The sequence below is a fragment of the Dipodomys spectabilis genome, unplaced genomic scaffold, assembly GCF_019054845.1.
Source record: "Dipodomys spectabilis isolate Male_0828 unplaced genomic scaffold, ASM1905484v1 ptg000069l, whole genome shotgun sequence".
NCBI classification, from domain to species: Eukaryota; Metazoa; Chordata; class Mammalia; order Rodentia; family Heteromyidae; genus Dipodomys; species Dipodomys spectabilis.
In genome coordinates, this window is record NW_024870746.1 from 4,722,810 (window position 1) to 4,860,286 (window position 137,477).

The window sequence follows — 137,477 nt, forward strand, 5'->3', positions numbered from 1 at the left end:
CTGAGTAACTAGGGCTACGTGAGCCCCTATTGGCTGGCAGAGCCTCTTAGCATCAGTCTGGTCCACTCTGCCCCAAAGAAACTAGAATGGCCTTTCTGAAAAGCTGCCTGATCACTTAGGCCCTCCACATTTTGGTGAAGGAGGATGCTACCTCCACTACAGAACTATTCACATTTTTCCAAACTCACCAAATGGCTTCAAGCCTCCTGGGCTTGCACCCATCAATCTCTCTGCTTCTTGCCACTTCTTGAAGGCTCATCCTCCTGCTGCCCTACAACCTTTTCATCATCCTTTCAGACATGTTTGCCTTTCTCCTCTGGAAGAACTTCCCCCACCTGACCTGATCTGCTTACAGACACCTGTTTTGCTGCTTGCTGATCACCTGAGGCACCCCTTTTTCCCATCTCCTTCCAGCTCCCCATTTCCCTAGCATGAGTTTGTTAGGGCAGAACTGGGACTTACTCAACTGTTTTCAAAGCACACATAGACAAGAACTTAGGAAATAGTCATTGAATGAATTCTCATTCAACCCTTTCTCAAGGGTTTTATGCTCCCTCTTATGCTTATGCTTTCTCTTCTCTCTTGAGATGGCAGATGGGTCTAAGAGAGTAGGAGTGTGACCTAGGACTGTTCTTCTCTCTGCAGAATCCAGGTGGCCCACAGCTGCATTCTGAGAACTCTGTTTCTGGACAAAGCCCTCTCTTGCCCCAGCAGCCCCCTCTCCCATATAGGCACACCCTTCCCCACAGTCTTTCTAGACAGATGCTGCAGGACAGAGGACAGATGTGACTCTCCCTTGGACCTCCTTCTTCAGTAAGTGGAAAGTCTGAGCTTGAAACATCAGGTCCACAGACCTAGGTGCCCTTCTCAGGAACTGTGGATGAAACAAGCACAGGTGATCAGAGCTGGGAAGGACCTCAGCCCTCATCAATTGCAAGAATGGCAAAGAGATGTCATCTTGCATGCCAACTCTAATCCATTGGTTGTGGCTGCCTAGAGGGTTGCATTGGAAAGGATGTTAAGGTCACATCTGAACTCAGCAGAAAAGAGCATCATGATTGATTAGTGATGTCTGCTGTGGATGTAGAAGGGAGAAGGAGCAGTATTTCATTTGCTCTTGCTGATCAAGGTCAATTCCCTCTCTGTGCAGATAAGGAAATAAAACCAGAGAGGGATAGTGACTTAGCCAAGGTCAAAGACTTACTGCATATGCTCTAACTCTTCTCCACAGGATGTGACAGAGATTTCCTCAGATAGAAAGCCTGGCTGCTTTCCACATGGGGCCTGGGTGCTAGCTCCTCTCCTTTGGATACTAGTGTAGCCCTGAATATTGAAAGGTCTGGCTTCCACCAAGAAGCCTGAAAGCTGGAAAAACAAACATGCAGTCTGCCTCATCTTAATAACACATGCTCCCTCCTGAGAATGCCCAGGAATCAAAGGGTTAGGTACTTGCTGATCCTCTGAGATGGTAAGAATTATGCTAGAGGGCCCTGCTGGCTCTCACCGCCCTGGTTTCTCCTTCTGGAGTCTAATTTCCTTGGCCTTCTGATTCTGAGTCTGGGCCCTGGTCCAATGCTGCTGTTGTCTGAGGAATGGTTTGGTGAGAACAGATGTTAGAACTTGTTTTGTTGATTGTCTGGCTAATAAATCATCACCAACAACCTCCCCTCCACAGGGATCCAGGTCATCGAGGCTCCTTTTGTCTGACTGTTTCTCTCTGACTTCCTCTGACACTGTGGTTCAGAGGTTCAGAGGGGTGAGAACAGAGGTTCAAAGGGGTAAGAACAGGGGATTCTGGGGGCTGGAAGACACCTCATCGAGGGTTATGCATGTGTTAGCCTAGGGCTGAGAGATAGCAAGACAATAATACCAAGAGATACCAAGGGCCTCTGTTTGAAAGCATTCCGTTTCTAACTGGGGTGGACTGAGTGGACAGTCAAGGCAGAGAAGTGGCTGCATCACTTGGATGTCCCTGAAAAGAGACACAAGGGGCAAATGGTTCAGGGGCAGCCTGAACCTCCTCTCCTTCACCTCCTCTCCACCCTCTCTGTCCAGCACAAGACTGAGGAGGAAGAAAGTGCCTTATTAGCCTATGTGTGAACCCCTTTGGGCATGGGACCTCATCTTCCTACCCTCTTGGACTTTTAGGTCCTTTGCTCACTTAGGACCCCATTCTGTCCCCTGCTCCTCTTGTTCTGTTTCTTCTCTACCCAGACCCATTCAGGACCAGTGTCCTGCCCGACTTGGGTTTCAACCACTCGAGGAATCTGCCCAGAGTCTTGCCTCAGACTGGAGTCTTTGGAGGTCTGGTCTTCCAGGCTCAGAGCAGAGCTGGCAGGGAAAGGCTTGGGCAAAGTCATTCATGCAACAGTTTAGTTAAGGCAATCCATGCCTGTCTGTCTGCTTCCACAACATGCTCTCCGCCTGAAGCACAGGGTCCGTCTGGCAGATTCTTGCCTCCAACTGCCTTCTGGAGGCCTGGGCATTGCCATTATCACACCACCTCCAGCCCTGTGGCTGTGCCAGCTCCAATGACTAGCCATTTTCCTCCTTTCCACTCCAATGCTGACCAGCTTAAGGAGAAATACGATGCTGAATCAACAGACATGGGGTTATACTTCCCTTGTCTATAGGTCTAAACCCCTCCTGAGCAAGAGGAGAGGATGGCAGCAAGGAGCAGATGGCTCTGCTGAGTCAGGGAAGCTAAAAGCACAATGAAGTCTCAAGTGAGACTCTGGAGTTTTTTCAAGGTGGACTCCTTGTGGTGGTGGAAGGATACACTGTGGTTTGTTGTATAGCAAGGGATGGGATCAGGTGAGAAACCAAAGGACTCCTCCAGACTTCCAGATATAACAGAATGGCCAGGTGTGGAGAGGGGCAGAGATATTTTCCTTTTTTTCTTTTAGTTGTGGGGCGCTGGGCGCTGTCCCTGAGATCTTCAGCTCAAGGCTAACACTCTACCACTTGAGCCACCGTACCACTTCTGGTTTTCTGGTGGTTAATTGGAGATAAGAGTCTCACGGACTTTCCTGCCTGGGCTGGCTTTGAACTATGATCCTCAGATCTCAGCCTCCTGAGTAGCTAAGATTATAGGTGTGAGCCACCAGTGCCTGGCTTGAGATGTTTTTACTACAGGGCAGGGTGGAGTCTAGGACTCTATACCATCCTTTTTTTCTGCGGGGTGACAGGATTCAGGGAACGTGATCACGGGACCTGGATTACCATGTTGGCAGTGTGCTAGCTAGCTGTGCAGCCTTTAGCAGCCCTTTTCTGTGCTCGGGTCCCCACATTCTTTATAAATCAGAGCTCATATTTTATTTGCATACTAGTTTCCTTAACAGACTATCCCAACTACAGGCCTGCTGGGGCCAAAAGGAACTTCGGATACCCATCACAACCAGTTTTTTTTCCAGGAAGTGGGGGGGGGGGTCATGGGGTTTGAACTCAGGGCTGTGTCCCTGTAATTTTGCTCAAGGCTAACACTCTACCACTTGGTGCCACAGCTCTCCTTTCAGCTTGGGAGTGGTTAATTGGAGATCAGAGTGTCACAGACTTTCCTGCCTGGGCTGGCTTCTAACTGCAATTCTCAGATCTCAGCTTCCTGAGTAACTCAGATTACAGGCATGAGCCACCAGTGCCCAGCTTCATAACTAATTTTTTGTTTAACTAAAGAGGAAACTGAGATCTAGGGAGGATAGCTGGAAGCAGTCAGGGCCAGGGCCCAGGTGCTGTGATCCCAATCCAGTGTTTTGATAGCAAGAGATTCCTGGTAGACCAAAGTATAAGGTCCCAGGCCTGCCTGAAGTCTAAGGCAGTAAGTTATGGTATAGTTCAGTGGTAGTGTTGGCCTACGATGAATAGGACCAAGGTTCTATCTCTAGCACTGAAAGGGGGAGGGAGGGAAAAAATCAAGGTGGCAAACAACAACTAGAAGGAATCCACCCAACCCTGACTTCACTACCAAGCTGAGGCCTGGGGCTGCAGTAAAACTTTAGGATGGAGTGCTTGAGTAACTTGAGCAGAATGGGGCTGGGCAATTATATTAAGACTTTCCCTCCTCTGAAGACAGATTCCTCATGCCTGGAGAAAGTATTCTCAGCTGACTCAGTCTTCCCATGGTCAACCTCCCTCATCCTTCCTCCCTCCTCAAGCAGTGCCTCTCTGGCTCAGTCTAGTCTGCAGGATGGTCTCTCACCCCAGACTACATCCCCTCAGAATGGAAGGCTTTGCCATGAGCTGCAAGCATTGCTCCTACCACTCTCAGTCTAGTTCTTCCCCCAGGCTTGGCTCCTTGGGCACTATGGCTCTCCACATCTTTTTCCTACTCCTGCCCTTTTCATGCCATTGGCTTCTCCAGCTAATAGGAGACAGTCCCAAGGCCACCTGCGGACTGCACATGATGGCCCACACCTGTAAAGCTAGCTACTCAAAAGAGACAAGGAGGGGCTGGGAAGGTGGCTCAGTGGTAGAGTGCTTGCCTTGCATGCTTGAGTCGCTGCGTTCCATTCCTCAGCACCACATAAACAGAAAAAGCTGCAAGTGGTGCTGTGGCTCAAGTGGTAGAGCACTAATCTTGAGCTGAAGAGCTGAGGGACAGCACCCAGGCCCAGAGTTCAGGCCCCATGACTGATAAAAAGAGAGAGAGACAGACAGAGACAGAGATAGAGATAGAATCAGAGACAGAGACAGAAACAGAGAGAGGAGGACTTCAGAGTACCTACCTAGCAAGTGTAAGGACCTAAGTTCAGACCCTAGTACCCTAAAAGTCACCTGAGATTAGTGTCTGGGGGTGGGGGAGGAGCGGGGAGTGGAAAGCTGTAACTCCCAAACCTCATCTGTCCTTATTCTGCCAGTTGTCAACCTTAGACTACCCCTGAAAACAAGCTGACCATGGGCGGATAGAAAGGAAAGATAAACGGCAAACAACTAGAGCATTCCAGCATCCTCGCCACTGTTCCCCAGCCAGAGCCTAGGCTTGCCCCTCAATAAATTGTGTGTGCACGCACGTGCTGATACTGGAATTGAATAGAGTCTGGGCGCTCTCCCTTACCTCTTTCTACTCAAGGCTGGCACTTGAGCCACACCAACACCTCCAGTTCCAGCAGAGTATTATGGATATGTCTGCCTGGGCTGGCTTCAAGCCGTGATCTTCAGACTAACTACAATTACAGGTGTTCTGTCACCAACACCCAGCAGACTGAGGCTTCTTGGGCAGCAAGTCCAGCACCTCAGTTGGGTGACAAGATGGCTGAACCTTCCCCAGGGGCCGTGCCATTGGGAAGACATGAAACTCTCTCATTATGACACTTTCCCACTTGGTTTGGTTTATAATGATGACTGCTACCATGCCAGTTTTAGACAAGTATTTTTTTTTAGGGGGGAGGGCGGTTATGGGTCTTGAACTCTGGGCCTGGGCACTGTGCCTGAGATTCTTTTGCTCAAGGCTAGTGCTCTACCACTTGAGACACAGCACCACTTCTGGCCTTTTCTGTGTTGGTGGTAATGAGAAATCAAACCTAGGGCTTCATACATGCTAGGCAAGCACTCTACCACTAAGTCACCTTCCCAGTCCCAAAATGTTGTCTCTGATAAGACTAAAAGGTGATTCCTTATAAAAGCGAGGCCTAATGGGCTGGGAAGGTGGCTCAGTGGTAGATCACTTGCCTTGCATGCCTGAGGCCCTGGATTCAATTCCTCAGCACCACATAAGCAAAAAGAAAAAAGCCTGAAATGGCCCTGTGGCTCAAGTGGTAGAGCCTTGAGCTGAAGAGCTGAGGGACAGCGCCCAGGCCCAGAGTTCAGGCCCCACAACCGGACTCAAAAATAAATAAATAAATAGAATAAAATAAAAATGTGGCCTAAGACTACTTGAGAACTGAAGGTGGTATGCAAGAGGATTCAGAGATATTTATTCCCATTCTATCCATCTTACCCTTCCTGATCACAGTACTCCTAAAAAGAAAACTTCTTAATGAGAACTACAGGGAGGGAGGGAGCTCACATGGGAAGGGCCGCACCTACCTCACACCGGACCTAAGGAAGCAAGCACTTGGCTCATGGGGATCATGAGTCTTCTGGGTCCTGCTGAACCATCCTGCCATCTAAGACACCCTGTAGGGACAGACCTCAGCTTTCAGCCCTGGCCTGGGGGGACAGTGGGAATATGGCCAGAGCTGATGCCCCTTACTAAAGGCTGGCTGGATACTCAGATTTGGACATCCACAGCCTAGCCTGAGTGTCCCCAAGGGATGCAGGAGCCCTGTCTGGCTCCAACACAAAGTAGGTCAGATTTCAGATAAGTGGGTGGTTTTCCTGTAAGTGATGAAACCCTCCAATGTACTTAATGAGAAACAGACTCCATAACTTACCCAGCACACAACCTGAAGCAGCATGGTGGGATGCTTCACTCTGCCTCATCCTTCTTATTCACAAGTTCTCCCCATACATCTTCAAACTGCCTGTGGCCTTGGCCTCACCTGTTACCAGGATTGCTTGACATTAATTCTCTTCTGTTCCCTGCAGCAGTGGACACACTCATCTGGCACCACCTGCATCCCAGGGCTCTTAGGCAAAAGTTCCTTCAACCCTTTTTCCTACAGGTAACAATGGTGGCTAAGCCCTCCTACATGTTTACATACCTAGTGACCAACCTTACTCAAACAATGCCCTCAGTGAGGAATCATGCCTTCTGCCCCGTCCCTCTAAGCATCCTATTATTCTTCCAATTAATTGGAATCTGCAGACACCAACACCTCCCCTTCCCAACAAAATCTAGGAGTCTAGGAAAATCTGTTTAGCTCCCAAGTTCTATGCTGAGCTTCAAACCAGCCAAGGCCAATGACCTCAATATAAACTAGGTTCACCTTCTGACAGATATTTGGGGCACAGGTATTTGTGCTGTTCTACTTCCCACTGGATGTTATTTTATGTTTAATAAGGCTTTTATGCCATAGAAGCAAACTCCTAACATCCCTCACCCCCATATTTGTGATCACAGGCCCCTCTGAAAATTATCTTGCTAAATGAAACCCCTTTGTACAACAGGAGGGGAGCAGAAGGGAGAGGAAGGGAGGGGAGAGAAAAGGGGAGGAAGGGGGAAAGAGAGAGGGGGGGAGAAGGAAGAGAGGGGAAGGGAGAAGAGGACAGGAGAGGAGAGGGGGCAGAGAAGAGAGTCAGGTGTTCTAGGTTGTGGGGCTTGAACTCTGCCTGGGCACTGTCCCTGAGCTTTTCTGCTCAAGGCTAGGACTCTACTATTTTGAGTCACAGCTCCACTTCCAGTTTTCTGGTGGTTAATTGGAGTTAGAGGTCACAAACTTTCCTGTCCAGGATGGCTTTGAACCTCGATCCTCAGATCACAGCCTCCTAAGTACTAGCTAGGATGTGAGTCATCAGTGCCCGGCTGACACTATTTCCAATTAACCACAAAAAGCTGGAAGCAGAGCTGTGGATTAAATGGTAGAGTGCTAGCCTTAAGTGAAAAAGCTTAGAGACAGTGCCCAGACCCTGAGTTCAGCCCTAGTTCAGCCCTAGGACTGGCATATAAGGAAGGGAAAGGAAAAGGTAAGGAAAGGAATCATACTGCCCTAGACAAAACCATGCATACAACTGGGATCTTCAATGGCCATAGGTCCAGTTGAAATAGTGGACAGAGAAGAAAAAGCCAAACAGTCAAGTGAAGGGAACTTCACACATACTAAACACTGAGATCTAGCACAGGGCAGGCAGCATCTGTCAGACAATGTTTTATTTCAACAAACATCCCTGGTTAAAAAAAAAAAAAAAGTTGGGGAGAGTTCAACATTTTATCATACCCGCCAGAGAGCAAAACTCCCATCCAAGAACTCAAGAGCCCTTCAGAGGCATCACTCAAGTCTTTGCAAGCTCCGACACAGAAAGGAGCTGAATTTCTAACTGGTTAAGAAAAATCTATCAAATATGTTCCTTCTTGCAGAGGCAAGGGCTGGGTCCACAGGGAAAGAGGTCCTGGGCTTAGAGCAGCTGGGGTCCCAGAGGTGAAGCTGGAGGCCGGGCCAACTGTGCTGGCAGAAGATCTTGGGAGATCAGTTCCAGAGCCCTAAAATCCATATTTGGCTTGGGTCTGACGGCGGCTGAGCTTGTTCTCTGACCAGGTGTTCTTCAGTTCCAGCTCCCTCTCCTTAGCCTGTGGAGGGGGAGGGGAGGGGATGGGGAAATCACATAGGGTTGGTTTATATTGGGATGGAACCCAGGATCTTATTCATGTTAAGCACCCAGTCTACAATTGAGCTACAGCCCCAATCCTTAACTAGAATTTTGAAAGACTTTTTTTTTTTTTTTGCCAGTCTGGAGTTTGAACTTAGGTCTAGGCACTGTCCCTAAGCTTCTTTTGCTCAAGGCTAGCACTCTATTACTTGAGCCACACACAGTGCCACTTCCATCCTTTCTGTTTATATGGTACTGAGGAATCAAACCTAGAGCTTCATGCATGCTAGGCAAGTACTCTAGCATTAAGCCATATTTTCTTTTTTTCTTTTCTTTTTTTTTTTTGGCGGTTGTGGGGCTTGAACTCTGGGCCTGGGCGCTGTCCCTCAGCTCTTCAGCCCAAGGTGATCGTTCTACCACTTGAGCTACAGCGCCACTTCCGGTTTTCTGGTGGTTTATTGGAGATAGGAGTCTCACGGTCTCTCCTGCCCAGGCTGGCTTTGAACCGTGATCCTCAGATCTCAGCCTCCTGAGTAGCTAGGATTACAGGCGTGAGCCACTGGCGCCCGGCTAAGCCATATTTTCTTCTAACATTTTCTTTTTTTTTTTTTTTGGTCAGTTGTGGGGCTTGAACTCTAGGCCTGGGCACTGTCCCTGAGATCTTCAGCTCAAGGCTAGCGCTCTACCACTTGAGCCACAGCACCACTTCTGTTTTTCTAGTGGTTTATTGGAGATAAGAGTCTCACGGACTTTCCTGCCTGAGCTGGCTTTGAACTGTGATTCCTCAGATCTCAGCCTTCTGAGTACGTAGGATTACAAGGCGTGAGCCACTGGCGCCCAGAGACATTTTCTTCTTGACTTGTCACTTTCCAATTTAAAAATCATTTTCCCGGCTGGATGCCGGTGGCTCATACCTGTGAATCCTAGCTACTCAGGAAGCTGAGATCTGAGGATCACTATTCAAAGCCAGCCCAGGCAGGAAAGTCTGCGAGACTCCTATCTCCAGTTAATTATCAGAAAACCAGAAGTGCTGTGGCTCAAGTGGTAAAGCCCTCGCCTTGAGCTGAAGAGCTCAGTGGGACAGTGCCCAGGCCCACAGTTCAAGCCCCACACAGACAAAAATAATAATAATTCTTCCATCGTTATAATTATAGGGAAACAGTAAATCCTTTTAGCCAGGTGCCAATAGCTCATGCTTATAATACTCAATACTTAGGAGGCTGAGATCTGAGGATCATAGTTTGAAGCCAGCCTGTGTAAGGAAGGCCACAAGACTCTTATCTCCAATTAACCACCAGAAAACCAGAAGTGGAGCTGTGGCTCAAATGAAGAGTGCTAGCCTTAAGTGAAAAAGCTCAGGGATAATACCTAGGCCCTGAGTTCAAGCCCCAGGACCAACCAAATAATTTTTTTTTCAGTACTGAGACTTGAACTCAGGACTCTATACATTTTTTTTGTCGGTCATGGGGCTTGAACTATAGGCTTGGGTGATATCCCTGCGCGCTTCAGCTCAAGGTGAGTGCACTATCGCTTGAGCCACTGCGCCACTTCCATTTTTCTAGTGGTTTATTGGAGATAAGAACCTCATGGAGGGGCTGGGATGGTGGCTCAGTGGTAGAGCACTTGCCTTGCATGCCTGAGGCTCTGGGTTCGATTCCTCAGCATCACATAAGAAAAAAGAAAAAAGCCGGAAGTGGCGCTTTGGCTCAAGTGGTGGAGTGCTAGCCTTGAGCTGAAGAACTGAGGGATAGCGCCCAGGCCCAGAGTTCAGGCCCCACGACCGGACCCAAAAAAAAAAGGAACCTCATGGACTTTCCTGCCTAGGCTGGCTTTGAACCTCGATCATCATATCTCACCCTCCTGAGTAGCTAGGATTACAGGCGTGAGCCACCAGTGCCTGCTACGACTCTATGCTTTTAAGGCAGCATTGACTGTACTGCTTTAACCACACCGCCAGACCTTAATTTTATTTTACTGAAATAGAAGACCACATGAAAAAGGAAAATCATGTCTGGGATGACTTAATCAGAACAAAACTCAAGAATCCTTATGCTTATCTGACAGAATTAAAACCAAGTCACTCAAGTGGGAAGTATACAAGCAGACTAGAAGGGGCTTCTGAAAAGACGAATCAGTTACCTCTGACACCTGACCAGCAGAATGAGAGAGGCTTTGGAGGGCAAACCAGTCCACCAATAAACTATCACTTAGTCTAGAGATGCAGTTTTGCTGTTGCACTGGGTAGAATATTCAGCAACCTAGAAATTCACACCATTTTAATACAACCACTGAAATGCTGTATAAAAAACCTGAGATGGGGGCTGGGAAGGTGGCTCAGTGGTATAGCACTTGCCTTGCATGCATGAGGACCTGGGTTTGATTCCTTAGCACCACATAAGCAGAAAAAAAAAAAAGCTGGAAGTGGCACTGTGGCTCAAGTGGTAGAGTGCTAGCCTTGAGCTGAAGAGCTGAGGGACAGTGACCAGACCCAGAGTTCAGGCCCACGACTGGACCCCCGCACCCCCAAAAAAAACAAAACCTGAGAGGTACAATAATGATTTCTCTCTTACTTCAACCCCTTCTGGCCTGGCCTGCATTCTGGGAATGTGCAAGCACCACCTCTGGAAAGGAGGTTCACAATGCACCCAAAGTTAGTTGATGCCTACTCATTTGGAATAGGAGGGAGTAAAGACTCTGCCTTCAAACCACAAAATGGAGAAAATGCAGAGGAATTCTTGACAAGGGAAGTAAAAAGATGACAAGGACAATGTAAGCAAGATTTGCCATGGAAATTACCAGCTGAAATGCATACTCCTTAGGATGAGGGCCATAAGCAAGTCTCATTCATGCCTGTATCTTCAAAAGCATTAACTACAGTGGGGCTCAAGAGGATGTCTAATGATTTAATGATGATGTGAGTTACCTAGTTAAACTGAGTAATTATCAAGACATATGCTAATTCTCAAAGACCTTTTTGGGTTATCTGTAATTCTGAATAATGTATTAGAGAATATAGCACCATTAGGTGGATGTTGGAGAGTCAGTCTTTCCTTTAGGGGTGTGTGTGTGTGTGTGTGTGTGTGTGTGTGTGTGTGTGTGTGTGTGTGTGTGTGTGTGTGTGTGTGTGTGTGTGTGTGTGTGTGTGTGTGTGTGTGTGTGTGTGTGTGTGTGTGTGTGTGTGTGTGTGTGTGTGTGTGTGTGTGTGTGTGTGTGTGTGTGTGTGTGTGTTGGAAAGTCAATCTTTCCTTTAGGGGTATTTGTGTGTGTGTTGGAAAGTCAATCTTTCCTTTAGGGGTGTGGGTGTGGGTGGGTGTGTGTGTGTGTGTATGTTGGAGAGTCAATCTTTCCTTTAGGGGTGTGTGTGTGTGTGTCCCTAAGCTTTTTCATTCCAGGCTGGTGCATATGTTGGAGAGTCAATCTTTCCTTTAGGGGGTGTGTGTGTGTGTGTGAGAGAGAGAGAGAGAGAGAGAGAGAGAGAGAGAGAGAGAGAGTGTGTGTGTGTGTGTGTGTGTGTGTTGCGTATGTTAGAGAGTCAATCTTTCCTTTAGGGGTGTGTGTGTGTGTGTGTCCCTAAGCTTTTTCTTTTCTTTTTTTTGGGTCCGGTCGTGGGGCCTGAACTCTGGGCCTGGGTGCTGTCCCTCAGCTCTTCAGCTCAAGGCTAGCGCTCTACCACTTGAGCCACAGGGCCACTTCTGGCTTTTTTTTTTTTCTTATGTGGTGCTGAGGAATCGAACCCAGGGCCTCAGGCATGCACGGCAAGCACTCTACCACTGAGCCACCTTCCCAGCCCCTAAGCTTTTTCATTCCAGGCTGGTGCTCTACCACCTGAGCCACAGCTTCACTTCTAGCTTTTTGATGGTTAGTTGGAAATAAGAATCTCACAGACTTTTCTGCCCAGGCTGGCTTTGAACCTCAGTCCTCAGATCTCAACCTCCTGAGAAGCTAAGATTACAGGCATGAACTACCAGTACCCGATTAAGTTTTTTAATTACTATATGAACTTGTAACTTATAATCCATTTTATTCTCTTAAACTGTTTTGTATATCCAAACTTTCACTTAATAGAGTGTATTCTAAGCATCTGTACTTTGCTGGTCCGGGGGCTTGAACTCTGTCCCTGGGCTCCTTTTGCTCTACCACTTGAGACACAGCACTATTTCAGGCTTTTTTCTGTGATTAATTGGAGATAAGAGGACTTTCCTGCCCTGGATGGCTTCAAACCCTGATTCTCAGATCTCAGCCTTCTGAATAACTAGTATTAAGGCATAAGCCACTGATGCCCAGCTTGAACATATATCTTATGGACAGAGAGCAGAGGCAGAACAGGATGATGCATAAGAACACATCCCCACCTAGTGGTCACACAGGTAACAGGGAAGGTGTCCGCTGAAAGCTGATCCTGCACTTGGGCTCCTTAGGCCAGAGCTCAGGCCTCAAATTCCCAGATTTATAGGGATCCTGGCTGGGCCTTGGCCCTCATTCTCCTCACCTGATGAATCAGATATGTGATCTGGTGTTTCCGCCGCTGCTGACCTGTGGGCTGCTCACCTTTCTTCTGCAAGGGAAAAAACAGTCCTTAACTCACATGAAGAAAATTACAAGTTTCTCCTTGTAGACACTGCAATATTAAGGAAAGAAAAACCACTTACATAGCCCAAATCCTAGGGAAAAAGTCAGTTTGGGGCTGACTTTATGTCTATATACTTACAAAAGTTATTTTTGTTACAGCCATTATGCAAAAAAGGAAATAAAAACCCAAGCTCAAAATACTTGCTTGAAATAGCCTACTAATATCCCCCATTAGACTGGAAATATTTTGAGGTCAAGACTGTCTTGTTTCTTTAGTAACGCCACACATCAGCACTAAGCTCTGGACATTTGAGTCCAGCACCAGCAAATGGTAGACATTTGAGACCACTTTTATTGCCTGCAATTAGTCTAAGGCAGTGTAAGTGCCAGAGTATACAGGTGATCTTCTGCCTTCCCTCCAAGTCCCCTCAAAACCCTTGTGTCCATCTCCCCCTTAAACCTACATCTCTGTCCCCTTCTCCCCAATCAGACCAGATGTCTAACCTGACTCCTACATACAGCTCCTCATCAATCACCTTTGGCTGAAACCCTACCACCTCCATTCTAGAAAGTGCCAACAGCTCCCTGGAATTATAAATTTCACAATCACTCCACCTTTCGCCAGTCTTCTAGAGTCCCTAACCAAATTTGATGCAAATGATTTACTGTCAAAGTCTATATTGGTCTGGGCTTTCATTCTGTGGTTTTTCTATCCTCTGCCAGTTGTCTCAAGCTAGAAGCTTCCTAGTCAGCCCCACCCAACTCTCAAAACTCCTCTCCAGAGTCTCCTCAGCACTTATGTAATCAATTTGCACTGTAATCATTTGCACTCAAGTGTCCTTAAATCTCTTCCCAACTATGCTGTCAAATCCTCAAGAACAGGGACCATATTTTTTCCCCCTTATTTTCTTAAAAAAATAAAAATACAGTAAGATGGTAGAAGAAAACCTGGAGCTGGAAGAATAGCAAATTCTAATTCCTTGATGTTATTGTATGTCATTTTAAATGACAGATAAAGATGATATATATAAAACATTCAGTGATATTCCAGGACCATTGTGAACACTTACAACAGCAGCTATTACTATGTGATGATGCTTCTCGACCTGCAGTTAGTCGAGCACACTTTCCTAAATGGTTTTTCCAGTAAACAGTGATGGATCTGTGATGATCTAACCACAATCCTTTGCTCTGTCCTGTATGACCGCCAGCATTCAGTTAAAACAAACGGCTGGGGCTTGGATAGCCATCTGTGGCCACAGAACAAAGCAAAGCAAATGGGGGGAGGTGGAGGGAATAAAATCCTCAACCTTGGCCTTGCTTGTGCTGGGCTCAAATCCAGGGCTTCCCCACATTCTCTCCCCTCCCTCCCCCCCACCACGTGCAGGCTCATAAATGTCCACATTTGCTATACTCAGCTACTAAATGAGATGTTCATCACACCAAAGAAAACTAGCACAGAAAAAGCAGGAGGGTAGTGGGAAAAGTGGGAGAAAAAGGTATTTGGAAGATCACGGATGGTTACATAAATAATGGAGAAAAAAGAAAGGAGAGAAGAATTACATGCTTGGACCCTAGGACCCAAAGTCTTTTTTATGGCTCTACAGTGTCCACACCTCAAAGATGTGCTGAGCAGCCCTAGAGTAACAGGGTGGAGAAAGGAACCGGGAAAGGGCACAGCAGCTACTGGTCTACCCAATGGAAAGGTACCACAACATATCAGAAGTCTTCACAGATCAGGCCAGGGACTGCTCTAATCGCCTAATAACCAGTCTCTACCACCAGCTAGACAATGATTATAGTGCCGCCAAAATCTAGAAGGCCAGAACCGTACCTGTGAGACTCCATGCATACTCCACTATCATGGGCAGTAAGTGTTTGCTAAAGGTGTTGCCAACAGTAACAATGAGTGTGCAATCAAGACAAGATTTTGCTCTGTGGCCTTCTAAGCTGGCTACCCAACAGACCTTTCCCACGTACTTTGCTGAATGACTTCATGGTTTTCTCTTCTGTCAATGACTTGGTCATCCATTGCTGGGCCCCACTGAGCTGGTCATCACCTTTGATCTCCACAAAGTTGATTTCCTCCCTCCCTCGGTTCCTCTTGCCCTGTAGCCGCTTAAACTGGAAAGAAACAAAGGAAAAAAATACAGGAACAGCTGGGTACCAGTGGCTCATGCCTGTAATCTAGCTACTCAGGAAGCTGAGATCTAAGGATGACAGTTCAAAGCTAGCCTGGGCAGAAAAGTCTGAGAGCCTCTTATCTCTAATTCAACAGCAAAATACCAGCAAAAAGTCAGAAGTGGAACTGTGGCTCAAGTGGTAACGCATTAGCCTTGAGCAAACTGAATGAGAGTTCAAGGCCCTGAGTTCCGGAAGGAGAGGGAAGGGAGGAAGGAGGGAAAGAGGGAAGGTGGGAGGGAGGGAGGAAAGAATGGAGGGAGGGAAATAGAAGGCTTTAGGCATGAGAATCCCTAGTTCAAGACCATCTTGGGCTGCAAAATAAGACTCTTGTCTCAAAAAAGAAAAGAAAGATCATTTATGCTTTATCAACTCACTGCTTCATCATCAATGAAGGAGGCATCTGGGGCAATTTCCTGGGGGGGAACCAGAGCCGGGTCCTGTGCAGGATAGTAGCCACCACTGTAATAATCCTATAGACAAAGAGAAAATTAAAACAAAAACAAATAAACAAAAAAACCCTGAAGGGGGCTGGTAAGGTGTCTCAGTGGTAGAGTGCCAGCCTCGAGCAAAAGAAGCTCAGGGACAGTGCCCAGGCCCTGAGTTCAAGCCCCAGGACTGGCAAGAAAGAAAAAAAACCCTGAGGACCCAGGGGTGAGAGGTCAAGGTCTGCCCAGAAACAGGACAAACCTCATCAAGGAGGCTTAGAAGAGATTCCCAAACTCCATCACCTCAGTTAAAGGTAGAGATCAAGGACCTGCCCTCTAGTTCACCAGTTCTTGCAATTCTGTGATCTGCATTGCCTAAGCATATGGTTACTCTTTAGGGAAGGGTGACAAAGCATAAAGGCATTCTTTCCTGCTCAAGCTACACCCTACTCTTTTAGTTGCTTTCCAAAAGCAACTCCTAGCCTCACCTCTATTGTGCCCTCAGCCCAACTCTCCTACTCAGAAGACCCCTACAGACTCAGATAGGAGCAGGGAAGAGAGGGCATGAGGCATGTTACCCCTGTTCTCATTCTATTTAGGCCCTCCACACAGAGACTGTCTTTTAAATAGGAAAGGAGGCTGTAGATCTCTGATATAAACTACTATTTAAGTATTATAGAGTATATAAAGCTGCTAACTACCTATGTTTGTGTTGCCAGATTTTTCCAGTAGAATCTGTTGCTTCCTCTCTGAGGGGAGCTGCTGGGATGTTGTTGCACAGAAGAGGAAGAAAGGCAGAGGACAGGCCAAAGCCCCTGTGCCCAGCAACTGTTTCTTCCCAAAACGCCAAGAAATGTCCCTCTAAGAACATCCATCTTTTAGTGTGTTAAATGTAAACAGGGCCAGGACTAATGGCTTATGCATGTAATCCTAGCTACTTAGGAGGCTGAGATCTGAGGATCATGGTTCGAAGCCAGCCCAGGCAGGGAAGTCCAGTTAACCATCAAAAAACTGGGAACAGAGCTATGGCTCAAGTGGTAGTGTGTTAGCCTTGAGCACAAAGAGGCTCAGGGACAGCACCCAGGTTCTGAGTTCAAGCCTCTGGACCAATACCGAAAAAAGAAAAAGGAATTACCATATTCCTTGGTTATTTTGGCCTTTTTTTTGTTTTTGTTTTAGTGCTAAAGACCAAACTCAGGGCCTCATGCATGCTAGGCAAGTACTCTATCACTGAGCCACACCTTCAGCCCTTTTTATGCTAGTTAAATTTTGAGATGGAGTCTCATTTCTTGTCCAAAAAAAAAAGTAAAGCCGGCACCAGTGGCTCACACCTGTAATCCTAGCTACTCAGGAGGCTGAGCTCTGAGGATCATGGTTCAAAGCCAGCCCAGCAGGAAAGTCTGTGAGACTCTTATCACCAATTAACCACCAGAAAACCAAAGTGGTATTATGGCTCCAGTGGTAGAATGCTTGCCTTGAGCTGAAGAGCTGAGGGACAGTGCCCAGGCCCACAGTTCAAGCCCCACGACCAAAAAATTAAAAAAAGAAAGAAAAGAAAACAGGCTTAATATTCACTACATATAAATAATATACAAAAATCTGGGAAGGTGGTAGAGTGGTAGAGTGGCTCAGTGGTAGAGTGCTTGCCTTGCATGCATGAGAACCTGGATTCGATTCCTTAGCACCACCGCTGTGGCTCAAGTGGTAGAGTTCTAGCCTTGAGCTGAACTGCTGAGGGACAGCGCCCAGGCCCAGAGTTCAGGCCCCATGACCAAAAACAAAATCTACTCTAAGCCAGCCATCATCATGCATTCCTATAACTACAGCTGCTCAGGAGGTAGAGCTAACAGGCCGCCAAAGGTATGAGACCTTAACCGAAAAATAAACTAAAAAGACTGGGGCCTGGCTCAATTGGTAAAGCACCTAGTCTCTAATTCAATCCCCAATACCATCAAAAAGTAAAACAAAAAAATCAAAAATCCAGGGGCTGGGAAGATGGCTCAGTGGTAGAGCGCTTGCCTTGCATGCATGAGGCCCTGGGTTCGATTCCCCAGCACCACATAAGAAAAAAAAGCCAGAAGTGGCGCTATAGAGTGGTAGAGCGCTAGCCTTGAGCTGAAGAGCTGAGGGACAGCGCCCAGGCCCAGACTTCAGGCCCCACGACTGGACCCCCCACACACATACACAAAAAAAAATCCAGGACAATTAGAGTGTTTTCTACAGTAGTATTCGTAAGATACACTTTTACATTTTAACATTTTAGATCCACTGGTATATTTATATTTTAATGCTTTATATTTTAATACTGCCTCAATGGTATCTAAAACTACATAGAGACTCTCAATTTGTTATTTATTTGCTGGATGTAAATACAGTGGTTTTTTTGGTTGTTGTTGTTTTTTTTGGTCGGTGGTGAGTCTTGAATTCTGAGCCTGGGCATTTGTCCCTGAGCTCTTCAGCTCAAGGTGAGCATTGTACCACTTGAGCCACAGCGCCACTTCCTATTTTCTGGTGGTTAATTGGAGAGAACAGTCTCAAGGACTTTCCTGCTTTGAACCTTGATCCTCAGACCTCAGGCTCCTGATTGGCGAGATTACAAGCATGAGCCACAGGCACTCAGCTACATTGGTTTTTTTAGATGAGCTTTTTTTTTTTGGTCCGTCGCGCTTGAACTCTGGCCCTGGGCACTGTCCTTCAGCTCTTCAGCTCAAGGCAAGTGTTCTACCACTTGAGCCACAGTGCCACTTCCAGTTTTCTGGTAGTTTATTTGAGGTAAGAGTCTCAGGGGCTTTCCTGCCTGGGCTGGCTTTGAACCATGATCCTCAGATCTCAGCCTCCTGAGTAACTAGGATTACAGGTGTGAGCCACCAGCGCCCGGCTTTTTTTTTCTTTTTGACAGTACTGGGATTTGAACTCAGTCTTCACACCTGTTAGGCAGCACCCTTGCTTTTTTTTTTTGGTCAGTCCTGGATTTGAACTCTGGGCCTGGGTGCTGTCCCTGAGCTCTTCAGCTCAAGGCAAGTACTCTACCACTTGAGCCACAGTGCCTTTCTGGTTTTCTGGTGGTTAACTGGAGATAAGAGTCTCATGGACTTTCCTGCCCAGCTGGCTTTGAACCATGATCCTTGGATCTCAGCCTCCTGAGTAGCTAGCATTATAGATGTGAGCCATCAGTGCCTGACCACCCTTTTTTTTTTTTTTTTTTTTTTGGGTCCGGTTGTGGGCCTGAACTCTGGGCCTGGGTGCTGTCCCTCAGCTCTTCAGCTCAAGGCTAGCGCTCTTCCACTTGAGCCACAATGCCACTTCCGGCTTTTTTTTTCTGCTTATGTGGTGCTGAGGAATCAAACCCAGGGCCTCATGGATGCAAGGCAAGCGTTCTACCACTGATCTATCTTCCCAGCCCCCCATCCTTGCTTTTTGATGAATATTTTGGAAATGGGAGGTTAGTTCTGCCCAGCCGGCTTCAACCTCCTCAGGAGCAGGTATGAACCCCCCCCCCCCCCAGTGCCTGTTATCTTCATTGTTCTAACAACCACCCAGAAGGAAGATAAATTATCACTGATCAACAGTAAAGACTTAAAATTACTTTCAAAATCTTTGGTCTACCTTCCTGTTATGTTTTGCTATGTAATAACCCCCAAAGTGCTTATATGCATAGGGGGGTGGTCCCCAGGTCCCAGAGACTCCTGTAACTTTCTTACCACTTCCCCATTGCCTCTTTGCAATCAACTTTGTTGATTCCTTCCTCCTCAGTCCTATCCCTCCCACTCTGTTTTCTCAAGACCTTCTACCTCCAGAAACTCTTCCTGGATTAACTGCTATCTAGAAGTCTAACAAGTCCAGAGTGTGTATCCTCTGCACTTGAAAAGGCATTTTGTGTATCTAAGATCAGAGATGACTGGCTCCTCTCCCATCTTCTCCCTGAAACTCTCACTAGCTCCCTTGGAAAGCATCTTGTTTCAAAATGTTATTGTTTGGGTAAATGTCCCCTACAAGATCCATGTAGGCTGTCACTAGCTTGTGATAGTATTGGGAGGTAGTAGAAGGGGCAGGGGGTTACTGGAAGTTAGGTCACTGGACACTGGGACATCATCCTCTTCCTTTTTTCTGTTTCCTGGTCACCATGAAGTGACAACTTCTATCACATCTTCTCCCAAAAGCAATGTCCAGACCCAATAGAGCTTTGCAATCATAAACAAAACAAATTCATACCTCTAAAACCTGTGAATCAAATCAAATAACTTTCCTCTTTTTTGGGGGGGGGGGGGGGGGTGGGGGTCCGGTCGTGGGGCCTGAACTCTGGGCCTGGGCGCTGTCCCTCAGCTCTTCAGCTCAAGGCTAGCGCTCTACCACTTGAGCCACAGCATCACTTCTGGCTTTTTTCTTTTTGCTTATGTGGGGCTGAGGAATCGAACCCAGGGCCTTAGGCATGCAAGGCAAGTGCTCTACCACTGAGCCACCTTCCCAGCCCCAACTTTCCTCTTTTTGTTGATTTTTTTTACCTTATGAACTAAAGGCTGACTAATATAGGGAATAAAGGTGTCAACTATGTGATCCAGCCTGTCAGCCTTCAAGACTTGGGAAAATCAGATCCAGAACAAGGTAGTGTATTTTGAGGTCTGAGAGGTATAAGAAAATCAAAACAAATGACACCAGAATCTGTATTACTGGCTCAATCTCTCCCTGAATGCCACACCTAATATTCCCCGGCCTACCCTCCATGTCCCCTACCCACCTGATAATAAGCACCAGCAGCATTGGCATCGCCATATGCAGAAAACTGATTATAGCTGTAGTCATCCCCAGGCTTAGGCATCCAAGGGGCCCCACTTGAGCCAGCTGCTATCTTGAACTCAAGGGGGGCATTAGCTGCATCATCCTGGAAAGCCGGCTCTGGTTCTGTGCCTGGAGGCAGCTCTTCAGGGACAGTGGGGACAGGATAAGGGTATGGCTCAACTCCAAGTGGCTCAGCCTTGTCAGGGAGGGAGAAAAAGTTCTCAGGAGCTACTTCTTCATCACTGTCGTCCTCCTCCTGTGTGATCTGCTTCGTCACCTGCAGGGCAGCACTCTTGGCAGCAGCCTTGATGGCAGAGGGCGATGGAGTGGTGGTTGTGGTGCCCACAACAGGAGCGAGAGAGGAGGGCTTGGTCTTAGCAGCCAATCTGGAGGGCTTAGTATCAGAGGAGCCATCCAAGGGTTTCCGGGAGAAGGCATGGGGCAAGAGCAACCTATTAGTCTCTTTCACAGTCAGGTTTTTAGGTTGGGGAAGCAAGGCAGACAAACCAGTTCCCTCGCTGGATCCCTGGTGAGCCCAAGTATGGGAATAGGACAGAAGAAAGTGAGACTGTTACACACAGGCAACACTGAAAAACAAGAATTAACAGTTCTGCATTCTAGCCTAAACTCTCACCAACCATTGTGCCTTCTTACCTCTAGCTACTCAAGTCATCTAATCTAGGTTTGATTCTTCCTGCCTCAGGCCCTCTTCTCTTCCAACCCCGCCCACTTCCATTGACCTCCATCAGGAAGCCTTCCCCAACTCTGTCTTCAGCAAATAAAATGTTCTTCCTCTCTCAACATCCCAAGCTTAAGTCTCCCTCCAACTAATCATTCAATCTCTCTCTGTATCCTGAAGAGATGCTCTCCTTCCTTTGGATTGCTATCCAGAGACGAGAATAAGGCTCTGTCCAAGAGACAGAGCCAAAAGTCCTCTCTGCCCTCAAAAAAATGAAAGACCCACACATGGAAAATGAGCTTGTTAATGTCCCAGTAAAGCATTGAACTTATTAATCTGTCAGTTAGTCCAGACAAAATTTCATCAGAACCTCCCCAATTTTGCATTCTATGTGCTTAAGGATCAGCCTGGCCTAACTTAGGGAGTGCTGATTGAAAAACTGAAGTGTGGAATAAGGTCACTGCACTACCCAGGATCATGACTTGGAGGCCTGCATGCACAGTCTCCTTTCACACCTCAGAGTTCCTCTATGTACTCATCTCTTTCATCTGGAAAACTGCTCTTTTCTTTTTGTGCTGGTCCTGAGGCATAAGCTCAGGGTCTAGGCACTGTCCCTGAGCTTCTTTTTGCTCAAGGCTAGCCCTCTACCACTTGAGCCACCGCTCCACTTCTGACTTTTAGTGGTTAATTGAAGGTAAAAGTATCATGGGATTGACCTGCCCAAGATGGCTTCAAACTATGATTCTCAGATCTCAGCCTCCTGAGTAACTCTGGATTGCAGTCCCAGTGCTGATTTTTGTTTTTTATTTTTTTTTTTGTTGGTTCTGGGGCCTGAACTCTGGGCCTGGGCTCTGTCCTCAAGCTCTTTTACTCAAGGCTAGTGGTCTACCACTTTGAGTCCCAGCTCCACTTCTGGTCTTGTGTTAATTGGAGATAAGAGCCTCACAGACTTTCTTACCTGGGCTGAGTTTGGATTTGAACTGCAATCCTCAGATCTCAGCCTCCTGGGTAGCTAGGATTATAGGCATGAGTCACCAGTTCCCAGCTGATTTTTACTTTTTTTTTGGGGGGGGGGGGTGTCAGTCATGGGGCTTAAATTCTGGGCCTGGGCACTGTCCCTCAGTCTTCAATTCAAAGCTAGTGCTCTACCACTTGAGCCACAGTACCACTTCCAGTTTTCTGGTGCTTTATTGGAGATAAGAGTCTCACGGTCTTTCCTGCCTGGGATGGCTTTGAACCACAATCCTTAGATCTCAGTCTCCTCAGTAGCTAGGATTATAGGCGTGAGCCACCAATGACTGCCTTTTTTTTTTTTAATTTTTATTGTCAGGTGATATACAGAGGTGTTAGTTACATACATAACATAGTGAGTACATTTCTTGGTGAACTTGTTACCCCTTCCCTCATTTTTCTCCCACTTGCCCTCCCCCTAACCCTCTTGCTCTTTACTTTTGAGATACCTTCTGAACAAGTCTACTTCCTCTAAGAAGCCAACCTAATATCAGAAAAAATACTGGTCTAACTCAGCCTTGGTATGGCAGCTTCTTCTACACCATACCAGTTGCCTTTCTAAATTCCATATGACCCTGTCCTTCTAAGATCTCCCTGAACAGAATCAGGGGAACGGACAGCTTCAGGATCATACATTTGAATCTCAAAACCATTAACTTACAAAGACAGGGTTTAGACTGTCACTGCTAATGGCTCAGATGTATAATCCAGTTACATAGGAAGCTGTAGATCAAAGTTTGAAGCCAACCCAAGCAGGTAAATCCAAGAGACTCTTATCTTCAATTAGCTGATTTCCAATAACCAGCAAAAAACTGGAACTGAAGGCATGACTCAGTGGCAGAGTAAAAAACTGAGAGCTTGGGGCCGGGAAGATGGCTCAGCGGTAGCGTGCTTGCCTTGCATGCATGAGAACCTGGGTTCGATTCCTCAGCACCACATAAGCAGAAAAAGCTGGAAGTGGCACTGTGGCTCAAGTGGTAGAGCACTAGCCTTAGCTGAGGGACAGCGCCCAGGTCCAGAGTTCAAGCCCCATGACCAATTTAAAAAAAAAAAAAAAAAAGTAAGAGCTTAAGGCTGGGAGTTTAAGCCCTAGTACTGAAACAATACATTGCATGATTACCAGAACAAACAAAAAAATAAATAAATCATGGAGCATAGAGAGTACAGGAATAAACTTCAGGGAGCCAGAATAGAGGTATTGAGACCAGGTGACATGGACAAGCCACAGGAAGATCACATTATTAATGTGATCTACCCTTGATGACAGAGAAGCACCAAAAGCAACTACTCCTTGGAGTCTACAGTCTTAGACTGGGACTCTGAAGATTGCCTGACATAGCTTTTTTTTTTTTTTTTGTCAGTTGTGGGGCTTGAACTCTGGGCCTGGGCACTGTCCCTCAGCTCTTCAGGTCAAAAAGAGTGCTCTACCACTTGAGCCACAGTGCCACTTTCGGTTTTCTGGTGGTTAATTGGAGATAAGAGTCTCATGGACTTTCATGGACTTTCCTACTTAGGCTGCTTTGAACCGTGATCCTCAGATCTCAGCCTACTGAGTAGCTAGGATTACAGGTGTGAGCCACTGGCGCCAAGCCCCGAAGTGTTTTATTTACTAGCACCCAAATGATTCAGTTCTCAAGAACAGCACCTCAGTCAGAGGTTAGTATTACCCCAGTTTTATCTGTGAGTAAACGAAAAAGCTTGCCAGACAATCAGAGTGGGGAGAGCTGGAATAAAAACTATGTCAGAGCCGGGCGCTGGTGGCTCACGCCTGTAATCCTAGCTACTCAGGAGGCTGAGATCTGAGGATCTCGGTTCAAAGCCAGCCCAGGCAGGAGAGACCGTGAGACTCCTATCTCCAATAAACCACCAGAAAACCGGAAGTGGCACTGTAGCTCAAGTGGTAGAGCGCTCGCCTTGAGCTGAAGAGCTGAGGGACAGCGCCCAGGCCTAGAGTTCAAGCCCCACGACCGACCAAAAAAAAACAAAAAACTATGTCAGAGCTGCCGGTGGCTCATGCCTGTAATCCTAGCTACGCAAGAGGCTGAGATCTGAGGATCATGGTCCAAAGCCAGCCCGGGCAGGAAAGGCTGTGAGACTCTTATCTCCAATAAACCACTCAGAAAAATGGAAGTGGAGTTGTGGCTCAAGTGGTAGAGTGCTTACCTTGAGCTGAAGAGCTGAGGGACAGTGCCCAGAGCCCAGAGTTCAACCCCCACAACCAAAAACAAACAAATAAACAAACAAAAACACTTATAACAGTGCCTGGTTCAAAGTAACTGTTATTTAAGTGTTTATTTCCAGGTTAAAAATAAGACAGGGGAAAAGATGGACAATTTTAAAATAAAGATGCTTCCTAACATCATTTTGACCAATCTATTTACTCCAACCTCTCTAAATAATCCTTTTACCTGAAATGTAATGAACTGAATTGAATTATGATCTGTCCCTACCCCATCTGTCCTCCAAGACAGGTTTTAACTCCATCATTCTTAGTTCATGAAGAAAACAAGGAATATGCTAAGCCTTATTAAAAGGAAACCGAAGCCAGATCTTAACAGTCCTCAAATACATAGATCTTACAAACCTAACTTGAGGAAACAATGTGGTCAGAGAAGAAATAGCTTACCAAATTATCAAGCTTACCTGGAGGACAATTTTCTTCTTTGCAGGTTCATCTTCCTCAGAATCTGACTAAGAGAAAAAGAAATGGAATAAGGCCTCATTGTTTAGGACAGTAGAAAAAAATATTCACAGTAAATGAATAGGTTGTATAGGTTGGACAACTATGACCCTCTAGTCTGTGCCCCACCTCTGTACAGAGATGAAGCTACCAGAGACCCAGGCAAACAACACAGCTTCAAACAATGGGGGTACCCAGTCATTCACACCTGAGACCCCATTCACCTCATCCCAGATTTATTCCTCAGCCTTCTTGGCATCTACTTCTATTCTGTTAAATTGAGATTATTTCCTCCCATTTGATCCTTGGTGGAAAGAAAAAGCTATACCATTCTCCTATAAACCTGTCCACTAAAAGATGAATGGGATTTGGCCCACTATCTCACCCAAGCTCAGCTTCACTTCTAAAACCACTTCCATAGACTGACTACATAACCACATGGCTGGGGAACTCCAGTGGGATTAAGTGGTATGTTAACTACTCTTCTATGAGGCATTAAAGGTCAAAGCCATTGGAGAAATCCATTCCCTCTACAAGTATGATCTATAGTCTGCAAGACAGAATTGTTCATGTCCAGAAGACAGGCAAATAATGGCTAAGGATTTGGGATAAGACAGAAGGTGAGTGGTGTTATACCTCTGACTCAACAGGACTATTTCTTTCTAAGAAAAGCTGTCACAATGAAAAATATCTAAACTTTTATCAGTTCCTTGGTGACTTCAAGTGGAGGAAAGATGCAAGGTATATGAATAGCAAGCTTTAACATTTTGGTTTTTAAATAACTCCCTATATAGATTCTCCTACGTTACAAGTTCCTATTTTTGTTTTTTTTGGGTTTGTTGTTATTGGCCATGGGGCTTGAAATCAGGGCCTGGGCACTGTCCCTGAGCTCTTTTGCTCAAAGCTGGCGCTCTATCACTTTAAGCCACAGCACCACTTGCAGTTTTCTGGCAGTTAATTGGGAGTCTCATGCACTTTCCTGCCCAGGCTAGCTTCTAACAGTGATCCTCAGATCTCAGCCTCCTGAGTAGCTAGGATTACAGGCATGAGCCATGGGTACCCAGCTACAAGTTCCTTTTTTAATTTGTATGCTACAAGGATCTTTCCATCATAATTACTGAGAATTTACCATATTCAAGATACTAAAATAGTGCAAATAGTTTCTACCAGGTGTCCCAGGTAGGGATTGGGCAATTAAAAGTCAGAGGCATAACCTGGACTATTTGTATGCCTCAAGATTTTCTACACAAAAAGAGCTTAGAGGGCTGTGAAGGTGGCTCAGTGGTAGAATGCTTGCCTTGCATGCATGAGGCCCTGGGTTCGATTTCTCAGCATCACATAAGCAAAAAAGGCCGGAAGTGGTGCTGTGGCTCAAGTGGTAGAGCACTAACCTTCAGCACTAGCTGAAGAGCTGAGGGACAGCGCCCAGGTCGAGTTCAGGCCCCACAACCAATAAAAAAAAAAAAATAAAAAATAAAGAGCTTAGAATCCAGTAACAAGCACTCAACAAAATGCAGTAAAGGGCAGTAAAAGATAAAACCATCAAATGTGGTTTAAACATCCCTCAATTAGTACTGCCATTATGAAAAGTATATAAAGGCTTCTTTAAAAACTGAAAATAGCCAGCAACTGGTGGCTGATGTCTATAATCCTAGCTACTCAGGAAGCTGAGATATGAGGATATTGTGCAAAGCCAGCCTGGGCAAACAAGTCCTCAAGACTCCAATTAATCATCAAAAAGCTGGAAAGTGGAGCTGTGGCTCAAATGATAGAGTGCTAACCTTCAGCAAAAAAGCTCAGAGACAGCACTCAATCCCCAAGTTCCCCGTACATACATGTGCATATGCACATACTCAAAAACCCCCAACAACTTAAACTAAAAATAGGGCTGAGCACCAGTGGCTCATACTCATAATCCTAGCTACTCAGGAAGCCAGTCTGGGCATAAACATGAGGCTTTCATCACCTCAATCAAAAAACAGACATGGTGGTGCACACCTGTCATCCTACCTACATGGAAAACCTAAATAGGTAGAGATCTTGGCACAGCCAACCAGAGTATAATACATGTGAGACATTATTGGAAAAATAATGAAGGAAAAAGCCTGGCACAAGAGACTAAGCAGCTACTAGCAAGCACAAGGTCCTGAGTTCAACTCCTAGTACCACCAAAAAATAAAGAACCTAAAAATAGAGGCTGAAAGTACAGGATAGAGCTTGGTGGAAGAGCACATACTCAGCATATTCAAGGCCCTGCAGCATTTTTAAAAATAATTTTTTATTGAGATTAAGTGATTACATAATTTTCACAAATTTCACAGTATTGTGAGATAGTGATACTTAAAGTCACAAACACATTTTAACCTTCACAAGGCAAATTGTCATTATCATGCAGCTTTTTGAAAAATAAGTACATAAACATCTAAAAAGAGAATTACCAAACATGTGATCTAGCCATTCTCTGACTGGGTGTTTATCCAAAAGATTTGAAATCATTGTGTTGAAGAGATGTCTGCATCCCACGTCCACTACAGTACTACTAATGACAGCCAAGTTATAGAATGAACCTAAGTGCCCATTGACAAATGAACGAATAAAGAAACCTATAATGGGGTACTATTCAGCCAAGATGTCAAATCCAACCGAGAAAAAGTGGTAAGCACACATCACCTGAGCATGTTCTATATTTTCTGTTCAAACTCCCATTGTCCTTCTCTCTCCTCCTCTTTCTTCTTCCTTCTTCCCTCTTTCCCTCCCTTCTTTTAATGATTTCTTTTTCTTTTACTGATACTGAGGTCAAAATTTAGTCTCACACATGTTAGGTAAGCACTGTACTACTGAGCTATACACATTGGCATACATAACAGGGGTCTTTAGACCTGAAGACCTATCTCATCTCCTCTCTGGCAGAGCACAGAACACATCTTGCCATAGAGTACACAAGGTTTTCATAGAGTCCCAAGACACCTTTATGCTTTAACACCTTATGCAAGAGATGCACTATTCTGAAAATAAATACATTTAATCCTAATTTAAGATATGCATAGCAAGGCACCATTAATCCTAGCTACTCCTGAGGCTGAGATCTGAGGATTGTGGTTTGAAGCCAGCCCTAGCAGGGAAGTCCTTGAGACTCTTATCTCCAATTAACCACCAGGAAACCAGAATTTGTACTGTGGCTCCAAGTGGTAGAGCACTAGCCTTGAGCAAAAAAGCTCAAGGACAGCACCCAGGCCTTGTGTGTTCAAAAAAAAAAAAGATACATAGCATTTCTTTATTTTCACATCCTGTAACAAAAATTGTCTCTAAGGTGACAGCAGAGGTAGACTATACTATAGCTGATGGAAGAGAAGGCCAGATCAACTATAGGAGGAAAATTCAATTTCTCCTCAAATGTCACATGTTATTTTCATTACACTGACAACTTGAGTTTAAAGTCTGAACACACGCATGCGTGCCCACACACGCGCGCCCATAGACACGCGCACACACCCCTTCCTCTCTGGTCATCTTCTACTGAACCCCTGTATAAGTCATGCACACACACATCACAATGACAGACTCTCTGAAACCCTAAACCATTGCTAGATTATGGCCTCTCACCGCTGAGAGAGGGACAGAAATAACTGTTTACCTGTAACAGTTGACAAACAGAGCTTAGAGACACTCAGTTCCCACTGAACTATCAAAGAGGAAGCCCAGGAGACTGGGAGTTGGGGAAAGGCAATGAAGACTGTCTCTGAGCCTTGCACTGATCCCAGCAACCTCGTCTCAGAAGAACATGGGAACATAGGACTGGTTCACTTTGATGATACTCAAAGCACTTTGTGACATGCAGCGGCCTGACTGGAAACTAACAAGACACAGAAGTACAGCAAGGAATTAACTAACGTTTCAGCAAAGAAAATAAATCTTGGTGCCCAGAACCAGAAAGCAGAGATGAGTAATCCAAATGCTGAAAGATGTGTGGTATATCCTCCAATCATCCTAGGGGAAATATAGCTGTCTCGAAGCATTTGAAAGGAAATCAATTCAGCTCCTATCAAAACTGGGCTAGAGGCAACAGGCTTAGACTAAGCACACAGGATTCAATTTAGATGCTGAGGTGACATCCTTGAGAAGTCCAGAGCATTTAAAAACCTTTTTATCATAGTAGAAAACACAGCATAGCCAGGAGCCAGTGGCTCAGGCCTGTAATCCTAACTACTAAGGAGGCTGAGATCTGAGGATCATGGTTCAAAGCCAGCCCAGGCAGGAAAGTCTGTGAGACTCTTATCTCCAATAAATCACCAGAAAACTGGAACTGGCGCTGTGGCTCAAGTAGTAGAGCGCTAGCCCTGAGCTGAAGAGCTGAGGGACAGCGCCCAGACCCAGAGTTCAAGCCCCACGACTGACCAAAAAAAAAAAAAAAAGCATAAATTTTATTTTTTCTTTCATCAGTTGTGGGGCTTGAACTCAGGGCCTCTGTCCATGAGCTCTTTTGCTCAAGGATAGCACTTTACCACTTTGAGCCCCAGCACCACTAAAATTTACCTTTTTTGGTTTTTTGGTTGGTTGGTCATGAGGCTTGAACTCTGGACCTGGGAGCTGTCCCTGACCTCTTCAGCTCAAGGAGAGCTCTCTATCACTTGAGCCACAGTGCCACTTCCAGTTTTCTGGTGATTAACTGGAGATAACTTTCCTGCATGGGCTGCCTTTGAACTACAATCCAAAGATCTCAGCCTCCTGAGTAGCTAGGATTACAGGTGTGAGCCACCAGCGCCCAGCAAGTTTACCATTTTTAATGTGAACAATTGAGCAGCATTAAGCACATTCACCATGTTATATGACCATCACCACTATCTATTTCCAAAACTTTTTCATCATCTCAGACACGGTATCATTACACACTAACTCCCTGTTCTCTCTCTCTCAGCCCTGGCTCCCCCATGCTTCTTTCTTTCTCATGAATTGGCCTCATCTGGGTCCCTCTACAAGTGGAGTAAGACAATAGTTGTCCTTTGTGACTGTTTTACTCAGTATAATATCTTTACTGTCCATCCATGCTGTGCCTATATCAGAATTTCATTCCTTCCCAGGGCAGAATAATATCCCAGGGTATGCAGACACCACATTTTGGCTATTATCTGAATGGACATTGGAGTTGCTGTCACCTGTGGTTTCTGGGGGTAACGCTGCTTGAATACTGGCATACTGGTACATCTGTTTCAGTTGCTACTTTAGATTCTTCACACCTCTAAGTGAAACTGGCAGATTATAGAGTAATTCTGTTTGTTTAATGCAGTAAGGAAACTGTTATCCTCTAGAATAAATTACATAAAGATGTGGCATCATCTCCTAGACTCTAGGACCTAGAGAGTACTGAAGAAAAAACAGTGGTGGGCTGGGTGCTGGTGGTTCACACTTGTAATCCTAGCTATTCAGGAGGCTGAGACCTGAGGATCATGGTTCAAAGCCAGCCCAGGCAGGAAAGTCTGTGATACTCTTATCCTCAGTTAACCACCCGAAAACTGGAAGTAGAGCTGTGGCTCAAAGTGGTAGAGCACTAACCTTGAGCATAAAAGTTCAGGGGCAGCACCTAGACCCTGAGTTCAAGCCCCATGACTGACCAGAAAAAAAGAAAAGACAGCAGTGAGCTGGGCAGCCTGCATATCAGATATAGACAGGCAATGCTAGAAACACAGGAGGCCCAGGTGGGAAGTGGGCTTTGCAAGTATGAACCAGCTGTGACTCTTAAGAAAATATTGCTGGGCACTGGTGGCTCACGCCTGTAATCCTAGCTACTCAGGATACTGAGATCTGAGCCCCAGACAGGGGGGCTGGGAAGGTGGCTCAGTGGTAGAGCGCTTGCCTTGCATGCATGAGGCCCTGGGTTTGATTCCTCAGCACCACATAAGCAAAAAGAAAAAAGCTGGAAGTGGCGCTGTGACTCAAGTGGTAGAGCGCTAGCCTTGAGCTGAAGAGCTGAGGGACAGTGCCCAGGCCCAGAGTTCAGACCCCACGACCGGACACCCCCCCCCAAAAAAAAAAAAGACAGCCAGGGCAGGCAAGTCAGTGAGATTCTTATCTCCAATAAACCACCAGAAAACCAGATGTGGCAGTGTGGCTCAAATGGCAGAGTGCTAGCCTTGAGCTGAATAGCTCAGAGACAGGGCCCAGGCCCAGAGTTCAAGGCCCACAACGAACAAAAAAAAAAGGAAGAGAGAGAGAGAGAAAAAAAAAACATTGCAATTTTTCTTGGCCTCACAAGAATCTGAGCCTCAATGGCACTACTGTCCTCTCTGTTCTAGCTGCCAAGAATGACAAGACACATACACCCAAGACTGCTGAGCAAGAACGGAAACAGACATTTTCCATTAAGCAGAGTCCGGTGGGATCTGCTAATATATCAGAGCCTCATTCCCCATGGCAGCCTTCCTCTTATCTTCCTAGGCTCTGGTTCAGAGACTCCCTCTCCAAAAAGCAATCACTAGCTGCCAGGGCCAGGAGCCAAAGAGGAAATAAAGGTCCAAGAACAGACCTCACCTCTATGGCTCCAAACTCTAATCACTATGACTATTATCCTGATTAGTTAGATTCATCAACTTTGGTACCCAGTTCATATCTACCCTTTGGTTTGAATTGCATTTTTTTCCCATTTCTGCACTCTTCATGTGTATTATTTTCTGATTTTTGGCTCTTCTGCTTAGTAGCCAGAAGACACCAAGCACAAAACACATTTAGGCTCAAATACCTCTATCACTCCCAAATTACGTGATTTTTTTTAAATCATTTGTTTCCTCCTTAGTAAACTAGGAGCAAAAGCTCAGATCTAGAATGGAGGGAAGAAGGGTGAGCAAACATAGTCATTATACTCAAAGTACACTATGTAAAAAATGAATTATGTGGGGCTGGGAAGGTGGCTCAGTGGTAGAGCGCTTGCCTTGCATGCATGAGGCCCTGGGTTTGATTCCTCAGCACCACATAAGCAAAAAGAAAAAAAGCCAGAAGTGGCACTGTGGCTCAAGTGGTAGAGCGCTAGCCTTGAGCTGAAGAGCTGAGGGACAGCGCCCAGACCCAGAGTTCAGGCCCCACGACTGGACCCCCCCCCCAAAAATAATGAACTATGTAACCTGAAGATAGGGACAGGAGGAGGAAAATATGGGACGAAAAAGGAAAGGATGACATTGACCAAGAAGCATTATATACTCATAATCTGACTTATGGAATTAAAACCCCTTTGTACAAGTACTTAATCATAAAGAAAAATATAGATGGGTGTGGCAGCACATACTTGTGAGGCAGAGACTGAAGAATCCAGAGTTTGTGAACAACCCATGCAAAACTAAACTGTGAGACTCTATCCCAAAAAAGCAAAATACTGCCGGGTGCCAGTGGCTCACACCTATAATCCTAGCTACTCAGGAAGCTGAGATCTGAGAATCACGGTTCAAAGCCAGACCAGGCAGGAAAGTCCGTGACACTCTTATCTCCAATAAACCACCAGAAAACCAGAAGTGGTGCTGTGGATCAAGTGGTAGAGCGCTTGCCTTGAGCTGAAGAGCTCAGGCACAGTGCCCAGGCCCAGAGTTCAAACCCCATCACTGACAAAAAAAAAAAAAAGAGCTCTGGGACAGCACAAAGGCCCTAAGTTCAAACCCCTCGACCAACAACAACAACAAAAAAAAAGCCATGGTGCCAGCACCCATGCAAAAATAGCTGGGTGATCTGAGGACTGCAGTTTGAAGCCTGAAAAAAAAGAAAAGAAAGAAAAAACAATAGTGGGGCTGGGAAGGTGGCTCAGTGGTAGAGCACTTGCCTTGCATGCATGAAGCCCTGGGTTCGATTCCTCAGCACCACATAAGCAAAAAGAAAAAAGCCGGAAGTGGCGCTATGGCTCAGGTGGTAGAGCGCTAGCCTTGAGCTGAAGAGCTGAGGGACAGCGCCCAGGGCCCAGGCCCCACAACTGGAAGCCCCCCCCGCAAAAAAAATATATATATGCACTCATTATCTTGCCCATTGTAATTGTAACCCCTCTGTATGGCATTTTCACAATAAAAATTAATAAATAAATAATAAAAAAGGCCAAAGAGTGGAAGTGGAGCTGTGACTCAAGTGATAGTGAAACTCTTATCTCCAGTAAACCACCAGAAAATGGGAAGTGGCGCTGTAGCTCAAGCTGTAGAACGCTAGCCTTGAGCTGAAGAGCTGAGGGACATCGCTCAAGCCTAGAGTTCAAGCCCCACGACCAACCAAAAAAAAAAAGAAAGAAAGAAAGAAAGCTTAGGGACAGCACCCAGGCCCTGAAGTCAAGCCCCAGGACCAACACATACATACAAACATACATACACACATACAAACATACACACACAGAATACAGCTAAGTGTCAGTGAATGACATTCCTTTCCCTTTCCCATATGATAGAAGCTAGTGAAATCTGTCTCAGAGATTAGAACTTTCCACTATTTGGGTAAAAAATTGAAAGTTGTGATAAAGTTAATCCAGGCAACTCTAAATTTATTTTCTTTCTTTTCCTTTTCCTGTCCCAGGGATGGAATCCAGGGCCTTGTGCATACTAGACAAACAATCTACTACTGAGCCATACTCCAAGTGTCCAATCCTAAAACTTCTGTTTGCATAAGCATACAAGAAACCTTTTTTGGGGGTAGGAGGGTAATATGAGACTTAAACATAAGGTCACATGTTTGCTGGGCAGGAACTCTACAGTAAAGCAATGCCTCCAGTCCAAGAGAAAACTCTCCTAACAGACTTACTGTCCTAAGTACATTTTTTTTTCCAGTCTAGGGGCTTGAACTCAGGGCTTGGGCGCTGTCCTTAAGCTTTGTTGTTGTTTTTTGTTTTGTTTTGTTTTCTCAAGGCTAGCACTCTACCACTTGAGCCACAGAGCTTCTTCTGGTCTTTTCTGTTTATGTGGTACTGAGGAATTGAACCCTGGGCTTCATGCATGCTAAGCAAGCACTCTATCACTAAGCCACATTCACAACCCCCTAAGTACAATTTTTTACATACTGACTTCAAGAGTCTGCAGCCCATGAACCTATTAAATCAACCACTGTAGCTTGAGTTAGAGCAAGAAGGGTAAAACGATGAGCATCTCTAATTCCCCACTTAAATCAAAAGCTTGACTAAAGCTGGGGATGGTGGTGCATGCCTTTAAGCCCAGCACTCAGAAGGCTGAGGCAGCAGGGCCATGAACCCAAGGCCAGTCTGAGCACATATTGAGACCCTTGTCTCATACAATAAAGCAAAAGCAGGATACACCTGGGGCACAATTTGGAACCATGTTGATTGCAGGTGATTGGATGATGATCCAAATCAATCAAATTCTCTTCTGGAAAACTAGAACTGAGACTAGATCACAGCTCAATCTGGGCTGATCTCTAAAAGGAAGGAAATAAAAACAAAGGAGGTAGCTATCTTCTGTCACTAAGAAAGGCTAAGAAAGACCTTGTGATGCCTATAATCCCAGTTCTCAGGCAGTTGAAACAGGAGGATTCTACATTCAAAGCCAGCCTAAACTCAGGCTGGGAAGGTGGCTCAGTGGTAGAGTGCTTGCCTCACATGCATGAGGCCCTGGGTTCAATTCCTCAGCACCACATAAGCAGAAAAAGCCAGAAGTGGCACTGTAGCTAAAAGGTAGAGTGCTATAGCCTTGAGCTGAAAAGCTGAGGAACAGAGCCCAGGCCCAGAGTTCAGGCCCCACGACGGACAAAAAAAAAGTATTCTTTATCTGACTTATGTAACTGTAACCCCTTTGTACTTCACCTTTATAATAAAACTAAAAGAAATTTTGTACTGGGTGCTTGTGGCTCACACCTGTAATCCTAGCTATTCAGGATAGTAAGATCTCAGGATCACAGTTCAAAGCCAGCCCAGGCAGGAAAAGTCCATGAGACTCATCTCTTACCCCCAGACAAACCAAAACAAAAAGTTTAAACCAAACAAAAAACAAGATGCATTAAGAAGAAAGTGGCAGGCTGGGAAGGTGGCTCAGTGGTAGAGCGCTTGCCTTGTATGCATGAAGTCCTGGATTCGATTCCTCAGCACCACATAAGCAAAAAGAAAAAAGGCCAGAAGTGGTGCTGTGGCTCAAGTGGTAGAGTGCTAGCCTTGAGCTGAAGAGCTGAGGGACAGCGCCCAGGCCCAGAGTTCAGGCCCCACGAACGGACCCCCCCCCCCAAAAAAAAAGAAGAAAGTGGCCTGCAGAAAAAGAATGAATCGAATGTGTGGAGTTCTAAGCAGATCCTGTTCCAGATGCCAGGCCCTTCCTTCCTTCCTTCCTTCCTTCCTTCCTTCCTTCCTTCCTTCCTTCCTTCCTTCCTTCCTTCCTTCCTTCCTTCCTCCTACCCCTCCTTCACTCCCTCCCTCCTTTCCCTCCCTCCCTCACTCCTTCCTTCCTTTCTTTCTTTTCTTTCCCTGGGGCTTGAACTCAGGGCTTGGGCATTGTCTCTAAGTTTCTTTTGCTCAACGCTAGCACTCTACCACTTGAGCCGCAGTGCCACTTCTGGCTTTTTCTGTTTATGTGCCACTGAGGAATCGAACCCAGGGCTTCATTCTTTTTTTTTTTGTCGGTCATGGGGCCTGATCTCTGGGCCTGGGCACTGTCCCTGAGCTCTTCAGCTCAAGGCAAGTGCCCTACCACTTGAGCCACAGCGCCACTTCTGTTTTTTTCTGCTTATGTGATGTTGAGGAATCAAACCTAGGGCCTCATGCATGCAAGGCAAGCACTCTACCACTGAGCCACCTTCCCAGCCCCCAGGACTTCATTCTTGTGAGGCAAGCACTCTACCACTAGGCCACATTCCCAGCCCCATGCCAGGCCCTTTCTAAGAGACCACAGTATGTTCATGATCACTTAACCCCATTTGCTCTACTTCAGAATTGCCTGGGACAAAGGCAGAGAGGCAATCTTGAATCTTCTCCTTCGTTCCTCTAGACCTATTACATCTATCTCCTAAATATGCTTCAATACCCCCAGCTCTATCCCTCCTCCAGCCACCAGCACCTCACAGTGAAGCTCATGGCTCTGTGATGAAAGAATTCTGGCTCAGCCTGTACAGACTCTAGCCCATAACAAAGCAGGAAAACTTCAGCACAGCATCCAAGGCCCACTGTCATCTGCTTCTCCAGTCCCATCTCCTACCACCTGCTCCCCATGTACTCCAGAACAGAGCCTATCTTGAGGTTCCCCAAGCATTTCAGAATCTTTCTCACCTCTAGGCCTTGTACACTTGTTTTCTTCCTCTCCACTCTAACCCCGCATTCTGCATGCATCCCACTCATCCATCTTAGCTCTGTTGAGGCATCTTCACCTGCGAGAAGCCTATCTCCCCACACTGGACTAGAGTCTGCTAGATGGATACAGGCTGCTCATGAAACCAGCTCCATCATGACTCTTCTCTGTCTAACCTAAAGTCTATTTCTCCACATAAACTGTAGAGTAGTTTGGGTAGAGCCTATCATGTTCACCACGGTACTCTTAGCTCCAGGTACAAGGAAGCAAGGATTTTAAGGAAAGATAGTTAAGTTTTCTGACACTTCAGACAACCTAAATGGAAGACTGCAGCTTCCACCAGCATCATTTTCTAATGATGATCTAGTTCTGCCTTCCAGAACTAGATATGAACCTCTCCACCATCTCTGGGGAAAGAGGAAGGCTGGCTCAAAGTGTCACCTTCCCTACTCATCTTCCACATTTCACAATTAGGGAAAGGGAGATAAAGTCTAGGGGGGAAAGAAAGGAGAGAAAACAGAGAACAAAAACAAACAAACAAACAAAAAAAAAGAGGTTTGTTTTTTTGTTTTTTTTTTTCTCAATCCAAAGCCTTTCTTTATCCCAAGGCCTTTCTTTATCCCAGGTTAAATCATGGCAAGCTAAGTTTCAGAGCTGCTTTTCTTGGGTCCTAAAATAAAAACAACAGCCTCAAGTAAAAAGGAGGGAAAAGATTCCAAGGAAAGTTTGAAAGAAAGTCAGACATAATGACACACACTTATAAGTCCAGCTACTCAAGAGGTACAGGTAGGAGGATCGTGGCCCCAGTAACAGTGCCAAACCCTATCTTGGTCGGGGAGGGAGCAGGAATAAAGCCAAGTACCAGCTAAGTATACCTGTAATCCAGTTACTCAGAAGGCTAAGATCTAGAAGACTGAGTTTGAAGGCCAGTTAAGAGCAGAAAAGTCTGTAGGACTCAGTCTCCAAAGTAACTAGCAAAAAGCAGAGCTAGAAGCATGGCTCAAATGGCAGAGCAAGTCAGAGGAGCAAGCAAACCAAGTAAATTTAAGGCCTTGAGTTCAAACCCCAGTACTACAAAAAAGGAAAAGAGGGGATGGAGGGTAGGTTGAGAGTGTGGCTCGAGTGTTAGAAGGCTCAGACAGACAAATCCACAAGACTCTTATTTTCAAATGACTAGCAAAAAAAAAAAAAAGAAGAAGAAGTGGAGGTATGGCTCAAGTGGTACCCGGCTCTTATCTCCAATTAACCAGTGAAAATGCTGAGCAAAAGCAAAAGCAAGAGCAAGGGAAAGAAAGAGTCATGGAAAAGAAAGAAAAGGGAAGGAAAAAAAATACACAGGCAGGTGCTGGTGGCTCATGCCTATAATCTTAGCTACTCAGAAGACTAAGATCTAAGAATCACAATTCAAAGACAGCCCAGGCAGGAAGGTCCATAAGAAACTCAACTCCAACTAACCACCAAAAAGCCAGAAGTGGAACTGTGGCTTAAGTAGTAGTGCACTAGTCCTTGAGCAAAAAGGTTCAGGGACAGAGCCTAGGCCCTGAGTTCAAGCCCCAGGACTGGTACCCCTTTCCCTCAAAAAAAGTTAAGTTTGGAGAAATATAAAAGAGAAACACTGAGCTGGGTGCCAGTGGCTCATGCCTGTAATCCTGGCTACTCAGGAGGCTGAGATCTGAGGATCACAGTTCAAAGCCAGCCCAGGCAGGAAAGCCCATGAGACTCTTATCCCCAATAAACCACTAGAAAACCAGAAATGGCGCTGTGGCTCAAACGGTAGAGCACTTGCCTTGAGTTGAAGAGCGCAGGGATAGCTCCCAGGCCCAGAGTTCAAGCCCCATGACCAACCAAAAAAAACAAAAAAGGTGAGAGAGAGAAAGAAAGAGAGAGAGAGAGAGAGAAACTGCAACACTGCAACCTGAAAGATTCAATATTCAACTTGGATGCTGGTGGTTCTAGCTCATAATGCTAGCTACTCAAGAGGCTCAGGTCTGGGGATTGTTTACAAAGCCAGCCCTGGCAGAAAAGACAATGAGACTTTTTTTTTTTTTGGTAATGAGTCTTGAACTCTAGGCCTGGGTGCTGTCTCTCAACTCTTAAGCTTGAGGCTAATGCTCTACCACTTGTGCCACAGCACCACTTCTGGTTTTCTGATGGTTATCAAAGAGTCTCTCCGACTTTCCTGCCAGAGCTGGCTTTGAATCGTGATCCTCAGATCTCAGCCTCCTGAGTAGCTAGGATTACAGGTGTGAGCCACTGGCATCCGAATGACAGTGAGACTCTTATCTCCAGGGCTTTTGTCGTTGTTGGTCATGGGGCTTGAACTCTGGGCCTGTGTCCCTGAGCTCTTCAGCTCAAGACAAGCACTCCACCACTTGAGCCACAGTACCACTTCTGGTTTTCTGGTAGTTAACTGGAGATAAGAGTCTCACAGGGGGCTGGGAAGGTGGCTCAGTGGTAGAGCGCTTGCCTTGCATGCTCAAGGCCCTGGGTTCGATTCCTCAGCACCACATAAGCAAAAAAAAAAAAAAAGCCGGAAGTGGCGCTGTGGCTCAAGTGGTAGAGCGCTAGCCTTGAGCTGAAGAGCTGAGGGACAGTGCCCAGGCCCAGAGTTCAGGCCCCACGACTGGACCCAAAAAAAAAAAAAAAAAAAGAGTCTCACAGGCTTTCTGGCCCAGGCTGGATTTGAACCGTGATCCTCAGATCTCAGCCTTCTGGCTGGGAAGGTGGCTCAGTGGTAGAGTTGCTTGCCTTTCATGCATGAGGCCCTGGGTTCGATTCCTCAGCACCACATAAGCAGAAAAAACCAGAAGTGGCATTGTGACTCAAGTGGTAGAACGCTTGAGTTGAAGAGCTGAGGGACAGTGCCCAGGCCCAGAGTTCAGACCCCACCACCGACAAAATATAAAAATCTCAGCCTCCCGAGTAGCTAGGATTATAGGCGTGAGCCACCAGCACAGCTCTTATCGCCATTTAACCAGCAAAAAAGCACCAGCCTTCGCCAGGTGCGGTGTCTCACACCTGTAATCCTAGCTACTCAGGAGGCTGAGATCTGAGGATTGCAGTTTGAGGCCAGCCTGGCAGGAAAGTCTGTGAGCCTATTATCTACAATAACCTACTCAGAAAGGGCAGAAGTGATGCTGTTGCTCAAGTTTTAGAGCACTAGCCTCGAGCAAAAGAAGCTGAGGGACAGCACCCCAGCCCAGACTTCACGCCCCAGGACTGGCAAAAAAAAAAAAAAAGAGAGAGAGAGAGAGAGAAAGAGAGACAATAAAGAAGGAGGTGAGGAGTAACAAGTGATAGGAAGATGCAATTTTCAGCCAAGCCATGAATGAAAAAGGGAGAGAACCTCAGGGTAGCTGGTGGGAAGAGAGTGAAGAAACAGCCAAGGGGAGAAATCGAAATAACAAGACTCCAGACACTCTGGAAACTTAAGAGAAAAGTAAGAAGGCTATCCAAGGTGGGCCAGGGTTTGACCAGTCAAACTTCTCTGAAGAGAAAGGAAAAGAACTTTCCACCCATTCAGTCTAAAACACTCCTTCAATCCCAAAGCCCTGACCCCAGAAGAGGCCTGGTAGTATTTTTCTGCTTCAACATCTAGAAATAACACAGCTCAGCTGCCTCTTCTAGAGCTACAACACAAGCATCCTAACTCATCCAGGCTTGACAATAGATAAGTGGTAAAACTCTTCTCTGACTTTACCAGGCCAAATCTTTCAAGCTAGCCTCCTATTTTTTCCTCTGTAAAAATAGATGTACCATGGGGCTGGGTAGGTGGCTCAGTGGCAGAGTGCTTGCCTTGCATGCATGAGCACCACATAAGCAGAAAAAAAAAAAAAAAAAAAAAGCCAAAATATATGTACCAGAGTTCTGTAATGAGAAAAGAGGGCCAATGTCTGGCAAATGAACAGCCATCTACGATTCCATTTCTTCCTCAACTTCCCTCAAAAATAAAGCAAGGGTATCCTATCCTCTCCTTCCACAGCCTGAGGCTTTTAAGTTAAGAGGCAAAGGACAAGGCTGGTCCAAGATGTTCAGCAGGGGCCTGGTCCCCTGTCATTTCCTCAAATGCCAAGTTTCATCTTGCTCTCAAAATGGCAAGCGGAGGGGAAAGCCAGCCTGCGCAGGAGATGCCAAAGGGGAAACAAGTGTCCGTGTCTCTTAGGCACGGCCTGTCAGTCCTTCTGCATGCAGATCCAGCTTCTAGAATCCCGTATGACCAAACACCCTGACTCCATAGCCAACAAACTTCAGCTCAATTACTCTCACACGAAGAGGATTCCAGGTGCCTTGGGTCAACCAAAGTGTTTATAAGAAGCACAGTAATCGCCCCACTTCATCTAGCTGTGCTCAAACCCGAAGTATATTTGAGGTGCCCTTCCCGGATACTCACATCCCCCTTATGTAGCTCAGGCGCTGCGATCTTCACCGGCTCTGTCCTCTTCTTTGGCTTAGGAAGCCCCAGGGGGGGTCCGGCACCGCCGATAGGAGGGGGCAGACTGAGGCCAGGGCCTCGGGGCGACGGCAGTCCCAGTCCCAGCCCCTCCCCAACTCCCGCCGCTTCAGCCGGGCTCACACCTGGAGGTGGAGGGAAGCCTCCCAGGCCGAAGGGCAAAGGCGGAGGAGGCTGGAGTCTGGGGTCTCCGGTAGGTGGGGGCAGCAACAGCGGTGGGGGAAAGGCTGGAGCCAGCATCTGGGGGGGCGGGGGCAGCAAGGCCGGACCCTTGGGTGCAGGGAGAGATGCAAACAAGCCACCTAAAGTGGGCCCAGACGTAGGCGCCACCGCCTCCTCTTCCTCCAGCTCCGGCTCGGCCTCATCCGGCTCACTCTCATCGCTGCTGGCGTAAGCAACTAGCGACATGGCGCCTCCCGCCTTTGGGGCGCCCTTGCCGGCAGCTGAGGCCTACTAGAGACCGGGGATACCCAGAGGCCTAGTAGGCCCCGCCTCTGGGCGGGGCGGGGAACCAGACGCTCGCTTGCTCTGTACTCTAAGACTATCCGCGGAAGGAGCCCATGGCCATGGGTAGATTTCTACCAAATAACGCTTCCCTCTCTCCTCACTTAAGCTCCCAGTCCCAGACAACTACACACAGCTAATGGCCGCCGAGTCACTCCGCCTCCTCCGTGCCTCACCAACATAGGAACTACAACTCCCAGGAAACACTTTGAACATAACCCTATTCTCTGCCGCAAGGGCCTCCTCGCAAGGCACGGCGGGAGTTGGAGTCCTAAAGAAAATTAAGGCCTGCGCGAAAAGACAGGAGGGAAGCCCGCCTCTGACGCAAAGACTCCTGGGACGAGTAGTTTTTATGGTCGCCGGACAATTCCTAGGTAACTACAAGTCCCACCCGTCAACGTGGTAGTAACGGAGGTAGATAGGAAAGCATTTCGGTACTTGAAGTTTTCAAGGGCTGTTTCGTAAGCGCTAAGATTTATGGGAGATGTGGCACGCTTAGAAACTGCAAGTGTTGTCGGGCAAAAGAGGGAGTCTGGGAAGGTGGCGGAGTAGGGAACCATAGCTTAAAGGGACAGTGATCTGTAAATGAACGGATGAAGTTCTCAAGGGGGCTGCGCCCCTCCATGACCTGGGTGGGCGTCCCGCTCACCGCGCCCCACAGCCTGGGCTCATCTTACAGAGGCCAGTGAGACAGAAAGATGGGCAAACCTTGGAAGCCAGGGCCCCTGGAACTCAGGTTAATCCCTCCTCTCCAGTAAAGAGGCAGGCTGTGCCTCAGGCTCCTCCACTGTTCTCAGGAAGCACCTGAGTCCATTTAGCGCCTGTGACCCTCACCTAGCCCTCTGGAGTCATCCTTTGCATCCTTTTCCGTGGTTCTTGCTGTGTGTTCCAAGTTTGTGTGTGATCTTCTTAAATATGTCTTCCTGGGTGCCCTTTATATGCACCCATGTTTGCCAGTGTTCTTTTCTCATTCATGTCTGCCTTTCATTTAGTGTTTGTTCTGCAGCTGCCTTTCTCGGTCCACTTGTAATTTTCTCTTCTTTTCTTGTTTATCTCTCCTATACCTTCCTTTCTTCCTGTGACTGAATGCATTCTTCTTTTCAGCCATGTCTGTGCATGTCCTTTACATGTTAATCCCCCTCTCTCTCTGTTCCACCTGCTCTCAGAGAGCAGAAAATTCTATTGACCAGCCCATAACAAAGCTGTTGAGGTTTGGAGAGGAAGCTAAAGGGGAAGATGGAAACGGTGCTGACAGGTAATGATGATCATCATCATGGTTCATGAAGAGGGTTAGTGTGAGGCCTAAGCTTAAATCCTCCATCAGGCAAATTTGATAGGGCTTCCATCCTCCCCACCCATGTGTCTAAATCCATTTGGTTTCACAGACAAACTTGTCACCTTTTCTGTGAAGCCTGTGTTTAAATCTACTTGCCCAGAGCATCTTTTCTGTGTACCTATCCCCACGTTTTACTGTGGCACTAGGGGTGTACTTGTTAACATCCACAGTACTCTGAATCTGACTCTCCAGCTCCCCAAGCCAACAAAACAAAACAATGTGCATAAGAAAAAAGCTTCTGAAAAGTACAGATGCCTGATTCTGGCCTAAGAGTTTCCTAATCAGCAGCTGTGGGGCGGGGGCCAAGAAGTCATAATCTTTAAGAAATTCCTCAGTAGGTAGCAAAGCAGACCTCTTGAGGACTATATGGAAAAACTAGACCATCAAGTCCTACCTCTCAGGTAATGCATCTTGCACAACACTGACTTCTAAAACCTGCTTTGCAATCTCTGTCCCTCATCCTACTCTGCTGATTTTGGGCAGTTGCATCTCTTCACTAAATCTCATTTTCCTCTTTTGGAAAAATGACTACAGTACTGATACTTCTGCAGGAAGAAACTGGAGAGCTTTTCTCATAGAGGGAGTAAAACAAAGGAAGGGTTTGTGCTGTGGAGAAGAGGCATGATCAGGGCAGAGCCACTGTTCAGAAATCAGAAGAATTAAAATAATATGCAGCTGGATGCTGGTGGCTCACACCTGTAATCCTAACTATTCTAGTGCTGTGATCTAAGGATTTCAGTTCAAACCCAGCCCCGCAGGAAAGTTCCTTAGACTCTTATTTACAATTAGCCACCAAACAAGCTAGAGGTGGAGTTTCTGTGGCTCAAGTGGTAGAGTGCAAGCCTTGAGGAAAGATCAGGGGCAGAGCCCAGGCCTTGAGTTCAAGCCCCAACACACATCACATACACAAATGCACTCTGGATAGAGCAATATGTAGTGCTCGGTGGGTAAGACCCTGGAGTTTCCATCAGCAGTACCTTACAAACAAAACAAAATGAACCAAAAGCAGAATGCAACTGCCTATGGTACTACTATGACTCCTATAAATGTTAGCATCCTAGAAGCTGAGTCAGATGGAGTTCAAGGCCAGTCTGAGCTTTTTTTTTTTCCTTTCTTTTAATCTTATCTTTAAATAAACAAAAAAGCAATATGTAATATGTACCCGGCTCCCTAGGGACTCTTTATCTCCAATTATCAAAAAAACTCTGAAGCCAAGGACCAGTGGCTCACACCTGTAATCCTAGCTACTCAGGAGGCTGAGATCTGAGGATTGTGGTTCAAAGCCAGCCCTGGCAGGAAAGTCTGTGAGACTTTTATCTCCAATAAACCACCAGAAAACCAGAAGTGGCACTGTGGCTCAAGTGGTAGAGCACTCACTTTGAGCTGAAGAGCTCAGGGACAGTGCCCAAGCCAGGTGTTCAAGCCCTACAACCCCCCCCACCCCATCCCCCACCCCCCCCCCACACACATCTGCAAGTGGAGCTGTGGGTCAAGCGGTAAAGTGCCAGCCTTGTGCACAAAAGCTCAGGGACAGCTCCCAGGACCAGCAGGCGCGCGCGCGCGCGCGCACACACACACACACACACACACACACACACAGTCACCATAATATTTGGTTGTTTCGGAGCTTGTTTTAGTTTTAGTGCTGCAGACCAAACTCAGAGCCTCATGCATACTAGGTAAGCACTCTACCACTGAGCTACACTTTCAGCCCTTTGTGTGCTAGATCATTTTGAGATAAAGTCTGACTTCCTGGCCAGGCACACTTGAATCATGATCTGTATAATTTATGCTTCCTATCCTAGGTGGAATGACAGCCATTTGCTATCATGCCAACTTCTGTTTTGATGGAATCTCATGGACTTCCAGATCACCTGAACCACAAGCATCCTGTCTCAGTCTACCACATAAGTAGGAAGACAGGTGCACATAACCACACTCAGTTATGGGTTGAGAAGAGAGTCTGGAAAACTTTTCTACCAAGGTTGGTCTCCAACTATGATCCTCCTGATCTCAGCCTCCCAAGTAGTTAAGATTATGGTTATGAGCCACCAATGCCTAGGTACTTTCCTTGTTTTTTGTTTTATTTTGTGTATTTTTGTTTTGTTATGTTTCATTTTTGCTGCTCCTGGGGCTGGAACTCTGGGCTTGAGCTTTTGTGCTCAAGGCTAGAGATCTACCACATGAGCCACAGCTCTACTACCTGGCTAGTATTGTCATATTTATTTATACCTTTTTGTCGCATCTATAGCTATGCCATATGTGTATTTTTCATGGTAGCCTTTGTGTGTGTGTGTGTGTATGCAAGTCCTGGGGCTTGAACTCAGGGCCTGGGCACTGTCTCTGAGCTTCTTTCACTCAAGGCTAGCACTCTACCACTGGAGCCTAAGCACCACTTCCAGCCTTTTCTGTTTATGTGGTAGTATGGAATCAAACCCAGGGCTTCATGCATGCTAGGCAAGCACTCTACCACTAAGCCACATTCCCAGCCCCTGTTAGCCTTTTTTTTTTTTTTTTACTGAAACCATTAAGTATGACTTGCTTTTTCTTTTGTTCTTTCTTTCTTTTCTTTTTCTTTTTTTTTGCTGGTACTAGGAGTTGCACTCAAGGTCTTTCATGTTTACTTGGCTTTTTTCTCCTGCCATGTGAGCCATATCTCCACTTCCAACTTTTTTGTTGATTATCTAGAAATAAGAGTCTCTAGGGCCTGGGAATGTGGTTTAGTAGTAGTATGCTTGCCTAGCATGCATGAAGCCCTGGGTTTGATTCCTCAGTACCACATACACAGAAAAGGCCAGAAGTGGTGCTGTGGCTCAAATGGTAGAGCACTAGCCTGAGCAAAAGAAGCTCAGGGACAGTGCCCAGGCCCTGAGTTCAAGCCCCAGGACTGGCACAAAAAAAAAAAAATCCAGCACAGACAGGCAAGTGTGTGAGACTCTTATCTCCAATAAACTACCAAAAAACCAGAAGTGGCACTGTGGCTCAAGTGGTAACATCTAGCCTTGAGCTGAAAAGCTGAGGGACAACACCCAGGCCCAGAGTTTAAGCCCCATGATCAACAACAACAACAAAAAAAAAAGTCTCAGGAACCTTCCTGCCCAGACTGCCTTTGAACTGTAATCCTCAGATCTTAGCCTCCTGAGTAGCTAGGATTACAGGCAGGAGCCATCAGTGCCCAGCCACACCTGTAATCTTAACACTGGGAAAGCTGAGGCAGGAGGATTTGAGTTTTAAGGCCAGTCTGGGCTATCTTAATAACAGAAAAGCAAAGTAGGAAGTGGTGCTGTGGCTCAAATGGTAGAGCAACCTTGAGCTGAAGAGCTGAGGGACAGCACCCAGGCCCAGAATTCAGGCCACACGCCTGGGAAGGGGGAGAGGAAGGTGATTTTAAGTGTGGGCCACCATGACTAATCTACCTGTATATTTTGAAGAAAAATAAACAGGGCTGGGGGCATTACTTAGCAAGTGCAAGGCCATGAGTTCAATCCCTAGTACTTCCAAATAAATAAGGCCCTGGGTTTAATCCCCTAAAGTACAAAAAATAAATAAATACACTAAAAATTAAAGGGAACTATGTGCCGGTGGCTCACAGCTATAATCCTAGCTCCTCAGGAAGCTGAGATCTGAGGATCATGGTTCCAAGCCAGCCACAGCAAGAATGTCCATACGACTCTCATCTCCAATTAACTACCCCAAAAACAAAAGCTGGAAGCAGAGCTGTGGCTCAAATGCTAGACTTGAGCAGAAAAGCTCAGGGACAGTGCTCTGGCCCTGAGTTCAAACCCCAGGACAGGCATACACATGCAAACACAAAAAAGGAGAGCTAAGCTAGATTGTGCAGCCCTGAGTTCAAATCCCTGTACTGATACCCTCTCCCCCGCAAAAAGTGAAAATCGTTGGAGTCATTCTCTAAGGTTTTATTGTCCAATGTATTTGATTATTTCAATTCAATCAGATAAAATATGCAGTCCCTCAGTTGTATCAACGACATAGAGAGTTCGGTAGCCTCCTGTGGCTGTGACTGCTGTACCAGGCAGTACAAATGGAACATTTCCATTACCCAGGAAGGTCTACTGAACAGCTCTGCTCTGAAGCAATAGCTGGCAGCCAGAGTTGCATGTTAGTCTCATTTGGAGAACTAAAATCCAATACTAATGTCTAGGCCAGATTCCAAGGAGTTTATGCTCAATTGATTGCCAGTGGGAGGCATTAAGAAGGGGTAGGGGATGTCCAGCTGGAGGGCCACATAAGACCTTCAAAATCATTTGGTACACGACTGTACAGACATGCATGCCTTTCCTTAGCTGACCATGGCCTGTCTAGCTGTATTGATAATTTTGTCTGGCTCGCAAATGATATTATAAATATCTAAATGGCCCTTGGCAGAAATAAGTTCTCCACCACTGCAAGGGTAGGCAAGAGCAGTGGTAAGCTTCTAGAAGCTTTATTAGCCAGAGGTGGAGAGGCTTGGAATTGCCAGGCCAGAGCAAAAGTCCTAGCTGGAAAATGTGTGCCCCTGCCTGTAGAAGGGACCGCAAAGACTCTGGGAGCTGGATTCCTGGGTCCTTTACTTAGTTCTTAACAAGAATTATGATAATTCAACCTCAGTAGAGCAGAGAGTTTTGAAAGTGAACGAAAAGCAGTGAAAGAAAGTAGCAGAAACTCTACATGAGGAGAGGGGTCTAAAGAGGAGTCCGTAAAAAAAAAAAAAAAAGAGGAGTCCGTGTGTGTGTGTTTGTGTGTGTGTGTGTATGTGTGTACGTACATTTGAATTCAGGGGTCTAAAGAGGAGTCCGTGTGTGTGTGTGTGTGTGTGTGTGTGTGTGTGTGTGTGTACATGTGCATTTGAATTCAGAGCCTGGGTGCTGTCTTTCAGCTTTTTCACTCAAGGTTGGCACTTACCACTTGTGCTACAGTTCCATTTCTGGCTTTTCCCTGAATAATTGGAGGTAAGAGTCTCATAGACTTTCCTGCTAGAGCTGGCTTTGAACTATGGTCCTCAGATCTCATCCTCCTGAGTAGAAGTATGAGCCATTTGTGCCCTGCTTCCCTCCCTCCCAAGACCCATCTGGTTACCTAGTCTGCCCTTGAACTTAAGGGCTAAAGCAATTTGCTTACCTTAGCCTCATCAGTAGCTGGGACTACAGATGCCACCACACTCAGTTTGAGGGCTCAATGTACTTTAAGATCTTCATACGTTCTAGAATGCCACTAAAAACAAGTAAATAAGAAATACATCAATTTTAACGCTGATGCTGATGCTCATACCTATATTCCAAGCTACTCAGGAAACTGAGATCTGAAGTTTGAGGTTTGGAGCATCTGAGCAAAGTTAAGAGACTCTTCTTTCCAATTAACCGCCACCACCCACCACCACCACCACCACCAACAACAACAACAAAAAAACTTAAAGTCAAGGCTCAAGTGGTAGAATGCCTGTTATAATTGTTTTGTTTTGTTTTTTTTGGTACAGTCGTGGGGCCTGAACTCTGAGCCTGGGAGCTGTCCCTCAGCTCTTCAGCTCAAGGCTAGCACTCTACCACTTGAGCCACAGCGCCACTTCCAGCTTTTTTCTTTTTGCTTATATGGTGTTGAGGAATCGAACCCAGGGCCTTATGCATGCAAGGCAAGTGCTCTACCACTGAGCCACCTTCCCAGCCCACCTGTTGTAATTGGAAAAAGCCCAGAGTACCTTAAAACCCTGAGTTCAGTATACACACACACACACACACACACACACACACACACACACACACACACACACACACACACACACACACACACACACACACACACACAAATAAATCAGTGATTTTCTGGTTAAGTAATATGTGCCTATGAAACACAATTTAAAAATAAAAAAATCTGGGGCTGGGAAGGTGGCTCAGAGGTAGAGTGCTTGCCTTGCATGCATGAGGCCCTGGGTTCGATTCCCCAGCACCACATAAGCATAAAGAAAAAAAGCCGGAAGCGGCACTGTGGCTCAAGTGGTAGAGCGCTAGCCTTGAGCTAAAGAGCTGAGGGACAGCGCCAGGCCCAGAGTTCAGGCCCCATGACCGGACCCAAAAATAAATAAATAAAAAATAAAAATTGGGCTGGGAAGGTGGCTCAGTGGTAGAGTGCTTGCCTTGCAAGCCTGAGGCCCTGGGTTCGATTCCTCAGCACCATATAAGCAAAAAGAAAAAAGCTGGAAGTGGCGCTGTGGCTCAAGTGGTAGAGCACCAGCCTTGAGCTGAAGAGCTGAGGGACAGTGCCCAGGCCCAGAGTTCAGGCCCCCTGACCGGACCCAAAAAATGAAAAATAAAATAAATAAATAAAAATAAAAAAAATAAAAATAAAAAAAATCTGCAGGGCACTAGCTACTCAGGAGGCTGAGATCTGAGGATAGCAATTCAAAGCCAGCCTGGAAAGGAAAGTCCATGAGACTCTTATCTCCAATTAACCACCAGAAAACCAGAAGTGAGGCTTGGCTCTAGCGGTAAAGAGGGGACATCGCCCAGACCCAGCGTTCAAGCCCCACAAACAACAAAAAGAAAAAGAAAGCAACCTGGCACTTCTTTGCAGACCCCTCTCCTGATAGAAAGTTTCTGCTACTTTCTTTCATGGCTTTCTTTCTTTCTTTCTTTTTGTCAGTTGTGGGGCCTAAACTCAGGACCTGGACACTGTCCCTGATCCTCTTTGTGCTCAAGGCTAGCACTCTACCACTTTAGCCATAGCACCACCTCTAGTTTTCTTTTTGTTGTTGTTTTGGTTTTTTGCCAGTTCTGGAGCTTGAACTCTGAGCCTGGGCACTGTCCTAGACATTCTTTTGCTCAAGACTAGCGCTCTATTGCTTGAGTCACAGAGCCACTTCCAGCCTTTTCTGTATAAGTGCTACTGCGGAATCAAACCCAGGGTTCATGCATGCGAGGTAAACACTCTACCACTGAGCCACATACCCAGACCCCACCTCCAGTTTTTGAGTGGTTAATTGGAGATAAGAGTCTCATGGGGGAAGTGGCGCTGTGGCTCAAGTAGTAGAGCCCTTGCCTTGAGCTGAAGAACTGAGGGATAGCGCCTAGGCCCAGAGTTCAAGCCCCACGACTGACCAAAAAAAAAAAAGAGTCTCATAGGGATTTTTCTGCCTGGGCCAGCTTTGAACCGTAATCTCAGCCTCCCAAGTAGCTAGGATTATAGGCGTGAGCCACTGGCACCCAGCATTTAACTTTAAAATTTTTAATTGCTATTATAAAGGTAATGTACAGAGGGGTTACAGTTACATAAGTCAAGTAAAGAGTACATTTCTTTTTGGACAATGTCACTCCTTCCCTCCTTGCTCTCTTCTGGTTTTCTGGTGGTTAATTGGAGATAAAAGTGTCATGGAAGCCAGGTACCAGTGGCTCACGCCTATAATCCTAGCTACTCAGGAGACTGAGATCTGAAGATAGCAGTTCAAAGCCAGCTCGGGCAGTAAAGTCTGTGAGACGCTTATCTCCAATTAAGCCACCAAAAGTGGGACTGTGGCTCAAGTGGTAGAGTGCTTACCTTGAGCTGAAGAGCTCAGGGACAGCGCCCAGGCCCAGAGTTCAAGCCCCAAGACCGAAAAAAAAAAAATGTCATGGACCAGTCTGGCTTCCAATCTCAAGACATCTCAAATCTCAGCCTCCTGAGTAGCTAGGATAATAGATGTAAACTACTAGCACAGGTTTTCCTTATAAATAAATGTACTATAAATGTACTATGTGCCCAAATAAGGCACCTTACCTTTGTAATCCCAGATATTCAGGATGTAGAAATCAGAAGAACCACAGTAGAGACCAACTCCAGGCAAGACACTGACTCAACAAACAAGCTGGGTGTGGTGATTCAAGTCACTAATCCCAGCTGGAGGTATAGATAGAAGACCAAAGATCAATGTCTGCCTTGGCAGAAGCAGGAAATCCTACCAGAAAAATAACTAAAACTGAAAGTCATAGGAATGTGGCTCTAGAAATGGAGTGCATGCCTCTAAGTGCAAGGCCCTGAGTTTAAAAAAAAGAAAAGAAACGCTGGATCCTAGTGGCTCATGTCTGCAATCCTAGCTACTTAGGAGGCTGAGATTTTAGGATTGCAGTTCAAAGTCAGCCTGGGCAGAAAAGTTCCTGAGCTTCCTATCTGCAATAAACTGTCCCCCAAAAAACCAGAAGTAGAGCTCTGACTCAAGTGGTATAGAGCTAGTCTTGAGAAAAAGAAGCTTAGGCACAATGCCCAGGCCCTAAGTTCTAGCCCCAGGACATACACACACACACACACACACACACACAACTTCAGAAAGTTGAGGATGAAACTGAGTAGTAAGCACATCAGACATGCTAATAGGTGGGTGCTGGTGGCTCACACCTGTAATACTAGTTACTCAGGAGGCTGAGAGCTGAGGATCCCAGTTCAAAGCCAGCCTGGGCAGGAAAGTCTATGAGACTCTTATGTCCAATAAACAACTCAGAAAAATCCAGAAGTGGAGCTATGGCTCAGGTGGTAGAACAAAAGAAACTCAGCAAGCTGGGCACCGATGGCTCCTGTCTGTAATCCTAGCTACTCAGGAGGCTGAGATCTAAGGATCATGGTTCAAAGCCAGCCCGGGCAGGAAAGTTGTGAGACTCTTATCTCCAATAAACTACTAGAAAACCGGAAGTGGCACTGTGGCTCAAGAGGTAGAGCGCTTGCCTTGAGCTGAAGAGTGAAGGAAGAGCACCCAAGCCCAGAGTTCAAGCCCCACACTGACAAAAAAAAAAAAGAAAGAAAAGCAACTCAGCAACAGTACCCAGGCCCTGAGTTCAAGCCCCAGGACTGGCAAAACAATAATAACAATGAATTTAAGAGGTAAAAGAGATAATTAATTGAAAAATTACCTCCATATTTCTTGCCTCAACCCCATTTTCTTCTTTTTTGATTGGGTGGGGGGAAGCGCCTGGCCCAAATTTCTTTTTTTTTTTTTTTCCGTTGGTAGTGGGGCTTGAACTCTGGGACTCCCTGGGCGCTGTCCTTCAGCTCTTCAGCTCGAGGCCAGTATTCTACCACTTGAGCCACTGTGCCACTTCCGGTTTTCTGGTGTTTAATTGGAGATACGAGTCTCAGGAAGCTAGGTGCTGATGGTTCATGCCTGTAATCCTAGCTACCCCAGGAGGCTGAGATCTGAGGATCGAGGTTCAAAGCTAGCCAGGGCAGGAAAGGCTGTGAAACGCTTATATCCAATAAACCACCAGAAAACCAGAAGTGGCACTATGGCTCAAGTGGTAGAACGCTAGCCTTGAGCTGAAGAGCTCAAGGACAGTGCCCAGGCCCAGAGTTCAAGACCCATGACTGACAAAAAAAAAAAAAAAAAAAGTAGGGCTGGGAAGGTGGCTCAGTGGTAGAGCGCTTGCCTTTCATGCATGAGACCCTGGGTTCGATTCCTCAGCACCACATAAACAGAAAAAGCCAGAAGTGGCGCTGTGGCTCAAGTGGTAGAGTGCTAGCTTTGAGCTGAAGAGCTGAGGGACAGTGCCCAGGCCCAGAGTTCAAGACCCACAACCGGACCCAAAAAAAAAAAAAAAGTCTCAGGGATTTTCCTTCCCGGGCTGGCTTTGAACCGTGATCCTCAGATCTTAGCCTCCTGAGTAGCTAGGATTACAGGTGTGAGCCACTGGCACTCGGCTTCCAATTTTCTTCTTAAAAGCAGAACTATTACCATTTTGTATGTATTACTTCAGAGATATTCTCTATATAATTATCAAGCAAATGTGAAGATATCTATTTACACATTGTAACATAGTCCATTTACTTCACTTTCCTTTTAATTTTTTTTTTTTTTTTTTTTTTTTGGCAGTACTGGGTTTTGAACTCAGGGATTCATGATTGCTTAGCAAGTACTCTACCACTTAAGTCACAACTCTAGCCCTTCTTGCATTAGTTTATTTTTTGGGTAGTCTCCCACTTTTTCCCAAGCTGGCCTTAAACCATAGCCTCATATTTCTGCCTCTTGCATAGCTGGAATTACAGGTGTGCAACACCACACCAGGCTCTTTAGTTTTCTTTCTTTTCTCTACATGACATCTATAACCCTTACTTCATTTTACTTAGTAATACATCTTGAAACTCTATCATATGAGTACATGTTACATGAAGATCTACTTCATCCTTTTTTTTCCTGGTACTAAACTTAGCTTTCCTGCACAGCTGGTACTCTGTCACTTGAGTTATACCTCCCACCCTGCTTTATGCTGGTTATTTTGGAGACAGAAGGTCATGGAATTTTCTGCCAACTTCGGACCACAACCTTCTAGATCTCAACCTCCTGAGTAGTTAGGATTATAAGCATTGTTATTATTATTCATTTTAATAATAATAGTTCCCAATATTCTTGTGCTGTTGATTACTTTACCAGTTCTAGTTGGTGAGATTTAAGTTGCTTCCTCTCTTGAGATGCACTAATAATGCTGAAATGATTAATGCTTTACCCATTTCTTCTCATTCAGGAGAGGGGAGCTCTTGCCACTTCTCTATTTTGCAAAGTGAAAAAAGATAAAAGCACTTCACAGCAGCAGTTTGTAGGAGTTTATAAAAAAGCAGAACCAAGGGCTGGGAAGGTGGCTCAGTGGTAGAGTGCTTGCCTTGCATGCATGAGGCCCTGGGTTCGATTCCTCAGCAACACATAAGCAAAAAGCCATAAGTGGCGCTGTGGCTCAAGTGGTAGAACGCTAGCCTTGAGCTGAAGAGCTGAGGGACAGCGCCCAGGCCCAGAGTTCAGGCCCCATGACTGGACCCCCCCCCCAAAAAAAAAAAAAGCAGAACCAGAAGTACCTTTACTCCCAAAAGACCAGAGTAATATAAGGCAGAGAAGCCCACTATTCTGTATAGCCACAAAATCCAGGTCCAGGCTGGGAATGTAGCTCAGTAGTAGAGTGCTTGCCTAGCATGCACGAAGCCCTGGGTTCTATTCCTCAGTATCACACAAACAGAAAAAGCCAGAAGTGACACTGTGGCTCAAGTGATAGAGTGCTTCCCTTGAGCAAAAGAAGCTTAGGGACAGTGCCCAGGCCCTGAGTTCAAGCCCAGGACTGGCAAAAAACAAAAACAAAAAAAACAGGTTCCTCTGCTTTCCCATCAGTCCCTCTGCTTCCCCATCAGTCTCTGGGGGTTAAAAGAATGAGATTTGGGGGCCAGAGTCAGGCAGACAGAGGTTCTCACCATGCCTAGCCACAGTCTACTGGCAAGGATGCTATTATAGACATACCAGGAACAAGAATCCTGGGGAGGAGAGGACTCTGGGGACTCTGGGAGGAGCCCTGGTGAGGAGAGGTTGAGCCCTCTTTCTGGATTGATAAGTTCTTTTTTTTTTTTTTTTGGTCAGTCATGGGGGGCTTGAACTCTGGGCCTGGGCACTGTTCCTGAGCTCTTCAGCTCAAGGCTAGCACTCTACCACTTGAAACACAGTGCTGGCATTCTGAGGAATCGAACCCAGGGCTTCATGCATGAAAGCAAGCACTCTACCGCTGAGCCACCTTCCCAGCCCCAAGACTGAGTCTTAATGGGCTCCCTACCCTCCCACTCAGGGGAAAGAGATTCTGTGCTCATTATAGGCAGGTCTCATGATAATGCTGGAGGAGGCTGATTGTGGCTTCAGTTGACAGATGGCACTATGTAGGGTACTGAAAGGCCCATTTCTGCCACCACATTGCCTATGAGCTCAAGGCTTCATTCATTCACCCACACACAGAATCTTTGACCATTATTGGATGCCAGGTCCCTGTGTTTGGGAGACAGTGTGGCTCTAAAGATGCAAAGGAAGCCAGGCGCCATTGGCTCACACCTGTAATCCTAGCTACTCAGGAGGCTGAGATCTGAGGATCATGGTTCAAAGCCAGCCCGGGCAAGAAAGTCCATGAGACTTATCTCCAATAAACCACCAGAAAACCAGAAGTGGTGCTGTGGCTCAAGTGGTAGAGCACTGGCCTTGAGGAACAACATCTAAGCCCAGAGTTCAAATCCCACAAATGAGAAAAAAAAAAAAGATGGAAAGCACATGTCATGTGGCTGGCCAACACTCTAAAGAGGTTTATCCATGAGTGGTCCACTCTTTAGCCCAGGGGTCTGTCAAGTCAATCACCCTGGCAAGTTCTGCCCCTGGCACAATTTCAGTGCTTTTTTTCCTCCTCCTTCTCCTCCTTTTATTCCCCCCTCCTCCTCCGCCTTTTTTTTTTTTTTTTTTTTTTGCCCGTCCTGGGGCTTGGCACTGTCCCTGAACTTCTTTTGCTCAAGACTAGCACTCTACCAATTGAGCCACTTCTGGCTTTTTCTGTTTATGTGGTACTAAGGAATCGAATCCAGGGCCTCATGAATACTAGGCAAGCACTCTACCACTAAGCCACATTCCCAGTCCTCAGTGTTTCTTCTTTTTTCCCTCCAAATTTCATCTTTTCATCTTCTGCCATCTTCCCCTCTATTTTATTTTCCATTTTCTCCTTTTTTTTTTTTTCTTTTTCTTTTTTGGTGCCAGTACTGTGCTTGACCTCAGGGCCTCATGGTCTTGCTTAACTTTTTCGCTCAAGGCTGGTACTCTATCACTTGAACCACTGGTTCACTTCCCAGTTTTTGCAGGTTAATTAAGAATAAGAGTTTCTTGGATTTGGGCTGGGAAGGTGGCTCAGTGGTAGAGCGCTTGCCTTGTGTGCCTGAGGCTCTGGGTTCGATTCCCCAGCACCACATATGCAAAAAGAAAAAAGCCGGAAGTGGCGCTATGGCTCAAGTGGTAGAGTGCTAGCCTTGAGCTGAAGAGCTGAGGGACAGCACCCAGGCCCAGAGTTCAGGCCCCACGACCGGACCCAAAAAAAAAAAAAATAAGTTTCTTGGATTTGTCTGCCCCAACTGGCTTCCTGAGTAGCTAGGATTAGAGAATGAGGCACCAGCACTAGACTTCAGAAATCCCTTGTAATATTACTATATTTCTATTATCTTTAAGTAGTTGCACAAAGGGGTTACCATACACAATCAGTTCATAATTACAATGCGTTTTGATCGGTATCACCCTTTTCATCATTCTCCCCTATTCCTCCAAACCCAAACCCTCGCCTCCCTCTTGCTTTTTTTTGTTAATAGTGGGGCTTGAACTCTGGACCTGGGTGCTGTCCTTGAGCTCTTCAACTCAAGGCCAGTGCTCTACCACTTGAGACACAGCACCACTTCTGGTTTTCTGATGATTAATTGTAGTTAAGAGTCTCATGGACTTTGCTGCCCAGGATGGCTTTGCGCTGCAATCCTCAGATCTTAGTCTCCTGAGTAGCTAGTATTACAAGCGTGAGCCACCAGCGCCTGGCTCCACCCTGCCTCTTAAAAAAAAAAAGAAAACCCACCTTTTTATTATGTTCTAGAGTAATAAAAATAAGCATCTTTTTTTGCCAGTTCTAGGGCTTGAACTCAGGGCCTGGACACTGTCCGAGCTGTTTTTGCTCAAGGCTAGTACTTTACCACTTGAGCCACAGCGCCACTTCCAGCTTTTCTATTTATGTGGTGCTAAGGACTTGAACCCAGGGCCTCATGTATGCAAGGCAAGCACTCTACACTGAGCCACCTTCCCAGCCCAAACATAAGCATTTTTAAAGAAAAATAGCTAATACTACTATATTAATAATAACTACCTGAGAAATATTTTACATATAATGCATGTTCACTATTAATAACCCCTTTTACAGCTGAGAATGCCAAGCACAGAGAGGCTGAATAACTTGCTAAAGGTCGCACAGTTGTAAGTGGCAGAACTGGAATTCAAATCCAAATAAGGAGGCCCGATCCCAGCCACGTTTACCCAGGATGGCACAACAGCAGAATACCAGTATCTCAGAAGCCTACTCCAGGGAAACTTGCTTGTTTAAATATTACTCCAAATTTAATGTTAGGCTCATGATCTAGCCTAGTGGTAGAGCATGTACTTAACATGTACTTATCATGTACTTAACATAACTGGGTTCACTCACCAGCACTAATTTTTTTTTTGGGGGGGGGGTCGGTCATGGGGCTTGAACTCTGGGCCTGGGCACTGTACCTCAGCAATTCAACTCAAAGCTAGAGCTCTACCGCTCTACCACTTAAGCCACAGCGGCACTTTCAGTTTTCTGGTGATTCACTGGCGATAAGAGTCTCACAGACTTTCCTGCCCATGCTGGCTTTGAACCTCGATCCTCAGACTTCAGCCTCCTGAGTACCTAGGATAATAGGCCTGAGCCACGGGCACCTGGCACCAGCACTAAAATTTTAAACTTTTAAAAATCTAATATAGGTAGAGTACTTGGCTTAGTGGTTGAGTGCTTGCCTAGCATGCAGGAAGCTCTGAGTTCAATTCTTCAGTACCACATAAATAGAATAAGCCAGAAGTGGTGCTATGGCTCAAGTGGTAGTGTGCTAGCCTTGAGCAAAAGAAGCTCAAGGACAGTGCCCAGACCCTGAGTTCAAGGCCCAGGACTGGCAAAAAATAAAATCTAATATAAGCCAGGTGCTTATGATGATTGCCTCTAATCCTAATTACTCAGGAGGCTGAGATCCAAGGATTGCAGTTCAAAGCCAGCAAGAAAGTCCGTACAACTCTTTTCTCCAATTAACCACCAAAAGGCCAGAAGGGGTGCTGTGGCACAAAGGGTAGGACACTAGCCTTGAGCACACAAGGTCAGGGACAGGGCCCAGGCCCTGAGTTCAAGCCCTAGTACCAGCATACTTCTCACAAAAAATTTAATATAGGGCTGGGAAGATGGCTCAGTGGTAGAGCGCTTGCCTTGCATGCATGAGGCCCTGAGTTCGATACCACATAAGCAAAAAGAAAAAAGCCGGAAGTGGTGCTGTGGCTCAAGTGGTAGAGCGCTGGCCTTGAGCTGAAGAGCTGAGGGACAGCACCCAGACCCAGAGTTCAGGCCCCATGACCGGACTACCCCCCAAAAAAAAATTAATATAAACTGGGTACTAGTGGCTCAAACCTGTAATCCTAGCTACTCAGGAAGCTGAGATATGAGGATCATGGTTGGAAGCCAGCCCAGGCAAAAAAAGGAATCTAATATAATAATTACATCATAAATGCAGTGAAAATCAATTTTATCCAGCACTTTTTAGGGTCCTATGTCTGTTCAATGTACTTGAAGCACATCAGCTTAATCTTTATGCCAACCCTATTTTACAGTCACAAATGAACACATTTATGAACTTGTTTCACACGAGGTTGGTAGTTTAGGGGGCCTGTGACTGGTGTTTTACATCCTTCTTACTCAAATGGCAGTTCTAAACAGTAGCCACAGAAGTAGTCACAATACCTAGAACTTGTTAGAAAGGCACACAAACCAGAGCTGGGTAAAGGGGCTCATACCTGTAATTCTAGCTATTCAGGAAGTTGAGATCTGAGGATGGATCCCAGTTTAAGCAAGCACAGCCAGGCAAATCTAAGAGGCTCTTATTTCCAATTAACCAGCAAAAAGCCAGAAGGGGAGGTGTGGCTCAAGTGGTACAGTGTCATCCTTGAGAGTAAAAAGCTATGTTATAGTACCTGAGTTCAAGACCAGTACAATAACACAGATACACACACTCACACACAAAAGCAAAGCAAAAAAAGAAAAAGGCGCCCCAACCCAAACCTACTGAATTGTAAGACTCCCAGGTGTTTTGTTTGCACATTAAAGTCTGCAAAGCACAAAGGGAGACTTGAATCCCAGGGGAACCAGGCTTCTGTCCACCTGTGTAACTGACCCTCTGAGGCTCTTGGCTTGGTTGTTAGGGGCAGCTGTGAGTTGGTTGATGATGTAAGGAGAACTTGGATATTAAATTGCAACCAAGGCCTCAGAGATTATTGCAACAAAGGAAACCTTGGTTGTATTACTGCAACAGGCATCTGAATGGTTGGCTGAATGAGAGGCCCAAGAGATTTGCTTTAACAAGAATTTATGTTTTAACTATTATTATTATTGTGTGGTGCTGAGGACCAAATCAAGGGCCTCTTGTGGTAGGCAAATGCTCTCTACTAATGGGCTACAATCCTCAGCCTTGTAATAAACAAAGCGAAGAAATAGGTAGAGCTCCTAAGATTTAACTAAATAAGGTGTGCTCTATTGGAAAAGTGTAAAAATACAGGGGAATGTTCATATTTACAATACTGACCTGGACCCTAAAAGGAAGTCTGTTGTGACACTTGACTTGCTCTTGAAACTTCTTTAAGGACTTGTGACAAGGTTCTCTCCTAACAATAACACAGAACAGCATTAGTCTGACAATGCATGCAATTACTGCAACTGCACTTCGTACTGAATGCACTGTAAACACCAACCACAATCTAATTTTGTTGCAAGAGTCTGATTTTGCTATAAATTGGCAAGTCTATGGCTGAGGGCCTACATGGCTCCTTTATTGCAACAGGACCTTGCAGAATATCCCAGTATGTCAATGGCCTGGTATTCTGTGGCCAGGGCTAGAGGAATTCCTATAGTGGAGAACTATGCTGAGACCCCAGTTTATGGGCAAGGCTTTAGAAATGCACTGCCATGGGCATAAGGACGGCTGTTAGGCAGAACTCAGCCACTGGGTGCCCCAGGTATTGAGAGGAAACCAAGGCTCAGAGAAGCTCAGGGAGCTGCACAAGTTCTCATTTGTGAACAACGGGTAGAATGTGGACACGCACCTTTTGGATAGAAGACACATTTCCCTCCACAGAGATTTGCATATGTTTGAAACAGGATTGGCCAAATTTGCAGTCTAGGAAAATGCATACCTTCACCTAGTTAAAGTTAGCTTAATTGCAAAATTTTAAGGACTTGATATTCTAAGATCCAAATGTCTGGTTTCTAAAAGGCTATACAGGTATCTAGAATTTGGATACACTGACAGCAAATAAAAGATGGAATTACAATAAAGTTTTGGCTCTATTGTGATCTAGGCCGAAATGTAGTAACCCTGAATCCTTGCAACATCCTACTCATTCTTTAGACCCTAGATCAAGGTCTTGACCTTTGTGAAGCCCTCCCTGACTCTCCCCAGCTCCAAACCCCCCAAGAGGTAACGCCAGAGTCCTCCATCTAAAGGCCTTCGGGTCTTTTCCCACTAGAACCGAGTTCAACCTTAGGAGGTTTACTAGGGGAAGCCTGTTTTTCTAGGCAGCAGCACACACGCACACGCGCGCGCACACACACAAAAAGACCAAACAAACAAAAAAACCCCGAGATCTAAAAGCACCCCACTTTAAAATGTGGCCCCTTGGTGCGAAAGCCCCTCGGGCCCTTCCTATCAAATTCAAGCTTCTGCTTCACTTCCAAACGTGGGGTTCAGATCTCGGGCGTCTCCAGTCACACCACAGACTATAAGCACATTGAGGCCCAGAGAGGACCTGGGTTCGAGCGAGGGTGAAGCGTCCATGCGTTACGCTCATTTTCCCCCCCCCACACACTCCCCCTCCTGCCCCGCATCTTGTAAGCTTCCAGGATTCCCGGGTGCCCGGCGAGTATTTGTGGACTGGGATAAAGCACAGCATGGGGAGGCGCGGCACCGGGCCGCGAGGGTGGGCGCCCCGCGGAGCCGGCGGGGGAGGAGCTGGGGCCGCTCCGTCCAGCCCGGCGCCAACTCCTCCCGGGCGGGCAGGCACCCACCGACAGCGGGCACACAAAGCCCGCTCGGTGAGCTCGGCGATCGGCTCTTCGGGTCTGTGTCGCCGCGCGCCGCCAGGCGGCTCCAGGTTGGGCGCCCGGCCGTGGCAGGCTCTGGGCGTCCAACAGCTGCGCGCATCAAACCGCCGCGGGAGGGGGCGGAGGGGGGGAGGAGGGAGGAGGAGGAGGAGTAGGCTGGGAGGAGGGCGCAGGAGTGGGACCGGGCGGGGGGTGGAGGAAGAGGCCCCGCGCAGAAGAGGGAGCAATTGAATTTCAAACACAAACAACCTCACGAGCGCGCACCCACCGCGCCGCGCCGGAGCGTTGCCTCGATCCACGCCCGCCCCGTCTGTGCGGCGCGCGGGCGGAGACGCCGTGGCCGCGCCGGAGCCCGGGCCGGGGGCCGCCATCGAGGCGGGGGCTGCGCGAGGGCCGGAGCGGAGCGGCGCCACCACCGCCGCCGCCGCCGCACGCGCAAACTTGGGCTCGCGCTTCCTGGCCCGGCGCGGAGCCCGGGGCGCCCGGAGCCCCGCCATGTCGCGATCTAACCGGCAGAAGGAGTACAAATGCGGGGACCTGGTGTTCGCCAAGATGAAGGGCTATCCACACTGGCCGGCCCGGGTGAGCAGAGCGGCCCGCCGCCCCCCTGTCCCCCTGGGGTTGCATAACAGCGGGGAGGGCTTGAGCTCCCGGCGCGGGCGGGCGGAGGGGGAGGGCAGGGGTATCTGGGTCCCCCTCCCCAACTCTCCCTGTCGCCCTCAAGCCCACCCGGCGGTTATATAATGGAGGCGGGCGGGGGGGGGGGGCGGCGACACCTGGCGGGTACGGCGGCGTCGCGTCGAGGCGTGTGCGCCACGCGGGGATCTGAGGGCGCGGGTCACCTCTGGCCCTGCTCCGCGTGCTCCGTTCCGCCCCCAGCCCCCACCCTCGCCGAGGCTTCAGCAGCGCAGTCAGGGTTTTGGGGACCGATCGTGTGGCTCCTCCTACCGCCAGGCCCCTTTTGGGACCCCTTTGAGGTCCCCAGTTTCCCCGTTGACTGTCAGCCCCCCCCCCAAAAAAAAAAAAACAATCAGCTAAAACTTCCTGGGTCAATGGCTACGAATGGTCCTAGCCCCGAGAAAACTAGATTTTAGGAGGCGGAGTTCGCTTCTCGAAAACTTTGGTTTGGGACCTGTGAGAGGTCTGAAGTTGGGGGGAGGGTCGAGGAGTGGTTGGGAGTGGTCTAAGGATCTACCTGGCTTGAAAACTCACCACCACCCGTCAACACCTCAGCTCCACACACACAAAAATAATCTTCCATATGCCACCAGCTCAAATTAGGGCCGAAGGTGGCCGGCAGGGCCCCATGTGGGGTTGGGAAGTGGTCCAGACTGCCCTTTGGGTGAGAAGGGGGGGATGAGTTGCTCTCCCTCACCCCCACCCCCATTCCCGTGAGCATCTCCCGCCAGAAAAGCCCTAGTCCGCCATGTGGTTAACTCAGCCCGCCAACCAAAGGGCCTCCTCCCTTTAAGCACCTGGCCAGGTGGGAGGGTGGGGCCCCCAAGCCAGGCCTGGAGTGTTTATCACCTTTCCCCTAAAGGACTGAATGGTGAAGTAAGGGAGGTTGGGAGTTGGCGGTTGCTGGAGGAGAATGGACATGTGGGATGGGCAGCGCCTCTGGCATTTCAGAGTTGATGCAGAAGAGCCTTTGGTATTGGGTGAGGGCATGACTCAGCCCCCCAGAGTGTAGGACTTCTGTAGATTGAAATCCAAGGGTAGAAAGGTGGGGGGAAGGAGGAGGGAAGGTGGCAGGAACAGGAGGACTGCCTTGTAGTTTGGGGTGCTCTTCTCAGAAGCCAAGTTGGGGGGCAGGGAAGGTAGAGCGCTTGCCCCTGCATGCCTGAGGCCCTGGGTTCGATTCCTCAGCACCATATAAGCAAAAAGAAAAAATCCGGAAGTGGCGCTGTGGCTCAAGTGGTAGAGCACTAGCCTTGAGCTGAAGAGCTCAGGGACAGCGCCCAGGCCCCACGATTAGAACCCCCCCCCCAAAAAAAAAAAGCCAAGTTGGCTATTCATCTGATCTAATTGTTCTAGGTTTAGGAAATTGCCTCAGGCTTACCTGGGTCCTGGTTCAGGGTGTCAAGAAACTAAGAAAAATCCAAGAAACTCTTGTGCACCCTTGCCTGAGGAGCATGCCTTAGCAGCATTAGCTTTGAGCTCCTTGTTGTCTGAGCTTCAGGTATCAGTTAAAGTCTGGTCTCTGGCACGGGAGTCTGGCACAGGAGTCAGCAGAGAAGCAGGGCTCATTTTCAGGACCTCAGAAGAGGGCTGAGGTGGGACAGTGTGAGGAAGCAACCTTGTGTGCATGTGTGTGGCATGTAAACACTCATGTACTTTACACTGCACCCTTTGATCCCACTGGCTTCTTGGTCCAAATACCAAGGTCTGGTGGGCTGAGCAAGAATCAGGTCTCCCCTGATTCTCCCTCCTGGGGATGAGACAAAGTCCAGAGGCTAGCTAAGTCTGGGAGGAGGTGTTAGCTGAGATGTGGGTTTTAGGGAACCCCTTCTGTATCAGGTAAGAAACAGAACAAGTAGGGACACACTGGATCTATGGTGGCCCTCTGAGGAAGGCCCTCAGGTTTCTGGTGACCCTGGGACTGGAGAAGATGCCATTCATTTCCTTTTTACCCTTGGCCACCAGGCAGAAGGGTAAAACAGGAGGTAAAGTTTCTTCTACTGAGGCCTGGACTTTTCAGATAAAGTTGGGCTGGGATGTGGAGGTCAGACAATATCTTAAGGAGATAGGACACCACACTCTGCCTGGCTCTGGCTCTGGCTCTTGATTGTGACAGTTGGGAAGGAGGGGTACACCCTGTCTCCCAGATGCATCCCCCTTTGGGTCCCAAAAGAACAGACTTGGCTAAGTCTCCTCATTTACACCTTGGACTGTTTTAGTCCCTAGGGTGGCAGAGCCTGAGAGGCCCAGGCTCTCCTGAAATCTTGAAGTAGGAGGGAGTCACCCCAGGAGACTAGCAGACCCCTCAACCCCATGAAAACAACTGTGTCCTTGCTGCTGAACAGGATGGGAGAGTTCAGACATTGGGGCCACGTGGTAGCAGGGCCTGCCTGGAGGGATGGTGTGACTCCATCTTAACCTTCTCTTTTCTTTCTCCCTCCTCACTTCTAACTTGGTGGCAGATCTCTAGGCACTTAAATGGTTAATTTACAAAACTCAGGGATTTGCCCCCAGGTTCCTTCCTTTTCTCTCTACTTCAGTTTCACAATCTCAGAAAGATCCTAGACCTCCTTCTGCCCTTCCCCCACCTCTTTTTGCCCCTCGGGCTTGCCACACTTCCTACCCCTAACTGACTGAACTGCTTGCTACCCTGGACTTTCCGGTTCCTGGGTCAGGTCAGCCTGGCCCTGGGTGTGGTGGTCGAACCTTGGCCGGCCTCCAGCGAGTGCTTGTCCTTCCCTCCGCCCTCCTAAGTACTGGGGAGGTGACCCTGGGCCTATTTTGGGTCTAAAGCTCAGACAGCTATCACTCCCCACCCGAACAGTTCAGATTCCTCAGACCTGCCTGATGGAGTGGGAGTGAGGACTTTAGGCCCCAGCCTGGATCCCTGCAATAGTTAAGACCTTGCAGAACCCCCTTCTCTGCTGACTGGAGCAGAGGTGTGGTGGGGTGAGCAGCACATCTGGCCCCACCCTGATCCACTTAGCCTGGACATAAAGGCACCACCTGGAAGGCAGTATCTGTATTGGGGCACAGGGATCCCCTGAGACCTCAGTCTCCACATCTAGAAAGAAAAGCTCTTCTAAGTGCAAGGAAAACTCTTCCTTTGTAGCTTTTGGGCTGGAAGTGCTCTAAAGAGACTTCACCCCTCTTTTTTTTTTTCTTTCTTTTTAAATTTTTTCTTGTTATAAAGGTGATGTACAGAGGGATTACAGTTACATAAATTAGGTAAGGAGTACATTTCTTTTTGGGCTGTTGTCACCCCTTCCCTCACACTCTCCCAGTTTGTCCTCCCTTTTGGAGAGGCTGAGAATCCAATTAAGAGGAAAGAGTGCCTCTCCTGATTCTTCCCACAGGTACCTACAGTCAAGTTGAGGGGGTTGGGTGGCCCTTTTGGGGAAGATGCCTGTGTGCCTAGGCTCTGTCTTCCACCCTTGTCCCTCCACACCCATTCTTTTATGTAGCTGGAAGTATGTCTTGTTCTATTTTTAATTCTGTCCAGGCTTCTCTCCGCCCATGGGGCTGGGCAGCTGGTGGCCTCCTGGGTCTCTTGCCCCACCATTCAGGTTTAGAGATCTGCCAGAGATCTTGAGTTTGTTTCCTGTGGGAAGCTGGGGTGGCCATGTGTTCAGTCTGCTCCTGGAGAGCTCATGTCTCATTTCTAACTTTCTAACCCTTCACCAATTCTACACCTTCTTCCTAAGTTTCTCCTCTTTTATCGTAGGTTTACTAGGTTAATGTGGGCACTGAAAATGATGAGACCAAAACTTTGGGCTGTTCTAGTCTTAACAGCTTTCCAGCCCTCACCAGCCCCTTTCTGTAGATCCACCTAAGACAGAGGCCTGCCGAAGAGCCTTCCTGTTGTCCTGTGCCTGTCTCCTAGGATCTCTTAAGTCCTGGAGGCCTTTTTTGTTGTTTGCTTCCCCCTGTGAGAGGAAGGTGGGGAGATAGTTGGTAACCAGAGCCAGGTGTCTGGTCCAACCTCTACCCCTACCCCTACTCCCCTGGTCTGGCTTCCTGAGCACATTCTCTTACCCTCCTCCCCCACCCCAGCCTCTCCAGTCTCAGTGGTTTCTAGCATAGCCCAGAACCCAGGTGCCAGACTTCAGGCTTGGAGATGGGTGTTAGTGTCCCCTCCTCCTGAATCTGGATAGAGGGCTTGGGGGGAGGGGAAGTCACATTCCTGGTTGCTGAGTGGCCCTGGGGCGGGGTTGGGTTGTCATGGTGATGGGGATCCTGTTTGTGGGGGGAACTGCATGCCTTTCCACCCCCTGCTCCCACACCCCAGCTCTCCTGATGTAGGGAGGGCCCAATTTGTGTTGGGCATTTCTGGGGGGTGGGGGGAGGAGCTGGACCTCTGTCCCCAGAGGCCATGGGGCAAGGGGGAGGTGCCCAGAGCCTGAAGACTTCAGCTCTGGGGCAAGATGCCCCTCAGACTTAGGCCCAAGCCCCACCTCTGCTCTGGGTGTGTCTGGGTTCATTCCCATCCACCTAGCCTCCATGTCTCTGCAGGCTTCAATCACCTCCTGTTCCTAACACTGTGCAAATCACTGCCTTGACTTGACTGTCTCTCTCCTGCCTGTATCTGGGGCCCCAGTAAACATGGCCACCTGGCCTCTGCCCGGGCAGGAAGCTGGGCTGCTGGGGCTGTTGCAAGTGTTGTTGGGAATTGTAGTCCCTACCCCACAACCTTCATCTCTGCTTGGTCTGGGCTTCCCAGATCTGATCTGAGACTGGCTAGGCCTTTTAGCTCTATTTTTCTGACGTCAGACCTCTGCATGTCTCATCTTGGACACAGGGGCTTCTCTTGGGTCAGGACAAGTGGGTCAGGGGAATCAAGTCAGATAAAGTATGAGACCTTGCCCTCACCATCATTTGCCCTATTGCTTTATATTAATCATTTCTTTCTGGCTTAGTTTCCTCATCTGTAAAAATAAAAAGTTTGACATTCAAAGTGTTCTCAGAAGCCTTTTGGAACTGCTTCTGGAGCCAAGAATCAAATAGGGCAGTCCTTTGGCCTCTTCCTCCACTTCAGCCAGAGATTGTGTTTTTGTGTCTAGACTCATACAGCAAGTAATGTTGTGTGCCTACTGTGTGCTGGAGATAAAAGCACCAGAACCAGGTGTAATGGGACACTACTGTGATCTAAACACTTGAGATGCTGACATGGGAGGGTCTCAAATTCAAGATCTTATGAATTTGTTTTGTTTTGATTTTTTGGTTGTGGGACTTGAACTCAGGCCTGAGTGCTATCCTGAACCTCTTTGTGTTCAAAGCTAGCACTCTGCCTCTTGAGCACTACTTCTGGGTTTTGTTTTGTTTTGTTGGTCGGTTGTAGGGCTTGAACTCTGGGCTTAAACCGCCACTTCCGGTTTTCTAGTGGTTTATTGGAGATGAGTCACACGGACTTTCCTACCTGGGCTGGCTTTGAACCATGATCCTCAGATCTCAGCCTCCTGAGTAGCTAGGATTACAGGCGTGAGCCACGGGCGCCCGACTCCTTCTGGTTTTTTTTGGGGGGGGGGGGGTCCGGTCATGGGGCTTGAACTCTGGGCCTGGGCACTGTCCCTCAGCTCTTCAGCTCAAGGTTAGTGCTCTACCACTTGAGCCATAGCGCCACTTCCGGCTTTTTTCCTTTTGCTTATGTGGTGCTGAGGAATCGAACCCAGGGCCTCACGCATGCAAGGCAAGCGCTCTACCACTGAGCCACCTTCCCAGCCCCTACTTCTGGTTTTTTAAGTGGTTAATTGAAGATAAGAGTCTCACAGGAACTTTTCTGCCTGGCTGGCTTTGAACCGTGAGCCACCCAGCGCCTGGGCCGTATAAGTTTTTGACCAGTCTGGGGAAAAAAATAAAATCAGTACTCCGGTCTCTGAGTTTGGGGTGGGAATAGTCCACATAGGCATTAATCAAGTAGTAATATGAAACAGTATAAACTTGCAAGTGTGAAGGAGAGGCGCTAGGAGAGTTTTCCCCAGAGAGCCGATAGGGTCAGGAGATGGGGAAGCTTTTTGGAGGAAGTCATGAGGAGCTGAGGCTGGGAGGCTGGTCAGGAGTTAGTGAGTGTGAGAGATTGAAGAACAGTGTGGCCAGAACAGAAGGCCAGGATCCTGGGAGGGACCCATGATGACCAACATTTGTAGGACATACTACATGCCAAGTTCCAGTCATTTAGCTCTCAGTCATGTGACAAGTGCTGTGACTCTCCTTTTTACAGATGAGGAAACAGGCAAAGAGGTGTTCAGAAGGTTACCCAAGGTCAAGCACTATTGGTTTCAGAATTGAGATTCAGATCTTGCCATGAGAGAAGAAGGGTATAGTAGTAGAAGAGGATGAAATGCTCAGATCAACTTTTTGTTTTCCTTTTGTGACAGTACTGGGTTCCTTGAACTCAGGGCCTGGACCTAGGTGCTGTCCCTTGGGATTTGTTTTGTTTTGTTTTTTGGCTTAAGGCTGGCTGTCTACCAGTTAAGCACAGCTCGATTTCTGGCATTTTGCTGGTTAAATAGGTAAAGTCTCAGACTCCACTTCCCTGGCTGACTTTGAATTGAGATCCTCATATCTCAGCCTCTTGAGTAGCTAGGATTACAAGTATAAGCCACTGGCTCCTGGCTAAATTCAGGTCAACATTTAAAACTTGGACCTAAGCATGGTGCTGCACAACTAATTCCAGTATTCCAGAGGTTGAACTGGGAGGATTCCGAGTTGGAGGCCAGCCTGGGTTACACAGACCTTGTCTTAAAAACCAATACTAAGAAAGAGATAGCATTGGTTGGGCCAGGTGGTAGCAGAGAAGTGAAGTTTGACCAGGACTTGGAATGTTGGGGAAAGGGATGTGCTGTGGTTTGTGAAGGTGAGGGAGGGATTCCTGGATTCTTTGTCTTTCTGTTAGACTTTCATGTCTGACTTAATTTGAACCAAAGTCTTCTGCCAAAAATGGTTTTGCAAACATGGGGAATCTCTGGGGTCTGCTCGATTTGGCTTCACCTGAACTACCATGCGTGAGAGGGTGGTGCTCTGCTCCAGACTAAAGACCTCTGGACTCCAGCTCACACTCGCTTCCCCCATTTCACCCCAGATTGATGAGATGCCTGAGGCTGCGGTGAAATCAACAGCCAACAAATACCAAGTCTTTTTTTTTGGGACCCATGAGACGTGAGTGAAGGGCTGGAGGGGCACAGGGGGGCCTCACAAGAGGACTCTTCTGGGGCGAGGTGGTGGCGGTGCCTTTCGGGGTTGGGCTTGTAGCTCATGGGCAGTGAGGGGCTTGAGAGCACAGTCTCCCATCTCTCACCAGGGCATTCCTGGGCCCCAAAGACCTCTTCCCTTACGAGGAGTCCAAGGAGAAGTTTGGCAAGCCCAACAAGAGGAAAGGGTTCAGCGAGGGGCTGTGGGAGATCGAGAACAACCCTACTGTCAAGGCTTCAGGCTACCAGGTGAGCTGCCATCTACCTTAGACACACTCCTGGGAGGCAGGTGTGGCATGGGCTCTGGGGGAGGGCCCAGGCCCACAGGTGACACTTAGCCTTCAGGCACATCAGGACTTTAGAGGGGGGGGGGCTTTTTCAGAGGGGTGGGACTGTGGGAATGTCACAGTAGTTGAGGTCTGGGGCCAGTCAGACAGTGGCTTAGGGGGCAAGAACAGGATGGAGGCGGTAAGTGGAGACAGGCTATGTTGGACCTGTAGGCGTTTAGGACATGGCCTTATTCTTTTCAAGAAGGCTTCCAGGAGGAGGTGCTTGTGAGCCGGGCAGGACAAGGCGGGAGGGTGGGGGGCGGGGGTTGGCGGGGAAAGGGTCCCAGCTCCCTTTGGGAGAAGTTGACCCGAGGTTTTGCCTCCTGCTCCAGCCCTCCCCCCTCCTGCACAGAGCCCTGCCTGCCCGGCCAGTGGGTTTACCCCGGGGCTAATCCAACAGAGGTGGGTCTCAAATCACTTGTGAGACTGGGCACCTGGGTGGGGGGCGGGGGAGAGGTGGGGAAAGGAAGGAGCGAGTGGCTGAGGGGGTGGTCTGGGTGGGGTGCAGCATGACAGCCCCTCGTGCCACTCAGCCTCTTGCCATCTTCGCTGCAGTCCTCCCAGAAAAAGAGCCGTGTGGAAGAGCCTGATCCAGAGCCAGAGGCCACCGAGGGTGATGGTGATAAGAAGGGCAATGCTGAGGGTAGCAGTGATGAGGAAGGGAAGCTGGTCATTGATGAGCCAACTAAGGAGAAGAATGAGAAGGGAGCGCTGAAGAGGAGAGCCGGCGACCTGCTGGAGGTAAGTACCACCTGCCAGGGGGAGCGGGGAGTGGGCGGCTGGTCATCCTCAGCATTTTCACAGGGCAGTCCCACAGAAGCAGGGCAGAGAGATAAGCCTGAGAAAGAAATCCTGCTTATAGTTTTAGGAGTCCCCAGGTGAGAAGATGAGGTGTGGAAGAAGGCATTCTAGCTACTAGTTGGCTGGGGATGGCCTCTCTAGGTATCAACCCAGGAAAGAGCCCCTGAGGGATACAGGAGGGGATGTAAGTAGATGGCTGACTCTCTTCCTCTCTAGCTTCAGCCCACATTCTCTCTGCCAATCCTGCCTAGGACTCCCCTAAACGTCTCAAGGAGACAGAAGACCCTGAAGGTGAGGAGAAGGAAGCAGCCACCTTAGAGGGAGAGAGGCCCCTTCCAGTGGAGGTAGAGAAGAACAGCACCCCGTCTGAACCGAGCTCTGGCCGGGGACCTCCTCCAGGGGAAGAGGCAGAGGAGGAAGAGGCCACCAAGAAAGATGCTGAGGCCCAGGGCATCAGAGATCATGAGAGGTGAGTTAGTTGCTTTGTCCAGTGGGCTGAAGGGTCTAGCCACCTGCAGAGAGGAAGAGAAGGGTCAAAGTGGTCAGCCTCTTGGGAGGTGGGGTGGGAGCTCCCAGGAGACTGTCACTGGCTGGGGCGAGGCCCAGACCACACCATTAATCCTTCCTTCCAACCCTCCCCTGCAGCCTGTAGCCACCAATGTTTCAAGAGGAGCCCCTACCCCGTTCCTGCTGCTGTCTGGGTGCTACTGGGGAAACTGGCCATGGCCTGCAAACTAAGAACCCTTTTCCCATCCATCCCGCTCTCCTCCTCTGTTCACTCTCCCCACTTTGAAATCCAGCCCCCTGGAGATTGATCTGGGCCTCACTTCCAGGTCCCTACACCCTTGTGTGATATGAGTCAGGGCAAGTCTTCTGCTTTTGGGGATGAGATGAGGCCATTGTGTCCCTTCCTGCTTGAAGCTGTTTTCCAGAGCTTCTCTCTGACACTCCCCCTCCTCCACCAGTCATTCTGGACCCCTGGGTTGTGATTGGGTAGGAGTGGGAAGGATGGAGTGCAAACAGTAGAGTGGTTTTCTGGGTTTGAGAGGGGCAGTTCTCAAATTGTAGAAGGAGGACAGAAGGGTAGCATCTCTTGAGCACCTGTCTCTTACTTCCACATCTATTTCCCAGTTGACTAGATTCATGGAAAGTAGGACAGTTTGTGGAGGAGGGGGCTCCCTTCCATATATACTTGGTGATTGGTAACACCCATTCTTTTCCTTACCTTGGGAAATGCTGTTTATCATCAAAAGACTTCGGGGCTTTCAAGTTGTTCGGGCCAAGGACCTGAGATCTGAGAGTTGACATCACCCATCTGGGTGAGAGTGTTAAGCCTCTGTCTCTGAGGCCAAAGATGGCATCACCTAGGGAGACCTGACCTCTAGCTGCCCTAGTCCTTCTTCCCACAGTGTTCAAGGCCAGCCTAAAAGTCATATATACATATATATATATACACACACATATATACATATATATATATATATATATATATATATATATATATGTATGTATCACCCAGACGGAAAGAAAAAGACAAATTTTTTAGGAAATGTTTTTAATAAAAGAAAATTACAAAAAAAAAAAATTAACTTTCCCCAAACCCTTTGTGTGCTCCCATTCAGCTCATTTCTTCCCATAGTTGCCCCCATTTCTGAGGTGCACTGGGAGGCTTCCCTTCTGTTTGGGGCTTGATGACTTCCTTTTTGTTGCTCAGGCTTTGGTGTTCTTTCCAGTGTCATTTCCCATCCACATAGCCCGACTTGGTTCCCTCGGTCTTGTCACCAGATCTCATTTGTAACCTACTGAGAGGACAGGGAAGTGCCCTTTCCCAGTCTCTTAGTGGTTTTTCTATGCCTCTTCCGTCTCTCGTCTCTCACCCCTGCCTCTCTCTTGGGCTCTGATGAAAAATTGCTGACTGTAGCTTTGGAAGTTTAGCTCTGAAAACCAGTAGATGATTTCAGTTCTAGGAAAATAAAACCTGTTGATTACTATTATTGGATTCTGACTGATTATTTGGGAGAGGGGTATTGGTTAACTGAAGAAGGGGCAAAGGGATTACAAATATTATTTCCAAATCACCTTCAGAGATTGAGGTAGGAGTGTCAGCCCCCTCCAGTCTCAGGCTGTTAGAAATCCAGGATTCAACACAATTTTAAAATCCAGATTCTGAATGAGGGCAATCCTATAATAAATCAACATCCATGCTACCTTTCTGCCCAACCAGTGTTTTAACACAGTTTCCCCTTGTGAGCATTTGGGCAAGGGTAGAGGAGGGGTTAAAAAAAAGTATATGCCACAGCCCAGATGACTGTGCAAATAAGTGATTCTGTGGGGGTTTTTTTTTCTGCTCACAGCTAATGTTCTACTACTTGAGCCATTTATCTATCCAGCATTTTGCTGGTTAATGGGAGCAAGAATCTGGGACTTCCATGCCCAGGCTGGCCTTGAACTGAGATCTGAGGATCTCAGCCTCCTGAGTAGCTAGGATTACAGGAGTGAGCCACCAATGCCCAGCTCCACTTCCATTTTTTTTTTTTTTTTTTTTTTTGTAGTGGAGAAGAATTTCACAGCTGGGTGTCCATGAAACTCATCTCCACTTAGCCACTAGAAAACAGGAAGTGGTGCTGTGCTCAAAGTGATAGTGCAACCCTTGAGTGAAAAAGCTCAGGGACAGCTTCCTGGACCTGAGTTCAAGCCCCACAGCCGACAAGAAAGTTTCACAGGCTTTCCTGCCCAGGACTGGCTTTGAACCACAATCCTCAGAGTAGCTAGGATTACAGGTATGAGCCTGGGAGAAAGGTCAGAAGTGAGTCTGTTCTGGATTTAGATACAACTTTGAGCCCCAAGGGGAGGCCAAAGGACAGCTAACCTTTTAGTGCTAGTTGGATGGGCTCCTTGCCACATGACAAGCCAATTAAGAGATAAATATTAAGAAAGACAACTAGTTAAAAAACCATGGAATCATAAGAAGATGGGAGATTTATCCAAAGTTTTTATCAGCGGGGAGCATGATTTAGGGGCAGTTTATATAGGAGATGAGTGATTAAATGCAAGTGGGTGTCTTTTCACAGGTGGATGTCTGTGGCTAAATAACACATCAGATCCAAATTGATTAGTCATGCGTGCCTTCCTAGGTCTGCACATTTGCAGATTTCCTTGGGCAATTCTTGTCACTGATTTAAGTTTGTTCACCTAAGTTACTGACATTACATGTTTAACAAACTACAAGTTCCTAGTTGCCTAGAGGCCTTGCTGATCATAGATCAGTGGTGAAAAAACATACTTGACCTGATTTTTATAAAAGAGAGGGTCAGATGAGAGCAAATCAGGAGTCAGGAGATCTGGTTCAATTTTGAGCTTCACTAGAAATGCCTGTCACCTTTAACTGGTGATGAGAGTTTGAGAAAGGCTGATAGAATGGAATCCTGCTTGTGCTCTTAGTACTGAATCTGATCATTTCAGATTCCTTCCGGATCTGACATTTTGTGACTAGATAATTTATTAGCATTAGAAGGGTCACTGTTTCATCCCTGCCTCTAGGAAACATGATCGTTTTTTAATCTGCCGTAGCCTTATAAGCAGAAAAGGACAAGTACAGTAATAGTTGTAGTCATGGAATGAGATCTTTGAACTGGAACCTACAGTCATCTAGAAAATGGAGCCATTTCTGGAAACTACAATTCCCACCGACCTCCACGCTACAGGACATGCGCAGCAAAGGTTCAGCGTCGTCAGCCTATCCTGTTTTGCCTTCAGTTCCCGACAGGCTTCTGACTTCCTATTTCCGGTCGAGCTTCTTGCTTCAGCCTTGCTTTGTAGAGGGACTGCAACTCCCAGCATGCTGAGGCAGGAATCCTTGAACTTCACTCTGTAATTAGACTACATTTCCCAGAAATCCGGTGAGCAGGGACAGGCAAGGTTGAGCAGCCCAGTGCCGAAGTAACGCACGGCCGCTCGGCCGCACGGAAACAGGGAGGTGAGGTTGGTCGGTGGGGAGGTAGACGCGGGAAGGGACTCGGTTGCCTCCCCTGAATTTCTTTACGCTGGGAAGTTGGAGCAGGTGTGTGCTGAAGATTGCTGGGGCCTAGGGACATGGTTAACATCTGGGTCTGCACCCCAAACGGGTTGGTAGAGAAATCCATGGCAGCTGTGACCCCAGCGGCAGATATTGGACCCCAGCGGCTTGCGCTTCCAAATGAAAGCCCACTGTGGAAGCAGCACGATGTGGAGAGAACCAAAGGAAGGTCTGAGGGGTGCACTCTGTGGCCGATTAGCTTTCCTAGAGTTCAGATCTAGAATGACGAACTTGGGGAGCCTCTACAGCACTCAGGCAGGTCAGGTGGCTTGGGTCTTAAGATTTGCCTAGTTCCAATCAAGCTGTTTGTCATTCCAGCTCTCAGGGGTACCTTAGATAACTTGCATCTTCCTGGGCAATGTAAAGACAAGATACCGGTAATAGTGAATTTCCCACCATTTGGTTTGTCACGGACGCATGTATCAGTTTGTAATTTGTTGAATCTGAGTAGGAATGCTTAAACCCTTACATTCAGCCAGTATTATTATTTTTGTCCGTATTAGAATGTATAAAGAAGAAAACTAGACTGCGGATGCGCTTGCCCAAGTGCAAAATCCTCATGGGGGCGGGGGTTATTAGCTCACTATTCAGATAAATCAGTTATTATTTTCCTTATAATGTGCTCACAAGGTTAAAAAGGGCAAGCCAGGTGCCTGAGGCTCAGACCTGGCTACTCAGGAGGCTGAGATCTGGAGGATCACAAGATGAAGCCAATCTGGTCAGAAAAGTTCCATAGACTTCATCTCTGAAATAACCAGTAAAAAAACCAAGATGATGGGGGGGAGATGGATGTGGCTCAAGTATTAAGAGTGTGAGCCTCACAAGCACAAAACCTTGAGTTCAAACCCCAGTACTGAGAAAAAAATGCAAACATTAGCTGGACATAGATGCACATCTATGTGAGAAAAGTGCCTTTTCTCTAGTTTGCTTCCTTTTTAGGGCTTGAACTCAGGGCCTGGGTGCTATCCCTGAGCCTCTTTGTGCTTAAGGCTAGCACTCTTATTTGTGCCACAGTGCCAATTCTAGATTTTTTCTGAGTGATTTATTGGTGATAAGAGTCTGATGGACTTTTCTGTCCAGGCTGGCTTTGAACCAGGATCTTCAGATCTCAGCCTCCTGAGTAGTAGCTAGGATTGCATGGATGAGCCACTGATGCCCTGCTGTTCTCCCCCCGCCCCCCTTCTCGTCGGTCATGAGGCTTGAACTCTGGGCTTGGGTGCTGTCCCTCAGCTCTTCAGCTCAAGGCTAGAGCTCCACCACTTGAACCACAGCGCCACTTCCGGTTTTCTAGTGGTTTATTGGAGATAAGAGTCTCACAGACTTTCCTGCCCAGGCTGGCTTTGAACGTGACCCTCAGATCTCAGCCTCCTGTGTAGCTAGGATTACAGGCGTGAGCCACCAGCACCCAGCTTGTGTTGTTTTAATGAAAAGGCCCTTCTTTGGTTAGGTAGCTTGGCCCTTGTTAATTATATTTTAGCTACATCTTTTTCGTGACCTGCTTTAAGACATCTTGTTCTTGAATTTTAGTTGCATCTTGTTAATTAAGCCACATCCTTTTGCAGACTGTGAACCTGAGTTCAGCCAATTTGAGCAGAGGGGCAGGGCCTGCTAGATTATGGATAAAAAGGCAGCAGTCTGCCTGCTGTGTGCTTGGTTTGCCAGATTGTGGCTGATGGTGCACCCTTTTGGAGAAGTAAACAGCCTTGCTGAGTTCCCTTCAAGTTGGTGTCCTTATTTCTATGTGATGCCCCAACATCCTAAGCTATTTCTAACATATAATCCTAGCAAAAGGGAGACTGGGGCAGTAAATTTGAGAACTGCCTGGGCTCCACAGGAAGACCCAGTCTCAAAAAAAAAAAAATAGCATGGCACCAACCTCCCTATAAAGTTTTATGTATAGTGAAACATGCCTAGAAGTTGTCTAATACTACACAGTCAATGTGACAGAACTGGGACTAAAACCCAGATGCACTAGGGAGTTACAATCAGGTGATTCTTACCCCCCAGTTTAGGGCTTGAACTCAGGGCCTGGGCTCTGTTCCAGAGCCTCTCTGTGCTCAAGGCTAGTACTCTACCACTTGAGCCACAGCACCACTTCCAGCTTTTTCTGTACTAAGGAATCAAATCCAGGGCTTCATGCATGGTAAGGAAGCACTCTACCATTAGGCCAGATTCCCAGCCCCAGTTTAGGGTTTTTTTTGTTGGTTTTTTTTTTTTTGTTGTTGTTTTTTGGGTCCGGTCGTGGGGCCTGAACTCTGGGCCTGGGTACTGTCCCTCAGCTCTTCAGCTCAAGGCTAGTGCTCTACCACTTGAGCCACAGCGCCACTTCCAGCTTTTTTCTGTTTTGCTTATGTGGTGCTGAGGAATTGAACCCAGGGTGTCATGCATGCAAGGCAAGTACTCTACCACTGAGCCACCTTCCAAGCCCAGTTTAGGGTTTTTTATGCCATTATTGCACACTTGTACTTTGAAAGTACATTTATGCTTATCTATAAATGAGACTATTGATTCTTCATCTGTCCTTAGCAAGCACCTAGCATGCTTAATAAACTGAAGCACTCACACACATCCTCTCACTTATCACCCAAGCTGGCTTTGAACTCAAGCTAAGATCCTTCTGCCACCCCACCCAGCCAGCACTTTATTTATGCCAATTCTTTTTTTTTTTTTTTTCTTTTTGCTTATGTGGTGCTGAGGAATCGAACCCAGGGCCTCACGCATGCAAGGCAAGCGTTCTACCACTGAGCCAACTTCCCAGCCCTGCCAATTCTTTTACTACCATAATTTGGTCCACCATCCAAAACTGAAAGGCTTACAACACTTAAGTTGGGAAATTTAAGTCCCAGCCACCTTAGAGTACATTAGAAAACAAACTATCTTAGGCACTAATGGGTTTGTTTTTTTTTTTGTCGGTCATGGGGCTTGAACTCTGGGCCTGGGCGCTGTCCCTCAGCTCTTCAGCTCAAGGCGAGTGCTCTACCACTTGAGCTACAGCGCCACTTCCGGTTTTCTGGTGGTTTATTGGAGATAGGAGTCTCACGATCTCTCCTGCCCGAGCTGGCTTTGAACCTTGATCCTCAGATCTCAGCCTCCTGAGTAGCTAGGATTACAGGCGTGAGCCACCAGCGCCCGGCTGGCACTAATGGTTTTTGTCTTGAGGACAGAAAATAGGATTAGGACATTTTAAGCTATTTTTGTCTGTTACCTTTTCATTTTTCCTTACAACTCCCTGTCTTTGTGTCTTATGTATGTTCCATTACTAGCTTATTTCCTATCCTATTACTTTGTCATTCATTCTTGAGTACCTGCTATATGCCAAGCTGTACTGAGAGTTTCTGCACTCAATAGTAAGCTATATACCATAGCCACTGCCCTCATGTTTGTTTTTTTTTTTTGAAGTCAGATACAGGTAGATTTGTCAGCTAACCCCACGTAGTAGCTTTATGACCACTGACCAGTTATTTAACTTTGTTCTCATCTACAAAGACACCGTGTTGTGACGATTCAATGAGAAAAGGTTCATTAGGCAACAAAGTCAAGTGCTTTAAAAATGTTCCCACCCAAAGGTGTAACTCATTTTTTTTTCTTGTTGGTCATGGGGCTTGAACTCGCCTGGTCACTCTCCTGAGCTCTTAAGCTCAAGGTGAGCACACTACCACTTAAGCCAAAGCGCTACTTCCTGTTTTCTGGTGGTTAATTGGAGATAAGAGTCTCACAGACTTTCCTGCCCGGGCTGGCTTTGAACCTTGATCCTCAAATCAGCCTCCTAAGTAAGAGTACAGGCATGAGCCACAGGTGCCCAGCCATAACTCATCAGGTAAAATACTATTTATTGGTCTGGGAATGTGGCTTAGTGGTAGAGTACTTCCTACCATGCATTAAGCCCTGGGTTTGATTTCCTAGTACCACATAAACAGAAAAAGCTGGAAGTGGTTCTGTGGCTCAAGTGGTAGCATGCTAGCCTAGAGCAAAAGAAGCTCAGGGACAGTGCCCAGGCCCTGAGTTCAAGCCCCAGGACTGGCAAAAGATTAAATGAATTTTTTTTTTTTTTTTTTTTTGCCAGTCATGGGGCCTGAACTCAGTCTGGGCGCTGTCCCTCAGCTCTTCAGCTCAAGGCTAGTGCTCTCCCACTGGAGCCACAGCGCCACTTCCAGCTTTTTCTGTTTATGTGGTGCCGAGGAATCGAACCCAGGGCCTCATACATGCAAAGCAAGCACTGTACCACTGAGCCACCTTCCCAGCCCCAGATTAAATGAATTTTTTAAAAAGTATTATTTATGGAAACAAATTCCAGGAAATGGAAAGATCATTTCTTTTCTCTCTCTCCTCCCCAGAGCTGACAAAGTTTGTTAAAATGTGTTTGTGACTTTAACTAAGGATCACTATTCATAATACTGTGAAATATGTGAAGTTTACATAATCACCTAATCTCAATTTAAAAAACAAAAGAGAAGGGATGGTTTAGGAGTGATGAGTGACAATGTTGTCAGACACCTTGTATTCATATACTGTTTTATAGAATGGGAATTTCTTTGTACAACTACTTAAAACTTTTAAAAATTATATATATATATGTATATATATATATACATATATATATATATATAAAACGTTCCTTTCCTTCTCTCTTCCCCAGAGCTGACAAAGAAAATTTGAGTCTTCCACTTGTTAGGTGACTTCTCACAGCCTCCAACCATGCGTCTCTCTGTTGTGCTGGCCCTGGCATCCAAGGTTACGCTACCCCCTCACTACCGATATGGGATGAACCGTCCAGGCTCCCTGGCAGACAAGAGGAAGAACCCTCCATGGAGGCGGCGGCGTCCAGTGCCTGTGGAACCCATTGCTGATGAGGACTGGCATCTGTTCTGTGGGGATACAGTGAGTGCTTCAGACAGCAGAGTGATTGGGAGGTTCCAGGGCAAGAATCCCTCCCTCATCATCCTATCTTCCCATAGGTGGAAGTCTTAAAAGGCAAAGATGCTGGGAAACAGGGCAGAGTGATTCAAGTAATCCGGCAGCGAAACTGGGTGGTTCTGGAGGGACTAAACACAGTAAGTGAAGCGCGGTGGGACGCTCAAGACATCTGCATCACCTCTTCCTCCCCTTCAAGTGCAGCACAGGGTCACTGAGGGGCTGGTTGTACAACAGAACCTTCTACTTTTCAGCTTGGGGAGAATGTGCTAAGCAGCAGCGGGGTAAGCCCCTTTTACACCTGTGCTTTCTGAAACCCTCCTTCTTTCCCTTGGATAGCATTACCGCTACATTGGCAAGACTCTGGATCATCCAGGAACCATGATCCCTAGTGAAGCACCATTGCTCCACAATGAGGTCAAGCTAGTAGATCCCGTGGACAGGCAAGTACATGAGACTCTGTCCAGAGGGCTTCCTACTCTCTGAGTCCATAGGTGTATTTGACCAGTGCCAGGGGTGGATAGTTCACTAATCCATTGGGATGGTGTGATGGATACTCTGTTGATTTCTACTCAGACTCAACAAATCTTAGGAGTCCATCCTTGACATGGTTCTCTGTAACACTGATGCAGAGGTAGAGAAGCAAGGTGGAAAAAGTCGTTTCAACCATTCATTGATGGTGCTTTTGGGTTTGGGGCATAGTACATGTACCTTGGCTTCTATGTCAGGCTGTCTTTTTCTATCTGCCAGGAAACCTACCGAGATCGAGTGGAGATTTACTGAGGCAGGAGAGAGAGTTCGAGTCTCTACAAGATCAGGAAGAATTATCCCCAAACCTGACTTTCCCAGATCTGATGGCATTGTCCCTGAAACCTGGATTGGTGAGGCTGGGGAAGGGAAGAAGCAAGATGGGGTGGGAGGGGTGAGAGGGAAGGATAATACCCATACAAGTTGGCAGCAGCTAGGTGTGGTGGTAGACACTATATCAGCACTGAGGAGGCCAAGGGTGGGAAGTTGACAAGCCCAGGCTACTATCAAGACCTTATTCTAAGAAATTAAGGGCAATGGATATAGCTCAATGGTATAGTACTCGTCTAACATGGAGGGCCCTGAGTTCTACCTCCCAACAAGGAAAAAAAGAAAAAGACAAGTTGGCAACTACCTTAACAACTATCTTCTTTCTCTGGCTTAACAGATGGCCCCAAGGACACATCGGTAGAAGACGCTCTAGAAAGAACTTACATTCCTCGTCTAAAGACACTAGAGGAGGAGGTGATGGAAGCAATGGGGATCCAGGAAACTCGAAGATATAAGAAAGTCTATTGGTATTGAGCCAAGAAGAGCAGCTTTCTTCTGCTATCTTTATTTTGAAGGCTAAGGCAACTCTTCCTCAGATACCAATAAAGAGACCTGAGCCCCATGTGCAGTCTGTGCTACGATGGTGCCCCAACCCCTCAAGTGACTCCCCACAGAGCCACTTCATAAACAGCTTTCCTCATAGGACTGACCTGGGAGGGACATTAGCCAGCCTGAAGGCAGCCCTCCTAATGGGCAGTTTGAATGTTTTGGGAAGGAAGCCAGAAGGAAAAGGAAGTCCCTCCAGTGGAGACCTCTAGGCAAAATGTGTCCATTTAGACCACTCTTATGGAGGATATGGGCAGTGGGCATGAGACTTCCTGCACCTTTGTAGGGAGAGTGCCACCACCTGCACTTTACTTACGGGAATGGAAGAGAAGTAAATGTCTTCCAAGTTTTCATGAATTAAAAATAAATCTTCACACAATCTTGCAGTAAACATGGACATTTAAAAAGGGTTGAAACTGAAGTTTTGCAGGGAGCCAGGATTCCAACCATAGTGCAGAATGCTGCTTCTCCGGGTGACAAGGTGCCATTGGCTATTCCCAGTGGAACAGGGTCTGAGATGAGCCCTTCTTCAGGCTGTCAGCTGTCTTCAGTTTCCAGAGCAGAGAAGGCCTGACCCAGGGGCATCTTGGTGGCCACTAGAACCATGTTTCTGGGAGAGAGTTCAGGGCTGAAGATGGGTAGGAGCTCAGCATGAAAACCTAGAAGAAAGGCAGAGTTGATCACCTTGCTCAGCCAATTCCTGCCTAATCTATGGGCATAGCCACTTCTCTCCAGGGGAAACTTTTAACTGGACTAAGCCATTTCTCCAGGAGCAAGGATACTGATGGACCTGGGGAGGTGCAGCTACAGACTGGCTTTTTTTTTAGATTTTTTTTTTTTTTGGTCTAGTCATGGGCCTGAACTCTAGGCCTGGGCGTTGTCCCTCAGCTCTTCAGCTCAAGGCTAGCGCTCTACCACTTGAGCCACAGAGCTACTTCTGGCTTTTTTCTTTTTGCCTATGTGGTGCTGAGGAATCGAACCCAGGGCCTCATGCATGCAAGGCAAGCTCTCTACCACTGAGCCACCTTCCCAGCCCCTACAGGCTGTTTTAATATGAGTCTTCTTTAGCTAATCATTTATCCCTCCAAGTGATGAACCAGACCCAGCAGGTTAGGGGACTGAAACTTGAGTAAGTCCCAGAACTTGGCCTCTTACCCTGCTCTTGAAGATAGAGCAGTCGGTCCAGCAGAATCAGTGTCTCCACTAGTGGGGCCATGAGGAGGGCCAGGCTAAAAAAGGCCACCACACGATTCTCCTGGGCCTCGTGGGCCTGAAGAGCAGCCAGATTCAGTGGCAGCTGGGGATCTAGTCCCACTCGCTGTAAACCCCGCTGCACGTATCTGTGGGATGAGCAGATTGCACTCAGTTCTGACTTAGGCACCTCCACCTCCCACTTAAAACTTTGCTAATCAGATGATTTAAATGGACTCCTGGTGTGAGCCCAATAAAGACTGTTTATGCCTCAAAAAAAAAAATTTAAGAGGCAGGATTTCATTATGTTGCTCTAGCTAGGCCAAATTTCTAGGCATAAATGACTCGTCTTAGCTAGTGCTTGGCTCAGTATGTAACATTTGTTTTTGAGATAGAGTCTCACTCTGTAGCTCATGGTGGCATCAAACTCACAACCGTTGTCTTAGCCTCCTGAGTGCTGGAGATACAGATATATATCACACTCAGCCAGCAAACTTTTTTGAGTAGGATGTGTGTGTGTGTGTGTGTGTTGGTCTTGGGGCTCGAACTCTGGGCCTGGGTGCTATCCCTGAGCTCTTCAGCTCAAGGCTAGTGCTCTACCATTTGAGCCAGAGTACCACTTCTGGTGGTTTATTGGAGATAAGAGTCTCACGGACTTGCCTGTCCAGGCTGGCTTTGAGCCACAATCCTCAGATTGAGTAACTAGGATTACAGGCATGAGCCACTGGTGCCAGGCTTGGTTAATTTGCTTTTAACTTGCCTAAGCCACAGGATGCAGCAAGGATGTTTTCTCTGGCTGTAAACTACCTGATTATTTTTGCCTAACTTTCCCCAAGTACTTACTCTTTAACTTAGGGCCTGGGCACCGTCCCCAAGATTTTATGCTCAAGGCTAGCGCTCTACTACTTGAACACAGCAAGGACTTGTACACAATTGGAGATAAGAGTCTCATGGACTTTCCTGCCTGAGCAGGCTTTGAATCATGATCCTCAGAGCATAGCCTCCCAAGTAGCTAGGATTACAGGTATGAGCTACCAGCTGTCAGCTCTTTCTCACTCCCCCCTACCCCACCCCAGTCCTGGGGCTTGAACTCAGAGCCTGGGCACTGTCCCTGAGCTTCTTTATGTTGTACTGAGGAATCAAACCCAGAGCTTCATGCATGGTAGGCATGGTAAGCAAGCACTCTACCACTAAGCCACATTCCCAGCTAGTTTTATTGTTTTTTGTGTGTGCCAGTACTGGGGCTTGAACTCAGGGTCTAGGTGCTCCCCCACAGCTCAGGGCTCGTGCTCAACCATTTGAACTATAGCTGCACTAACAGTTTTTTGGTGGTTAATTGGATGTCAGACTTAGGGATTTCCTTCCTGAGCTGATTTAAGACAAGATATCACAGTATAGCCCAGGATAGCTTTGAATTCAAGATTCTTTCTTGCCTTTGCCTCCCAAGTACTGGGATTACAGGCATGCTCTACCATACCCAGCAAGAACAACTTCTTTAGGAGAAATCTGGAGTTGTGCAAACAAGTGGAGGTAGGCAAGGAATTTTTTTTTTTTTGGGGGGGGGTGTCCGGTCATGGGATCTGAACTCTGGGCCTGGGCACTGTCCCTCAGCTCTTCAGCTCAAGGCTAGCACTCTACTTGAGCCACAGCACCACTTCTGGCTTTTTTTTTCTGCTTATGTGGTGCTGAGGAATCGAACCCAGGGCCTCAAGCATGCAAGGCAAGCGCTCTACCACTGAGCCACCTTTCGAGCCCAGGAATTTGGTTTCTAGTTGGATATGCCCACTCCCAAACCTCACTCTTCTATCTTGAGCTCATGGACCCTGGGGATCCCCTGCACGCCAGGCCGTTGGAGTTCAGGGCAGGCATGTCGGATCACTGTCTCCAATGCTGCTCGATAGCAGTGGGTTCTCAGGTCCGGGCGTGCTTTCTGCAGCCGCTCAGCATATTCTTCCAGGGCATGGCAGGCCCCTTCCCGGAGCCTGTAGGGCAGTTCATAGCCAGGCAGGCCAGCTACCCACTGACTCAATGGGTAGCCACCAGGGTCGCTGAGCTTCATGTAGCAGCAGCCCACTGAGGCCAGGGCCACCACCTCAGGGCAGCAGCAGAAGTGCCTCAGTAAGGCAACACTGAGATCGCCACAGGCATGGAGGCCTGTGAGCAGCAAGCGGGTACCACCGTGCTGAGTGCTCTCCAGGGGAAGCAGAAGCTCCTGACACAGGTCTATGGGGTCCACCCACTTTACAACATGCTGAGGCAAGCATCGGCCTCTTTGGACCACCTGTGGGGAGGGGAAAGGACAAAGACAAATGGAATGTGTTTTTGCTACCCCCAGGCTACCTCATGCCATAGGGAGGATCTATCCTCTGGGTTACTTCCCAAGAAGTATGAGGGAACAGGAGAGCTGGGATAAATTCTGGGTACATCCTTATTAAGCCTTTTGTCTTTCAGAACATTTTCCATTTTCTCCCCATTATTATTATTATGCTAGGGATCAAATCCAGGGCCCATGCTGGCTAGGCAAGCATTCTACCACTGAGCTACACAGCAACTCTTAGGTATTAAGACTATTATGAACAAGAAAACCAGGAGCATGGGGGTTGTAGCTCAGCATGAGGTCTTAAGATTCCATCCCCAGGCTGGGAAGGTGGCTCAGTGGTAGAGCACTTGCCTTGCATGCATGAAGACCTGGGTTCGATTCCTCAGCACCACATAAGCAAAAAGAAAAAAGCCGGAAGTGGCACTGTGGCTCAAGTGGTAGAGCGCTAGCCTTGAGCTGAAGAGCTGAGGGACAGCGCCCAGGCCCAGAGTTCAGGCCCCATGACCGGGACCACCCCCCCCCCCTCCAAAAAAAAAAAAGATTCCATCCCCACCACTGCAAAAAAAAAAAAAAAAATCCACTGGCCAAAAATCTCTTTAAAGTATGGAGAAGTTTTGAGGATAAGGAAAGGAACAAGGATATAAGAAATAAGGATGCCATCATCTCAAAATGAGAAACTTGAAAGTAGGAATTTAGTTTCAGTACCCAAGTCCTGCAAAGCAGATCTGCTTTTGGAAACATGGCTGCAAAAAAAGTGACCTACCCTTGGATTCCTCTTCTCCACTTTTGCCAGAGCCTGAAGGAGCTGCTGATCCAAGCGCTGGGCTCTCTCAACCAGTCTCTGGTCTCCTTCAATGCTCTTTACCATCAGCCCCAGCCCCAGAGACATGAAGCGGGAGAGATGGCCCTGAAAGGGAGAACAAAGACAGTCTGTTCAGTGTCCTATTCACTGTCACCCTCCCTATCAGTGGCCTAGATATCTGGGGCCCCACAGAAGGCTTAATTTCGGTCCTGCTGGTTTCAACACTTCCCAGCACCTGATTTCCTGGGCCTGAGGCCTGAGAACTTACCAGCCCTATCTTTCTGACTCCAAAGGACATTAGGGGGTCTGGCTCACCTGGCCTGAGCCCACATCCACAACCTGGGTGCAGCCAGTGAGGTCACTCAGTTTCTTCACCAACTGAAAGAGGAGGAAATAAAAATCTTCTAACTACTGGCTTTTTTTTTTCCCCTAAGACTAGGACTTGAACTTGGAATCAGATACTTTTGCTCATTGGCTGGTGCTCTACCACCTGAGCCCTGCCTCCAAACTCATGACTATTGGCTTTTGACTCCAGGAGCCAACAGCCATAATGAGGCTAGTAGAGCCAAAGATGGCAGAGGAAGATGGATGAAGGGTGCCATAGACACACAAGAAAAACCGGGTCTAGAGATGTAGCTCAGAGGTACAGCGCTAGCTTAGCATGCATGAGGCCCTGGGTCCTATCCCCATCACTTAAAAAAGCAATAAAGATATGGAAACCAGAGAGAAGGAAAAGGTGAGTACCCTGGCCAGGTTTAGACTACTCTGCTTGCCCCTAAGATTGGTGACTCAATCTCCTCCACTGAGGCCAAAAGCTGACTGTAGAGATGGAAGAAGAATAAGATAATGATCCAAGGGGATGACAGTGGCTCACCCCTATAATCCTAGCTATTTTAAAGGCTCAGATCACAAAAGACTCCTCTCCAATTAACTGCAAACTGCTAGTCTTGGAAGTGTGGTTTAATTGGTAGAGCACCAGCTATGAACAATAAGTGGAATGAGAGCGTAATACCCTGAGTTTAAGCCTCAGTATTGGCACAACAAAATAAATAAAAAGACAGTAGTCTTAGATGCAGGCACCAATCAATCAGGAAACAGACAGGAAAAGAAACACGCCGGCACTGAGATAGGATTATATAGTAAGTAAGTTCTACTAAGAAAGGGAACAAACACTGAAGGCCTCTAGTCGTGCATGTGGGACAAAAGACAAACTTTAACCCATAGGCTTTACAGGGTACTAGGGTTCCCAGACATGATCTACAATCCAGCCATCTTCTCACCTCTCCTAGCCTCCGGATCTCATGCTGCTTCTTAGGCTTGACATGTTTCCGGAAGGGAGCTGTCAGTCGAGAGCTCTGGCTAGGGTTCTCCAGGAACTCTGAGGGGGTCTGAAAGCCAGGTGTCCGGGTAAAGGCCAGGGCACAGGCTGTGGACTTCAGGGCCAGTAAGGTAAGTGGCCACACCGACCTGTACCTGAGATAGTCCAGCCCAAGCCACCAGTGAATAGTCCCATCACATCCTGAGAACACCAGTTTACATCCCAGGGGCGTAGGAAGACTTTGTGAGACTGAGTAACCATTTACTTCAAGGCTCAGTGCCTTGAGCTCCCCAGCACAGGGCCCCTCTAGCCCATACCTGACTACCTCCCCTTCCCCAGGCATTCCCAGCAGCAGTGTGGCCAGTTGTGGTGGGTCCAGTCCATCCAGTGCTTCCTGCCATGAGCAAGGGAGTGTGCCCCACAAGTTGTCTGTGAAAAATTCCTGCAGAGGGGAGAAACAGTCAGCAGGATACTATCTACTGCCATTCCCAATCTTCCCACCCCAATCTGAACTCTCCACCTCATCACCTACCTCTTTCCAGAAGGTGTCTGCTGTCTGACAAGACCACTAGCTGTCACCAACAACTACCTGCTCTTTATGAATGAGCTCTTCTTGCAACCCTGCTCCAGCTTCCCCCAGCTCCCAGGTGGCTGACCTCTGCTTCTCAGAGCCTAGACTATATTCTGGACACATGTGATTTCAGCAATGTCCTCACTTATTTCGTGCATATTTTCACCACTTAGCTAAACATAAAGGGTAGGAACAGTATCTTTTTCACACCTGTATCCCTAACACTACCATAAATTACCATTTAGCAATCTGCTATCACATGTGTCAGAAACTTTTATATTTTACTCATTCATTTCTTCATCAAAAATTCTGGGGCCTTAGGACATACACCAAGCTTTTTTCTAAGCTCAGGGAATGAGACAAAATTCTACCTCTTATACAGTTTACTTGAAAAAAATTTCAGGGCTGGGGATAAACTCTGTTGTAAGTGCTGTCTAGCATGTGTTTTAGGCCTTGGTTTTGATCTCCAGCACTGCAAAACAGTAACAATAATTCCAGCTAACATCAAATATCACAGACAAAACTCATGAAAGTTATGTAATGAGGAACTTAATGGAAGACTAATTTAGACAGGGCAATGAGAGAAAACTTATCTGTGCACACTGAGACAAAATAATAAATGAGTCACTCATGTAAAGAAAACGCAGTCCACTAGGTGCTGGTGGTTCAACACCTATAATCCTAGCAATCTAGGACTGGCAGAAAAGAGGGGGGAGTATAGTCCAATGGGCAATGGTGACTCACCTGTAATCGCAGTTACTCAGGAGGCTAAGAGATGAGGTTCAGGGTTCAAAGCCAACCCAGGCAGGAAAGTCCCATGAGACTCTTATCTCCAATAAACTACTCAAAAAAGCCAGAAGTAGTGCTGTGATTCAAGTGGTAGAATGCTCACCTTGAGCAAAAGAGGCCTAAGCTCAGAGTTCAAGCCCCAGGACTGGCAAAAAAAAAATGTAGCTCAATAGACACTGGTGATTCACCTATAATCCTAGCTACTCAGGAGGCTGAGATCTGAGGTTCAAAGCCAACCTGGGCAAAAAAAAAATCTGAGACTCTGCTCTCCAATTAACCAACAAAACGCCAGCTGTGGCTCAAATGATAGAGCACCAATTAGTAAAGGAGAGTACTCCCTCAGTTCAAGCCCCAGTTCCAGCATACACACACACACACACACACACACACACACACGCAGTCAATAGCCAGCATTCAGCTGATACTACTCACAAGCATTGTTGTAAATAAGAGTGTACTTTTAAAAAACAGCATCAAGGGGGCTGGTAAGGTGGCTCAGAGGTAGAGCGCTTGCCTTGCATGCATGAGGCCCTGGGTTCGATTCCTCAGCACCACATGAGCAAAAAGAAAAAAGCCGCAAGTGGCGTTGTGGCTCAAGTGGTAGAGCGCTATAGCCTTGAGCTGAAGAGATGAGGGACAAGGCCCAGGCCCAGAGTTCAGGCCCCACAACGGGACCGCCTCCCCCCCCCCAAAAAAAAAAAACCAGCATGAGTAAGTTGTATGGAGGGGGAGTGAATTATTTTTGGGTGCTGGGGACCAAACCCAGGGCCTGACTCATGCATTATAGGTATTAGAGGTATCACTATTTTTCAGAAGTAGGGTCAACATAGGTATTGCATAGTGAATATGGGAAGAGAATAAAATTTGGTGGGAATGAAGAAACTGCAGAGGTGAAATCATAATATTAAGGCATTAGTATTTCATCCAGTCACCTAGAAAAACAAGGGAATGCCATGGTAAGATTCATCTTGAAGTAGATTTAAAGAGAACAGGAAGTTGCTGAGGAAAGATATAATGTTAGCTTGGGGCAGGTTGGTGGCAATGAAGATGGAGACAAATGAATCAATTTGGGATCTATTCTGAAGGTAGAATAGAGCCAAGAAGACTGGCTGAAAAAAAAAAAAAAGAATTGTGATTCAACGAAGCAAGGAAATGAATTAAGAGTGGCTTCAGAATTTAGTGGATGATGGCGCCATGTATATATACATCAACTCGTTTTTCACAATGATCCTTCATTTTATTGTTGGAGAAATCCGGGATAGGAGTGAAAACAACTAAAGTCAACAGGTAAAACAAAAAGGCAAGATTGTAATCCTACACTGACTGTAAATCTGAACTGTCCACTGTATCATAAAATTTATCGAAAGTTGGGAGGAATGAACATTCATGCTCTTGGAGCACCTTGCATGTTCCTAGCAAAGTTCAACAGAATGTAACCGCAGCACAGCTCAATTTGTCCATGAATCCTGTCACCCTGCATTTGGGAAACGTCAGAAAGACAATCTAAGTATTAGAGAAGAAGGGAAGGAATCATTTCCGTTTTAAGCCTTTCTGTTCAGAGTGAATATAATAGAAGAAATCAAAGGCTAACTCCAGACACTCGTCTCGGCCACCTTAACCAAACAAACACCAAAAGCATTCCGCCCACATCCCTGCGGCCTTACGATGATGTAGGCATCCAGGATGGGACGGTAGAGCTCCAGGACACGGGTGAGGTTCACAGCTAGCTGTCTCCTCTCCCCGTAAGAGAGGCCACGGGCAGAGACGGCCGGCATCCTAGGGGGTACAGCCGGTGGCGCCTGGCGCGAGGACGAGGCGAGATGGGATCCAGGGTGAGCACCAGGCTGGCTCAAGATCCGGGTTGGGCTCGGCCTGGACCCCGATTCCCAACGCTGCCACAGCAAGCTTTAACACATGAGGTGCCCCCTCAGCCCGCACACCCCCGGACTTCACCAGTCGTGACTGCTCACGGCGCGAAGCTGCTGCGTCGGTGCGCGTGGGGGCAGTGAGACCGCCGTGACGTCACAGAGATGAGCCGCGGCGCAGAGCGGGTCAAGTCACAAGTCCCACTCTTCTCGCCCGCCCCCAACCCACCCCCTTCCCGGAAGTGGGGTCCCGGTTCCCGGCGCTGAGGTTCCGGTTTGTCGCGGCCCCTCCACACCTTCGAGTTGTACCTCCACGGGGCTAGAGGGGCCGGGGAGCGCATCCCTCCCCCGCCCCCACCCACGCCACCCCCCCCTCCTCCGCCTCTGCCGCTGCTCTCGCACTCGGAATCATTAGCGTCGCTACCGGAAGTGGGGGTGCACCGGACGCGCGGGCGCCGACCCCCGGCCCGTTTCAACCCACGCTCCTACCGCCCCGGGGCTCGTCGGCGCGCGCGGATTTCCGCATCCGGTTCCGGGCGCTTCCGTTCCTAGTAGGGTCGGTGTAAGAGGTAGGTTTGTGAGCATGCCGGGAAGTTATCCACTTAAAGCACCCCTGGGCTGCCTCGATCTCCGAATCCCCCCCGCCCGGTGCCTCTGGTATGTGACTCAAAGGCCCTTGTTTGGGAGGACTTGGGCGATGTGTATGTACATAGATGTTGTTCTCCCACGTGGAGCCGAGGAAGAAGGGTGCCTAGTACCTTCATTTGTGGAACCTGCATTGTACGCCTGGGTAATCAGAGGTCAGCTATGCCAGTCTTGCCCGTCACTGCTTTCTAACAGACAGAGATGTTCTCTTTCAAGGCCGATCCAGAACAGGCCTATCCTGTTCTGCTTTCCTAGACCTTGCAGAGTTGAAACTCATTGGCCTCTCCATCCCCAACATGCTAGCACACACTGTCTTCGACCTTCAGCCCCTTCGTTTGAGGAAGGAAACAGACATAAGGAAATGACCTTCCTCAGACTTACCTGATTAGTTCATTGTGGTGCTTCATAAGAAAATAGGCTTCCTGCATACAGTTCGCCTTTTATCATTTCAATGTTGTTCATTTACCCTTACCTGGAAGGTTGTTCTAATGTTTTTCCTCCCTTAAGTCCTACAGAGTCTTAATCTCATTTTTCCCCAGGCCTATGGATGCAGGTACCAGAATCACTTTGGACCCCACGGTTTTCTCCAGACCACATGTTGGACAATGGGATTCAACAAAGAATGAGTTCCTCATCTTTCTTCCATACTTAAGCCATTCTTCCCAACTGCTGTCCCACCATTCATTGTCTTCATGTCTACCATACTCCTAAATCTGGATTTTGGGGAGCCTCCCAAAAAGACATTAGAAGGGAATGCCAAGCACCAAAGATTTGTCAAGAGGAGACGACTGCTGGAACAGAGAGGCTTTCTGAATAAAAAGAATCAGCACCCTACCAAGGTAACTAAAGTGAACCCAGACCCTCCAAAGAAAGGAGGAGCTCAAAACATGGATGGCACCCGGAAGGCCCCTTCCTTTCCAAAAAAGAAAACAACTGCCTCCAGCAGCGGATCAGAGCAGTCCCAGGATAAGAAAGCAGCTGTATCTTGGTTGACCCCTGCACCTTCAAAGACTAATTCTGTTGTGGCGAAGATAGATTTGCTGGGAGAGTTTGAGAGTGCCCTTCCAAAGATTAAGAGCCACCCAAAGCCCTCCCAGAAGAAGAGCATCCAGCAGAATGACTCCCAGAAGAATAGCATCCAGAAGAAGGACCCTCAGAAGAATGGCATCCAGAAGAAGGACTCCCAGAAGAATGGTATCCAGAAGAAACCCTCTCAGAAGAATGCCACCCAAACTCATTTAGAGAATAAGTGCTCTGGAGCATCCCAAAACTTGCCAACCAAGATGGTGGCAGTTGACTGTGAGATGGTAGGCACAGGACCCAAGGGACATGTTAGTTCCTTGGCACGATGTAGCATTGTCAACTACAATGGAGACGTGCTTTATGATGAGTACATCCGTCCCCCTTGCCACATTGTTGACTACCGAACCAGGTGGAGTGGTATCTGCAAACAACACATGGTGAATGCCACACCCTTCAAGACTGCACGGAGCCAGGTGAGAAGCATGGGGCATCAGGGTGGGGGAAAAAAAATCAGGCCTTTTTTTCCAAAAGGTATATCACTGGGAATATCACCCCACAGAGAACTATGGAGGGAGGGAAAATATCAGATGATTAAGAAAGCCATTCCCGATGCTGGGGCTCATGCCTGTAATCCTACCTACTCAGGAAGCTGAGATATGAAGATTGCAGCTCAAAGCCAGCCTGGGCAGAAAAGTTCATGAGACTCTTATCTCCAATAAACTACTCAGAAAATGCCAGAAGCTGTGCTGTGGCTTAAGTGGTAGAGCTCTAGTCTGAGCAAAAGAAGCTCAGAGACAACACCCAGATCTTGAGTTCAAACCCCAGGACTGGGTGGGGTGCGGTGGGGGACCTAAATCCAGTGCTGATGGCTCATGCTTGATTTCTCCTTAAGAGGTTGAAATTTGAGGATTGAGGTTCGAAGCCAACCTAGGCAGGAAAGTTAGTGAGACTCTTGCCTCCGATAAGTTACCAAAAAAGAAGATGGAACCTGGAGCTGAGCGCCACAGGACCAACACGCACCCCCCCCCCCCAAAAAAAAAAGGGGGTCCTTGGGTTCTGCCAGTAGTGGGGAAGGTACAATTAGGTGGTAAAACAACTTTCACTAGTCAAGATCTATTTTACTGGTGGCTCATACCTGTAATTCTGTTCAGAAGACTGAGATATGAGTATCACAATTTGAAGTCAGTCTGGGCAGTAAAGAGACTCCAATGTCCAATTAACCAGTAAAAAGATAGGAGTAGAAAGTGTGGCTTAGTGGTAGAGTGCCAGCCTTGAGGGAAAAAAGCCAGGCAAGAGCACAAGGCCCTGAGTTCAGGCACCAATACCAGCATACACAAAAAGGAAAGAAAGAGAGACATAGACCTATTTTGGGGTTTTGAGTGTTATTGATCTGGGGACTGGGAATTTGCATCAAGAAATAACAGCTAATGCCCGGCGCCGGTGGCTCACACCTATAATTCTAGCTACTTAGGAGGCTGAGATCTGAGGATCGAGGTTCAAAGCCAGCCTGGGCAAGAAAGTCCATGAAACTCTTTATCTCCAATAAACCACCAGAAAACCGGAAGTGGCGCTGTGGCTCAAGTGGTAGAGCACTAGCCTTGAACTGAAGAGCTAAGGGACAGCGCTCAGACCCAGAGTTCAAGCCCCACGACCGACAAAAAAAAAAAAAAATAACAGCTAATGATGGAACCTGACAGAGCAGTGGTTGTGAAGTCCTGGACATGCTTAGGAAATGGCATAATGTTGATACAAGGACTGGGCATAGTTGTATTGTCAGATGCCTGTTATAAAGGGCATGAAAGACATCAGGCTGGTTATGGGGTTCTAGTCTCACTGATCAAATGCTAGCCTTGTGCTGGATTTGAGAGAACAAATAAGGAGGAAAGGGTAGGCTAGAAGAGAGTTGAAGAGGGAAGAGAGGAACGAGCTGCTCTAGGTAGTCCACCAGAGGGCACCCTTGCTCCATTTTTTGTACTTTCAGGTCCTGGCCCTTTGCTTTCTGGGGACCCAAATAATTCCAATAATTCCTTATATGCCAAAACAGTCTGTTGGAAAAGGTTTGAAAAGTCTTGACAGGAGGCATCCAAGGGCCCACACAAGTAAGGGACAGAAGATGGGGTGGGTCTCTGACAGCGGATTGTTGTATACAAGGTAAAGGGAATAATGGGTAGATCATAAACTAAAGTTAAAGTCAGGAGCAACTAACCACTGGAATACTGATGAAAACCACAGGCTCTCCTCCCAAAGTAGCCATACATTTAATTGGGGCTTCTATTGCCTCCCTGGAGTTCATCTTTGATATATTATGGGCTCCAGTCATGTGTGTAAAGCCAGCATAGTGAGTCACATGTTCAGTGCAAGTTCCATTTACTAGTAAAAGGCAGATTAATCCATCAAGGGGTGGGAATTAGTAAGAAGGTAAATAGCCTCAGGTGATATAGATCCAAACAAGGTTACACACACTGCTTTTATCCTGGAAAACAGAAGGTGGATTTCAGAAGACAGAAGACTTGTAGGAGAGGACTCTCCAAGGATGGAATACATATGTGGGCAATTGAAACTAACTGGGTCTGGCTTCAGTGGCTCACACCTGTAATCCTACCTATTGAGGAGGCTAAGAGGATTGTGTTTTGAAGCCAACTCAAGCAGAAAAGTTTGTGAAATTCTTATCTCCAATTAATCAGCAAAAAGACAAGTAGAACTGTGGCTCAAATGGTAGAGAGCCGTCCTTGAGTAAAAAAGAGATAGTTCCCAGGCCTTGAGTTTAAGCCCACTACTGGCATTCATGCACGCATGTGCACGTACATGTACACACACACACACACACACACACAACAGAGATACTGATGGCCATATTGGGCTTTTAGGACACAAGAGTTCTCTCACTTTGAATCTCTCTTCTCTTTCTCTTCCATGCCCTTTTTTAGATCTTGAAGATACTCTCAGGGAAGATAGTGGTGGGGCATGCCATCCACAATGACTACAAAGCCCTGCAGTACTTCCACCCGAAGTCCCTCACCCGCGACACCTCCCAAATACCCCTCCTCAACCGGAAGGCCAACCAACCAGAGAATGTCACCCTGTCTCTAAAGAATCTCACCAAGAAGCTGCTGGACCGAGATATACAGGTATCCTTTCTCAGGTGTTTCACACCCCACAAATCCCACCTCTTGGGCAAAAGTAGAGGCTTTTATTGCTACCTTTTTCTTTTTTATTGGTCATGGGGCAAGCCCCACTGGGCCTGGGCACTGTCCCTGAGCTCTTCAGCTCAAGGCGAGCTCTACACTTGAGCTACAGTGCCATTTCCAGTTTTCTGGTGGTTAATTGGAGATGAGTCTCACAGACTTTCCTGCCTGGGCTGGCTTTGAACTGCAATCCTCAGATCTAAGCCTCCTGAGTAGCTAGGATTACAAGTGTGAGCCACCAGCACCCAGCCTTTCTTCAGGCTCTGATGCTAAAAGTCCCCTGGCTGTAGAACTTCAAGCAGGATTGTCTAGTGGGGGGAATTTTGGCTAAGTAGTAGTCTCATTATCTGTACAGAGGAATAGTAATTCCTTGCCTCTACCTCATAGACCATTTCAAATAAAGAGGGAAAAAAAAACCTCTTTTCTCCCTAAAAGAAAAGACGAAAGGGCTAGGAATGTGGCTTAGTGGTAGAATACTTGTCACAACAACAACAAAAGTCAAATGAGAGGACAAGGTCCTGAGTTCAAGTGCCAGTAAGAGCAAAACAATGACAGGGAAGATAGAAGACTCAAAGGCCTGTCTTTGATCTGGAACTTAAGACTAATATGGTATATACAGCCTGTTCTAGAAAGGCTTTAAGTGGATGGCAGAAAGGCTAACTGGGAATTGAACTCTGGGATAAGGGGTAGGGCCAAAGTTCTGTCTTGGCAACCCACAAGTTGCGAAAGATACTGTGTGTCTGTAGCAGAGTGAGGAAGAGTACAGAATTGTTTGGGAAGGAAAGAAACAATTCTTATAGCTTTATGCTCTTTTCTTCCTCCCTGTTCAGGCCGGGAAAAGTGGACATTCCTCTGTGGAAGATGCCCAGGCCACCATGGAATTGTACAAGTTGGTTGAAGTCGAGTGGGAACAGCACCTGGCCCAGAATCCCCCCCAAAACTAGCAGCTGTAGAAAACAGTATCAGGAGAAACAGGCAGTAGATCAACACACAGCTCTGCCCACTTCACACCTGTAGAAGCTAGAATTGTTGGGGTGAGACTCAACCCCAGAACTTAATATCCATTGAAATTTTACCTCAGCTGTTGTGGTCCATGTCTGGTTAAATGTCCATGGAAGGCAGAAGCCTTTGTGTCAGAACCTAGCCTTAGACTGTTCACCTCATATATGGTGCTAATCACAGGTCCCAGGGTGTTTTGTGCCAGTCAAGCTTTTTGACTTTGAGGGCAGACATACATAGTTTCTCACACTGCCTTAGCAATAGGCTGGCCATGGGAGAGGCTCTATGTTAGTGGTTCAGGCGTACCTTGAATTCTTTGCCCACATTAGGCTCAAGTGATCCTCTTACCTCAGAATCCTGAGTAGCTGGGACTACAAGTCCCAGTTTGCAGCTGCAAGCTTGTCTCATTTTATGCCTTTGGTTTTCAAGTAATTAACAGCATCCTTTCATTTTAAGTGTTCTGGTTGGTATTAAATGTGGTACATGCCTATGATTTTAGTTACTCGAGAGGCAGAGGTACTAAGATCCCAGTCTCAGTTAGAGATTGGCCCAGGCAAAAGCAAAGACCCTCTCTAAAAACAAGCTATGTTGGATGCTAGTGATGCACACCTATAATCTTAGCTCCTCAGGAGCTTGAGATCTGAAAGATCATGGTTCAAAGACAGTCTGGGAAGAAAAGTTAGCAGGACTCCATCTCCAGAATAACTCAAAAAGCCAGTGTGTAGGTATGGCTCAGTTGATACAGTACCAGCCTAGCAAGGAAGGTGAGTGAATGGAAGCCCTTGGTTCAGACTCCAGTATTTTAGGTGGGGGAGGGTAGAGATAAAATAATAAAAACAAACTAAAGCATTTTCAAAAGGCTACCACCTGTCACTCGGGTGGTAGACGTCTTACCTAGAAAGTACAAAATTCTTGAGTTCAATCTCCATTATGGCAAAAAAGAAAAAACAAGTGTCTTACCTGGACACTATAATTGTATGGTCACATGACATATCACAGACTCACCTTGTGGCTCAGAGTTTGGATCTAGCCTGTTTAGGAGACCATCCGCTGATTAGCAAGGTGAAACTCAGTTCTTAGAGCATACAAGGTAGTGAGATCAGACTTGTGATTTAGCAATCTCATTTTAAAGTTACAAGCGGATTTACTTAATTTAGGTTCCACTTGGTGGGTTAAAGGACTTAGATTATTTTAGTGGGTTGTTTTTTTATTTTATTTTATTTTTTTAGATAAGAGTCTCAAAGACTTTCCTGCCCTGGCTGGCTTTGAACCTCAATCCTCAGAACTCAGCCTCCTGAGTAGCTAGGATTACAGGCGTGAGCCACCAACTCCCGGCTTAGTGGTTTTTTGGTTTTTGTTTTTGTTTTTTTTTATCATTTAACTTGCTAAAAACCTCTTAAAGATTCAAATGATTTATTTGATAAATTTTTATAATAGAAGCAGATGTATTGTGGTTTCTTTTAGACTTAACACTGTCACAGGTATTGTGGGGCACTTAGTTCTCAAAGGGTGCCAAGATCTCTGGGTGGCATCAGTTGGGCTCCTTGTTTGCTAGAAGTTATCACAAAGTGCTAATCAGGACCAGGCATGGTCGTGCATATTTCTAATCCCAGCTACTTGGGAGACAAAAGACAGGATCAGGGTTGAGGCCAGTCCATGAAAAAGTTGCCAGGACCTGAAGCTAAGTAGGGGAATGGCAGTTAGACTTGCCCCGGTTAATAACCCACAGCTGTTCGAAACAAAAATAAAGCAGAAGGGCCAACGCATGGCTCAAGTAGAGTACTTGGCCCCTGAGTTCAATTCCTAGTATCACTAAAAAACAAAAAACCCACACAAGTACCTGTTGCCAGTGGCTCATACATATAAGCTCCTCAGGAGACTGAGATCAGTAGGAAAAGGTTTGAAGCTAACCTATCAGAAAAAATTGCTAGAATCCTCCAGAATAACCAGCAGAAAACAGGGCTGTGTGTCTCAAATAGTAGAGACCCAACTTAGCAAGCCCAAGGCCCTGAGTTCAAACTCCAATACCACAAGAAAAATAAAGCACTGACTAAGTCTTTGTTACACAAATGGTGCCTTGTTCTCATCCATTATCTATCATAGGTCAACAAGCACACCTGAAATGACACCCCAAGCCATTTGAACACCCTCACATATAGGGTGTGTGACCGAGTCAGTGAGGTAGAATGAGTCAGTGGGCATGAGGGGAGGGATAGAGCGGGGGAGGAATGGTGCTTGGTGACGCCATGCAGGTCACTGCTGCCAGCTCTTCATTGGTGGCACACACCCTTGTCTTGGCAAAATGAGTCACGGGTAACCTGTTCAGGATTACCGTGTGCAGTGTCTTGAGACCACAGACTCTACTGTACATCAGGACTTATGCGCTCTTGAGAGGCTAGTCTGCCTTACAGCCACTTACACGAGGGAATTTCTTGCAGCCCAAGTAGAGCCAATACTTGGTCTGGTTTTACATCCTACATTGTAGAATCCGTTTGCACAGGCAGCTGTAAGAGCTCCGAGCAAGTTCGGTCCTGTGAGCCCCCACATATAATGCCCGTAACTTCTCACAAAGAGGTGCCAGGTGCTCTTGAAGGCCACACCAAGAATATAAAACGTATGTGGAAGCAAGTCTGATTGGTTGTGTGTGTGTGTGTGTATACTAGGGCTAGGGCTGCCTCTTAGCTCTTTTGCTCAGGACTTGGGCTTTTCTACTTGAGTCATAGCTCTGCTTCCAGCTTTTTTATTTTTTGATCATGGGGCTTGAACTCTGGGCCTGGGCGTTGTCCCTCAGCTCTTCAGCTCAAAGCTAGCACTCTACCACTTGAGCCATAACACCACTTCCGGTTTTCTGTGTGGTTTATTGGGGATAAGAGTCTCATGGCCTTTCCTGCCCCGGCTAGCTTTGAACCTCGATATCCTCAGATCTCAGCCTCCTGAGTAGCTAGGATTACAGGCTTGAGCCACTGGCATCCAGCTGTGTCCAGCTTTTTTTTGGGGGGGGGGGTCCGGTCGTGGGGCCTGAACTCTGGGCCTGGGCACTGTCCCTCAGCTCTTCAGCTCAAGGCTAGCGCTCTACCACTTGAGCCACAGCGCCACTGCCGGCTTTTTTCTTTTTGCTTATGTGGTGCTGAGGAATCGAACCCAGGGCCCCAGGCATGCAAGGCAAGCGCTCTACCACTGAGCCAGCCCTGGGTCCAGCTTTTTTAATGGTTCATTGGTGGTAAGCCTTACAGCCCAGGCTGGCTTTAAACCACCATCCTCAGATCTCAGCCTCCTGAGTAGCTAGGATTACAGATGTGAGTCATTAGTGCCTGGCTGAGACAACAGTAGGTCTTGAATTTTCCTGCCTCATTGTCACAAGTGCTGGAATTGCAGATGTGTGTAACCATATCCAGCTGAATATTTAGGATTCATGCTAGTTAAAACAGAAGAGAGCCCATGGCTCACACCTGTAATCCTAAATGCTTAGGAGACAGATATGATGATCTCAGCTTGAAGCTAGCACAGGCAAAGAAATCCAAAAGACTCTTGGCTCCAATTAACCAGCAAAAAGCCAGAAATGAAGATAGGGCTCCACTGGTATCACCAACCTTGAGTGAAAAAAACAAAACCAAAGTCCCTAAGTTCAAGTCCCAGTACCAACACATACAAACACACACAAAGCCGCAGATGGCTCTTATGCTTACCCTCTCTTCAATGCCTAGAAAGGTACCTAGTTTCTTAGTTCCTATTAGAGTTCAGTGAACTTGTGCTCACCAACAACTTAGAAGACCAGACCTTGTAGATATTTAACTGTCTACTGTCGTCAAACTTTCTGGGAAAAGCACAGCTTATCTGCAAGGGTGCCTGGAGATTCTCTGACTTTAGTTTCCTTTCTAATTACTACCCAAGGTTCTGGCCTCGTCTATTTCATGGCCAAGCTCCTCTTTTGATTGATGTCTGAAGCTCAGTCAGCAAGCCCTGTTTTCTGGGGACACACTTGGAAGTAATTTTTTTGGGGGGGTCCAGTTGTGGGGCCTGAACTCTGGGCCTGGGCACTGTCCCTCAGCTCTTCAGCTCAAGGCTAGCACTCTACCACTTGAGCCACAGCACCACTTTCAGCTTATTTCTTTTTGCTTATGTGGTGCTGAGGAATCGAACCCAGGGCCTCAGGCATGCAAGGCAAGCGCTCTACCACTGAGCCACCTTCCCAGCCCGCATTATAAATTTTCTAATACTAAAAGACCCTCTGCTCCAGGTGAGACAAGGAAATGCAGTATGAGAACCAGATCTAGCGAATCATTGGTAGTCTATAAAAGTTTATTTAACAAAGCAGTGGGTTTGTTTGTTTGTTTGTTTGTTTTGGGATTTTTTTCAGTGCAAGTCTGGGACATGAACTGAGACATGACCTCAGTACCTGATACGTTCACTCATTGCCTAGTACTTTACCAACTAAGTGACACCTCCAACCCCTGAAATAGTTATTAAACGGTAAAGGGATCAAGTATGGTGGAATAACACTGCTAGTCCCTCTATGTTAAGAACCTTAAGAACCACTGATACAGCCAAGGTTCCAAGGAAAAATCATTTGATTCCTAGTTTAACAGATGATTAGAACTGACAATAAGAAAGATCAACAGTACTATAATTATGTACTTGCCCTAAGGCACATTAGCCTAAGTTGAAATTCAGAGAGACAAACACTTCTGAATGCAATATGCCAGGTGTGTTTATGAGTGTCCCACATCCACAGTAGATAAGCATACCATATTTTACTGTAGTTCACAAGCCGCTTTTGCTTGCCCTTTGCCACAGAACAGCTTAGCAATAGCATTTGATGCATTAATAGTGTTTTTTTTCAATTTGATGTTGCCACATAATTGGTGACAATGAGTATATCACATTGCTTCACCTCAATGGTTCTAGTGCCCAAATCCTGGGATTATTTCCTAAGTTGATCTTTTTTGTTCTGGTCCTCTAGCTTGAACTCTCCCAGGCTAGCTTTGAACCATGATCCTCAGATCTCAGCCTCCTGAATAGCTAGGATTACAGGGGTGAGCCACCAACTCTAAATAAGTGCTTCTCTGTACCAACTACTATGATAAGCCCTTTTAGTGCATTATTTCATTTTTTGAGAGACAGATAATACTCTTAATTTTGTTTGGTTTGGGTTGTTTGTTGTGGAATTTTGTGGGGTTTTTGTTTTTGTTTGTTTTTGTCAGTTACAGATCTTGAACTCGGCTTAAGGCTAGTGCTCTACCACTTTGAGCCACAGCTCCACTTCCAGTTTTCTAGTGGTTAATTGGAAGTAAGAGTCTCACGGACTATCCTGCACTGACTGGCTTTGAACCGTGATTCTCAGATCTCAGCCTCCTGCAATAACTAGGATTACAGGTGTGAGCCACTGGCACCCAGGTTGTTTGCTTTTTTTGGGGGAGGGTGGTCCAGTCGTGGGGCCTGAACTCTGGGCCTGGGCGCTGTCCCTCAGCTTTTCAGCTCAAGGCTAGCGCTCTACCACTTGAGCCACAGCGCCACTTCCGGCTTTTTTCATTTTGCTTGAGCCACAGCACCACTTCCAGCTTTTGTTTTTCTTTTTGCTTATGTGGTGCTGAGGAATCAAACCCAGGGCTTCAGGTATTCAAGGCAAGCACTCTACCACTGAGCCACTTCCCAGCCCCTGTTTGCTTTTTTTAATTGTATTTTTTTTGGGGGGGGTCCGGTCATGGGGCCTGGACTCTGGGCCTGGGCACTGTCCCTCAGCTCTTCAGCTCAAGGCTAGCACTCTACCACTTGAGCCACAGCGCCACTTCTTTTTTTTTTTGCTTATGTGGTGCTGAGGAATCGAACCCAGGGCCTCAGGCATGCAAGGCAAGTGCTCTACCACTGAGCCACCTTCCCAGCCCTTAATTGTATTTTTTTGTGTCTTGTCTTTTTTGCTACTGGGGATCAAACCCAGGACATTGCACTTGCTAACAAGCACTTTGCCACTGAGCTACATCCCAGTCAATTTTAACAAGGAAACTGAGGCTGATAAAAAGTAAGGAATCAATGGAAACTTGCCTCACACTTGTAATATTAGCTACTCTGGAGACAGATCTGAGGATCCAGATTCAAAGCCAGCATGGGGCCATGCGCCAGTGGTTCATGGCTATAATCCTAGCTACTTAGGAAGCTGAGATCTGAGGATTATAGTTCAAAGTCAGCCTGGGCAGGAAAGTCTCCAGTTAACCACCAGAAAACCAGAAGTGGTGCTGTGCAAGTGGTAGAGTTCTGGCCTTGATCTGAAGAGCTCAGGGACAGCACCTAGGCCCAGAGTTCAAGCCCCACAACCAAAAAAAAAAAAAAAAAGCCAGCATGGGCAATAAAGTCTATGAAACTCATTTCTAATTAACCAAGAAAAAGCCAGAAATAGGACTGGGAATGTAGCTTAGTGATAGAGTGCTTACCTGGAATAATAAAGCCTTAGGTTTGATTCCTCAGTACCACATAAACAGAAAAAATCGCAAGTGGCACTATGGCTCAAATGGTAGAGTGCTAGCCTTGAGCAAAAGAAGCTCAGGGATAGTGCCCAGGCCCTGAGTTCAAGCCCCACGACTGGCAAAAAAAAAAAAGAGAGAAAAGGAAAAAGCCAGAAACAGAAGTATAGTTTAAGTGGTAGAGTGAGTAGAGTGCCAGATATGCAAAAAAGCCAAGAAAGAGTTCAAGCCCCAGCACCAACACAAAAATAAAGAAATCTTTTCCAGGTCAAATAGCTTGAAGTTGGTGGTACTAATAACTTAGACCTGCCAGGTCAGCCTGTCTGAAGTACCTACTCTGCCAGGCATTGTGCTAGGCAGTAGGGGAATAGCATTTGCCCCTGAATTGATACAGCAGCCTGAAAACTAAGAACCAGGAAAGTACTGTCAGTGCACTGTGGCAAGTGCTATCCAAAGCCATTGAAGGATTTCAAAGCAGGGAAAAGATGTGAACAGATGTGTGTTTTGCAAAGATGATGCTGGCAGCCGAATGGAACCTGCACTGGAGAAGAGCTCCGTGGAACGGGCAGCAATGGAAATCTGAATCAGTGAAGTGGGAAGGCAGGTGAGCGTCACAAAGGAAACAGAAACAAGACCTGGATATCAGGACAACAGTATAAAAGGATGGATATGTCTGCAGTAGGGTAAGTTTGCAGGGATTGTGGCCCAAGGCCAGTCTGGGGAGTGTCGGGGAGAAGCAAGAGATCTTAAAAATATCTAGAGCTAAAAAGATTGGGACATAGCTCAAGGGGTGGAGCCACCTGCCTAGCAGGATCTGGGCAGAGGAATGATAGGGACTGACGCAGGAGTCCTCTTGAGGAGAGAATGAGAATAGACAACCTGTGTGGAGGTTAGGTAGGGGTGTGGTGTCAGTGGAGTGAGGAGCGACATGATTTGGGACAGATTTGTTTATTTATTTATTATTTTTGGGGTCCAGTCGTGGGGCCTGAACTCTGGGCCTGGGCGCTGTCCCTCAGCTCTTCAGCTCAAGGCTAGCGCTCTACCACTTGAGCCACAGCGCCACTTCTGGCTTTTTTCTTTTTGCTTATGTGGTGCTGAGGAATCGAACCCAGTGCCTCATGCATACAAGGCAAGCTATCTACCACTGAGCCACCTTCCCAGCCCTTGGGACAGATTTAACTTGACATACACTGAGGGGCTTTGGTGTGGTGTGGTTTGTGATGAACAACAGCTTAATCCAAGTCTGACATCTTTGATCTTCCTGCCCTCCTCAGAGCTGGTCTTGACCTACCAGAGGAAACTCAGGGAATGCATATGCCCTGATGAGTAGAGAACCGGGTTTTTGTTGCATCTTTTTTTTTGGTCGGTTGTGGTGCCTGAACTCTGGGCCTGGGTGCTGTCCCTCAGCTCTTTAGCTCAAGCCACTTCCGGCTTTTTCTGCTTATGTGGTGCTGAGGAATTGAACCCATGGTCTCATGCATGCAAGGCAAGCACTCTGCCACTGAGCCACTTCCCAGCCAGCGTCTTCTCTTTGCCCACCCCATCTGGTTTTGTCCTTTTTATTCGTGTGTGTGTGTGTGTGTGTGTGTGTGTGTGTGTGTGTGTGTGTGTGTGTGTGTGTGTGTGTGTGTGTGTGTGTGTGTGTGTGTGTGTGTGTGTGTGTGTGTGTGTGTGTGTGTGTAGAGCTCATGGCCTTACTACAGACACCATTAGCTCTCTGCTGACGGCCTGCATACTGTCCCTAAGCCTCTAACTAGAGCCACAGCGCTACTTCAACTTCAGCTAAGTTTATTGGAGAAAAGAGTCTCATGGACTTACCTGCCCTGGCTGGCTTAGAACTGCGATCCTCATGGAAGTGGTGCTGTGGCTCAAATGGTAAAGAGCTAACCTTGAGCTGAAGAGCTGAGGGACAGTGCCCAAGCTCAGAGTTCAGGCCCCACGACCAAGAAAAACAAAACAAGATCTGCAATCCTCAGATCTCAGCCTCCTGAGTAGCTAGGATTATAGACATGAGCCACCAGTGCTGGCTTCTGAATTTTTTATTTTATTTTAGTTTTTTGTCGGTCTTGAGGCTTGAACTCTGGGCCTGGGAGCTCTCCCTCAGCTCTTCAGCTCAAGGCAATGCTCTACCACTTGAGCCACAGTGCCACTTCCGGTTTTCTGAGTGGTCTTTTTGGAGATAAGAGTTTCATGGACGTTCCTGCCCGGGCTGGCTTTGAACCCTGATCCTCAGATCTCAGCCTCCTGAGTAGCTAGGATTACAGGTGAGAGCCACCGGTGCCCAGCTGAGCTTCTTTTGTGTTGCTGTTATTGGTCATAGATCTTGAACTTGGAGCTTAAATGCTGTCTCTGAACTTTTTGCTCAAGGTTAGTAGAGCTCTATCACTTGAGCCCCAGCTCCACTTCTGGCTTTTTTGGTAGTTTATCTGATGTAAGAGTTTCACAGAAGCCGGGTGCTGGTGGTTCACACCTGTAATTCTAGCTACTCAGGAGGCTGAGATCTGTGGATCAGGGTTCAAAGCCAGCCCGGGCAAGAAAGTCTGTGAAATTCTTTTTTTTTTTTTTTTTTTTTTGTCGGTCGTGGGGCTTGAACTCTGGGCCTGGGCGCTGTCCCTCAGCTCTTCAGCTCAAGGCGAGCGCTCTACCACTTGAGCTACAGCGCCACTTCCGGTTTTCTGGTGGTTTATTGGAGATAGGAGTCTCACGGTCTCTCCTGCCCGGGCTGGCTTTGAACCTCGATCCTCAGATCTCAGCCTTCTGAGTAGCTAGGATTACAGGCGTGAGCCACCAGCGCCCGGCTCTGTGAAATTCTTATCCAATAAACCACCAGAAACTGGAAGAGGCGCTGTAACTCAGGAGGTAGAGCACTAGCCTTGAGCTAAAGAGCTGAGGGACAGCGCTCAGGCCCAGAGTTCAAGCCCCTTGAGCTCTTCACCTCAAGGTGAGCACTCTACCACTTGAACCACAGTGTCACTTCCAGTTTTCTGGTGGTTAAGTGGAGATAAGAGTCTCACAGACTTTGCTGCCCTGGCTGGCTTTGAACTACGCTCTTCAGATCTCAGCCTCCTGAACTGCTAGGATTATTGGCATGAGCCACTGGCACCTGGCTCCTGAGCTGGCTTGGAACTGTGATCTTCCCATCTCAGCGTCCTGAGTAGCCAGGATCATGGTGTGAGCCACCAGCACCTGGCTCTTGGCTTTCTTTTGAGATAGTGTATGTGATACTTAGGATTTGGGGAGAGGTGGGAGATGGTGCAGAGGGAGAAGGTATTTCGAGTATTTTGGTGTGGAAAAACAAGCACAACTTGATCCTCTTCCAGGCCCAAGCAGATTCCATTCTCAAGTGCTTAAGAACAAAGCTTTGGTGTCACAGGCCTAGGACAGCTCATAGAAAGCTTTTGCATGGTTAGAGGGCCCAGGTCCAGAGCAAATACTGTTTCCAGGATGGTGTATGACCTTGGCCTGACCTGTCAGCACCAAGCAACACAGCAACCCTAGGCTAGAGTAGCACCCCAAAGGCCACCTCACATACTTCCATCCTGCTTAGTTGAAATCCTGCTTGGTTGCTTCTTTGGATAGATTCCATGAGAAGGATCTAAATCATAACCGAAGGAGGAAGAAGTAAATGACTGCCCTTGCCCTGGGAGCTGGGAGGGAACTGAGCAACACCCAGAATCCAAGGAGGCAGAGAATCCAGCCTGGCAGCTCTAGACCCAGGCCTGGTTGGCAGAGTGAATAATCCTTGAGAAGGTTTGAAGGTTTCCTGAAGTGTGAGAGGGTGGAGCGGAAGAGAAAAGGGGACAAAGACCAGGGAAAAGGGGGTTGCTCTTACGCTAGGCACACAGACATGCCTGTGTGCACACATACACTCTGTCTTCACTCCAAGCTGCCTCCTCCCAGCTGGAACCAATTCTCTTATGCTCCTGGAACGTAGTCCCTGGAGGTGAGGGAGTTTCTGAGGAGATTCAGCCCACAGAGACTACCAGTGTCCCACGAGCAGCACTGGTGAGCACTGATCCTGGTGAGTGTCCAGGCCCCGGGATGGCTCTGTCTCTAGGCCAGTGGGAAGACTAACCAGCAATCCAGATCATACGAAAGCCTGGCGCTCCCTGTCTCTGAGCTCTGGGATTTAGGAGGCATGAGACCATGTGGGAGGCTGGCAGCTGTGAAATTAGGAACTGCTGGCTTCTTTGATCCCCTACCCCCAGACATGTTCCCGCGGATCTCTGAGTTCCAAAGCTCCTGCCTAGATGGCTCTGCCCAGATTGATAGAGGTATCCCCCGAAGGGGGAGGTTGGGGACTCCATCAGGGCCATGTGCATCCTCTGAAGTGGCCTTTGCAGTCCAGACAGGCTGGGGGCCCTGGCGGCTGAGAGGAGAGCCAGGGAGGCGGGGAGATTGTTCAGCCTCTTTGACAGCTGACATTTTCCAGAGCTCATGCCTGCAGGGGAAAGGAAATCAGAGCTTCCCACCTCACACATCTTTTTCCCATTTTGTTCGTGCTGCCTGGAGAAAGCTATTAGGTCTAGGTCAGTCTGGGGCCTCTCCCAACCTCCAGCCTGCCTGCCCATTTCTCTAGCTCTTTAGAAGGAGGGGTTAGGAGTGGGGGTCATGAGAAGGACAAGACCCTAGCCTTGTTCAGATCAGACTCTGAACTCTTGTATCCCTTTTTATCCTTGCCAGTTCAAGATAGCAAGAGTGGGACCAGAAATTTGAGTCGGCTCCTTAATTCTGCTCAAATCCCCTCTGCATCTTGACAGTCTGTGTAGGGTCCAGCCATTGATCCCAAGGAAAGGACATGGGGCCACTGGATCTGGCAGGGCAGAAGGAAGGGCCTTGGGTTTGGGAAACTGGGAACTCCAGCATCCTTGGAGCCACCAGGGCAGCTGGTTTCCATGGGCCCAGGAAACTTGGTCCATTGTCTACAGAAAACAACTGCATTTGGGGGTTTATGACAAAAGGGAATGGGGCCCCCAAGAAGCCCTGTTTTACCTTCCAGAGGCTGACGCATCAGCCCCTCCTAGCCAGCTCCAAGGACAGTGAGTCCAGTAGCCCCTTTGGTTCCCACCCAGAACCTCAAGCCCCCTTAGTCCCTTCTTCTCTGGGACTTCTGACTTCTTTCCTCTTTTATCCCAGAGTTTGGTTATCTGGCTCAATGCCCACCAACCTTCATCCCTCTTCCTCATCTCTTCCTCCAGAAGTTGCAGAACTTATTTTTGGCTTGGAGGGGTAGGGTCCCTGATCCCCACTCTCCACTCCCCCTCTTAGAGAGCAGTAGAGGTGGTAGCCTCAGGAATGTGGCCCCAGTGCCCTCAGGAAAGCAGCAGGGCTGGAGACTGAGCTGCAGGGTGTCTTCCAGAGCTGGCCACTTTCCCCAGATACCACCAGCCCCAGCCAGACTTGCCAAGGCTACAGCAGTGCCCTTCCCCAAGGTTTGGGAAAGTGCAAGGGAAGTGGCAGAGGGGTCCGGCTCTGGAAACAAAGCCAGAGTTTAGCTCCAGGTCATAGTCATCTCCATCCCGGGGACTGAGCCTCAGTCCAGACACGTCCTCAGCCAGTGCATCTCCACCTCCTTCCTCCCTCTTCCCTCCCCCCTCCCTGGTTGAGCCAGCCCAGCCTAGCCCTAAGGACAGCGTTGGTAGCTGGAGCTGGGAACAGAATAGCAGAGCCAAGAACAACAGAGGCACTGCCTGGGTGCTGAACAGACCCTATCTAGTCTGACTGCAACCCCTCCATTCGCAGCCAGTCAGCTTCCCAGGCTGCGGTCCAGACCCTGCTGGGCCACACCTGTTCCCTCTGCCACACCCTAGGCCAGCCCTGGGGGGTCACCGTCATCCATAGCTTTGGGTGGAGCTTCTCTCCTCTGGTCGGTCCACTAAGACTTCTTCCACCTTCTCCAGTTCTGAGTCTCTCCTTTGCACTCAGGTGCTTCTGGGAAATAGATTGCTTCCTTTCTGTTTTGGATCCGGTCTCCCAGCTTGCACTTACGTTGCTATAAGCTTTTTGTATCTTTTAATTTCCATCTATTCTGCTGCAATGGTAGTTTCTTTTGCCAGGGGGTGGGGAGTGGGGGGGGGGGGCATCAGAGCCTGGCCTTCACACATTCCAGAAAGCTGTATCCCAGCTTGGCACAGGGCAAGGATACAGAGCTCCCCTCTGCACCGAGGGTGGAGCAGTCTGTGAGGCAAGATGTGTGCTCCGAACCCCGAGGAGTGGGGGTGGGGTGGGGTGTTAGGAAATGCAACAGCCTGGCCCAGCATCTCCCAGTTCCTCTTCTGCTCTCAGACCACCCCACCTTCTGTACAAGTCCTAACTTCTTTCCTGGCCCTCTCTGCTGAGCAGCAGAACCCCAGGTGTCCAGCCCCGCCTGGCTTTCATTTCTGAGTTCCAGCCAACAAACTCTCTGACCCAGTAGAGGCAATAATACTGCATGGGGTGAGGTTCTCCATGAGTGCTGACATTGGCTAGAGAATCCCCCTGATCCTGGTTGGGGGCGAGGGTGGGACCTTCATGAGTCCCCTGTGCTGGACTGTGAGCTCACCCCTCCCACCACATTCAACCTCCAGGAAGTGACAGAGAATGGTAGGGGTGTCTACCCTTCCAATCCCTGCACCCCTCAATTGTGCACACAGCTGGGCCCTACCCATCTTCATTCCTGCTGTTGCAAAACCAGCCACTTTCCTCCTTTACACTACAAGGGAACAAAGCTCCAGAGTCTTCCTAACTATCCCAGAGTTGTCTGTATAATCTTAGTCCACCCAACCCCCATCTTGCCTCAGCTCCCCTAGCTTTTCTCGTCAACTTGGCACCCTTCCCCCACTTGAGTCTCCAAATTCCTGGGGGAGCCCCAAGAGGGTTATAATCAAGACCCCCTAGGAAGGGGGAAGGGGTCGCCCCGGGCAGATCTGCAGCAGATTTGGTCATAATTAAAAGGCCAGCGACACTGGGAAATTCTTTCTCCTTATTGATCCCAGCGGGAAATTAAAGCCAGTTGTTTGTGACTGAGTGGCTAATGTTGGCGAAACTCCTCCCCATCGCCTGGGCCTCTAGTCCTGCCCCTTGCCCCTAGGACCCCCCCCCCCCAATCTTCCGGTTAGCCCCCTCTCATCTCCCACCCTTCAGTGTCCTGGGAACTTCCAGAGCATCTCTCCAGAGCCCCTCCACCCGCCCCCTCCCCGTTAGTCAGCTGCTCCGACCCTCACCCTCCTTCCTCAGCCAGGGTTGGGGTGCTGGGGGCCTGAGCTCAGGCCCAGAGCTGCCAAACCGCAAACACATCTGGAAAGAATTCCTCTTCCAGCCCCACTTCCCTTTGTCTTACTTCTGTCTCTTTGGAAATCTTGCCCGGTTGGCTGATGTGGGGAGTGGGGAAGTAAGGGGGGGTGGCCCCCACCTCAGGGAACCCCCTCTCGGCTCCAGCCTCCCTAGTACTCTTGGCTAAGCTGCGGGACCTGTGCTTCCCCTGCTCTAGCATCAGAGAACCAAATCACGTTTCTCCCAGGGCTGGGTGCCCTCCATCCTGATAACCAGCCCTGGAGTGAGGTTTTAACCACTTGGTCCAAAGGCGCAGGCATGTGCTCCGGCCCTTTTCACTAAGTCTGAGCAGGAGACTGGATTTTTCGGGGGTAGGGGCTCCAGAGGGCTGGAGTGGAGGACATAACGACCCAGGTTGGAGAAGTGGGAGTTTCCGTCCTGTTCCCTCCTCCAGTCTCTCTTCATCCCTTTGGCCTGGAGCCGGATTTCACTGTCAGAGCCTAATCCCTCTCCCATTACCTACAGCGACGCGGAGCCGGGGGAGTGGAGGAGGAGCTTCGCCGCGCCTGCAGCCCCGGGCCGCGAGCTCTCCCCACAGCCCCCTTCCTTCCCCTGCCACACGGTGGTCCCAAAGCTGCCGCTCTCCATGCCCCTTCCGGAAGCCCAGGCCTCCAGGTCACATTCTCCCAAATCCTGGAGCCTGAAGCCCAGCGCCCTTTTTCAACTTGCTAGTTGGTTGCCTGCTGCTGGGTGGGGCCCCATCTCCAAGCACTTTTCTGCGCTATAACCTCTCTCCCGCCGGCTGCAGCCAGCCCAGCTGCCTTCCTTTGCTACCCACCCCATGATTCAGAGATTTCCCTTAGCTCAGAGGCCTGACCCCGGCAGTGTCCGAGGGTCATCTTGCAGTCCCTCCCCTCCTCTAGGCCCAGCTCCGCCGAGGGCCCCCGCCCCCCTCCTCGGATGAGGGCTAGGATGGGCGCCCGGCCCGCCCGGAGGGTGCCCAGCCTCTGTGGGTAGGGAGTGCGGGGTGCGGGGCGAGCCGCTGGGCCACGTGCGCCGCCGAGCCCCTCGGTGCTGACAGGCGGGGACGGCTCTCCGCTCCCGCACCGCATTCCATCCTCTGCGGTTTCCGGCATCGGGTCTCCACGGCCCGCCGCCGCCGACCTCCATTCCTATTTCTCTGCCCCGGGACCCCCCCATCTCCATTGGGTCCGGTTCATCCCCCACTCGGGGCTCAGCGGGAGGCTGGGCCCTACCCCCCCTTTTCATGTTCCACTTCAAAGCCGCTCCTCCCGCCGGTTTTACAGCTCAGGATGGCGACACCTGAGACCCCGCTCTGCTCGCTCTCGGGGCGCTCAGCCTCCCCCACCCCGGTGGTGGCGCGCGGAGCTCCACGTCCTGCCCCGCCCCGCCCCCCGGAGCCGGGCCGGGGAAAGCGCCTCAATAAAGAGTCGGGTCAAGCGATCGGCAGTGACCTCTGCCCTCCCCAGCCTCGCGCCCTCCGGGCTCCGGCTTAACCCTTCCATGTCCGCCCGGTGCCTTTAGTGAGTGAAATGAGTTGCCAACGGTTCTTTTCTAGGATCCACGGAGACCACCACCCGAACCCTAAGCCGGGCCGGGTGTTGGGGGGCTAGGGGTGGGGTGCACCTCCCCTCTCAGCCTCGGAATCATCCCAGGAGGGGGCGCCATTGCCCCGTGTTCGGACCCCACCACGCCGGGGTTCCGCGGTTTCTCTATGAGTTCGGAGCTGTCGGATCCGGTTCCGGTGCCCGTGGAGTCGGGGCTCGGCTTCGGCGCTATCTAGATCTGGGGTTCACTCTAGTGGGTTCAAACCTGCCCACACCCCCCCCCCCCAGCCAGGACTCCGATGCACCGAGTCAGGCTGGGGACTAGTAGGGGGTTGGCAAAACGTGATCCCCGTGGTTCACCCTGCAAGACGTGAGATCCAGCCTCGGGGCCCCAGGCCTGGCGCCCGCCCCCTCCTCTCTCCAAAGGCGCAATTCGAGGGCGCGCGACCTATCCGGTTCCCCAGCCACCCATTGGCATGAGAGAAGGCTGTCTTGGCTCCCAGAGACCCTTAGGCTCACATACAGGACTAGAACCAGAGACTGGGTTGGAGGGACTCCGAGGAGACCCCCAGGTGGGGTACGGAGGCGGAGCGGGAGGCGGGGCCACCCCGCTCCTGGGCCGGGGCGGGCCAGCTCCTGGTATAAAAACTGCCCGCGCGGGAGCCCAAGCCAATTTTGGGGTTGTCCTCCAACGTGTCTTGGTTCCTGAATCTCAAGATCCTGCAAAGGCAGCAGCAGAGTAATTTTCGACTAAAGGACTCAGTGTCCAGTGCTCTAGCCGAGGAACCTAAGGGAACCACCACCCACACCGCCACTATGCCCAACTTTTCTGGAAACTGGAAAATCCTCAAATCCGAACAGTTCGAGGAATTGCTCTTAGAGCTGGGTAAGGAGGGGTTGGAGCGCCCAGGAGGGGCTAGGGGATGCTAGAATCCTTGGGGATGGGGAGGTAGGGAAAAGAAAGAAACTCGAGACCAAATCATCGGGGTGGGGGTGGGGGTATTGGAGCCTGTATCTACAGACAGAGAAATGGACGGGACGTTCGTCCCGAAACACTGGAGCTGGACCCCTAAAATCTGATTTTTCTAATGGAGCGCCCACCAGAGCCGGCTCTAGCGGCGACTCAGAGCCTGTGAATCAAGTAGAAACCAGAAGCACGAGGTTGGTCTTAGGAGCAGGATGGCCCGTCTCAGAGCCTGGACCCGCTGATCAGGGCACCTGGCTCTCTCTGCAGTTTAGACACTGCTGCTGGGAAAGCTTCTACATCCACGCCATGAACCTAGGTGTTTCCTCGGCTGATCCCTTAGGAGACATTCCAACTTTCTTCCTATTCCTCCAGCAGTAGCCTAATCCCAGGGACGGGGTCTTTACCCTCTAGCCCAGGTCTCCCCACCAGGTGGTCCAAAGCTGAAGCATCCCTTGGGCCCGCTCCTTCCCTCTTCTGCAATTTCCATTTTCTTCTCACCCCCCTTCCCCCCATTTGTCAGACAAATATTTTCCTACTGCAAGCAGCTCCAGAGTCCTAAAGTCACTCTGGATAATTATCACTTTCTTGGATTTCAACAAATGTCTTTGTGTGAAACCCCAATTCTTTAATTTCCAAAAGCCTGGGTTCCTGCCTCCCTTTACAGCCAAAGACCAGCTGCAGCCCAGTGGTTGTGTGGGGATGGGGCCGGGTAGGGGGGGGGGGCACTGAATCCATCCAGATTACCTTTTGTGCTTCTAACTTTCTTGGCCCACCTATTGCTGCCTCCTGGGGTGGAACTGGGCTAGAGGGTCTGGTGAAGAGGAAAGTGCCAGGATTTAGTGACTGGGGAGACATTTGGGAAGAAATAGTTATAGACCTCAACAAATGGGAACAGCCCAAGCCTAACTATGGCTGAGCACACTTGTGCATGAGTGTATGCATGCCTTTGTGTGTGTGTGTGCTTGGAAAAATAAGGGGTCTGTAGAATAAGTCTGGACCTAAAAAGAGTGCAGTGAGGGAGCAGGGATTTTGGTCTTTGCTTGTTTTACCTGTCATCTAACCACATTACTTCTTACAATCATGTGAATCTTCCTTGCTCTGCCCTTGCTGAAAAAAGAGATGAAAGGGTAGAAAATTTTCCTTTTAGGAAGTCTATTGCCACTCCCTTTTCCAGCTGTTCTGGATTCTGCCCTGAGGTGGTTGCCTGGCACACCCCCAGACCCCAGCTGGAGAGTAAGAGCCAACTCCACTTTCTGTCTTCAGGCTGTTTGTTCTCTCTGCAGGGTCTCTCAGAGCCACGTGCCCTCCCCATGCCCTGCTAAGGGGCAGATTGAAAACAGACCCAGTAGATAAACACTGTCCTGAGTCAGCCAAAGCCTCTGAGCCAGGCCTCCAGCTCCACAGGCACCAGGGACTGGCTAGAAGATGTATTCTCTGAACCCAGTCTTGCCTCTGCAGACACCTCAGTCCCTTCTTTCCCCTGATCCTATTCCTGGGTCCCATCTGGTGGGGAGTGCTCAGTAATGGGGGTTATTTATTCCCTCTGGTGTGAGAGCCATGAATCACACTGCGTCTTTCTGTTCCTATTACTGGAAAGATGGTTGTTAGATAACAAGATGGACTTCCCAGGTAGGCAGAGTGAAGTGGCTTCTTTATCCAAGAAGATAGGGTGAAGTATGTCTCCTAACAAATCCAATGGGCTTGGAGCTCTCAGGTATTTCTCCCTGGACTTAGATCAGCAGCCTAGAACTGGGATTCCAGGGCTCCTGAGTGGCAAGACTTCTTCCCTTTCCCTTCTGTGTGGAATAGGGTGATTCTGCTTGGGTGCTGAGGGAAATGAGGGTTTGTTCCTCTAGGAACCCAGACCTGCAGGAGGTCCAGGAGGCTAGCCAGCTCAACCCTCCTCCCTTCTCTTATTGTACCAGGGTTGGGGAGGTGGGGCATAGACAACCTGGCTGGCCAGAAGATCTTCCTTTTGCTTTTCCTGGCAGAGAGATGCCAATCCTTTTGCCTACTCTTCATAACTGGAAGCAAAGAAGGGGTCTAAGCTGGGAAAAGGCATGGGGGTTATCCAGAGACTGAAGCCACAGAGTCTGATTGAAGTGGCTGTTCCTTCTCTCTTCTCAGGGCAGGACAGAGTTCCCTTGAAAAGAGAGGGGTGGGGAGAGGGCACAGAATCAGTGGAAAATGGGTGAAAGCGTGCAGCAGCGGAGCCCACTGGCTGCACTGGACACTGATGAGAGTGGAACACGCAACTCGTGGGCAAGATGAGAGGGAGGGAATAAGAGAGAATAAGGGAACGGATTATACGATGCAAAAGGAAGGAAATGTTCTTATTACCTGATGTATGTAAAGCTAGCCCTACTTAGAAAAATCTCAGAGAGAGAGAGGGAAGGAAGGAAGGAAGGAAGGAAGGAAGGAGAGGGGCATAAGAACCTTCTAGATGGGCTGGTGAGCCATAGTGTGAACTTTTTCTTTCTTTTTCACTTTTGTTGGTGGCGGTAGTGGTCATGGAGCTTGAACTCAGGGCCTGGGCACTGTTCCACTTTGAGTTGGTTTTGGAGTAGTCACTTGTAGATGAGTCTCACAGCCCTGCACTGGTGCTCACGCCTGTAATCCTAGCTACTCAGGAGGCTGAGATCTAAGGATCGCGGTTCAAAGTCAGCCCAGGCAGAAAAGTCCCCGTGAGACTTTTATCTCCTGCTAACCACTCAAAAACCAGAGTGGAGTTGTGGCTTTAAAGTATAGAATGCTAGCACTGAGCAAAAGAGCTCAGGGACAGTGCCCAGGCCCTAAACTCAAGCTCCATGACTGACAAAAAAAAAGTCTTAACAGACTTTTATGCTCAGGCTGGCTTCAAACCGCAATCCTCAGATCTCAGCTGCCGGCTCTTTCTCACTTTTTTTTTTGGGGGGGTGGGGGCAGCCCTGGGGCTTGAACTCGGGATCTGGGCACTGTCCCTGAGCTTCTTTTGCTCAAGGTTAGCACTCTACCACTTAACCACAGCACCACTTCCAGCCTTTTCTGTTTATGTGGTACTGAGAGAACCGAACCCAGGGCTTCATGCATGCTACGCAAGCACTCTACCACTAAGCCACATTCCCAGCTCTCTCTCTCTCTCTCTCTCTCTCTCTCTTTCTCTTTTGTTTTGGTCAGTCATGGGGCTTGAACTCTGGTCACTCTCCCTGAGCTCTTCAGCTCAAGGCTAGCACTCTTATCACTTGTGCCACAGTGCCACTTCTGGTTTTCTGATGATTAGTTGGATATAAGAATCTCACAGGGGCTGGGAAGGTGGCTCAGTAGTAGAGCGCTTGCTTTGCATGCATGAGGCCCTGGGTTTGATTCCTCAGCACCACATAAGAAAAAAGAAAAAAGCCAGAAGTAGCACTGTGGCTCAAGTGGTGGAGCGCTAGCCTTGAGCTGAAGAGCTGAGGGACAGCGCCCAGGCCCAGAGTTCAGGCCCCACTACCAGGCCCCCCCCCCAAAAAAAAAAAAAAAAAAAAAAGAATCTCACAGACTTTCCTGACTGGGCTGGCTTTGAACCACGATCCTCAGATCTCAGCCTCCTGAGTAGCTAGGATTACAGGCATGAGCTGTCTGTGCCCAGCTCTTTTTCTCTTTTTAAGTAGTGAAAATAGTATCAACAATGACAATAGTTACTAATTTTCTGAAAATTTAAAGGTGTGCCAGGCACTGAATTCTAGGTTCTAAATACATATTTCATTCAGTAAGTTTGAAGTGTTTCTGTTGTACCTGTACCTCTGAGGCTCGGAGAGTTTATGCCATTTGCCCAAGATCATCCACTCTGGAAGGGGGCTTAGGACAGGAGGAAATCACAGCCTACTGGATTTGACTCCAGGGCCTCTGGCTTCCCCAGGCTCCTTGCTATTCTACAGAAACAACTACTTGCCAGGCGTTGGTGGCTCACGCCTATAATCCTAGCTATTCAGGAGGCTGAGATTTGAGGATCTCGGTTCAAAGCCAGCCCAAGCGAGAAAGTCTATGAGACTCTTATCTCCAATAAACCACTAAAAACTGGAAGTGGCGGTGTGGCTCAAGTAGTAGAGCACTCGCCTTGAGCTGAAGGGCTGAAGGATAGTACGGAGGCCCAGAGTTCAAGCCCCAAGACCAACAAAAATAAAAAAAAAAAGAGAGAGAGAGAAAGAAACAACTACTTATCTCTTTCTGTTGAGAATCCTGCTCCTTGCTTGAGGGGATGGGTGGAGATTGGGAAATGAACACCTGCCTAGCACCAGAGAGCTAGGGCAGAGAAGGAATTAGCCTCTACTTTCCAGGTGTGCCCTGCACATGGGCATAAGGAAAGACCTAGTGATTAAACTTCTCGAGCCAGGATAGAGGAAAGCCTAAACTGAGGTAAGAGGAGCCATGATGAGCCTGAAGCAGAACTTTGTTGGGTAGGGGGATGGGGGATGTCCCTGAGAATTCTGGGGGTGAGGAGCTGGGCTTAAACCCTAGCCATCTGATGATTCATCAGAGGCGGGACCATAGTCAGGAACAGAACTTCCAGGGGACAGGACTCTGTGCCCCGCCTCCCTAAACCTTTCACACCTGTATCTCATTCTAGGTTCTTTGCTGCTGCCAATGGCAGCACAGGTAGGCCTATTCAAGCTATCTCATAGGCAGAGTGTGAGACAGGTGTCCCCTCCTTTCCCCATAGGGGTGAACATCATGTTGAGGAAGATCGCCGTGGCTGCAGCATCCAAGCCAGCAGTGGAGATCAAGCAGGAAGGGGACACTTTCTACATCAAAACCTCTACTGCTGTGCGTACCACAGAGATTAACTTCAAGATTGGGGAGGAGTTTGAGGAGCAGACTGTGGATGGGAGACCCTGCAAGGTGAGTGCCAGGAAGCTTCCCTCCAGGTCCTAACATCTACTACCCTGCCTCCCACATGCCACTGTTCATCCAGCTTTCCTACATGATTTTCTCTATGTCCTATGAAGTCCCTGAGAAATAGCGCCTGTCTGTTCCTTATCCCACTCATTTGCTTGGCCTCCATGATGGTTTCAGCTCACCTGGCCCCCTCTCCCTTATAGAGCCTGGTGAAATGGGAGAGTGAGAACAAAATGGTCTGTGAGCAGAGGCTTCTGAAGGGAGAGGGCCCCAAGACCTCCTGGACCAGAGAACTGACCAATGATGGAGAGCTGATCCTGGTGAGTCCTACCTATTCCTAGCCACTAGCAAATCTCTGCTACCTTTGCTGTTTATCTGGGAGGATCCAGGGTGCAGGAGACTCAAGAGCAGCCATGGCTGGTCTTCCCTTCCCCCTGATCAGCCAACTAGATAAGACTAAGCCATCCATATCCCATACAGTGTGAATTAGAAATGGTGTCCCTGGGCTGGGAATGTGGCTTAGTGGTAGAGTGCTTGCCTAGCATGCATGAAGCCCTGGGTTCGAGTCCTCAGTACTACATAAACAAGAAAGCCAGCAGTGGCACACTGGCTCAAGTGGTAGAGTGCTAGCCTTGAGCAAAAGAAGCTCAGGGACAGTGCCTAGACCCTGAGTTCAAGCCCCAGGACTGGGGGGAGGGGAGAATGGAGATAAGAGGATTGAGGTCTGAGGCTATCCCAGAGAAAAGCATGAGCCCCTATCTGAAAACTGTAAGGACTGGCTCCATTGGGAGAACATTAGCCTAGTAAATGCAAAGCCCTGAGTTCAATCCCTAGTAACACTAAAAATACAAAAAAAGAAAAGAAATGGGGTCCTTTTTGTGTGGTTCAGACACACACTGGGAGACATCCTTGGCCCGGCCAAAAGAGTGGGCTTCTTGATTGCTGTCTCCTACCAATGATACTTGGACATTCTTGGACCAGTTTCTTCTTGTTTTTGTTGCTTTTTGTTGTTGTTTGTTTGTTTTGGTTTGGGTTTTTTGTTTTTTGGTTGTTTTTTTTTTTTTTTTTGCCAGTCCTGGAGCTTGAACTCAGGGCCTGAGCACTGTCCCTGAGCTTCATTTCCTCAAGGTTGGCACTCTACCACTTGAACTACAGTGCCACTTCTGGCTTTTCCTGTTTATGTGGTACTGAGGTACCAGGGCTTCATGCATGCTAGGCAAGCACTCTACCACAAAGCCCAGTTCCTTCCTGTTTGGACTTGGAGTCCAAGCTGTATGCCTCCATGCAACTCTTCTCCCCTGAAGTCAAGAGCCATGTCTCCCTCAAGTCCATGTGCCTAGCAGGCTAACAACTACTTCCGTCCTTCCAGACCATGACGGCAAACGACGTTGTGTGCACCAGGGTCTATGTCCGAGAGTGAGCAGCCATGGACCAAGAGCCACCTGAAGCCCATCTCTCCCCCACCCCACCAACCCACTGCTTCAGAGTCCCCGTATAGCCACCACTCTCCCTTCCACACCCATCTTATAGCTTAGCTTTCCCTTTACCCCTTCACTCCTGTGGGCCACTGGGATACCTCTTGTAGGGGCTTTTGTTCTTTGACCAACCCCTCCTTTTCTTTTGCCACACTGAGAGGGGCAGGTTGCAGGAGCCCAGACCACACCCCTTCCGCCATCACTCCCCTCCCCCAGGCCAGCAGTCTAGCTCCACACCAGCCTACAGTCTCTTCTTCCCTCCAGGGAGGTTCTGAGTAAGAAGACTGTCTTTAATTTCTACTCTTTGTCCCTGTAGCCTCCATGGTTTAGAATATTTATTTGTTAATTTTATTAAAAGGTTAAAAAAAAAAACAACTGTCTCTGGCTCATTGGGCAGGGATAACTAAGCATCAAGTTCAGTCTTGCCTGAAATGCAGTGTGAAGTGCAGTGAACTCACACTCCATGGCTGGGAGGAGAAAGTTGCCTCCTCATCCTCTGACCAGCACCTCTTGATCTGTGCTGAGTGTGTCAGCATTACCTCCCCTTCCATGTCTCCAGCCCCTGCTCCCCGGAGTCTACATCTCCTCCTCATGGTCTCTCAAGTGCACTGGACTCTGGGGAGCAATTCCATCTGTTCCTGTGTCCACACAGTGTTCTCTTCCAATTGTCCCTACTCTCCTCTAGCCTCAACCTATGGGTGCCCTACACCTGGCTTTGGCCTCCTACCTGGTTCCAAATGAGTTTATCAACACCCACAGGCTAGCCTGGCTCCTGACTGGGTCTCTGGGCAAGAAGTCTCCTTCCTGCCTGTCAACACCCAGTGTACTGTCCTTTCTCCAGTCCCCACATGTCCCTCATGCCCTTGCATCCTGCCACCTTCCCCTTAGCCTCTACACTTAGGTCGACACCAAGTCTCCCCAAATTCTATCATGATCTCCCTCAAATTCCCCTCCTTCCTCAGCCACTGCACTAGACCTGCCCTGGGTGCCACCCAATTCACACAGCAGCTGTTTCCAACTGGCTTGCTGGTTCTGCTGTACCACAATAGCATTGCCAGCGAAATGAGCACAGGTGTAGGAAGAAGAGATGTTCAAAACCTGGCTCTGCCATTTGTGACTTGTATAACCTCAGACAATTTCATTAACTTCTCTGAACCTTTTTTTTTTTGCCAGTCCTGGGGCTTGAACTCAGGGCCTGGGCACTGTCCCTGAGCTTTTTTTGCTCAAGGCTAGCACTCTACCACTTGAGAACCACAGCACCACTTCTGGCCTTTTCTGTTTATGTGGTACCAAGGAATCAAAGCCAGGGCTTCATGCGTGCTAGGAAAACACTCTACCACTAAGTCACATTCCCAGCCCTCTGAGCCTTTGTTTTTGTGTTTTGGTGCTGGTATTGGGCAGAATCTTGACACTGTCTTTTAGCTTTTTCACTCAAGGCTGATGGCACTTGAGGCACAGCTCTAATTCCAGCTTTTTTGATGGCTAATTGGAGATAAGAGGCTTTTAGACTTTTCTGCCTGGGCTGGCTTCAAACTATGATCCTCAGATTTCAGTTTCCTGAGTAGCTAGGATTACAAGCATGAGCCACCAGCATTGGCTTTATTTTTTCTTGACTAAATAATATTTCACAGTATGCATGTGTGTACATATATGTATATATCCTTAATCCATCAATTGGTTTGTTTTTTTTTTTTTTTTGTCGGTCCTGGGGCTTGAACTCTGGGCCTGGGCACTGTCCTTCAGCTCTTCAGCTCAAGGCAAGCGCTCTACCACTTGAGCTACAGCGCCACTTCCGGTTTTCTGGTGGTTTATTGGAGATAGGAGTCTCACAGTCTTTCCTGCCTGGGCTGGCTTTGAACCGTGATCCTCAGATCTCAGCCTCCTGAGTAGCTAGGATTACAGGTGTGAGCCACCAGCGCCCGGCTGTCATCCATTGGTTTTAGACACCTCAGCTGATTCCACAGTTGGGTACTGTGAACAGAATTACAATAAACAGGGTATATTGGTTTATTTTCCTTCAGAAATATGTCAACAAGTGGTTTGGAAGGGTCACTAGTAGGTCTGCTTTTAGGGGTTTTTGTTTGCTTGCTTGTTTTTGAGAACTTCTACACTGATTTCCATAGTGGTGCTACTAGTTTACATTCTCACCACAGTGAATAAGGGTTTCTAACCCCCTTCCTCATCCTTGCCAGCATTTGCTGCCATTGTTTTCTTTCTTTTTTTCTTATTTTTGTCAGTCTAGGGGCTTGAACTCTGGGCCTGGGCACTGTCCCTCAGCTCTTCAGCTCAAGGCGAGCGCTCTACCGCTTGAGCTACAGCGCCACTTCTAGTTTTCTAGTGGTTTATTACAGATAAGAGTCTCACAGACTTTCCTGCCTGGGCTGGCTTTGAACCGTGATTCTCAGATCTCAGCCTCCTGAGTAGCTAGGATTACAGGTGTGAGCCACCGGCGCCTGGCTGCCATTGTTTCTTTTTTTTTTTTTTTTTTGGGTCCGGTCGTGGGGCCTGAACTCTGGGCCTGGGCACTGTCCCTCAGTTCTTCAGCTCAAGACTAGTGCTCTACTACTTGGGCCACAGCGCCACTTCCGGCTTTTTTCTTTTTGCTTATGTGGTGCTGAGGAATCGAACCCAGGGCCTCAGGCATGCAAGGTAAGCACTCTACCACTGAGCCAACTTCCCAACCCCTGCCATTGTTTCTTGATGACAGCCATTCTGATTGCAATAAGATAGAATCTTATTATATGGTTTTGTTTGCTTTATGCAGGGGGGGTTGATGGAACTTGTGTTTGAAATGAGAGCCTCATACTTGCTCAGCTGGTGCTCTACCACTTGATCTATACCTCCAGATCTGCTTTTTGCTGGTTGGTTTAAAAATGGAATTTAGTGATCAGCACCTGGCTAATTTTCATTTCTTTTATGACTAGGAATGTTGGACATTACTTTAGGTTATCTATTAGTCATTTGTATTTCAAGAGGAGGGAGCAAAAGAGTTGAAGTCCAACAAATAGTGAGAACTTATCTCAAAGAGTAAAACAGGTGGTTATACTTTTCTGATCTGTTCCTGTACAATTTTTCTAGGAAGATACTTCAAAACATAAGTTTATGGGAAAAGCAAAGGGCCTGGAAGTGGGGGAGGGGGGCAGCTCAGTGTTAAAAGCATGTGTAAAGCCGTGATCCCTTCCTGCGCACACAAAAACATAAAATAAAATCAAACAAGAGGGCTGGGAATGTGGCTTAGTGGTAGAGTGCCAGCATGCAAGAAGCCCTGGGTTCAATTCCTCAGTACCACATAAACAGAAAAGGCCAGAAGTGGTGCTGTGGCTCAAGTGGTAGAGCGCTAGCCTTGAGCTGAAGAGCTGAGGGACAGCGCCCAGGCCCACAGTTCAGGCCCCCAACCAGACCAAAAAAATAAATAAATAAAAGCTGGAAGTAGAGCTGTGGCTCAAGTGGTAGAATGCTAACCTGAAATTAAAAAAAAAAACAAACAAACAAGGGGCTGGGAAGTGGCTCAGTGGTAGAGCGCTTGCCTTGCATGCCTGAGGCCCTGGGTTCGATTCCTCAGCACCACATAAGCAAAAGAAAAAAGCTGGAAGTGGCGCTGTGGCTCAAGTGGTAGAGCACTAGCCTTGAGCTGAAGAGCTGAGGGACAGCGCCCAGGTCCAGAGTTCAGGCCCCACGACCGGACCAACAACAACAACAAAAACCAACTAAGGAACAGTATCCAGGTCCTAAGTTCAAGCCCCTCTACCAAGTCACACAAGTACACACACACAAGTCATGACCTCTCCTACTTCCTGTTTCACTACGTCATTCAACAAGGCTTACCACCCTCTCCACCCATTGGCACTCAGTGATTTCCCAGCTGAGCTTCCTGCATAGCTTGAAGCAGCCTCTCCCTCTGTCAATGTCTGCCCTGACAGTCTGTGGTCACGCTTGGAGGCCTCTATGGCAAGTGAACCTCCACTCCCTGCAAAGCCAGGGTGCCTGAGGCTAAGTCTTCCCACTTCTGCCCCATGAGGGGTCATATGCTTCAGAGGGCAGAGGCCCAGCAGAGGGTGGGGGAAGTGAGTGAAAAGTATACTAAATAGGTAGGTTTCATAGGTAGCTGATGAAGAAAACACCACGTGCTATTCAGGCAGGAGAAGTTTATTGACCGAACTGCTGCTCCCACCATGCATGGTGGAGAGGCATGGCTGGAAAGGAAAAGGGGGTGAACCACCCTGGGCCAGGACTTATCTAGGCCAGGGACAGGAAGAGGTATGGCCAGGTGGGGGAAAGGTGTGACCACACTGGATCTGGATGTGACCTCTCAGAGTCTGGGACCCTCCTAAGGTTAAATGGGAGACATGTGACCAGAGGTGGCCCAGGATGTGACCTAGCAGGTGACTGCTTCCAGGTCTGCCAGTTACCTAGGTAACAGATACTGGGCAGATACTTAGCCAAGAAGTAGGGAGGTGTCCCTGTGCAGACCTTACAGTGAGGAGCTAGCTCTTCCATTTACTCATCCAACTGTTGTTTTACAAGAGCCTCTTAGGAACTGGACACCTAAGCTCTAGGAACACAGAAAAGAGTGAAACTATACACGTTCTCCAGTCTTATAGGGCCTTTATTATGGAAAGCTGGAACCTAGAAAAGTACACTTAGGAGGAGAAGAGAAAGGAGGAAGGGAAAAAGAATGATAGTGATTTTGTGAGACAGTGAATATATATGTATGTATGTACGTATGTATATGAAACCAACATAGAGAACTTCAATGAAAGCTATTGATCAATGGAGGCTGGGGGGGGGGAGCTTTTTGTGGGGGTTACTAGGAGGAGAAGGTTGAGCCAATAGGGAGATTGAACACTGTTGAAATAGATTGTTTGCAATTATGACAATAGAACAGTGAAACTTGTTGAAATTGTTTTGGGAAAGGGGGAAGCAGAGAAGGGAAAGTAATGGAGGGGCTGAGATGGACTGGAATGCATTGTGAACATGTGTGGAAATGCAACAATGAACCCTCCGTAATAACATAAGCTAATAACCAAAAAGGACACGAGTAACCACATAATTGCTTATTATGGAGTTAGGGTTATGGAGGGAAAGCATAACCGGGAGAAACAAAGCAAACTTTGTTTTGAGGGGACTTGGACTCAAGGCCTTTCAATCTCACAGCTGTCACTTTACCATTTGGGCCACACTTCCACTTCTATGACTTTTCACTGGTTAACTGGAGATAAGAGTCTCTGCCTAGTCTGGCTTCAAACCACAATTCAAAGAACTCAGACTTCTGGTAGCTAGCATTATAGGCCATCAACTACCAGTGCACAGGGTAGAAAGGGACTGAGGTGGCAGGAAAAGAAGTGTTTAGAAAATGTGGGAAGGGCTGGGAAGGTGGCTTAGTGGTAGAGTGCTTGCCTTGCATGCATGAGGCCTTGGGTTCGATTCCTCAGCACCACATAAGCAGAAAAAAAAAGCCAGAAATGGCGCTGTGGCTCAAGTGGTAGAGCGCTAGCCTTGAGCTGAAGAGCTGAGGGACAGCGCCCAGGCCCAGAGTTCAGGCCCACCACTGGACCAAAAAAAGAAAAGAAAAGAAAAGAGAAAATGTGGGGAGTGCCAGGCTCCAGTGGCTCATGCCTATAATCTTGGCTACTCAGGAGACTGAGATCTGAGGATAGTGCTTCAAAGCTAGCCCAGGCAAGAAAATCCATGAAACTCTCATTTCCAATAAAGTACTCAGAAAAAGCCAGAAGTGGCACTGTGGCTCAAATGGTAGAGTGCTAGCCTTGAACACAAAGAGGCTCAGGGACAGTGCCCCAGGACCAGCAAGAAAAAGAAAGAAAGAAAGAAAGAAGGAAGAAAGAAAAGAAAGAAAGAAAGAAAGAGGGCTGGGAAGGTGGCTCAGTGGTAGAGCGCTTGCCTTGCATGCCTGAGGCCCTGGGTTCGATTCCTCAGCACCACATAAGCAAAAAGAAAAAAAGCCAGAAGTGGCGCTGTTGCTCAAGTGGTAGAGCACTAGCCTTGAGTTGAAGAGCTGAGGGACAGCGCCCAGGCCCAGAGTTCAGGCCCCACAACTAGACCCAAAAAAAAAAAGAGAAAGAAAGAAAGTAAAGAGCAGAGAGTCACAGGTAAAGGCTGTGAAACAGAATCACAGGGGTGGGAGGGGGTGGGAAGGGGGGACACCAAGATGCCAAGGCAGGAGGTGCTGTGAGGCTGACTGGCGGGTCAGGGCTGGCTCCTGCAGAGTCTGGAGGCTGTACTATATGTTTCTTATTTCATTCTAAAAGCAATGGGGGAGGGAAGCAATAAGAAGCCACCAAAGGATTTTTAAAATGGGGTGGCATTTATTAATATTTTTAGGCATTCTCTTTGGCTGCCAGGTGACGATGGATTGGGGAAAAGGAAGAGTAAAGGAGTTGCTGCAGGAGGCTGGTGGGATGCCTGAGCAGAGTGGAGAGAAACATGACGGAGGGTTCAGAGAACTATGGGAGGGATACAGACTTCTGGAGATGCACGGGGCCTGAATGGGAGGAGATCAGAGAAGAGGCTGTTGAGAATGGCTTTGAGGTTTCTGGCTTTGGTCACTGTGAGGCTGGTGGTGCCGTTCTCAGAAATGGAAAAACGAATTCTGTGGGTTGGCTACAGAGCTGGGGTTGTTTTTTAAAATCTAGAATCGTTCAGCTTCCTCTCCTCCTTTCCAAGTCACCTCTGTCCACCTCATCCATCCTGGATTCCCAGACACCTCTGTCCACCTCATCCATCCTGGATTCCCAGACAGCTCATCCAGGCTTCCTGCCCGAACTGTTCTCTTCCCTCCTTCTCCTAGCTCCTTCCCCTACCCTGCCCAAACTGGAGGAGCCAGAATTCTGTTTGGTCCAGAGCATCCTTTGGAATGAGGTTATTGAGAAAGGCAGAGAGAGGAGAGCTCTCTCTTTTTCTTTGGAGGGCCCTGAAGGTAGATGCTACTTGTTAAATTGGGGGCAAAGGCAGAAGCTGGGCTCCCTGCTCCCCTTTCCCCCTTATCCTGGGCTCTGCTTCTCCAGTTTCCTCCTGCCTGCCCGCCTGCCTGCCTGCCTGCCTGCCTGCCTGCCTGCCTGCCTGCCTGCCTGCCTGCCTGCCTGCCTGCCTGCCTGCCTGCCTGCCTGCCTGCCTGCCTGCCTGCCGTGATGAGGAAGTTACTCAAGAGAGGGGAGATTGAATCAAGGAGGGGCCACCTCACCCCGCCGTACAACCATGAGAAAGTTCCTCCAGCTTCTCACCTCTGGGAGGCCCTCTTGGCCTGCTCTTCTGTTACCTAAGTCTTTTTCAGTAGTTCATTTGGTAGAAAATACCCAGAAGCTCCCGTCCCTGGCTGGTACCCTCCAAGTTCTACAAGATCTCTGTATACAGAAAGTTTCTCTTCTCTGAGGACCAAATTTCTTCAAGTTCAACCCCAGGAGAGGCTGAGACATCTCTGGTAGCAATCACAGGAGCTGGGGCATAGGCTGACAGCCAGGAGGCCACAGAAAAAGCCACAGACAAGGCCACAGGCAGGCCACAGACCTGTGTAAAGAAGCTGACTGAAGCCGGGCGCTGGTGGCTCACGCCTGTAATCCTAGCTACTCAGGAGGCTGAGATCTGAGGATCGCGGTTCAAAGCCAGCCCAGGCAGGAGAGACCGTGAGACTCCTATCTCCACTAAACCACCAGAAAACCGGAAGTGGCGCTGTAGCTCAAGTGGTAGAGCGCTCGCCTTGAGCTGAAGAGCTGAGGGACAGCGCCCAGGCCTAGAGTTCAAGCCCCACGACCGACAAAAAAAAAAAAAAAAAGAAGCTGACTGACTCCTGGGATTAGGTTAGAAAAACTGGTCAGAGTAATGGGTCTAGAAGCTTCCACACATGACAGGGATACTGCCAAGCACTGAGGAGTGGGCACCAATATCTAAGAGAAAATGAGGGGCTGGGAAGGTGACTCAGTGGTAGAGCGCTTGCCTTGCATGCATGAAGCCCTGGGTTCGATTCCTCAGCACCACATAAGCAAAAAGAAAAACAAAAGCCAGAAGTGGCGCTGTGGCTCAAGTGGTAGAGCGCTAGCCTTGAGCTGAAGAGCTGAGGGACAGCGCCCAGGTCCAGAGTTCAGGCCCCACGACTGGACCCAAAAAACAAACAAACAAACAAACAAAATGCGGCAGAGGAAAGCCTTCTTCTCCCTACCCCCAGAGACAAAGTATAAAGTTGAAAGGCTCATTAATGGCAAAACCCTGGAATTCCAGGCACAGAGGAGACCTGAGAGGGCCAAACCCAGGATTCAGTGTCCCTTTGAGGTCCCTGGCACCAGGTGGCAATTGCATGCTTGTGTGTGTGTGTGTGTGTGTGTGTGTGTGTGTGTGTGTGTAAGAGAGAGAGAGAATGAGAGAGAGAGTATTCTGACAAAGAAACAGAGAGCCACAGAGAGAGATGGAGAAAATCCTGAACACAGAGAGATAGAGAGAGATGGAGAAAGTCCTGACAGAGAAAGACAGAGACAGAGAGAAGACACAAACACACACACACACACACACACACACACACACACACGGAACAAGACAATGAGAAACCTAGACATGAGAAGACATTCCCAAAGAGAGAGACCTGAGAGAGACAGAGACCTGGAAGGAGAGGGAGCAAAAGAAGAAGGAAGGGCAGTCAGGGAGAAGGGGAAAGGGAGGGCCAGGGGGAGACACAGGAGAAAGCCCAAGAGATCCAGACCCCAGAGGGCTGAGGTAGGGAGGGGCGGGAGAGAAAAGAAAGGGCCTCAAGGATGTTGGGGGGTTCAGGGTGGAGGGAGTGTGTGCACCAGACCCTCTGACCCCAGGTCCCAACAAAGAGCTGCTTAAGGGGCACAGCAGACACAGATAGATGGGACCAGGGAATGGGGCCCTTTGTGGCGGAAGGATGAAAGGGAGCAACAGCTCTGAGGAGAGTCCTCTGGGGTCCCCTCCTCCTCCCCTCAGTGACCTCTGGAGCCTCTGTGTTGTTGGGGGCTGGGAGGAGGGGAGAGGAAGGGAGGCGCTGAGTCCAACCAGGTGTTTCTCCTGGCTGGGCCATCTGTCCTACCTGAGCAAGCTGAGGGACAGGACCTAGCAGGGGTGAGGGACCAGGGCTGCCCTTCACATGGAGTGAATGCCCACAGAACCAATCAGATACACACACACAAGGAGTGTGTGCCAAGCCAGGGAGGGCCGAGCAGGGATGGGTGAGAGCAGGGGTCTCCAGACCAGGTTTCCACACTGCTTGGAACCCGGCACTGTCCTCTTGACCTTTTGGCTTCCTCTTGCCCTGTCCCCATTGGCACTGCCAGCCGAGAAACCAGTTCTGTTCCTGCCCTGGATAAAAATCTCTGGGCTGGGCTCTCCCCAGCCGGCTGCAGAAACCTGGCAGGCTGACAGCTCCCCGCCCCAGCCGGCAGCCAAGATCTCCCCGACAGGCCCTTCCAGGGGCTCCCGCCCCCTTCCACGCAGTCTCTCTCTCCACAGCCCTGTCATGCTTTCTTCCTCAGGTGCAGCTATGTGTCTTGGTCTCTCCTGCTTCTGGCCAAGTCCCCTGGAGCCTTCTGCAGCTCCTTCCCCTAGGAAGTGCCTCCTGTGTCTAGCCTTCTCCTTCACAGACTCATCTCCAGTCCCTCAAAGGGTCAGCCACCTATGGCCTCCTTGGACTCCACAAGGACAGGCATTTCTCTCCCAGCCTCTACAGGTTTCTCCTCAGCGCTGGCCTGAGCCACCTCTGTCCCTTCCCCCAGCTCCTCCTAGCTGCTCTGATCAATGGCCCCCACAGCAGGCTGGCCCCTTGCCCAGTCACTGGCACCGAAAGGGGGTCGGGTGAGATAGGGCTGACCCCACTTAACCCCAGCTCCTGGTCTCCTCTATGAGCGATCACTCATTCCCATGACATTCTGTCTCTGTTCTCATCTTTTGGAGCAGAGCCTCCCACCCCTCCACGAAGGGGACTTTCAAAGGTCATCTGCTCCATTCTTCTTTCTTTCTTCTTTCTTTTCTTTTTTTTTTTTTTGTGGTACTGGGGTTTGAACTCAGTGCCTCAAGCCTGCTGGGTTTGCTTTCTTGGAAGATGCTAAACTACTTGGCTTTTTTGGGAGGAGGGGGGCTGGCTATTTTAGAGATACAATTCTAACAAACTTTTCCACCCAAGCAGGCCTCAAACTTCAATCCTCTAGATCTCAGCCTCCTGAGTAGGTAGGATGAAAAGCATGTTTCTTTTTGTTTTGAGGCAAGGTCTCACTATGAAGCCCAGCCTGACCTTGAATGTATGATTCCCCCATCTCAGCCTTCTGAGTGCTGGGATTCTTTTTTTTTTTTTTGGTCTGGTCGTGGGGCCTGAACTCTGGGCCTGGGTGCTGTCCCTCAGCTCTTCAGCTCAAGGCTAGCACTCTACCACTTGAGCCACAGCGCTACTTCCAGCTTTTTTCTTATGTGGTACTGAGGAATCGAACCCAGGGCCTCGAGCATGCAAGGCAAGTGCTCTACCACTGAGCCACCTTCCCAGCCCCAGTGCTGGGATTCTTAATGTATATTATCACATCCAGCTTAACCTTCCTCCTTCTGCCTCTTCACAAAATGTCTGCCTTACTTCTGTCTTTTTCAGCACCTTAAAATCTCAGGCTGCTCCTTGTTTCTGTCCCAGACAACTCCGGGGTCCGCATGCTCCCAACTTCCTCCAGGGATCTAGCCACTCACATAGAAGACCACAGAGCAGAGAGAGGAAGATTCTAGAAGTAGGTAGGGGCATCCACTGGGGGCAGTCTAGACTGCCTGGCTTACGTTCCCAGTGTGAGGTGAGCGGGTGTGTCAGGCCAGGCTGGGGCCCAGCTGGTGACTCAAGCCGGGAGCAGCTGGCCACAGCTGTGCAGTCCTGAGCAATGAGCCCTCCCTTCCTGCTGCCCCTTCATGGAATCTTAGAAGCTGGAAATTCTAGAACCAGAGAACAGTCCCAGAAGGAAGGGATCTGGAGGACTGAGCCTCTCCTTTGTGTGAAAAGAAACCACATTCAAAAAGGACCGTAAAGGGGGCGTGGCTAGCTGTTGGGGGGGGAGGGAAGGGCAGGGGGTCGCCCAGGCAACAGGAAAATCATGGGTGACACAGGAGGGCCTGTGCAGGTTTAGTACAAACCAGCTTTGTCCCAACGGTTTCACAGGCGCCTCCATCTCCTCTTTCTCTCCAGCTCAGGGGAAAGCTCCTTGGGGCGGAAAGAAATGTTGGATTTTCCATACTCTAATTCCCAGCTGGCAGCTGGCGTGGGCAAACCTGTGTCCTCCCCAATGAGGCTTGGACAGGTGTGGGCCCTGCAGGCTGAGGCGTCAGGAAGAGGGTGAGGGCAAGGGGATTCTGGGTAAATCCACAGCTGTCTAGACAGCAAAAGCCACCCTGCCCTAGCCTTATCTGGGAAGAAGGGATCTGGAAAATTCCTCAGAAGTCCGACCCAATCCCTCAAGCTAGATCAGCCTCAAAGGAATCCTGAGAAGAGCGGGCAGCCTATACCAGGTCACTCACACATGGACACGGTGCCGTTACGTTACTGTTTGCAGGGTGTGTTGGCTGCTTTTTTTACCCCCAGTACTGGAGTTTGAACTCAGGCCTCTCGCTTTCTAGATTGGTATTCTAACACTTATGCCATGCCTCCAGTCTGTCATCTTGCTGGTTAACAGGAGATGGAGTCTCTTGGACTTTTCTGCCCATGCTGGCTTTTTGAATTTCAATCCACCAGCTCTTGGTCTCCTGAGTGGCTAGGATTGCAGGCAGGAGCTACCAGCGACTGGCTGTTTGCAGGATTTTGACATCAAGTTAGGTGCCCTACCTTGGATAGGTCAGCTGCATGTATTCCCTACATAGACGGTTACTGAGTCTCAAGTGTGGGCCTGAAGCTGTGTCAGAGACGGTGATGCTCTGACTCAGAGCTTTGGTCCATCAGGAAATGTGCCTGAGCTCCCACTAAGGGTAAGCCATGGGCTCCCGCCCCCCCGCCCCCCAGCCAGGTGACCCTGTGCAGGGTGACCACTGTGAGACCAGGCACCCAAGAGGGCTTTCTCTTGCCACCCCCACCTCAGCCAGGCTCAGGCTGCCCCCTGCTCCCAGGCTTGCTTGAGCCCTCCTGCAGCCCCTTTCTCATAACTGGGGCTGGAGGCTCAGTCTTTCAGTGAAAGCTTCCTGCCATTGTCCTTCTGTCAGCACAGCCCCAACGCAACTCAGATCAGCCAAGGGATTGTGGAAACACAGAAGCAGAAAGGTGAGGTCATCACGGCTAGCACCGTCTCTCAGGGCATGAACACAACCCAGCAGAAGCTCAGGACTTAGTAAGAAGGAGACAGTCCACCCTCCTACTCTCTGACTCATTCTTTCCCAAAATGTGTCTCCATTCCCCAGGAAAGTCCTTCATAAAAGCCAACTTAAGTGCCTCCTGCTGTAGCTTCAGCTCCTCACCAGGGATGAAACTCTGAGGACAGCCTCCTTTCTTCCAGGGCCCAGGATCTGGGAAGGGGAGTAGTGAAAGCACTCAAATAGGAAAGCTGTTTCCACTTCTCCCATTTTGCTGTCTTCTCTTCCCCTTCATTTTCTCCCCTTTCCTATTCTCTCCTTAATCCCCCACTCAACTCACAACCTGGCTGAGAGCCAGTATTGTTCCTGCCCGGCGCCCCTCTCCCCTCCTCCCCTCTCCCCTCCTCCTTCCCTCCCTGCCTCTTCCAGCTAGACCATGGGGCACCAGCCTGCCCAGTTCCTGCAGCAGCAGCCCCAACTGGGGGAAGGGCAGGTTAGGGGACCACGCTTGCCCTATCCTTTGCGCTTCTAGTCTTCACTGGTGGTCCCCACCTGGCTTGCCAGGCTGGGGGGGGGGGAGGGGGCTTTGTAACTTAAGCCCCCTCCCTCCACCTCCTAGTTACATTTAATGGTATCAGTTCAGGAGAGAAACAGAACTATCCCAGCCGCCCTAGACAAAGAGCACCCCTCCCTGGTACTCTTCTTCTACCGTTTACTCAGTTCCCCAGGCTTGACCCCCTCTAAAGCATTCCCTTAAATTCTCTAATCAGTCCGATACACCCTGGGCTTTTCAGGAAGACAGCTAGACACCCCCTCCCCTCCCACTCCCACAAGACCCATAAATGAAGTAGGAGGGAGAAGCTCGTTGTCCTGGCTCCATCTAGTGGTGTCTAGCGGTATGACACCCACCTTAGGGCCTGGAAGGAGCCAAGTCCTTCCTGTGGCTCAGGGACCAGGCAGTACTCCAGAATTGCCCTGAGGGGAAGATGTGGACAGAAGTCACACTTCTACAGTTGGTCTGTGGTCTTGGGCCCTTCTCTTCTTTGAGTAAGGAAGGGACTGGTGGCTAACAGCCTATTGTTCCTTCATCCCCATTGTCTTGTTGCATTGTCACTTCCCATTAATGCAGTAATCTGAGCTGGGATTAATTTCTAGGCCTCCTGCTTTGACCCTGAACACCATTGAGGATAGTGCACAGAATGGCAGCTGCAGAAGGATGGGAGGCTTCTGTGTAGTCCTAGATTGTCAGAATTATTGGTGTTAGGGAAGCCATGTGGTCCTCTAACCCAGGAATTGCTCAAGAAAGGTTGTTCCCAACATCTCCAAGAACAAGGCACTCTCGCCCTCTGGTGGCAGCTGCTCCAATCCGGGCAGGAATGCTTTCCTGCAGCATCTTTGCTTTTGTCTGGTTGTATTTCCTGGACCCATTTTAAAAGGTCTGGCTCATGCCTGTAATCCTGACTATTCAGGAGACTGAGATCTGAGAAATGCAGTTTGAAGCCAGTCTGGATAGGAAAATCTGTGAGATTCTTATCTCCAATTAACTAAAAAGCTGGACATGTTGCTGCTGTGGCTCAAGTGGTAGAACAAAAAAATCTCTGGAGGGCTGGGAAGGTGGCTCAGTGGTAGAGCGCTTGCCTTGCATGCACAAAGCCCTGGGTTCGATTCCTCAGCACCACATAAGCAAAAAGAAAAAAGCCAGAAGTGGCACTGTGGCTCAAGTAGTAGAGCGCTAGCCTTGAGCTGAAGAGCTGAGGGACAGCGCCCAGGCCCAGAGTTCAGACCCCACGACCAGACCCCCCAAAAAATATGTATGTATATATGTGTATATTTGTTGGTTGTAAGGATTGAACTCAGGGCTTGGATGCTGACCCTGAGTTTCTTTGTGCTCAAGGCTGGTGCTCTACCACTTGAGTCACTGTACCATTTCCAGCTTTTTTCTGAGTAGTTTGTTGGAGATAGGAGTCTCAAGGACTTTCTTGCCCAGGATGACTTCAACCATGATTCTCAGATCTCAGCCTCCTGAGTAGCTAGGATTTGAAGCGTGAGCCACCAGTGCCTGGCACCTGAGCTCTTTTGCTCAAGGCTAGTTCTCTACCTTTTAAGCCACAGCTTCACCTCTGTTTTTTTTGTTGTTGTTGTTGTTGTTGTAGTTTGTTTGTTTTTGTTGGTTGTGGGGTTTGAACTCTGGGCCTGGGCACTGTCCCTCAGCTCTTCAGCTCAAGGTTAGCACAGTACCACTTGAGCCACAGCGCCACTTCCAGTTTTCTGGTGGTTTATTGGAGATAAGAATCTCATAGTCTTTCCTGCCCAGGCTGGCTTTGAACCTTGATTCTCAGATCTTAGCCTCCTGAGTAGCTAGGATTATAGGTGTGAGCCACCAGTGCCCGACCATTTCTGGTTTTTGAGTGGCTAATTGGAAATAAAAGTCTCACTGGGATTTTTCAGCCAAGGGTGGCTTTGAACTGTGATTCTCAGATTTCAGCCTTGTGAGTAGTGAAGATTGCAGGCATGAGCCTTCAGCACCCAGCTAGGGACAACTTTTAAATTGATATGACATTATCCATCAAAATTGAAGATGTATGCTTTGTACATGTGACTGGAAAATGAACCCAAGAGAATGACATGCACAGGTGCACCGGGCATTGTGCAAGAATGCTTACAGTAGCTAGGTGTTCATGTATATATTACATATGTTCTGGCATCATGGCTTGAACTTGGAGCCTCAAATTCTTACTTGGCTTTCTCGGTCACAGCCAGCTTTCTACCACTGAGCAATGCCTCCAGTCCAGGATTTTGCTGGTTATTTTGGAGATGGAGTCTCTCAGACTTTTCTGCCTGGGCTGGCATTAACTTGTGATCCTCTAGGTCTCAGCCTCCTGAGTAGCTAGAATTATTGGTGTGAACTCACTTTCTTGCATTGAGAGCCATCTGGAACCCAATCCTGGAATGGGAAGAGGACTTAGCTCGTACCAGCAGAGGGCAGTCTTTCTGCTGGGATCAGATAGGTGTTCCCATTGCATTCCACAGATAAAGAAGCTAAGACTCATAGGGATGCTTCCAGGACCTGTGCTCTAAGCATCTTTCCACTATGGGATGGATATTCAGTCAACAAACACCCATGGGAGCTTATCAAGTGCTGCCAAACCAGACATTGCTTTCAGCTCCTTCCTTAACATGGTAGCCCAAGCTCAGCCCCCTAATCCCAGCTCCTGCCCAGCTCCACATGCTCTCAGTTATCTTCTATCCCCTTCCTCCCAACAAATTGGTTAGGTAGGTGGTGGTAGGATAGGAGGAGTAGGGTTTTTGTTGTTGTTTGTTTTTGGTCAGTCATGGGGCTTCAACTCAGGCTCTAGGCCCTGTCCCTGAGCTTTTCTGCTCAAGTCTAGGACTCTACCACTCTGAGCCACAGCACCACTTCCAGTCTTCTGGTGGTTAATTGGAGATAAGTGGATCTTAGACTTTCCTGCCCCAGCTGGCTTTGAACCATGATCCTCAGATCTCAGCTTCCTAAGTAACTAGGATTTCAGGCATGAGTCACGGGCACTGGGCTCAAATGTAGCTTTTTTTGGGGGGGGGGGGGGAAGGGGGCCATAGCAGCCCCTGGTGGCCATGTCCCACAGCCAGCCCCTGCAGCTTAAAGACCTGCTGAGTAAGGCAGGGAACAGAGATGGATTTCTGAAAGTTGCCCATTAGAACTCCAGAGACAAGGGATCAGAGTGGAAATGGAACAGCTCAGCCCCTGTCCCCTTGCTTTCTCTTCTGACAACCTTTGTCCAGATCCCAGCCCTGCATACCTGAAAACTGCACATCTTCCCATGCTAGGACATCTCCCCTCTCCCGGGCCCAGCCACCACCTGGGAGCCTTCTTCCTGCCTTCCCTCCGTCCATAGCCAACTTATACTTATACTTCCCCTGCTCCTCCCCTGGGCACAGGAGTCCTTACCTGCACTTTTAAAAACAATCCATTAATTAACGACTGGGGCTTGAACTTAGGACCTGACTGCTCTCCCTTAGTTTTTTTTCTACTTCAGGCTGGTGCTCTACCACTTTAGCCATACCTCCACTTCTGGCTTTTTGGTGATTAACTGGAGATGAGTCTCATGGCCTTTACTACCCTGGATGGCATCAAACCATGATTCTCTGATTTTAGCCTTCTGAATAGCTAGGATTACAGCCACCAGAGCACGCCTCAGACCCCGCTTTTAGTGATCAGGATCAAGGACAGACCTCTACTGAGCAGCCCAGGAGGGCCACCTCTAGGATGACTTTGTACTTACCTAGTATAGTACAATGTATATCTTTATCCTGTTCCTGTGACCCATATGTTTTGGGCCCAGGAACATGGTAAGAAGTGCAGCTGAAGAGCTCACAAAAGGACTTGTAACTAGATTGGGATATACGTCAGTAGCAGAACACTTGTCTAGTGTGTGCAAGACCCTGAGTTCTATTCCCACCACTACCACAAGCATCACAAAACAAAAACTAATCTCTGTCACATATTGCAGCCTCCAGAAGAGAAGGATCCCCTTGCCCCTCCCCTCGTGTCCAATGAGTGCCTGTTGGCTGCTGGTACAAGGACCTCTCCATATTGGGTCTCATTTGATTCTCAAATCAAACTTATGGGGAGGGGAGATATTAACCTTTTAAAAATATTTTCTTAGGGCTGGGAAGGTGGCTCAGTGGTAGAGTGCTTGCCTTGCATGCATGAGGCCCTGGGTTCAATTCCTCAGCACCACATAAGCAGAAGGGGAAAAAAAAGCCGGAAGTGGCGCTGTGGCTCAAGTGGTAGAGTGCTAGCCTTGAGCTGAAGAGCTGAGGGACAGCACCCAGGCCCAGAGTTCAGGCTCCATGACCGGACTTCCCCCCCAAAAAAAACGTCAAAGGAAAGCTAGACACTGGTGGCTCACCTCTATAATCCTAGCTGCTCAGGAGGCTGAGGTCTGAGGATTGAGATTTGAAGCCAGCCTGGCCAGGAAAATCTGTGAGACTTTTATCTCCAATTAGTGACCAAAAAGTCAGAAGTGGAACTGTGACTTGCATAACAGAGAACTAGCTTTGAGCAGGAAAGGTCAGAGACAGTGTCCAAGCCCTGAGTTTAAAGCCCCAGGACGGCATGTGTATGTATACTCTCTCTCTCTCTCTCTCTCTCACACACACACACACACACACACACACACACACACACACACATCAGAGCCATTCTCTGCCTGAGATAGCGTACAAAACCTCTCCCTGGCCATCTCTCTGATGCCTTCATATAGTAAGTTTTCAATGAAACTTATAACACTACATTGCATTTAACGAGCAGAACCCTTTCCCCAAAGATCTCCTCTGTCTCATTACCCCAAGGCTTCCTCCCCTAGCCTTCTTCTCCTTTACTCTACACATTCCAAATCCCACCCAGCTCAGGGACTGCCCCTCTCCAGAAAGCCTTCCCAAATACTTCTACCCTCCATGAGCTCCCTGCTTCCTGACATATAGGAGCTTCAAAATGATGTTTTGAAAATTAATTCAGGTTATGCAAGTAAGATGTTAGGCAAGCACTCTACAAAGGAGCTACACCCCAGCTCTTGGTTTTTTGAGATTAGGGTCTCACTATGTAGTCCAAGCTGACCTCCAATTCCCCCATTCTCCTGCCACAGTCTCTAAAGTGCTGGAATTACAGGTACACAACACCACAGACAGTTTAGAACAAGATTGGGGCCTGGGAATGTGGCTTAGTGGTGGAGAGCTTGCCTAGCATGCATGAAGCCCTGGATTTGATTCTTCCAAATCACAAAAACAGAAAAAGCTGGAAGTGGCACTGTGGCTCAAGTGGTAGAGTACAAACGTTGAGCAAAAGGAGCTCAAGCCCTGAGTTCAGCCACCCCCCCCCCCAAAAAAAAAAAAAGAAAAGAAAGAACAAGAACAAGATTTGGTGCATCACAAAGTGTAATACATTTGGAGCTTTTCTTTTCATTTCTTTTCTTTTGTCAGTCGTGGGGCTTAAACTCGGCCTGGTTGCTGTCCCTGAGCTCTTTTGCTGAAGGCTACAACTCTACCACTTTGAGCCACAGCTCCACTTCCAGTTTTCTGGTTGTTCATTGGAGATAAGAGTATCACAGACTTTTCTGCCTGGGCAGACTTTAAATCATGATCCTCAGAGCTAGGATTACAGGCATGAGCCAGCTCAGTTTGACTTAGGATAAGAGCTTGACTCTTAGGATAGCTTCTTCCAGACTTGATGTGTAAACCAGCAGGGTGCGCCCTCTGCTCAAAAATTCCCCATGTAAGACAGGATGTGGCAAACTTCTGAGAGCTAGAGAACTTCCTAAAGCAAGGATAGACTCTGAGTAGGTACGTTCAAAACTAGCAAGGATTGGGCTGGGAAGGTGGCTCCGTGGAGAGTGCTTGCCTTGCATGCATGAGGCCCTGGGTTTGAGTCCTCAGTATCACATAAGGAGAAAAAGCTGGAGGTGGCACTGTGGCTCAAGTGATAGAGCTCTAGCCTTGAGCTGAAGAGCTGAGGGACAGAGCCTAGGCCCAGAGTTCAGGCCCCATGACCACCACCAACAACAAAAGCAAACAATAGTAAGGGTAAAGGTGAGGTGGAGAAAATGTTCTCAAGTTAGGCCATCCCTTCCCACCATCCCTTTTTCCCAATTGAGGCAGAGGCAATAGGGTGTTTGGACAGCTTGCATACTTATACATAAGGAATCAGATATTTGTTCTTCCTATTTCCAGGCAGTGTCTCTCTTTCCAGGGCGCACATTTTCTCTGCAAAGCTCAGGACCCTGTCCATCCTCCCAGCAGCCCCTCATTATCTTCAGCAGCCCCTCATTATCACATTTGATGGATGTGAATCTCTCTGTCTCTGTCTCTCTGTCTCTGTCTCTCTGTGTCTGTCTGTCTGTCTCTGTCTCTGTCTCTGTCTCTCTCTGCTTGTACTGGGGCTTGAATTCAAAGGCTGGGTATTCCCCTTAGCTTTTTCCACTCAAGGCTAGCGCTCCACCACTCGAGCCACAACTCCACTTCGGCTTTTTGCCGAAAGTCTCAGGAACTTTCCTCCCTAGGCTGGCTTCAGAGGGTGATCATCAGATCTCAGCCTCTTGAGTAGTAGCTATGATTACAGGCGTGAGCCACCAGCGCCTGGCAAGAGACCGAGTTTTAATTCAGGAAGTGGTAGCTTTCTTGGGTGTGCTGAGTAATGGTGACTCTCATCCCCTCTAAGGGCCCAGTTCTGTACCTCATCCTGGATGCGGGGAGGAGGGGGGGTGTAAGAGGGGAAAGGATGCTGGCCCTCACAGCCTCCCCCACACCCCAAAGCCAGCACCATTGTATAGGATTCCCCAGGGTCTGGCTTGTCTTGTGGTTCCACCCCCAGGCATCCCGAGTGCTGGGACCACAGAGGCTGCGAGTTGGGCCGGGCGCTAAGGGGTTAAAGCGCGGGCCCCGCCCCTGGCCCGCCGGGCTGGCGGGAGTATGAATAGCGGCGCCGGCTGTGCGGACTCTCAGTCGCTGGGCTGCTCCCGCCGCTCCTTGCCATTGTCCCCTGCAGGCCTTCTTTTAGTCCTCAAAGTTCTGAGGGCCGCTCCCGCGTCCCCGTGCGCGTCGGTCTACGCTCGGTGCGGGGCTGGCGAGCAGGATGGAGGGCTGCATGGGGGAGGAATCGTTCCAGATGTGGGAGCTCAATCGACGCCTGGAGGCCTACCTGGGCCGGGTCAAGGCGCTGGAGGAGCAGAATGAGCTGCTCAGCGCGGAGCTCGCGGGTCTGCGCGCACAGTCCGCCGATGCTTCTTGGCGAGCCCGTGCCGACGACGAGCTGGCGGCGCTGCGGGGCCTGGTGGACCAGCGCTGGCGGGAGAAGCACGCGGCCGAGGTGGCGCGCGACAACCTGGCGGAGGAGCTGGAGGGCGTGGCGGGCCGGTGCCAGCAGGTGCGGCTGACCCGGGAGCGGATCGCCGAGGAGGCTGCCCGCCACCGGCGTGCGGTGGAGACGGAGAAATGCGCCCAAGGCTGGCTGAGCAGCCAGGCTGCGGAGTTGGAGCGCGAGCTGGAGGCTCTGCGCGCCGCGCACGAGGAGGAGCGCGCCAGCCTCAACGCCCAGGCCTCCTGTGCCCCCCGCGGCCCCGCGCCGCCCCGCGGGTCCCCGGCCCCCGCACCCGAGGTGGAGGAGTTGGCCAGGCGGCTGGGGGAGGCGTGGCGCGGGGCCGTGCGCGGCTACCAGGAGCGCGTGGCGCACATGGAGACGTCGCTGGGCCAGTCCCGCGAGCGGCTGGGTCAAGCGGTGCAGGGCGCCCGGGAGAGTCGCCTAGAGCTACAGCAGCTCCAGGCGGAGCGCGGCGGACTCCAGGAGCGCAGGGCGGCGTTGGAACAGAGGTTGGAGAGTCGCTGGCAGGAGCGGCTGCAGGCCACTGAAAAGTTTCAGGTGAGGAGGTCTCTGATCTTGCTAAGACCTGGTTCTAGGACATCCCTAAAAGACTTCTGGGAAAGCAGTGGAGCAAGGGGTGGCTGCTGATTCAGGCAGTCACAGACTCCACTCGAGGCTAGGAAAGCAGCCCACGCTCTCTGGATAGCGCCCTTCTCCCATGATGCTCCCTACCCCCACCCTGTGTGTCTCCCTAGCCCCTCAGAAAGTGGCCAGCACTTCCTCCATCAGCCCTGAGGACATAGCCAGGTAGAATGGCCAAGTCTCAGCCCTCCTCCCCTTAGAAGAGCAAGGGGCCCTGGATGAGTGGCCTCCAGCCCCCTCTCCCATAACATGGCTTCTCAAGCTCCCTGGAGAACATTCCAGAGGCTTGGGGCAGCTGTTCCTCTTCACACTGCACAGATATGACCAACAGCTGAGAAAACAGCTTCTTGCCTGGGCCAGACAAGGTGGCTCTGGTCTAGCCATAGCCACC

The 137,477-nt window shown here is 48.5% G+C and overlaps 8 protein-coding genes across 18 annotated transcripts in view; 6 read left to right on the top strand and 2 right to left on the bottom strand.

Moving 5' to 3' along the window:
• The window catches only part of Sh2d2a (SH2 domain containing 2A), a 7,923-nt gene extending 6,258 nt beyond the window's left edge, over positions 1 to 1,665 (top strand). The window contains exon 8 of the mRNA XM_042681930.1: positions 646 to 1,665. Within this exon, the coding sequence (XP_042537864.1) occupies positions 646 to 789 (144 nt within the window). The 3' untranslated portion in view covers positions 790 to 1,665. The remainder of the gene's footprint in view (positions 1 to 645) is intronic.
• A 6,054-nt stretch (positions 1,666 to 7,719) lies between these two features.
• On the bottom strand, positions 7,720 to 40,868 carry Prcc (proline rich mitotic checkpoint control factor). Its single transcript, XM_042682151.1, has 7 exons — positions 40,130 to 40,868; positions 24,469 to 24,516; positions 20,095 to 20,661; positions 15,309 to 15,404; positions 14,731 to 14,874; positions 12,671 to 12,736; positions 7,720 to 8,161 (listed from the first exon to the last, which is right to left on the bottom strand). Exons 1-7 carry the CDS (start codon positions 40,595 to 40,597, stop codon positions 8,075 to 8,077), a joined length of 1,476 nt encoding a protein of 491 aa, XP_042538085.1. The 5' UTR covers positions 40,598 to 40,868; the 3' UTR covers positions 7,720 to 8,074.
• Positions 40,869 to 60,049: 19,181 nt separating this feature from the next.
• On the top strand, positions 60,050 to 70,143 carry Hdgf (heparin binding growth factor). Of its 2 annotated transcripts, none has more exons than XM_042681898.1 (6): positions 60,050 to 60,250; positions 67,425 to 67,501; positions 67,644 to 67,782; positions 68,418 to 68,603; positions 68,915 to 69,132; positions 69,309 to 70,143. In XM_042681898.1, the coding sequence occupies exons 1-6, from the start codon at positions 60,164 to 60,166 to the stop codon at positions 69,313 to 69,315; spliced, it is 714 nt and encodes a 237-aa protein (XP_042537832.1). In that variant the 5' UTR covers positions 60,050 to 60,163; the 3' UTR covers positions 69,316 to 70,143. The 2 variants fall into 2 exon arrangements, with proteins under 2 accessions (XP_042537832.1, XP_042537833.1); XM_042681899.1 differs by lacking the exon at positions 60,050 to 60,250 and adding an exon at positions 68,195 to 68,264.
• Positions 70,144 to 72,468: 2,325 nt separating this feature from the next.
• On the top strand, positions 72,469 to 79,069 carry Mrpl24 (mitochondrial ribosomal protein L24). Of its 4 annotated transcripts, none has more exons than XM_042681599.1 (6): positions 72,469 to 72,562; positions 77,375 to 77,616; positions 77,694 to 77,789; positions 77,989 to 78,092; positions 78,400 to 78,530; positions 78,845 to 79,069. In XM_042681599.1, the coding sequence occupies exons 2-6, from the start codon at positions 77,434 to 77,436 to the stop codon at positions 78,979 to 78,981; spliced, it is 651 nt and encodes a 216-aa protein (XP_042537533.1). In that variant the 5' UTR covers positions 72,469 to 72,562; positions 77,375 to 77,433; the 3' UTR covers positions 78,982 to 79,069. The 4 variants fall into 4 exon arrangements, with proteins under 4 accessions (XP_042537533.1, XP_042537532.1, XP_042537531.1 ...); XM_042681598.1 differs by having other exon boundaries at positions 72,553 to 72,639; XM_042681597.1 differs by lacking the exon at positions 72,469 to 72,562 and adding an exon at positions 72,598 to 72,644.
• Positions 79,070 to 79,389: 320 nt separating this feature from the next.
• Positions 79,390 to 88,132, bottom strand: Mettl25b (methyltransferase like 25B). 4 transcript variants are annotated; one of them, XM_042681591.1, is made up of 8 exons: positions 87,709 to 88,132; positions 85,002 to 85,126; positions 84,647 to 84,839; positions 83,682 to 83,744; positions 83,328 to 83,471; positions 82,044 to 82,525; positions 80,209 to 80,393; positions 79,390 to 79,712 (listed from the first exon to the last, which is right to left on the bottom strand). In XM_042681591.1, exons 1-8 carry the CDS (start codon positions 87,817 to 87,819, stop codon positions 79,591 to 79,593), a joined length of 1,425 nt encoding a protein of 474 aa, XP_042537525.1. In that variant the 5' UTR covers positions 87,820 to 88,132; the 3' UTR covers positions 79,390 to 79,590. The 4 variants fall into 4 exon arrangements, with proteins under 4 accessions (XP_042537525.1, XP_042537523.1, XP_042537527.1 ...); XM_042681589.1 differs by having other exon boundaries at positions 84,647 to 84,914; positions 87,709 to 87,831; XM_042681593.1 differs by lacking the exon at positions 87,709 to 88,132 and adding an exon at positions 86,000 to 86,018 and having other exon boundaries at positions 84,647 to 84,754.
• A 254-nt stretch (positions 88,133 to 88,386) lies between these two features.
• Isg20l2 (interferon stimulated exonuclease gene 20 like 2) lies at positions 88,387 to 94,588 on the top strand. Of its 3 annotated transcripts, XM_042681596.1 has the most exons (5): positions 88,387 to 88,478; positions 89,094 to 89,662; positions 89,708 to 90,050; positions 92,505 to 92,705; positions 93,593 to 94,588. In XM_042681596.1, the coding sequence occupies exons 2-5, from the start codon at positions 89,247 to 89,249 to the stop codon at positions 93,704 to 93,706; spliced, it is 1,074 nt and encodes a 357-aa protein (XP_042537530.1). In that variant the 5' UTR covers positions 88,387 to 88,478; positions 89,094 to 89,246; the 3' UTR covers positions 93,707 to 94,588. The 3 variants fall into 3 exon arrangements, with proteins under 3 accessions (XP_042537530.1, XP_042537528.1, XP_042537529.1); XM_042681594.1 differs by having other exon boundaries at positions 89,094 to 90,050; XM_042681595.1 differs by lacking the exon at positions 88,387 to 88,478 and adding an exon at positions 88,480 to 88,566 and having other exon boundaries at positions 89,094 to 90,050.
• Positions 94,589 to 100,713: 6,125 nt separating this feature from the next.
• Positions 100,714 to 116,687, top strand: Crabp2 (cellular retinoic acid binding protein 2). Of its 2 annotated transcripts, none has more exons than XM_042682087.1 (4): positions 100,714 to 100,899; positions 114,681 to 114,859; positions 115,060 to 115,176; positions 116,226 to 116,687. In XM_042682087.1, exons 2-4 carry the CDS (start codon positions 114,692 to 114,694, stop codon positions 116,274 to 116,276), a joined length of 336 nt encoding a protein of 111 aa, XP_042538021.1. In that variant the 5' UTR covers positions 100,714 to 100,899; positions 114,681 to 114,691; the 3' UTR covers positions 116,277 to 116,687. The 2 variants fall into 2 exon arrangements, with proteins under 2 accessions (XP_042538021.1, XP_042538020.1); XM_042682086.1 differs by lacking the exon at positions 100,714 to 100,899 and adding an exon at positions 109,723 to 109,921.
• Positions 116,688 to 136,126: 19,439 nt separating this feature from the next.
• Nes (nestin) overlaps positions 136,127 to 137,477 on the top strand; it is a 9,448-nt gene continuing 8,097 nt past the window's right edge. Inside the window, exon 1 of the mRNA XM_042681721.1 lies at positions 136,127 to 137,002. Within this exon, the coding sequence (XP_042537655.1) occupies positions 136,220 to 137,002 (783 nt within the window). The 5' untranslated portion in view covers positions 136,127 to 136,219. The remainder of the gene's footprint in view (positions 137,003 to 137,477) is intronic.

What these genes read in the sequence shown, in the direction of transcription:
- Isg20l2 (XM_042681594.1), top strand. Translation starts at nt 89,247, where the DNA reads ATGTCTACCATACTCCTAAATCTGGATTTTGGGGAGCCTCCCAAAAAG. An exon ending in TCAAGACTGCACGGAGCCAG is followed by an intron (nt 90,051 to 92,504) that starts GTGAGAAGCATG and finishes GCCCTTTTTTAG; the next exon opens with ATCTTGAAGATACTCTCAGG. An exon ending in TGCTGGACCGAGATATACAG is followed by an intron (nt 92,706 to 93,592) that starts GTATCCTTTCTC and finishes CTCCCTGTTCAG; the next exon opens with GCCGGGAAAAGTGGACATTC.
- Hdgf (XM_042681898.1), top strand. Translation starts at nt 60,164, where the DNA reads ATGTCGCGATCTAACCGGCAGAAGGAGTACAAATGCGGGGACCTGGTG. An exon ending in ATCCACACTGGCCGGCCCGG is followed by an intron (nt 60,251 to 67,424) that starts GTGAGCAGAGCG and finishes ATTTCACCCCAG; the next exon opens with ATTGATGAGATGCCTGAGGC. An exon ending in GAGCCGGCGACCTGCTGGAG is followed by an intron (nt 68,604 to 68,914) that starts GTAAGTACCACC and finishes AATCCTGCCTAG; the next exon opens with GACTCCCCTAAACGTCTCAA.
- Mettl25b (XM_042681589.1), bottom strand. Translation starts at nt 87,819, where the DNA reads ATGCCGGCCGTCTCTGCCCGTGGCCTCTCTTACGGGGAGAGGAGACAG. An exon ending in TCCTGGATGCCTACATCATC is followed by an intron (nt 85,127 to 87,708) that starts GTAAGGCCGCAG and finishes TCCCCTCTGCAG; the next exon opens with GAATTTTTCACAGACAACTT. An exon ending in TGGAGAAGAGGAATCCAAGG is followed by an intron (nt 82,526 to 83,327) that starts GTAGGTCACTTT and finishes CCCTCCCCACAG; the next exon opens with GTGGTCCAAAGAGGCCGATG.
- Crabp2 (XM_042682086.1), top strand. Translation starts at nt 109,852, where the DNA reads ATGCCCAACTTTTCTGGAAACTGGAAAATCCTCAAATCCGAACAGTTC. An exon ending in GGAATTGCTCTTAGAGCTGG is followed by an intron (nt 109,922 to 114,680) that starts GTAAGGAGGGGT and finishes CTTTCCCCATAG; the next exon opens with GGGTGAACATCATGTTGAGG. An exon ending in ATGATGGAGAGCTGATCCTG is followed by an intron (nt 115,177 to 116,225) that starts GTGAGTCCTACC and finishes CCGTCCTTCCAG; the next exon opens with ACCATGACGGCAAACGACGT.
- Mrpl24 (XM_042681599.1), top strand. Translation starts at nt 77,434, where the DNA reads ATGCGTCTCTCTGTTGTGCTGGCCCTGGCATCCAAGGTTACGCTACCC. An exon ending in TTCTGGAGGGACTAAACACA is followed by an intron (nt 77,790 to 77,988) that starts GTAAGTGAAGCG and finishes TCCCTTGGATAG; the next exon opens with CATTACCGCTACATTGGCAA. An exon ending in CTAGTAGATCCCGTGGACAG is followed by an intron (nt 78,093 to 78,399) that starts GCAAGTACATGA and finishes TCTATCTGCCAG; the next exon opens with GAAACCTACCGAGATCGAGT.
- Prcc (XM_042682151.1), bottom strand. Translation starts at nt 40,597, where the DNA reads ATGTCGCTAGTTGCTTACGCCAGCAGCGATGAGAGTGAGCCGGATGAG. An exon ending in CCTTCATTGATGATGAAGCA is followed by an intron (nt 14,875 to 15,308) that starts GTGAGTTGATAA and finishes GTTTCTTTCCAG; the next exon opens with TTTAAGCGGCTACAGGGCAA. An exon ending in CCATGAAGTCATTCAGCAAA is followed by an intron (nt 12,737 to 14,730) that starts GTACGTGGGAAA and finishes TTTCCCTTGCAG; the next exon opens with AAGAAAGGTGAGCAGCCCAC.